Source organism: Pinus tabuliformis, chromosome 4_2, assembly GCF_031772625.1.
Source record: "Pinus tabuliformis cultivar Carrire ecotype Pingquan chromosome 4_2, CPIR1, whole genome shotgun sequence".
Lineage (NCBI taxonomy): Eukaryota > Viridiplantae > Streptophyta > Pinopsida > Pinales > Pinaceae > Pinus > Pinus tabuliformis.
The window spans coordinates 1,033,865,195-1,034,009,373 of NC_142304.1; the positions used below are offsets into that span (position 1 = coordinate 1,033,865,195).

At 39.2% G+C, this 144,179-nt stretch overlaps 1 protein-coding gene across 1 annotated transcript; it reads right to left on the reverse strand.

Annotated features, from left to right (window-relative positions):
* Positions 1–943: 943 nt before the first annotated feature.
* On the reverse strand, positions 944–68,794 carry NPQ6 (YCF20-like protein (DUF565)). The gene is made up of 2 exons (XM_089427882.1): positions 68,626–68,794; positions 944–1,752 (listed from the first exon to the last, which is right to left on the reverse strand). Exon 2 carries the CDS (start codon positions 1,684–1,686, stop codon positions 1,087–1,089), a length of 600 nt encoding a protein of 199 aa, XP_089284008.1. The 5' UTR covers positions 1,687–1,752; positions 68,626–68,794; the 3' UTR covers positions 944–1,086.
* Positions 68,795–144,179: the final 75,385 nt, after the last annotated feature.

Here is a 144,179-nt window from a genome sequence, read left to right on the forward strand (position 1 = left end):
CACATACAAGATTTGTTATGCAGATACGTCTCCAAAGCAATAAATTAATCTTCTAAAAGAGCGATGTTTTCTATAAGTTTCTTACTATTGCTTTGCATGTAAATCCAAATTTAACATCGATAAGAAGGTGATTCCGAACTTCTTAATGTGAGATATTTTTCAAGATCATAATGCCTTGATAAATTTAAGAACCCAGCTATGTTTAAAAATTTTGTTTTAAGAGACCAACCATGTTTTCCCTTCATGACTGGATAAAAAGAATTTTACTTAAAGATACAGTTCAAGTTCTGGGGTCGGTGTCAATAATTTTACATCTTCAAGTGGCTCTTGCTGATAATAACAAAGATGGGGAAAGGTGAAATATTTGATTCCATGGTGTATCATATTATAAAACCCATCCGCATCTGTCACCGGCCATGGCTAAAGATAAAGAAAGAGTTATCAATTATTGAAGACTAACAACGCATGGCAGGATTAGCATATTAATTAGCACAGTATATATTTCAAGAAAACCTCACATGGATTCCCCCTCTTCCCCAGAATTTTTAGATGGAGGGCAGTTCAACCACCAGCCACAATAGCAGCTGGTAACCCAATGGACTTGACAGGATTTGAACCTATAACTTAAGGTTTCCCCATCAACAACATGCCTTGGATGGATGGCTCAACCGATTTAACTAACCCTTAGAGCTCGTAAATTATGATAAATAGAATAATATATTTACAGTTTTCACAGTAATCGATGGATGGCTCAACCAATTTAGCTAACCCTCAGGGCTCATAATAAATAGAATAATATATTTACAGTTTTCACAGTAATCAATGGATAGCTCAACCAATTTAGCTAACCCTCAGGGCTCATACTAAATAGAATAATATATCTACAGTTTTCAAAGTAATCAATAAAAATTCACAGAAGCGAGACAAGTACAAGAGAAAACGGTTAACATAAAGAACACTTGATCCTCTTCTATGCTCTTATAAAAAGCGCAGGCAGTAAATTAGCAGTCAATCAAATCAAAACAGATGGAGGATAAGATACACCCGTTCACTGATAAAACATGGACATTACAACTGCATTGTCTTTCAGCTGGCAAGCTTGAAAGCATCAATGAAGAGACCATAAGTGAAACCCATCTTGAAATTGTTAAGTAATGCCACTGGAAAAGTAACCTTGGTTCGAGTATAATAGAATTTAGTAACATATTCTGTGACGATCACACATAAAACTGCAGCAATCACGTCATTCACTCCCAGTGCACCAAATGAAAGAGAAATTGTTTGTGCTACATAAAATCCTCCCAATAAAGAGATGCCACCAAAAAGTGCCCTACGAAATGGACTTTTAAAATAGTTCCTTGAAAATTCAGGGATTATTCTGATGGCATCAACCAACCGACGGGGCCGCTGACTTCCTTGTACGGCTTTAATATTCAAACTTTGAAAAGTCAATTTAGGAGGAACGCATCTTTTTCCCTGTTTTTGTCTGAGGCTTTGTTTCCAAGGTAGTAAAACTCCCTTCCTTGGACTAGGAAATGAACACAGTGTGTGCTGGCAGTGGGTCAAGGAGCATGATATTGGCATTGGCAAACAATAGACTTGAACTGGATGTCCAAATTGTCTTGAAACAGCAACCGGATGAAGTGAAGAAGACTGGGTACAACAGCTCTTCATGAAACAAGACATGCTTAGAACCAAAGGAGCTTCAAGAACAGTTCTATGGATCCTTCAAATCCTCCAGAGTTCATGTATCTGCAATTTAAAATTGCAAGGAAAGGCAATGTAAAAATCCTTGGAAGGAAACTATCAGAAAGCATAATTAGGAGATATTTATGTAACATTATCTACACAGCAGAGAAGCGCAGTAACTCCATTCCTCCAGATTTAAGATTCTGGGTATGTGTACAAATTATAGCTCTGAGTAGTGCTAAGAAAAGCAACAAAAAAAAGGTGTAGCTTTCAAGCAATCGTATTGTGCCCTTTTTCTGCCAGAAAAATTATCTTTTAGCATATTTTTTCATCACCTAACCTTTTAAAGGAATAAAAAGAGAAGAAGATTTACAACGTTGGAATTTTTTCTTTGATAGTCCATAAAGTGATTGAAGCATTGAACTGTCTGCAGAGACGGTTGCCCATAGAAGTAATAAATTATTTCCCTGTTCCGAAATGTTGTACAGTAAGTGTCAAAAAAAGGGATAAAGATTAAAGATAACATATAACGTTGAGAGTATGTGTCTTCAAATATCATTAAATTTTATGATCAACACAAGGAGGAAATTTACTAGGAGATTGAAAGGTCTTTGACCGCAAAGATCTTTTACCATGAACCACACAAAATACGGTTTCAATACCAACCAATTTGCTTTGACTTATCAATATAACTTGACACGACAATGTTATGATCCCTAAGGGCAAGTTTCTATTCTAGGCTTTAACTGAAGTTTTCTCTTCCACTTATTTGTGGTGTGATTTGAAGTAACTAATGTGTGTATTAGTGTGTGTCTGTGTAAGAAGATGTAAATCAGTCAGTAATATGAATTCATAGATCACACATTAGTCATCTGTTGCACCCAGAAGAACCACAAGAGATAGCATTCAGTTCTAAGTAATTTCTAATCTAACAGAGATAATATTGCTTGGAGAAAAAACAAGGTCTTCTAGAGCAAAAGGTTAACACAGTAGATTGGGTCCAACCCAGCAGGAAATCCCGGCAAGTTTGGCTCAGACTCAAGAGTCAAATTCAGCCCAGCTGCTGAAACAAGCCATTATGAAACAGCTACAGGCTAGACTAGCTAACAGTGAGTCTAACTTACCAGCAAGAAAATACACATGCGAGCACTTGCAGGTTATCTAACTGGTGAGTATCGCAAAGTTTTTCACAGCTCAGCAATTCAGACTCACAAGCCCAATCAAAAACTCCAGATGTTTTTCTATATAAAACCAACAACAAAAAATATCTTCATTGCGCTCATTATTTTGTGCAGATTTCTGCCCAGTTCAGCTCCCACAGGTGAACACAGCTTTACCAGCGTACAGTCCTAGGGTTTCTAGTGTTCATTAACTTCATTGACATAAAACAAAGAACTTTTTGTCGTCCAAAATTCAAATCACCAAATTCTCAGCATACACAGCTTGTAGCAGCAGTGCAGTAGTCAGTTCCAGTGTTCCAGGAAGCAGTTTCAATCATTTACAAGCTGATGGCATCTCTCTTCTCCAAGTTCTCATCTCGACCTAACGTCAAGCATAGATGTTGTCAGGGAGAAGCAAATTTGGAGGTAGAATCTACCCTATTGCAGCAAACATTTTAGAGTTTTTGGTCCTTTTTTTTGCATAAACCTAGGTCATAAACCAAAAAATTAGCATAACCCAGAATGCCAAGGGAGAAGACCTTAGCTTGAAACTATTGTGACAAGTTAGCAGATGGGATAGGAAGATTAAAATGCAATTTTTATTTTTTTTTGCAAACCTTCATCGGGCTACATAGACTGTTTTAAGTACCACCTTGTCAAAATAGCTTGTGATGATGCAGCAGCTTACCCAAGAGTTACTTTAATGTCAGACATCAAACAAATTTGGCAATATATGCCTATAATGAGGTCAAAAATAAGAAGAGAAGAATAGCAGCAGAAACTGCAGCCATGGAGCAGTCATTTTCAAACCAGAGCCCCTTCTGAAGATTTTCATGTTCCTTCCACAAAGAATTATCTGGGTTGCATAAACTGTTTTAAAGTACAACCTTGCCGGAATAGCTGGCCATGATGCAGCAACCACACACCAAGAAAACTTGGCCATAGATGCCTATAATGAGACCAAAATAGCAAATGAAATTGTAACCATGTGGTAATCAATTTCTAAGACACCCTTCCCAAGAATTTCATATTCCTTCCACGACCACAAACGAAAGTTTTGTGCATAAGCCTAACACTAAGCCCATTCATCATCTTCTTATTCTCATCCATCTTAACAGCGGGGAAAGTAATGTATACCCCTTTTCTGCTCCTCATATGCTATACGGTTCTCAACCTAGCTTGGACAACACAGCTTGGAAGAAGAATGTACGTTAGCAAGCAACAAAATATATTGCCAATTTTTTATACTGTTCTGACATCCTTTCAACTGTTCTAGAAGCCCTTATTGGCAATCTATGAATGTTGCTATTGCAGGAGAGGAGTTCAAAGCCCTTACGTATAAGAATCTTAGGGGTGATTTGTTGGCTGAGGCAATTCCAGATGTATTGCAAATTCATGCAGAATATAGTCAGTCATGGGTAAACAATAGAGTATGTTTGAACCTAAATTACCTGACACATTCTTACCCTGCCCTGTGTCACATATTTCATGTATCATACACGACCCTTGCATGACACATGTCTGACACGAGTTTGACTCATGTCCTATTCACAGGACAGGAGTTTGACTCGTGTCGAAGACGAACCCTACTCGTGTCCTGAAATTCAGACAAATGTCCAGTGAAAAACCAGCCCACAGCTTCTTAAAATCGATTTCTTGTGTCACTCTCACACAATTCAGTCTCCAGTCTGGAGCTCTCAGAGGTTTTGGAGTGTAGATAAGGGTGATTAAGCAGTGTTAGAAGGGATTCCAAGTGCTGGGAAGTGGATTTGACCAGGCCCAACTAATGCTATGTAATTAATGGTAGTGTTAAATTCTTAAGTAAGAGTGAGATTCTCCTTTATCTTTCATTTTCAAGTGACATTCTCCTTTATCTTTCATTGAAGTCCTAAAATGAAAGATAAAGGAGAATCTCACTTTTAATTAAATTTTTTAAATTACCATTAATTGTTTTAGGAAGTTTGAGAGTGGTTCCAACCTTATTGGAACCACAAACGAAAGTTTTGTGCATAAGCCTAACACTAAGCCCATTCATCATCATCTTCTTATTCTCATCCATCTTAACAGCAGGGAAAGTAATGTACAACCCTTTTCTGCTCCTCATATGCTATACGGTTCTCAACCTAGCTTGGACAACACAGCCTGGAAGAAGAATGTACGTTAGCAAGCAACAAAATATATTGCCAATTTTTTATACTGTTCTGACATCCTTTCAACTGTTCTAGAAGCCCTTATTGGCAATCTATGAATGTTTCTATTGCAGGACAGGAGTTCAAAGCCCTTACGTATAAGAATCTTAGGGGTGATTTGTTGGCTGAGGCAATTGCAGATGTATTGCAAATTCATGCAGAATATAGTCAGTCATGGGTAAACAATAGAGTATGTTTGAACCTAAGTTACCTGACACATCCTTACCCTGCCCTGTGTCACATATTTCATGTATCATACACGATCCTTGCATGACACATGTCTGACACGAGTTTGACTCATGTCCTATTCACAGGACAGGAGTTTGACTCGTGTCGAAGACGAACCCTACTCGTGTCCTGAAATTCAGACAGATGTCCAGTGAAAAAAGCAGCCCACAGCTTCTTAAAATCGATTTCTTGTGTCACTCTCACACAATTCAGTCTCTGGTCCCAGCATCCATCCTCCATACATATAAAGCAAGTGTGATGGCAGGTCTGTCTTGAAATGCTGTCTGTAAGGCGGTGGAAGGCTACAGGTCTAGGTCTCTAGGTGGGGCAGGCCGGTAGGTTAGGAAAACAGAAAAGGTATAGAAGGTAAAGAAGGGTTTGTATCATGCCTGCCATGCTATTCTGCCCGGTTCTCTAGCTGCTCTGCTGTACCTTCCTAATGAAGGAAGAGGTTTAGATCTTCCAGTGAATAGGTTGTATGGTAAGGCTTAATCAAAGGAAGGGTAAAAGGGTTCATGACTAGCATGCCTCCCTCCATACGGAGCATTCATGAGCTCGGGTTGGCACTATGACCAGTCGTTTCTCAGTGTCTGGAGCTCTCAGAGGTTTTGGAGTGTAGATAAGGGTGATTAAGCAGTGTTAGAAGGGATTCCAAGTGCTGGGAAGTGGATTTGACCAGGCCCAACTAATACTATGTAATTAATGGTAGTGTTAAATTCTTAAGTAAAAGTGAGATTCTCCTTTATCTTTCATTTTCAAGTGACATTCTCTTATTGGCAATCTATGAATGTTGCTATTGCAGGAGAGGAGTTCAAAGCCCTTATGTATAAGAATCTTAGGGGTGATTTGTTGGCTGAGGCAATTGCAGATGTATTGCAAATTCATGCAGAATATAGTCAGTCATGGGTAAACAATAGAGTATGCTTGAACCTAAGTTACCTGACACATCCTTACCCTGCCCTGTGTCACATATTTCATGCATCATACACGACCCTTGCATGACACGTCTGACACGAGTTTGACTCATGTCCTATTCATAGGACAGGAGTTTGACTCGTGTCGAAGACGAACCCTACTCGTGTCCTGAAATTCAGACACATGTCCAGTGAAAAAGCAGCCCACAGCTTCTTAAAATCGATTTCTTGTGTCACTCTCACACAATTCAGTCTCCGGTCTGGAGCTCTCAGAGGTTTTGGAGTGTAGATAAGGGTGATTAAGTAGTTTTAGAAGGGATTCCAAGTGCTGGGAAGTGGATTTGACCAGGCCCAACTAATGGTATGTAATTAATGGTAGTGTTAAATTCTTAAAGTAAAAGTGAGATTCTCCTTTATCTTTCATTTTCAAGTGACATTCTTCTTTATCTTTCATGAAATCACTTTATCTTTCATTGAAGTCAAGTGACTTCAATGAAAGATAAAGAAGAATGTCACTTGAAAATGAAAGATAAAGGAGAATCTCACTTTTAATTAAATTTTTTAAATTACCATTAATTGTTTTAGGAAGTTTGAAAGTGGTTCCAACCTTATTGGGTTTCATATGGAGAAAGTAGAATTTTAGATCCCACTCAATATCCAGCAAAATTAACAGTTTTCAGGATTTTATATGAGGTGACTTCAATGAAAGATAAGAAGAATGTCACTTTAAAATGAAACATAAAGGAGAATCTCGCTTTTACTTAAATTTATTAAATTACCATTAATTGTTTCAGGATGTTTGAGAGTGGTTCCAGCCTTACTGGATTTCATATGGAGAAAGTAGAATTTTAGATCCCACTCAATATCCAGCAAACTTAACAGTTTTCAAGATTTTATATAAGGGTATGGAACTAACATTTAATCAAGAGCACCAAGCCCTCTGTAGCCTCAATGTTGGTGGCAGTGATTGTTGAACTCCTCTATCACAATCCTACTAAAAATATACTATTACAAAAACAAAATATTTATTTGACGTGTTAAGATTTTTCTATCTTATGTTAATGCTTAGAGGGTGATATTGATGATGAGGATCCCAATATAAGGAATGATTTTGATGATATGTAGTACTAGTTATTTGTTGTAGCATGATTGTTTTGGTACCCTGGACTCTGGAGGCCATTTAGGGCCTCTTTGTTAATTTATTTTTGATTCAGAGATGGATTGCACTCGGTGTTATTTTGGTTATATGCACTAGTTGTATGATTGAATTTGTATTATGTAAAATTGTAAATGATTTAGTTTCAAAATTCTAAAGAGATTTGAATGGTTGTCTATATTTCATTTGTGTATGTGTAATAATTCACTAATTTGTTATATATATATAGTGTCCTCCGTGTCTTGTTTCTGGTGTCACCATGTCTCATGTCAAACACTCACCTTTCTGTGTCCAATGTCATTGTGTCAGGTGACTTATGTTTGAACAAATATACTCCATGAAGTGCAACTGGTTCCTCAAAAGTGCTTGAATGATCTCATGTATGTCCATTACAATATCAGACTTTGCATCAAGTAGATAGGTGAGAAGCTTGAGTCTTGAATCTCAATTATTATTTAGTCATTTATTATTTATTATTTGTGTAAACATCCATTCTATTAATCCAGGTTCTAGAGAGTAAATTTTCAGCATTAACACTGCACGAGGCATTGACAATGGAACAACTGAGCTAGAAAATACAGATCCAACATCCAATTGGCTGGTTGAGAATCAGGAAGCTAGTCTTTTTACAGATCATGGCGTAGACTGTCTCAAGGCTAAAGCAATGGCATCAAAAGCATATGTTAAAAGTTTAATGAGCATATGTTAAAAATTGTAATATCTGAGATTCTGAAGCAACCCCCTATAGACCTTACAAAAAAAGAAAGATAACAGAAGAGGAATCAAAAGGGAAAACAAAGAAATAATCCTGTTAAAGTAAATAAATAAATAAAAATGAAAGCTTATATCATATTAAGGAAATGGAACCCCTTTCTGTTGTGACCTAAAAATTAACAACTTAAATTTAAAATATAATGCACTACTTTAGCTAGTGCAAAATGTGTTAGTTTTCAGGAAAACATGTCTTAAATAACTGGCTGTACAACAAAAGACTATGGATCTGAGGAATTGAACTGGCCTGGAACCCCTTTCTGTTGTGACCTAAAAATGAACAACTTAAATTTAAAATATAATCCACTACTTTAGCTAGTGCAAAATGTGTTAGTTTTCAGGAAAACATGTCTTAAATAACTGGCTGTACAACAAAAGACTATGGATCTGAGGAATTGAACTGGCCTGCTTATCAATGTTGTCTAAGTCACCTTGTTCATATTCATTTTGAATTCAATGACAATGAAATTCTGAAAAGAATTGCTACACTGCAAAAATATATGATACAATTTGTTAAAATCTCCAAACCTGGATGATTGACATTCTTATGATCCCAAAGCAAACAAATTGAACTGAATGTATTTATCTAATTTCTGAATATAGCATCAATCACACAATAGCTGAAAAAGTAAATAGCAGTAGCATAAACAAAATACACACGTACACAAATGATTTCTCCTTCAACTCAGCTTATCATTTCTTAGATCAATGATTATAAGGTAACCTCCACAGACTGCTAAACCAGCAGCTGTGTACGGTTGGAGAAATCACCCAAAAAGCATATCTGTATGGCCTGCATAGAAAACGAGGAAAGCAGCAGCCATACGGCCTGTACAGATCTGTTGTATTGCACTGTTGCACAGACCTGTACAGCTGCTACTATGTGGCCTCCTTCCTGAGCTCTGGCTGCTCTCCTACTCACTATATCTGCTCAACTGTAATTTACCTCTTCTATCTTGTATTATTTATGCTAAACTGAAAAAACCTAATCTGCCAAAACACTAATCTCATCCTGAGATGTACGACCTGGAATAAATCTAAGTCATTAATATAATAAATACACTTTATTAACTATAGGAAAAAACACACCTTATTAGAATCCTTAGACTAAGTCAACTGCAAAAGATAAAACATATCACTTTTTCCTAAGTGAATTACAAAATAGAATTAATTACCCACTTTTCCTAAGTGGTCACTACTGAATATCTCAAACCACTCCCTACACATTCACACTAAAACATGTGCAAGAAGTTCTTGTCCAAGCTATATTTCTCAACATTTCCTCTTAGAAGGAATTCTCAACCAATCCAAGTTTGTCTCTAAATGCTTCAAAATTCCCTTTTGTTCATGGCTTGGTCAAAATATCCACTGCTTATTGATCTATGGGAACACACTAAAACTTTGTTGCTCCCTCTTGAATTGTTAAAATTGGCAACTAGGGCCAAACTCCATGTGGGTCATCTTATTAATGGCAGCTGATATTTTTCTTGGATCACTCTCATAGAGGTGCCTTGAAAGTCATTTGTACACACATCCTCTTGGTGATCTCTTCCTCTCCACTTGTCTTTGGGTTTTGGTGGGAGGAGAGATCTAAAGAGGATATGCTGCCCTAGAGGATGCCCTACATCCTAACGCTATCATGGAGGAGATTTTAACGCAGAGAAGGAAGCCTACATAACACAGCAAGGAGAGATCTAATTGCTGGTCTAAAAGAGAAGCCCTACGCTGCCCTACACAGCTCTATTGGAGAGCCCTACACTGCCCTATACGCAGCTCTATGGAGAGCCCTACGCTGCCCTAACCATAGTCCTCCAGGTGATATAAAGGAAGACTATTCAAGCATGCCCCAGTCACAGCCATGACATGGAGAAGAGAGTTGAAGGGTATACGTTGAAGTCTGTCCAGCAAGGCAGCATATGTTAGGACTGTGTTGATAATAGTACAGTCACTTGGATGGAGAAAACAGTGATGATACATTGAAGCAGCATGATGTTGCAAGCAGCAGATATATTGCAGCAGCATGTTGATGAATGTTGCAGCATGATGGGTACAGCAATGAAGTGTATCATAGCATAATGAGGGGCAGCACAATGGTGAGGTACAGCAGTATGATATAGCAAGTTCATAGTGCTGCTAGTATAACACATTGGGACAGCAGCATGATACTTAGTGCAGCAAGTACAGCTAGCATGCAAGGGACAACAAGCAAGCAAGGGACAGCAAGCTAGCTAGGTGCAACAAACACATAGGTCAGTATGGCAACATGGTGCAGCAATGGCACATGATGCAGTACAGTGATGGGTACCATCATGATTGATGAAGCATGATGAGATGCAGCATTGTGATGATGGGTGCAGCATGGTGCAGCACGGTGAGGCATAGCATGATGACGAGATGCAGCACGATGATAAGTGAAGGAGTCACCTTGGAGAATCAGTTGAAGCAGCATGTCTTCAACTGATCTCATGTATCATCTTCTTAGAGATGATCTACGCTCTCATCTAGATAAGTCAAAGTGTTGACTTCAATTGTAAATGTACTATCTCTCTCTCTCTCTCTATCTCTGCTGAACTATTGAAGAACATATAAGAAGAATTGATCAAGGGTTTCCCCACATTGGGGTTTGTCCCTGGCTAACGCCACATCTTGTGTCCTCTTGTCTTGGCTTGTCTTCTGCGATTTATGTTTATGTTCTATCTGCAGTTTACTTTAATGCTGATGTGATTGCTAATCTGAAAAAGATATTGAGATAAGAAATAAATTGCTCTAAGCATAGAACATACCTAAACTTAACATGAATCCTATCACATATGAAGTGGTATCTGATTTTTATCTGTTTGGACCTGTCACTTAACACTAGATTCTTAGAGAGTTCAATACAACTATGATTATCACTGTGGGATCCAACTCCTAATCAAATAACTCCATAAGCAATTTGTGAAGTCAAATGACCTCACAACTAGCAATACTAGCTACCATGTATTTGTTGATTTTTTATGTAGCAACGGAGGTATTCCCGCCTTGCTAAAGGAAATCTCTAAGTCGGCCTAAGAGAAATTAAATAAAAAATAATTTTTTTTAATTTTCAAGCATCATGGGCTCAAAAGGATAAGTCAGCCCCACCATGAAAGGGTGTATCCTGTTACCACACAATCTAGCAGAGGCCCTAGGGGCGATACCTAAAGGACAACTACTAGACCTAATGGCAACAACGGGACAAGGACCCACTGTCACCTCAGTGGATGTCCCTTGCTCTTTAAGGACTTTCACCGATTTGCGAAGTCTTGATATGACGGAAATCACTAGAATGGTAGGAGGATGAGGTCAATGACAAGGCATATTGTGATTTCCAAAGCCCATTAAAGGAGAGACTCAAATAATGGCTTACTTGCTTCAAATGCAACGTCAAGGGCTCTCCAAGAAAGGCTTCTTGGTAGGAGGCTAAGACCTAGGTGGGAGGATTATCAATATGATAGATACTGCCTAAATCAAAGGCCCCCTAAAGAAGGAAATGGAGCTCTCTTAGAGTTTTGTAAGATGGCTATCATATAATGGTTGGTGCTAGTTTTTGTAGCATCAGTTGTGTTCTAGCCACGAAATTTGGTGGAGAGGCTAGAATAAATGTATTCTCCAAAACCCAGAAATTGTTTTTGGAAATTCCACCTAGAGACGACTTAATTAAAACAATTAACCTTTTTTTAATGGTTCCTAAGTCTAAACTTAGGAAAATTGATTAATTAAAGGGTATTAATTAATTCATGGTGAGAATCTTCTAGAAGAAGACATGGATTGAGTTCTAGTTAATCTTAGCCATCGATTATGTTTTAATCTTGGCCGTTGATGTCTCAACGAGAGATTATAAGAAGAAATTCGATGGGGGTTGGAGAACACACTTGAGAGACAAGGAATTTGATTTTGCTGGGAAATCGAACTCCAAACTAGCAGCAGTCAGTTACCAGAGGTGATTCAGTGAAGTCAAAGTAGTGAGAGAGAGGCAGGGATAGTAAGGCCAGAAGAAAGTTTCTCCATTCCAGTGAGTGCATAGCAGAGAGGTAGTGAGTGCCACAGAGAGGCAACGCAGAGCTTCAAAGGGAGATCTGTATTTTGCTGAGGAGAAGTCGAAAATCAGTGCCAGAAGCCGAAGTGGGAGCCCTGAGGCCAAGAGGATCGATTTTCTAGATAGCAGTTGATCAGTCAACAAGAGAGACGTTGGTCCAAGTTGTGGGAAGCAGATTTGCGTAGGCTAACACAGAGGTGTTAGTTTTTGGTAGCATCGGAAGTGCTTTAGCCTTGAAAATTGGTGGAGAGGCTAAGGCACATGAGTTCTAAAGAACCCAGAAACCGTTTGGGAAAATTCCACCCGATTGTATTTTATTAAAATAATTAATATTTTTAATGGGGTTCCTAAGTCTATACTTAGGAAAATTAAAATATTAATGGGTATTAATCAAAATATGGGTGAGAATGATCTAGAAGGTGGATCAACTCAAGTTTTAATCTTAGTCGTTGATTAGAGACTTAATCTCGGCGTCAACGAAAAAAGTACTTGCAGTTCAGTTAGACACACACAAAGAGATTGAGGAAATCGATTTTCTGAGGTGAGAAGTTCTCAAAGGAAAATCGATTGGGGAGACCTTGCAGCAGAGGGGCAGTGAGAATCCGGGAGAAGGATTTTCCGGAGAGTACAAGGCAGAGAAAGGACAGAAAGACGTCCAGAGGAGGGCTGACGCTGGCCTACGCAGTGCTAACGCAAAGGCAGCGCAGTTAGTGAGGGGAAGTCAAGTTTCTGTTGAAGGAATTCGAAGTTCAATTGCCAGAAGCTAGGGTGTGAGACTGGAGGCAAGAAATTTAATTTCTCAGCCAGCAGAGGATCCAAAGCAGAGAGGCAGCGTAATACCTAGGAGGGGTAACGCAGTTTGACGCAGAGGCCATCAGAAGATGACGCAGAACCTCAAGAGCTGAGGATCAGTCACTAATTCTCCAGTGACAGGGTGAGATTATTTCACTAGTCTTTTATCCAGTATTTTCTCTGTAAAGGATTGCTAGTTGAGCATCCTAGATTTGTATTCAGAATTTTCTCCTGCGTAATAATAAACCCTCAGAGTTGTTGCACCGGTTTTCCCGTATTGGGTTTTTCTGGCAACTATTTTGTCCAAAAATAAGTGTCCTATGTATCTTATTCTTTGCTTAGTTTTTTGTTTCATGTATTCAAATATTAAAGAAGTGTAGGCTGCAGAAGTAATTTGCTTCAATATTTAGAGAATAACTTGATAATGTATATTAAAATCAAGTAGGTGAAGTAGATTCAGGTTTGCTGCAGTAGGGGTTCCTTGAGGATTAGGAATTTTCACATGGTATTAGAGGATTGATTTTGAAACAGGAAGAGAAGATCCAGCGCTGAGCAGAGAGGCTAATAGCTGCATTTGGCAGCAATTCGAATCCCCTTGAAGGGATTGTGCAGTCCTTGCCAGGAAGTAGAGATTCTGAGGAAATCTCTCTCTGAGAGAGTTGACGGAGAGGTATGATTTCTGAATCGTGAGTTTGCAAAGGCAGAGGGAGTGATGCAGAGCCTCAGCGCAGTGCTTAAAAGACGCAGTTTCTGTCGGGGCAGAAATCCGTCGGAAAAGAGCGAAGACACGGAGAAGGGGAATTTTCTCCTCAGAGAACTTTTTGCCAAAAGGTTCGAATTTCTCACTTGCTACGCAGCTGAGCAGTGACTAGAGGATTCAGTTCGACAGATTGGGTGAGATGGCATCGCATGGGCTCAGAGATCAGGACAGGTTGGAAGGAGCTTCCAACTATGTCATATGGAAGACCATAATCTTAGTTGTTCTGGAGGAGTACGATCTCGAAGCCTACGTCAAAAATGTCGTAATGGTTCTTACTAACAATGATCAAAGGAAGAAGTACAAGGTCGAGCAGAGGAAGGCGAAGAGGCTCATTCTCGATGGAGTTCGAGATCATGTGGTCTCACACTTGCAGGGCAAGGATACAGCCCGAGAGATGTGGAAAGCTTTGTCTTCTCTATATGAAGGCTCTTTCGAACAGCGGAAGATGTACCTAGAACAGAAGTTGCAACGAACATTGATGCAGAAGGGAGAAGGAGTTAACTCCTATCTTCAACATCTTCAGGACACCAGAGACCAGCTTGCTGCAGTGGGGTCTACTCTTCAGTCTACCACGATGGTAAGAATAGTCCTTAATGGAGTCTCAGATGAATGGCAAGTTTCCGTCCAAAGCATATTGGGCAGGGAAAGAGTTCCTTCATGGGAGGAGATGTGGGCAGCCCTTCAATAGGAGGAATTAAGGAGGGACCTAGTAAAGGTCAACCTCAATGGCAGCAGTGCGAGTGGCACAAAGACCAAGGAGGACAAGGAGAACGCGGCTCTAGCATCAAAGGGACAATAGAAGCAGAAGCGAAAGAAGGACATTTCGATGGTGAAATGTTTCAGTTGTGGCGAGATGGGCCACTTTGCATCCCTGTGTCTTTTGAAGCAAAAGGATAAGGAGTTTGCCATGAGTGCCCACGCATCTCCAGGAGGGAAATGGGGCGATATTGAGCTGTAGTCGGGAGGACTACATGTGGGCAGGATCCTTGAGGAGTCCACCTCTTGGATCAATTCCTTGCTACGGGAGCCCAAGATTCAACAGTAGCAAGATGGACTTAGTGTCAGATGATGCAGTGGATTGTTTGGAGAGACAGATGCAGTAGCCCGAGACCAGGAGCTGATCAGCGCAGAGCAAGGTTGGCAGCAGTGCAGATGGCACAGTGCAGGAGCTAGCAACAGGGCAGAAGATTCAGAGGGTCAGAGACTAGAGCAATCAGATTCCAACATTCATGGTATTATGCTAAACACAGTTAAGTTCAGTTAATTTTGGATGTTTTTAGTTGCTTCTCTCAGCAACTGAGTTGCAGTACGAACACAGTGTTAGCAATGGCAGTGCTAGCAGCATAGCAGATGCAACATTTGAGAGGGAGTTGTAGTACAGATGCAGCAGTTGAAGTGTCATGGGCAGCAGTACAGTAGCAGCGACAACACAGTGTTGGTGGCAGCAACAATGCAGAAAGGAGGTGCTTCAAAAACAGAGTAGCATACAGTTGGACATTGTTGCTAGAGCACTTTCCTTACTAAGAGGGAGTGTTAGTTTTTGGTAGCATCGGAAGTGCTCTAGCCTTGAAAATTGGTGGAGAGGCTAAGGCACATGAGTTCTAAAGAACCTAGAAACCGTTTGAGGAAATTCCACCCGGATCGTATTTTATTAAAATAATTAATATTTTTAATGGGGTTCCTAAGTCTAAACTTAGGAAAATTAAAATATTAATAGGTATTAATCAAAATATGGGTGAGAATGATCTAGAAGGCGGATCTTAGCCGTTGATTAAAGACTTAATCTCGGTCGTTGAAGTCTCAACAAGAAAAGTATAAGAAGGAGGCTTGGGGTTCAGTTAGACACACACAAAGAGATTGAGAAAATCGATTTTCTGAGGTGAGGAGTTCTCAGGAGGAAAATTGATTGGGGAGATCTTACAGCAGAGGGGCAATGAGAATCCGGGAGAAGGATTTTCCAAAGAGTACAAGGCAGAGAAAGAAAAGAAAGACGTCCAAAGGAGGGTTGACGCTGGCCTATGCAGTGCTGACGCAGAGGCAACGCAGTCAATGAGGGGAAGTCGAGTTTCTGCTGAAGGAATTCGAAGTTCAGTTGCCAGAAGCCAGGATATGAGACTGGAGGTAAGAAAGTCGATTTCTCACCCAGCAGAGGATCCAGAGCAGAGAGGTAGCGTAATACCCAGGAGGTGTGACGCAGAAGCTGCCCAGGGTGACGCAGTTTGACACACTGCCATCAGAAGGTGACATAGAACCTTTGAGCTGAGGATCAGTCACTGATTCCCCAATGACAGGGTGAGATTATTTCACCAGTCTTTTGTCCAGTATTTTCTCTGTAAAGGATTGCTAGTTGAGCATCCTAGATTTGTATTCAGAATTTTCTCCTGCATAATAATAAACCCTCAGAGCTGCTGCACCAATTTTCCCGTATTGGGTTTTTCTGGCGACTATTTTGTCCAAAAATAAATGTGTCCTATGTATCTTGTTCTTTGCTCAGTTTTCTATTTCATGTATTCAAATATTAAATAAGTGTAGGTTGCAGAAGTAATTTGCTTCAGTGTTCAAAGAATAACTTGACCATGTATATTAAAATCAAGTAGATGAAGTAGATTCAGATTTGCTGCAATAGGGGTTCCTTGAGGATTATGAATTTTCACAAGAGGCAGCGCAGGGCCAACAAGGGGCAGTGCATCTTGAGCCAAGATCAATGTCGAATCACCAGTGGGAGTGAGATTTTTCTCACTAGATCTCCTATCAGTTATTTCTCTATATGGAAAGCTTCCATAGATTTGTACTCAGATTTACTACTCGTAAAACCCTCAGCTGCTGCACCGGTTTTCCCAAGTTGGGTTTTTCCGGGGACATTGGTCCAAAAATAGCAGTGTTATTTATGTGTGTGTGATCCTATTCTTCCAACAATATTTTTCTTCCCAAGTATTGTATTTGTGAAGGCTGTAATGTATTAGTTTCGATATTTACCATAGGATGCAATAAATCATTTGTTCAAGTTATTTAACAAATAGAAGAAACTTAATCAGTTGTTGCATTAGGATTTGGGGTTTCCGAATTTGCACATGGTATCAGAGCACAAATCATAAGTCGGAGAGCTCAGTAGCAGAAGAAAGGAGGAATTTTGAATCTCTGCAGAGGCAGCAGTTCGAAAACCTCAAGATGCGCGCAATCCTTGGGCCAGGAGGGTCAGTTTCTGAGGAAAATTTATTTCTCTGAGAGAGTCGATGGAGAAATTAAATTTTCCAAATCAAAGCTTACCAGAGGCAGAGGGAGACACAGTGTTTTCCCTGTAGAGCAGATCTTCAGCTGGGACGTAGTTATTTTGCAGCAGTTTGCTAGTGCAAAATAGCATCAAGAGGAAGAAAGAGTACACACTGAGGGAATTCCTTTCTCAGGGAACTTCTAGTCCAGAAGTTCGATTTTTCCCAACAGAGCAGCAGTAGTTGTGAGCAGATCTGCCCACTCCAGCAGAGAGTGTGTAGAGCCAGTCAACAGCTGCGAAGAGGAGAAGAGAAGGAATTCGAATTTTTGCAGAGATGGCTACAAATGGGCAAGATCCATGGAAGAGCAGTAGATTAGATCCAGTTGTTGCAAATTTCTCACATGGATCAGTATCCTTGCTACAGGAACCCAACAAAATTAGTAGCAGGAGGATCAAAGTGTCAACAGATGCAGCTAGTCATTCAAATGACAGTTGCATAGCTAGTTGCAATCAATTCCCATAACACAGTTGCAGAACTAGTTGCAGAGACAGGCAATGTGAATTTCCCAGTTGCAATGACACAGGCAATGTGAATTGCCCAGTTGCAGTGACACAGGCAATGTGAATTGCCTAGTTGCAGTATGCAGGTGCAGTTTCAGCCAGGAGATTCCCAGCGTAGAGCTTCGCAATCCAATTTCCAGTGCAGGAGGACTATGTGAGTTGCCAAGAGGGAGTAGAGAGATTTCCCATAGGGAGATCGAGACTCAGAGGGAGTCTAGTTTCAAAGGGAGCAACCCTATGGAAGCTAGTACTTCAGGATCTAGGGAGATTAGACTCATTATTGCAGTACAGCAGTAACAACGGCAGTATGAGTAGATCAGATTTCGCGATGATGACAGCCATACCTCCAGGAGTGAGGTGGGGTGATTTGGTTTTGTAGCCCCAGAGAGCTACAGGATGGGCAGGATTCTTGAGGAGGTCCACTTCATGAATCAATACCTTGCTACGGGAGCCCAAAAGATGCAGTAGCAGGATGGATCAGTGGCAGTTGGTGTAGTCAGATGCCAGAGTGACAAAGATGCAGAGGCTAGTAGCGGTTAGATACTGGGCAGCGCAGTGCAGAGTTGGCACAGAGCAGAGTCAGCAGCAGCGAGTGACAGCGCAGAATCTAGCAGCAGTCAGGACTCGGGTAACAGATGCATCATACTGACCACAGTTGGTTCAATGTGTTGGATATTTCTCAGCAGCAGATGTTGCAGTTTCAGAAGCAGCAGATGAGAGGGAGTTGCAGTATAGATGCAGTAGTTGTCAGCAATACAACAGAACCAGCAGTGTCACAGATGCAGCTCACATCAGAGTTGCGCAGTAGTGATGGGCAGAGCAGCCAGACATCAGCAGCGTGACAGGAGGTGGTGCAGAGACAGGGTGTTGCTTCAATGGGTTGCAGCACTAGAACACTTTCCTCGCTAAAAGGGAGTATTAGTTTCTGTAGCATCAGTTTTGTTCTAGCCACGAAATTTGGTGGAGAGGATAGAATACATGTATTCTCCAAAACCCATAAATCGTTTCTGGAAATTCCACTTAGAGACAACTTAATTAAAATAATTAATATTTTTTTAATGGTTCCTAAGTCTAAACTTAGAAAAACTGAATAATTAAAGGGTATTAATTAATTCATGGTGAGAATCTTCTAAAAGAAGACATGAATCAAGTTCTAGTTAATCTTAGCCATCGATTATGTTTTAATCTTAGCCATTGATGTCTCAACGAGAGATTATAAGAAGAAATTCGATGGGGGTTGGAGAACACACTTGAGAGACAAGGAATTCGATTTTGCTGGGAAATCGAACACCAGAGTAGCAGCAGTCAGGTGTTGGAGGTGATTCAGTGAAGTCAAAGCAGTGAGAGAGGCGCAAGGATAGTAAGGCCGAAAGGAAGTTTCTCCAGTCCGGTGAGTGCACAGCAGAGAGGCAGTGAGTGCCACAGGGAGGCAATACAAAGCTTCAGAGGGAGATCCATATTTTGCTTAGGAGAAGTTGAAATTCAGTGCCAAAAGACAAAGTGGGAGCCCAAAGGCCAAGAGGATCAACTTTCCAGATAGCAGATGATCAGTCAGCAAGAGAGCCGTTGGTCCGAGTTGTGGGACGCAGATCTGCGTAGGCTGATGCCTAACGCAAAGGCAGCACAGAGGCAACAAGGGGCAACTCATCTTGAACCAAGATCAGTGTTGGATCACCGGTGGGAGTGAGATTTTTCTCACTAGATTTCCTTTCAGTTATTTCTCTGTATGGAAAGCTAGATTTGAGCTTCCATAGATTTGTACTCAGATTTACTACTGCATAATAAATAAAACCCTCAGTTGTTGCACCGGTTTTCCCAAGTTGGGTTTTTCTAGGGACATTGGTCCAAAAATAACAATGTTATTTATGTGTGTGTGATTCTATTCTTCCAGCATTATTTTTCTTCCGTAGTATTGTATTTGTGAAGGTTGCAGTGTATTAGTTTCGATATTTACCGTAGGATGCAGTAAATAATTTGTTCAAGTTATTTAACAAATAGAAGAAACTTAATAAGTTGCTACAATAGGATTCGGGGTTTCCGAATTTGCACAGTTGGGAGTGTTGACCACACTTTGACAACAATCCAAGAAGCAAAGTACAAAGCACCAAAGAAAATTTTTCAAGGATCAATGTCATCATTCAACTTCCAATTGTGTCATTGTAAACCCATTTTTTGCAAAATTATTGTAAATGGTGTTAGTATGACCATTAAGCCATGTAATAACATCTAGGTAAGCCTATGATTTTTGTCAAAGGATTTCATCCTAGGAAGTTTTTTTACCTCCCAGAATTGTGTGTTTGTGAACACGGATAATTGATAGAGCTTTTCTTCCAGTTATAACACCAATGCTAAGGTGGAATTCATTGACAAGATCTTAAGTGAATCCTAGTATATATTGAGTTTCTGTAAAAGTGTGTTTAGGAATATTTTAGTGCATGGTTACTCATTGTTAGACATCATGGCTAAATTATTTTATTATAAACATACTTGAAGTCTTGATTTCATAGTAGAACTTATTATGTCGCAAAATTGGGTAGTGTCTTGAGGGTCTATGTCTAAACGTGTCTTTCCCCTTTTAAGGGTTGAATTAAATTGTAATATGTTGATGTAAAAATTATTTTAGTGCATAGTTACTCATAGTTAGACACCATGGTTAAAATATTTTAGGGTGGAAAAATAATTAATCCCCTCTAGTCATTTAATTAATTTTTCTGGAAAAATTAAATAAAAATTCTAAGACAAAAAATTAATTAATTTTGAATCAAAAAATAATTTGAAAAAATAAATTCTCTCCAAGTGGAAAATAATTAAAAATTCATGGGCCAAAGAAAAAATAATTTTTGGAGGACCCCCACCAAGGGAAAAATGATTTTTTGAAGAAAATTTGACCCCTTGGACCTTAGTGGTCAAGTCAAAGTGAATTTTTTGAGGATATTAGTCTAAAACATTATTTTTTGGATTAAAAAAACAGAAGTTTTAAGAGAATTTCGAATTTTTCCACAAAAATAAAAATTCAATGGCAGAGATCAAGTGATTTTCAAATAAAGATCAATGGACGTGATTGTTTTGATGAGGATCAAGCCAACTAGCCGTTATTTCCACTTGGAGGGGTTCTATTCTCTCATTTTCTATATAAGGAAGCTATTGAGCTCCTCATCTCTATTGAAATTTCTAAGTATTACCCGTTAGAAATTTTATTTGTATTCTCTGGTTTATTTCTCCTACTTGTTAATTACGAACAAGTTATTTAAACATATAAATATCGAAATAAACACAATACAGTCTCAACCATCTACAGATCAACAGCTGAAAGAAATAACAAACACACAAGTGACACCGTTATTTTTGGACAACTCATCCCAAGAAAAACCTAACTTGGGAAAACCAATGCAGCAATTCTGAGGGTTATTTTATTATGCAGTCTATTTGAGTACAACTGGGTGCCAAACCGGCTCACCCAACAGAGAAAATAATCCGGCAGTAATACCTCTCTATTCGAAAATAGATATTCAGAAAAACTGCCCCACGAAACCCACTCCAACACACTCTGAAGCTCAGCATCAACCCGAAACCCCCAGCGTCAGCCCTCTGAGGCACTATGTAACCTCTACGGCCCTCTGCGTCACTCCTACAGCCTCTACGTGGATGACGTAGGCTCTTCTGGGCTCTACGCAATCCCTGTTAGCTCTGCGTGGATCTCTTTGGCTCAACGTTTGCTTCTCTCTGCTTCTGCGCTAGTCTCTCGGCACTATCTCTGCCTCTCTGTCTCGTACTCACTGCCCCTCGCTGGAAACTGATCACTGATTCGACTTTTCGTAGCAAACCCCGCTCTAGAAAATCGAAAGACTGATCACTCTGGTGTGTTCTCCAACTGACCCTCAAGCCTAATCTTATACTTTTCCTGTTGGTCCTTCAACGGCCAAGATTACATCTCTAATCAACGGCTAAGATCGGATTTGGCTTAATCCACGTCTTTTAGAACCTTCTAACCCAGTTTTATATTAATACCCATTAATATTTTATTTTTCATAAGTTTAGACCTAGGAACTCCATTAAAAATATTAATTATTTTAATATCTACTTAAACGGGTAGAATCTGCCCAAACCATTTATGGGCCTTGGAGATCTCATGTGTTTTAGTCTCTCCACCAATTTTCATGGCTAGAGCACATCCGATGCTACCCCAAATCAACACTCCCTCTTAGCAAGGACTGTGCTCTAGTAATACTCCACACTGGGCATCACTCTGATTATACGGCACCGTGCTGATGCTAGGCCTCCTCGCCCAACATCCTCTGCACTGTTGCATCGTGTATTGCTGCCCATGGCCCTACCACTTCCATTGCTACATTTGTACGACAGCTCCCTCTGCATCCATGCTGTTGCTAGTCCTTCCTCCCAATACTGCATCTGCACTGCAGTTCTCTCTCATCATGTTGCATCGTGCTACTGCACTGCAACTCAATCACTGAGAAGTAAGTAATTGATCCACCCAACTACTGACATCCCTGTCAGGCTAGAAACACTCCCAATGTTGAAGCTCTCTCTGCTGCTATCACGTGCTCCCTCTACTACCTCTGTGTTGCTGCAACAACTCCCTGCCTCTCACACTGTTGCAAACCTCTCTATGCCATCCTGCACTGTTGCAACCTCCTCTGTGCCATCCTGCACTATTACAACCTCCTCTGTGCCTCTTGCAATGCTGCAACCTGCTAGCTTTGCGCTGCCTGGGACTACTGCACTGTAGCACTCTCTGTCGCTTCATCCGCATCCGTTTCTACCGACATCCGCCAGTCCTGCTACTTCTCACTTCGAGGCTCCCATAGCAAGGATCTGATCCAAGAGTTTGGGTACCTCAAGGATCCTGCCCCTCATCGCCTGTAGTCTTCCTAACTACAGCTCGATGTCTCCCCACCTCTTCTCTAGAGGTACATGAGCACTCATGGCACAATCGTCATCCTCCTCTACCTCCTTTTCCGCCTTCGTTAGCGCTGCCTTGGAGTCAAACGCCTCTCCCTTGTTCTTCTTCCTCGGACACTGGTTCGCATAATGACCCAGTTCCCCACAGATGAAACACTTAACCATGGAGAGGTCCCTTTTCTTCCTCTTCTCCTGCTTCCCCGTGGATGCCAGAGCTGCATCCTCTTCCTCTTCCTTCTTGATCCAGACTCCTTTGCTACTACTTCCCGTCTTGCTCAGTCGTTTGATCTCTTCTTGGCGAAGAGCTGCCCACAATTCTTCCCAATCTGGAAGATTCGCCCTGTCCAAAATGCTCTTGACAAATGTCTCCCACTCCTCGAAGACTGTGTTTAGGGCGGTCCTCACCATCAACTTCTGATTTGGCATGGCCCCTATGGAAGTCAGTTGGTCCTGGATCTCCTTCAGTCTAGCGAGGAAGTGATCTATCTGCTCCCCCTTCTGCATCTAGTATGACCACAGTTGATTCTCAAGTAACATCTTCCTCTGCACAGAAGTATGCTGGTACAACGTCTTCAAGGTGTCCCACATTTCCTTTGTCATCTCCTTCTCGGCAATATGTTGGACCACATGATCCTTGACCCCATCAAGGATGATGCATTTCGCCTTGGCCATTGCCTCCTCGTACTTTTCATTATCAGTCGGGTCAACTGGGATAGCCACAGTTCTCAAGGCGAAGGCCTTGATGCGATGTCTATCTAGAATGGACAAGATCCTGGCCTTCCAGACCACAAAGTTGGACACCTCGTCTAGCCTGTCCTGATCCCTCAGTCCATTCATGGCCATCTCTCTGCTCTTCCTTTCGACTCCTCCGAGTCTCTACTTCCCTCTGGAAGTTCTCTCTTCGACTCCCTCTGAGTCTCTACTTCCCGTCTGGAAGTTCTCTGTTAGACTCCCTCTGAGTCTCGATTTCCCTCCTGGAAATCCACTTGCCAACCGTCGAGTCACACCTCTTCAATCTCATATGCACCTGCAACACTGATCCGGATTCCTTGGCTAGAAATCTGCCTCAGTAGCGACTCCCTCTACCTTGGTTTTGCCCCGTTAGGCACTGTTTTGTCTCGGCAGCAATAGCACTCCACCAACTTCGCTCCTCGCAATCTGCCCACAGCTTCCTAAGCCCCAGCAACCGAAAGACTGAACCTCTAGGCTCTGCGCAATCCCGTCACTGGCTGAAATGCTCCACTAGCCAACTGCGTCAACCCTCCTGGTCTCTCTGTGGCTCTTCGTGAGCCTTTTCAGCCCTCCTCAGCCTTTGCGCTAGCCTCTCTCTAGCCCGAACTGATGACGCAGTCCCTCTACGTCAACCCTTCTCCGCCGCTTTCTGCTAGGAACAACTTTTGTCACTCAAGACAGCTGTTTCTGCTGCAAATGCTCTGCTTCAGCTGGTGCCTTCAACTCTCCTGTGATCTGCAACCACGCTCTGATACCATGTTGAAATTTCTAAGTATTACCCGTTAGAAATTTTATCTGTATTCTTTGGTTTATTTCTCCTACTTGTTAATTACGAACAAGTTATTTAAACATATAAATATCAAAATAAACACAATACAGTCTCAACCATCTACAGATCAACAGCTGAAAGAAATAGCAAACACACAAGTGACACCATTATTTTTGGACAACTCGTCCCCAGAAAAACCCAACTTGGGAAAACCGATGCAACAATTCTGAGGGTTATTTTATTATGCAGTCTATCTGAGTACAATTGGGTGCCAAACCAGCTCACCCGACAGAGAAAATAATCCGGCAGTAATACCTCTCTATTCGGAAGCAGATATTCAGAAAATCTACCCCACGAAACCCTCTCCAGCACACTCTGAAGCTCAGCATCAGCCCGGAACCCCCTACGTCAGCCCTCTGAGGCACTACGCAACCTCTACGGCCCTCTGCGTCACTCCTACAGCCTCTACATGGATGACGCAGGCTCTTCTGGGCTCTGCACAATCCCTGCTAGCTTTGCGTGGCTCTCTCTGGCTCAGCATCTGCCTCTCTTTGCTTCTGCGCTGGTCTCTCGACACTATCGCTCTCTCCGTCTCGTACTCACTGCCCCTCATTGGAAACTAATCACTGATTCAACTTTTCTTAGCAAACCCCGCTCTAGAAAATCGAATGACTGATCACTCTGGTGTGTTCTCCAACTGACCTTCAAGCCTCCTCTTATACTTTTCCTGTTGATCCTTCAACGGCCGAGATTACGTCTCTAATCAACGGCTAAAATTGGATTTGGCTTGATCCATGTCTTTTAGAACCTTCTAACCCAGTGTTATATTAATACCCATTAATATATTTTTTTCCTTAGCTTAGACTTAGAAACTCCATTAAAAATATTAATTATTTTAATATCTCCTTAACCGGGTAGAATGTGCACAAACCATTTCTGGTTCTTGGAGATCTCATGTGCTTTAGCCTCTCCACCAATTTTCATGGCTAGAGCACATCCGATGCTATCCCAAATCAACAATCTCATCGTTGGATGTAATCTGTAACACATGTACTAAGCCTTGCTCTGCTAGAACTGTATTTCTCATAATAGAAAGACTTTGGGGTTTCAATTTCATGGTGTTCTTCTATCTGTTGATCTGTGATATGTACTAGTGATTTTTATGTTCTATATTATACATGCTTCATAGAAATGTTATTTCATTTGCTACATGATGGAACATCTATTGGTACAGGTATCTTGCCTTAGGTGTTGGGTTTAGATCTACAGTGCTAAATCTCTTATGATCTAACAATTTATCTTAGTTTTGAATAGAGATCTACAGGTACGCTAGTCCTTGGTCTCCAAGTTTAGAGACTATGGGGAAGAATCGACCGTGTTTGGATTCTGAACTTTTATTTTGCAGGGTACTTTGCATAAGAGTTTTGGTTGGTTATTTACTTACATACATCATTCATTTAAAAATCTCTAAAAAAAAATTAATCTCTTTCTCTTGTGCTATAACAAAATTGATTTTATAAATATTGTAAATATTTGTAAATAATTTTTCTAACCCTTATATTTAAATTCTACCACATTTTAATTTTTGTATAGCAATTGGGGTTTGGGGTTTTGAATTTTGAATTTTTGTATATATTGGGTATTTGGGCTTTCCATTTTTTCATTTGTGTAGGTGATAGCTCAAGGGTTTCAAGCAGCAATTGATTCCTGGGTTATGCATTCAAGAGCAGAAGATTGATCTAGGCCCTTTAGGGTAGGATCTAACCTTCTAGCTCCCAGCAACTCCACGTCCACCTAGAAGGAGGCCACTAACCTTTTGAGGCCTTTTAGAGTGATTTTGCAGTGAAAAATTTGTGTTTCCATGGGGTCAAGTCCTTTTGCAGGGGTGTCATGAAGTTTTCAAGGCCTCTTAGGCCTTGCCGCAGCGCCTAAGGGCTCTTTTCAGCTATCCACAGCCCCTTGGGAGGGCTTATAACCCTAGAAGTAGCCCTTTGGGGCCTAGACACACGCCTTAGGGCCTCTTCTGGCCAGGCCGCAGGCCTAGACGACCTTGCCTAAGGCAGTCGCAGCACTTGTGGGATTTTTCTGGGGTGGCCACAGGCCTTAGAGGCCTTGTAGCCCTAGGTCGCAAGCCTAGGAAGCCATCTTCCTTTACCCGCTAGCCCTATTAGGCATTTTTCTTCCATCGTTCAACATTTTTGGGCAAGTTGTGGGGTTTGGCATCAAAATTTGGACTAATTTTTGTGATTGCAAGCCTAGGGCATCATTGAAAATTATTTGGGACTGATATCTATTGTTTTGGATCATAAATTTTGAGTTTATTGGGCTAACAATTTGTTTTGCAAATCAAATAGCCTCTTGGGCAAGGGTTTCAAGGGCCAAAGTTGTCAAACAAGCCACCAACCAGCCATAAAAGCCCTAGCCTTAATCATATGAGGGTTGGTTCACTTAATTTCAAGCTAATAAATTGTGTTGCAGGTATTTGAAGGAGTTCTAGTCCATTGGAAGGTCAACTAGCCATCAAACTAGGCCTCTAGGGCAAAGAGTTTGCATCTCACTTAGTTCTAGGTGTCGCATCTCATATAGGATAGTTTTCATCCTAGCAACGACTATTCATCTAGTAACTCGGTATCTTAATTCATATTGTGCAAGTAATTTGACTCCTAAGGCACTAGTCTCATACTTAAAAAATTCTTAAATCTAATCGAATTGTGCTAAATAATCTTAACTAGCCAATCATTTTCAACCAATTTGCTAGGCCATTCAGTTGTGTCTCCCGAACTCATTGTTTCATCCATAGGGACTACCCCCCCTTAGCCTGTTATAGGGAGACAACTTAAACAGAGAGGGTCGAGATCAGGGACAGCCCCTGCCCTAAGCATTGTCGCATTCACCTATACAATTTGGGTGACAACATTTTTTGGCTCCGTTATCGGGGACTAATCTTTTGGTCCTTGGTTTTCATGACATTTCATCATTATGACCCTTTTCACCCATTAAATAGCACATTTTCTGGCACTTTGACATCTTATCAATCTTCTCATTTGTTCATCACCTTGTCCACCATCATTAACATTTTCTAGTTTCTATCTGCACCTTTAGCACCTGGACATTTGGGTTAGTTTCTTGTTTAGGTGGCAACTCCACTTATTCATCCTTTCACAAGAGCTTATACTAGAAGAAATCTTGGTATCTTAGTTAACCCCGCTCTTGATCCTGAAAAGGCTCTTAGAGCTCGGTTAAACAAATTACATTCTAGTAAGCATTTAATCTTTCTCGGATAGGAAGCCTCCCTGATATCCACTTGCTTTTCCTTGACCCTGTCAAGCAAGACATCATGGAGCTATTTGCTCCTTGCAACTTTGCCAACATTCAGGGTCAGCCTCATGAACTACCAAATTCTGGTTTGGACAGGATACCTACTTTTCAAGGAAATAATGTTATCACTGCTGAAGCCCATCTTATAGCATTCACATCCTTCATGGCCAAGCATTGTAGCAAAGTTGTGCACAATCATGAAGATGTTAAGATGAGACTTTTTGTTCTTTCTCTAGAGCAAGATGCAATGCAGTTGTACTTGGACAAGCCTAATAATGCTTTCGACTCTTTGCAAGCTCTCATCAATGCATTTAAAGATAAGTATGGGGATAGAAGGGAAGGAAGATATTTGCTTAAAGCTATCAACACCATTAAGAAGAATAAAAATGAGATGGTTGAGGAATTCAAAAAAAGGTTCAATGGCATTGTCAGGGAAATGCATCAAGACTAAAAGCTAACTAATAAATCCTTGTTAGAACAATGTCTCGATGCATTTGTTGTTGATAATTCTTATCAGTTGAGACGATCTAAGCCAAATAATTTAGTTGTTGCTCAAGCCATGGTTGAGGAATTAGAAAAAGATAAAAAGGCATCAGGAAAATCTGAGATTCCTGGTTTTGAAAGAGGTCCGGTTAAAGCTAAGGTAAAAGAGGTAAAAGAAGTAGAGCATGATCCAATTAAAGAATTAACTCAAATGATCAAAGAAATGAGAGTTGAGCATGCTAGAGAGATGAATGCCATGCAAGCTAAGCTTGTTCAAATGGAGAGAAATCAAGCTCAGAATATGTAGCCTGGGAATAATAACAATAATAGAGGTAATAATAATGCATGGCCAAGGAAGAATCCTCCAAATGAGTAAAGACCACCAAATCCGCTCGAATCTACCAATGTTGTTGACCAGCCTGTACCTTTCTACAAACCTTGTAAAGCGTTCCATGATGAAAGTTCATGTTCCATCGCTAGAAGGATCTTAGATGAAGGAACAAGTGAACAAATAAATAATTTTAATCAGAATTCTCCAAAAGATAATTGTTGTAAGGAAATGATCTCTTCATCTTTCACCATCAATAATTTCAGTGATGAAATGGATCCTATTACACAGATATATGGTGATAAGCCATCTCAAGAGCAAATTTTAGAGATTAAAAGTAAAGGTTACACTTATCAAAAGAAAGGTAAAGATCAGAATCAGAACAAGCAACAGACTGCATCTAAGACTTATCAATCAGGGCTCAAGATTGATTGGGTCTCATGGGTAAACAGTGCTAAAGTCTATGTTCCGATCTTAGAGCTCCTAAAGATTCCATCTCAAAGAGCTGCATTTTTGAAGGCCTTAGGCATATCTCAGTAGGATAACACTAATGTGCACCATAAAGATGAAGAAATTAAGTTAAAGGATCTGAATTGCTACATGACAAATGAAGATCATTAGCCTTTCTTCTTGACCTTAGAAATTAATGATCGCTTGCTTCATAATTGTATGTTGGATTCAGGGGTCTCAACAAATATCATGACTAAGTCACGGACCAATTAAATCTAAGAATCTCAAGGCTTTATCATAATATTTGTTCCATGGATTCGAAAAAGATTGAAGTCCTAGATGTAATCAAGGATTTGCAAGTAGCTTTGGCTAATTACCCATATAGAATAATCACCACGGACATTGTTGTCATAGATGTGTCGGATGTATGGGGAATGTTTTTATCAAGAAAGTTTGCAGCTGTTCTTGGAGGATGTATTCAGTTAGATTTGTCATATGCTACTATCCTTGTGGCAGCAGGTGGTATGGTTAGATTATACAGGGAAGTAGAAAGAAGGTATCATGTTGAGAATCCGAAGAGGCCAAACGATGAAGAAGTTGATGTACAAGGGCATCCTTGTAAATACAATGCAGTAGTGACATAATTCTTCCAGCCTACCCAAGATTCTTTTTCATCTCATCTCACGAACAAGAAAAGGAAAAGGATCAGATTTGATGATGACATGAGGTGCAATATTGAGGTCCTTCATCAACCAAAAAGAATCAGAATTCAACAGCGAATGTCTAATAAGTAGCCTATGGATTCACTTATGAGTAGACACATTCTTCGGATTAAGCCACAAGGATGACATCTGATGTCATAGGGCATCCTTTGTATTGTATCTCTAACCCTACTCTCTTAAATAGGATTTCATTTCTATCATTAGTTAGTTTTCTTTCCATGCATTTATATTTTATGTCTCATTGTTAGAATAGGTTTTCTAATCCAGCAAATGACCTTTATGCTTGATGATGTATACATGATGAATTTGATCTGCAACGGATATCTATTTGATGTTACTTTGTTTTCTAGGATACAAGATTCTAGATTCTCACATTCCTTCAAGCGAAGCAACATGTCCCCAAGTAGAGTCAGATGTTAACCACACTTTGTCAACAATCCAAAAAGCAGAGTACAAAGCACCAAACAAAAAATTTCAAGGATCAATGTTATCATTCAGCTTCCAATTGTGTCATTGTAAACTCAATTTCTGCAAAATTATTGTCAATGATGTTAGTTTGACCATTAAGCCATGCAATAGCTAGGTAAGCCTATGATTTTTGTCAAAGGATTTCATCCTAGGAAGTTTTTTAACCTCTCCGAATTATGTGTGTTTGTGAACACGGATAATCGGTAGAGTTTTTCTTCCAGTTATAACCCCAAAGCTAAGGTGGAACTCATTGACAAGGTCTTAGGTGAGTCCTAGTGTTTATCGAGTCTAAGTAAAAGAGTGTTTAGAGATATTTTAGTGCATGGTTACTCATAGTTAGACACCATGACTAAATTATTTTAATAAAAACACACTTGGTTTCATACTAGATCATATTATGTCACAAAATTGGGTAGTGCCTTGAGAGTCTATGTCTAAACGTGTATTTCCCCTTCTAAGGGTTGAAATAAATTTTAATATCTTGATGTAAAAAATATTTTAGTGCATGGCTACTCATAGTTAGACACCACAGCTAAAATATTTGAGGGTGGAAAAAATAATTAATCCCCTCTAGTCATTTAATTAATTTTTCTGACAAAATTAAATAAAAATCCTAAACCATAAAATTAATTAATTTTGAGTCAAAAAATAATTTCAGAGAAAATAAATTCTCTCCAAGTGGAAAATAATCAAAAATTCGTGGGTCAAAGAAAAATTAATTTTTGGAGAACCCCCACCAAGGGAAAAATGGATTTTTTAAGAAAATTTGACCCCTTGGACCTTGGTGGTTAAGTCAAAGTGAATTTTTTGAGGATATTAGTCCAAAATATTATTTTTTGGATTAATAAAAAAGGGGTTTTAAGAGAAATTCGAATTTTTCCTCAAAAATAAAAAACCAATGACAAAGATCAAGTTATTTTCAAAGGAAGATCAATGGATGAGATTGTTTTGACAAGGATTAAGCCAACTAGGCATTATTTCCACTTGGAGGGATTCTATTCTCTCATTTTCTATATAAGGAAGCTATTGAGCTACTCATCTCATCTTTGGATAATGTAATCTGTAACGCATGTACTGAGCCTTGCTCTGCTAGAATTGTATTTCTCATAATAGAAAGACTTTGGGGTTTTAATTTCATGGTGTTCTTCTATCTGTTGATCTATCGTATGTGCTATGCTTTATATTATACATGCTTCATAAAATTGTTATTTGATTTGCTGCATGACGAAACATCTATTAGTACAGGTATCTTGCCTTAGGTGTTGGATTTAGATCTCTAGGTCTAAATCTCTTATGATCTAACAAATTATCTTTAAGTTTTGAATAGAGATCTACAGGTACGCTAGCCCTTGGTCTCCAAGTTCACAGACTGTGGGGAAGAATCAACCATGTTTGGATTCTGAGCTTTCATTTTGCAGGGTACTTTGCAGAAGGGTTTTGGCTGGTGATTTATTTACATACATCATTCATTTAAAAATATTTTTAAAAAAATGTAATCTCTTTCTCTTGTGCTATAACGAAATTTACATGCTATTAAGGGCAAAATTTATTTTGTAAATAAATTTTCTAACCCTTGTATTTTAATTCTAAACCATTTTAAATTTTGTATAGCATTTGGGGTTTGGGGTTTTCTATTACAATTTTTTGTATATATTGGGTACTTGGACTTTCCATTTTTTCAGGGGTTTGAAGCAGCAATTGATTTCTGGGCTATTCATTCAAGAGCAGAAGGTTGATCTAGGCCCTTAAGGGTAAGATCTAGCCTTCCAGCTCCCAAAAACTCAACGTCCACAAAGAAGGAGGAGGTCGCTAGCCTTTAGAGGCCTTTTGGAGTGATTTTGCAGTGAAAAAATTGTATTTCCAGGGGGGCAAGTCCTTTTGCAGGGGTGTTGTGGGGTTTTCAGGGTCTCTTAGGCCTAGTCGCAGCCCCTTGGGAAGGCTTAGAACCCTAGCGGCAACCCTTTAGGGCCTAGCCACAAGCCTTGGGGCCTCTAGATGGCCTTGTCTAAGGCAGTCGCAGCATTTATTGGCTTTTTCTAGGGAGGTCGCAAGCCTTAGAGGCCTGGAAAGCCATTTTCCCTTAGTCGCTAGACCTATTAGGCATTTTTCTTCCATCGTTCAACCTTTTTGGGCAAGTTGTGGGGTTTGGCATCAAAATTTGGACTAATTTTTGTGATTGCAAACCTAGGGCATCATTGAAAATTATTTGGGACTGATATATATTGTTTTGTATCATAAATTTTGAGTTTATTGGGCTAACAATTTGTTTTGTAGATTAAATAGCCTCTTGGGTAAGGGTTTCAAGGGCCAAAGTTGCCAAACAAGCCACCAACCAGCCATAAAAGCCCTAGCTTCAGTCATAAGAGGGTTGATCCACTTAATTTCAAGCTAACAAATTGTGTTGCAGGTGTTTGAAGGAGTTCTAGTCCATTGGAAAACCAACTAGCCATCAAACTAGGCCTCCAGGCCTAAGAGATTGCATCTCACTTAGTTCTATGTGTCACATCTCATATAGGATAGTTCTCATCCTAACAGTGATTGTTCATCTAGTAACTTGGTATCTTAATTCATATTGTGCAAGTAATTTGACTCCTAAGGCACTAGTCTCATACTTAAAATATTCTTAAATCTAATCATATTGTGTTAAATAATCTTAACTTGCCAATCAATTTCAACCAAGTTGCTAGGCCATTCAGTTGTGTGTCCCAAACTCATTGTTTCATCCACAGGGACTACCCCCCTTAGCTTGTTATAGGGAGACAACTTGAATGGAGAGGGTTGGGATTAGAGTGACAGCCCCTACCCTAAGCGTTGTCGCATTCACCTATACAATTTGGGCGACAACAGGGACCACAAGAGAGAGCTAGGGGTGTCCAAACTAGGCTTAGGGTTTCAAAGATGAACAATGATAGGGTGCCCTAAGACAAGGGTGAGATAAGCCAATGAATAGTTAACTTCCAATGAGTTTTCAAGTGTAGTTGACCAATGGAAAGCCACTAACCAAGATAAGTTAGGATTAGGAATGATGTTGGATCTAGGGCTTGGGGTATCTCCAAATTTGGCCATGGGAATTTGCTCAAAATTTTAGGAGACCCCAAAGCAATAGTGGACCAACTCGCTCTTCTAATGGGCCACCCTAATGCAATTCGCACTAGGCCCTAGGAGACCGTTAGGGTTAGGGTAGAAAAAGGAGAAAAGTTCATAAAAGTTCAAGGGTGATCAACAAGGATTCTAAGACCCAGTGCCTTACAATTGGGAGAATGGAGTCCATAGTTACTTTGATTTCAAAATTTCGCTCAATTAAGGAGACCTAAGTAGCTTCGCTAGCCCTAATGATGCAACAACACAACTACTAGGTATTTATACTTCATTTAATGTTTTGATGGAGTTTCAAGGCAATGCAATGTGCAATTAGACCTCTAGGAACATTCATTCACTTATTTTTCAACATGTAATGCATGCAATACTTCAAATCCTAGTGTTTTCAAAATTTGCACTTCAATTAGGGCACAATAAGACTTGACAAACATTCCATACATTAATCGTGTAGCATTATAAGGAAAATAGCATGAAAAGTAGCACTTACAAGAGAAAGCGAATATATCCATCCATCAAGACATCAAAGAGAAGCTCCAAAATAAGATAGCGAAATTTCCAAACATCAAAATGCATCCAAAACATCCAATTTGTCCTTCAATTGCAGGTCCGAGTTCTTTTCACAAGAGAAATAGAGATCCAAGTGATGATGATTTACAAATGAAACCTCAATTGTATTTATATGAGCCTCTAACAATTCGAATTGGTCAAATTAGCCTAATGAGCCCCTAAAATGACTCTAATGTGCGAAATAATAAATCTATTGGTGACAAGCCCACCAAATAGCTCCAAAGACAAATGATAAGCCTCTCAAGAGGACCGAAATGATAGAACAATAGTGTAAATGGGCCGTTGGAAGGCCTAGACAAGTCCTCCATGTGCCAAATCGAAGAGGAGGGCTCTCATGAAGATGACCAAGGGGTTGGCCCCTTGGTTTCCAAGCAAAACATTTGTGGTGCCCCAAGTGGTTGTGGGGGCACAGTGAATGGTCTCATGGGTCTCCAACTGGATCAACATGTTGATACTCCATCTATAAGGGCTAGAACAATGATACAAGCCCTCCCATGTCTCCCTAGGTGAGACAAAACCTCATATGGGCCTTGGATCATATGCTAAGTGTCTAGTGCAATTATGTAGCCGGCTAGGCAATGTGGTCCAAGTGCATCATCATCTTTGTATGAGTGGAGTACAAGCAAGAAAAAAGTGGAGCTATGCTCTGCTGTGGAGGAAGCCCATGGCTCTCAACACTCACCCTACAATTGCCACCATGACCCTCTGGAGGTCTTGGATCCTGTATAGGGAGGCCAAACCCCAGGCGAAGACCCACCTGAAATTCCAATGCATCTCCTCACCTTCCAATGCAACAATTCATTAGTGCAATCGAGTAAATAAGCTTACAAATTAGAGGTACATGTGGACACTTCATAGTGGCATACCCTTCTGTAATGGGCTTTAGAATGTACAGGTGTCCCCAGGCTCAAGAAGGAGGTTAATAAGAACCCTATTGAGTGGTCTCAACCTCCAAGGGAGTGACAGGTTCATGGTACATTTGTCAAATGGCAGGTGTCAAGTGAAAAAATTGGTGGAACGGAGTGGAGTACCAAGGGAAGGCTCCAAGCCAAATGCCATGGTACAAGGGTAGCTATAATGAAGGAAGCCTACACATGGGTGTATAGATGTAGGAGGGAGAAATTGTGGCACATGAGTTATAGCGGCCTTTGTTTTTCCAACCTTCTTCATGTGCCTTTTGCCTTTTATTAATTTTTCTTCTCATAACTGCTCGGGGCTCCAGGGAATGACAACATGATGTGAATAATATAGCAGTGAATACCCCCTTAAGGTTGGGCATTTCATAGCCCACTAGGGGTTGGGACAATCATGGGTTCCATAATGACGCAAGGGACTCATACAAAGGCCCTAGGAACCAGGGTGATGGCCATGATAAGGGGTAGAGCTCATGTTTGGCTTTTGCTCACGTGCTAAATTTTTATGTCTCGGACAATGTTGCAAGATCAGTGCCCCCTTAAGGATCCAGAGGCAGAATCAAGTCCCATACAGATCTACCACCGATCCTTCGGCGAAACCGCAGATCCAAAAATCGGATCCGCAGTTCTGCCTTTTTTTGGCTATTCCTGGAAAATTAGATCCATTGGGGCCCGATCTACAGTTCCAGCTGCCCAATCCGCGGATCCAGAAAGGATCGGGTGCAAATTCGTGGAGGTTCGGGCATGTATCCACCGTGGATCCGAGAGAAGGTGGACGGTTCACATGGTTCCACGAGGCTTTTTTTTTTTTTGAAATTTTGGATTGTTATGTGAGGAACTACACTTTCCGAATACTCCCAAGGTGCCCCTTGATGCCCCTAGACGCTTCCTAGATGCTCCCTAATGGTGATGTTAAATTCTTAAAGTAAAAGAGACATTCCCCTTTATATTTCATTCCATCCTTTTACTTAAATTTTTAACATTACCATGAAATGAATCAGGATGTTTGAGAGTAGTTCCAACCTCATCAGACTTCATATGGAGAAAATAGAATTTCATATCCCATTCAAAATTCAGCAGACTTAACAGTTTTCAGGAACAATGGGATTGTGGAGTTTCATTGGATTATATCATGTATGAGGGCATGTGATTGGCATTTAATCAAGAGCACCGAGCCCTATATGTGCCCTAGTGTTGGTGTTGTTGATTGTTGAACTCCTTTGTCATGGCCTTAGCAAAAATGTACCCTTCCCTCATGTCAAAATCATTGATCAGGCATGTTAAGCTTTCTCTACCATATTATAAGGCTTGGATTAGGCTGTTTGATCAAAATTGGGCAATGTTGACTAATATCCCTAGAGAATCGAAGTAGAGGCAAAGGCTAGACAAGAGAAGAGGAATCTAGATTCTAGATGGTTGATGCTGGAATAATTAATCATTGATGTACAATGGATGCCATATCTATCTTGATTTATGTAAAAATATGCATGTTTTCATGTCTTCTACAACTAATTTGGTATTTTAGATGTTTCTTTTAATATAAATGCAAAAAAATAATAAAATATATATATAGTAGACGCTTCGCTTCCTAGATTTTTGGGAAATGACACTTCCGCATCCTTGCTTCCAAAAAACGTCCCCGCTTCGTCCTCGCTTCATGCAACATTGGTCCCGGACATACTCATTGTACATAAGTGATCTCTTTTTCATGTTTATTCTTGTATTTATCTAGTCACATGAATGTTGCTGGGATTTTCTCTATCTAGGTCTGAAATTGCCTCTAATTTATGCAAAATTGTAGGATTTTTGATCTATTGTAGTGTTGCATATATTACATGTGTCATGTATAAATGGGTGAATGTTCCTAGAGGTTATTTTCATTGAATATACCTTGATAAGTCATCAATTCTTGAAAATCGAAGTGTAAATTCCTTTGGTAGTTGTTGCATGCCCTAGTTTGCCATGTGAAGTTGTCTAAAGGTCTCCTTGATTGGGTATAGTCTCTCCAAATCACAAACTCACCTTGACTCCATCTCTCCCAAAGGTAAGGCATTGATCCAACCACTGGTGGTCACTTAAAAGATTATTTTTCTCGCCTTTTTCCTCTCCTTCTAGGCCTAGCCCTAATAAGTCATCTAGGGCATCAATCGAATTCCTTTATAGCCATCCAAACACCTCGATTTTTGGTCCACTACTGCGCAGGGGTTTTCTCTAGAGGTCCTCCAAGTTTGAGGCAAATCGGACGATGGAATCCCGGAATATAGCAAGCCCTAGTCACAAGGCCAATTATTATCCTAGATTGATTTGGACTAGCGTCCTCACCAAAATCATTGCATTAAAATCTAAAAGAAAAATAGTTTGTTGATCATATTCCCTACCCTAATTAGGTCAAGCCCATCATTGGTTGAAAAACTCCATACCCTTTACCTAGTTTTGGGTCCACTTGACTTTGTGTGGGCTCGCAACCTTTACAATTCAAATTCCGCAAGGATTGCATAGAAGCCATTTCTCCACAAGGAGTTTTAGATCTAGGAAACCTCTTGTCAAGAGATATCCCCCAAACCTAGGCTTAAGTATCCTCTTAGCCCTTCCTAGAGAGCTCACCACCTTACTTCTTAAGAAAGTAAATTGTATAATTGAGTCTCTCTTTTGAATAGGCTCTAGGAATCACCCTCCATCCATTCATTGATCTACTCATTTTTGTGATTCCTCTTATACCGGGTCTCCTCCCATCGGTGAAAGTCCATAAAGAGCAGGGAGCCTTAGCTAAGGTGATAGTGGGCTATCGCTCCATTGTTGCCCCTTGACCTAGTAGTTGCTCCATAGGATCCCCTCCTAGGACCCCTGCTAGTTTGAGCGATAACAAGACCAGTTTGCAATCTTAGGTACTTACAATCCCCAATGCTTTCCCTATGATCGACAATCTTTCAAATTGCAAAACAAAATAATTTTTACCTTTTTCAGACTCTCTGTCAGCCTAGCCTTGCTGTAGCTCTAGCCTTCAAGCATCCTTCATTCTTTATTCTTTTCTTCCAAAGCATCTTGCATCCTCCACTAAGAGTTGTCAACTAAAGAGATTTTCTAGCTCTGATACCACTTGATGACAGACGAGGATGGGTTATCCCAACTGCCAATAACCTAGGACACTCAACACACACAACAGTGTGTATTTAATCCAACTCTACAATATTTCATGCAACATAGAATATGCAATCAAAATCAGAATATAAATTTCCTTTGCCAAATGCCATTAGAGATGTCTCTCAAACCTTCCAATCCTTTTTCCTCCTCTCATTCAATTACATAGGGTTCAATGGTCAACCTATCAAGTGATGCAACAAGCGGGCCAAAATTGGCTTCCAAAAGCTCATACGCAACCCTGAAAAATGCTCATTGTAGGCGTTGCGAAATAATTTCATAGCGTTAAAAAAATCCTATGGGCACTGTTACCGCTCAAACTAGCACGGGGTCCTAGAGGGGCATTTGCTAGGTCAAAGCAACAATGAAGCTAAAGCCCACTATTACCACAGCTAAAGCTTCCTGCTCTTTATGGACTTTCACCGATGGGAGGAGACCCAATATATGGAGAATCACTTATGAAGGATAGATCAACTAAGATGGATGTGAAGTGATCTCGAGGACACTTTCCTAGGGGAGACTCAAAAATGGGAATTGCTTGCTTCTTAAGCAAGGTACAAAGTTTTCTAGGAAGAGGGGATGAGGATTTAAGGGCTAGGTTTAAGGAGTGTGAATTGTGAAGGAGCTTCTCAATCCCTAAAATCCTTATGGAACTTGGTTTCCCAAGTGGTTTTTGAAGAATTAATTTTGATGAGGTATGGGACCAAGTGGACCCAGGTTAGGTCAAGAGGAGGGATTTTAGCAACCAATGATGACTTTGACCTAAACAAGGAGGAGAAGGGGATCGAAGAAATGATTTTCACTTAAATGTGCAAAATGATCCCTATGAGCAACTAGCCTAGGGAAACTTAGGGCAAAAACCAATCTCGAGGCTAGGGCTTGGGATATCTCACAACCCCACCATCGAAATTCCCTCAAATTTGGAGGAGGCCTAGGAGACACACCAGCGCAGTAGAGGCCAAGAGATCGAAGTTTTTCTATGGGTGGTTTGTCGGGAAAATGATGCCCTAGGAGCCCTAATGTGGCTAGACCTAGAATAAAGAAGGAGAGGTGAAGAAAAATGGTTCTTTAAGTGATCACCTTATGGTAGACCAATGCCTAATCCTTTGGGGAGATTGGAGTCAAGAAGAATATGAGAATGGACTTCATTTCTAGGTCAAGGAGGCTTCAAGGTCAACTTCGCTTGTCATTAGGGCAAAGGAGAGTGACCTTAAAAGCTTTTATACTTCGTTTTGCAAGATGAGATGGCTTATCAAGATAAATTCAACCATAGAATTATCCCTAGGAAAATTCGTTCAACATACATGGCCCATACATAGAGAGATGCTATATAGAAACATAATTCCACAATTTCACAGTAAATGCATGCAACAATTAGCCCTAGTATAGCGAAAATCCCATCATCAATGCATGTGACAAAGTAAAAGAAAGAATAGCATTAAATTTTGTACTTACATGTAAGAGAATATATCCAACCATCAACAAATTGCCAATCAAGAAGCTCCAAGACAAGAAGAGATAATCCAAACATAAAAATTCATTCATGCTCCAAAATTTCATCCACCAAGAAGGAATAGTGAAAATCTCTAGAGAGATATAAGTCAAAACCAAGTGATGATGAGAAATGAACTCTAATCATTTGTATTTATACACTCCTAATGAGTTCGATTTAGCTACATGGGCCTACATTAGCCCCTAAAAAAAATAATGTGCAAACAACTAACCTTTGGTGACAAGTCCACCAAACTAGCTCATATACAAAATAACAAGCCTCTCAAGAAGTCGAATGATCAATAATACATGTCGTTGGGTCTTCTAAGAAGCGTGATGAAGTCCACAAGTGCCATAATGATGAATAGGACTCCCAAAAGTAATGGACAATGGGTTGGCCCCTTGTTCTCCACATAAAAAACCTATGGTGCTCCCCAATAGGTGTGAGGGAACACAAGTGACCTCATGGGTCTCCAAGTAAGTCGAAGATGCATGTAGACCATCTATAAGGGCTCAGATGATGGTGTAAGCAATGCCACATCAGCATACAAGTCTTGGGTCATCTGCTAAGTGCATGGTACAACTGTGGGGCCGGTTGGGCGAAGGTGAACCAGGTGCATCTTCCTCGTCCAATAGGTGAATCTCGAGCAATCTCTAAACATCTCTGGGGATCCATGGAGTGTTGTCTACCGCTATGGAGGCCCATGGATCTCAACACACACCCTACGTGTGCCAATGTAGCCCTCTAGAGGGTTAGGACCCCGTATAGGGAGACCAAACCCAAAATGGAGGCCACTTGCAATCCTGCATAACATCCAATGCGTCCCCTAGCCTTCCAAGTGGACAACAGGTGGGCACTTCATAACGGCATGCCCTTCCATAGTGGGCTTTGGCATGTGTTAAAGTCTACAAGCTCTAAATGGGGTTAACCAAGTATCCCATTAGGTGGTTTCTACTTCTAAAGGGGATAGTATGTCTAAGGTACATTAAAGGGTGGTGGCATGTGATAAAGAGATGAATGTTGTAGGGGATGAAAAGGGGCAACCCTGGGCCACATGCTAGGGTGCAAGGGTAGCTAATAAAAGGGAAGCCCACACTTGGGTATATAACGTATAGGAGGGAGCAATCGTGGTACATGAGGTGCCCCGGCCTTGGTTTTTCCACCCTTCTTTATATGCTTTTTTCCTTTTATGATTTTTCTTTAATTGATTGCTTGGGGCTCAAGGGATAAAAGCATGATGTGTAAAATATAGCAGTGGATACCCCCTTTAAGGTAGGGTGGTTCATTTCCTACCAGGGGTCGAGACAATCATGGATTCCTGAATGATAAAAGAGGCTCATTTAGGGCCTGTAGGAACCAGGGTGATGGCCACGATGATGGGGTAGAGCTCATGTATTGGCTTTTGCCCACGTGTTAAATGTGTTTGTCCCGACCATCTTTTGCATTTTGTGGTACATTTTTCCTGTTGAATGTGGTCACTTATGCTTTTCTTTTCTTTTCAGCTACATCAACCTCCGGGGCATCATTCCATGCCCGACCCAAGTTGTGGGCAAGAGGAAGGGGAAGGCTAACCCTATGTGGACCCAGTGGAGGAATGTGGACCCAAGTGAGAGAAATGATGAATGGGGTTATAATGAATGGAAGGGGAGTAATATATATGGATGAGGGAGCCGGACCACACAACCAAAATCAGGGTTTCCCATGTAGTACAATCCTTAAAGCCCAAGGGTCAGTAAAAGAGATCCCATGGGACTAGGGTCCAATGTTAACATCTAAAAGCGGTCTAGGGGACAAGAGCACAAACCTAGCCCACTCTTTTCGTTGAATCCCCCCATTAATCCATGCCCAGAAGTGTCCATGATAAGCAAACTACAATACTCAATTACCAAATGACAAGGCATACTTTAGGTTCAAGAGGCCCACCTTCAAACATACGATCATAATAGATGGGTGAGGGACCACATGGCTAGCTCGAGTGGCGGAGAAATGGCACAACGAGCTAGTTGGTGGCTATAAGGGGTTGTTGGCCTGAGGACTGTTGTCGCGCGGATTGACACGACAACGCTCAGACCGGGGGCTGTCACTCTGATCCCCGATCCCTCCGTTTAAGCCTGTCTCCCGCGGCGAAGGGGGGTAGTCCCTGTGAGATGATGAGACCAACTGTCGACCAGTTGGTTGGGAGACACGAGATACGATATAAAAAGGATTCGATGGATTTGATTAATTTAGCAGACCAGTGCCTTAAGAGATTTGTGGTTAAAACGATTACTTGTTAGATGATGTAGAAACATAAACCGTGAACAGCAATCATTTGTCATCAGCTAAATCACAATGCTCTTAGAATGACCAAAACGATATCCAGCAATTGAGAATTTTCAAAAAATGAATACTTTAAATCACCATGAATCATAAACCATTAACCAGATATCAATTTCGCATCTCGGCTTGAAAATTTAGATCTCAGCATGAAAGATGATAAATCCCGAAAATAACGGGATCTAAAAAATTTCCACAATATTTTTATATTTTTTGAATTTTTTTTTTTTTAATATAAAATCTAAAAAAATGAAAATTAGAAATCTAACTAATATCTAAAATCTAAATAAAACTAAGGCTTAAAATTTTTTTATAAATAAATCTTTTTCATTTTATTTTATATTTTATATATTTTTTTTATTTTTCAAAAGTTAAAAAATAATGAAATCTAATGAAAATCTAAAAGACTAAATATTAAAATCTAATACTAAAATCTAAAATAATTAAAATCTAAAAAAAAACTAAATATTAAAATCTAAAACTAAAAGAACCTAACTCTAAACTCTAGACAGATCTAACATAGATCTAAAAGCCAAAGTCTAAAAAAATAAAAAATAAAACTAATCTAAAACTTTAACTAAGCCAAAAAATAAAACTTTTTATTATTGATTTTTTATGTTAGAAAAATCCTAAAAGAGGGAAAATGATTTACTATTAAAACCTAAAAATTAAAATCTAACAAAAACTTAAATCTAACACTAATTAAGATTCTAACCAAGCCTAAGAATTTTTAAATAAAATCTTTTTTTTTACTATTTTTTATATTTTATATAATTTTTTTTATTTTTATATAAAAAATAAAACTAAAATTTTAAAATTATAAAATCTGAAGCTAAAACAAAACTCTTAAATCCCTAAACAAAACCATGCTAAACTTGATCTAATTAGAAAAAATCATAAAACTAAAATTTAAATACAAAATGAAACTATATTAAAATACAATTAAAATCTAAAGAAATAAAAAATCAAAACTATTAGCTAAACCCTAGACTAAAACGTAACCACACAAACGTAACTACTCAAACAGTGAAAAGATTTCCGGCGTAAATTCTAAAGAAGAAAATGCAGCCGAGAAAATTCGAAGAAAGAAAGCAAGTCGATTTACCACAAATGAGAATTTACCCACGCTGAAGACGCTGCTCATTTGAAAGAATTTCTGCTGAAAGACTTCAACTGGGCTCGGATTTTCCAGAGAACCCTAGCCGTCAACTGAGAATCGCATTCTAATGCTGTCTGAAAGGAATAAAACGCATTACCAATCATACGATTTCGTCCAAGAATAAATACGCATTACCTGGTACGCGTAGGAAGCAATCTCTCTTTGCAAAAGCCGATGAATCCTTTGATACTAGTGTTTATTTTTTATGGTGGACTTGGAATGCCGTCTCATTGGCCTGTATGTTTCAACGTTTTTTCTTTTGGGTTTGATGGCAGCAGAGAGGGTCACGGTTTTCTATTTGCCAGCAAAGAAATTTGACGACGGTATGGAGATTTACATTGAAACTGTTTGTCGGCTGCCTGAGATACGTTGCTTTCTCCACTTGACTCCTGTCGACAGCTTAAATGAATCATGATATTGCAATTTTCACTGACTGATAGCGTAGGCTTGATAATCTGAGACTGAAATCTGAAGTTAACCAGCCCACGTGAACTTAGTAACTTGAACGGTGTCAACTGAAATCGAATCTGAGCCAGTTCTGGGCACGGCAGCATCGATAGAGTGGTAGCTACTGACAAGGCATGGGAGCCACGGGCGAAATCTGATTTACCTGCCAAAAATAATTTTGAAATTTTTCATGTGATAAAGTGAAACCAAAAAAAAAAAAAAAAACTAAAACCCAAATAAAAAATCTGCATAAAGCAAAAATTAAAACCCTAGAACAGCTAATTTAATTTACAGATTTGGCCCCTTAACAGCCAGATTCATCAATAAACACGGAAATATTATCGAAAGAAAACAACTTCAGATTTCACTGTAAAGAACTTCAGAAAATCTCTCATGCAAATTAGAAAAATAAACCGAATGATAGACCCAGGATCAAATCCAGCTGGGCTCAGCAAAAAATGCTTGCGGGAGTTGGCTGATTCAGCCGAGAACTTCCCCAACGCCCACAAAATTCCTTTAGAAAATGTTTTCTGCACAGCTCAAAACAACCGTCAATAAAGAGGGCAAAAATGCTGCTAGATCTCAAACAGTGATGGAGATACCTGCCATTACTTCAGAAACCCTAACAGCACTCAAACCCTAGCAGGTGAACAAGATACCTGTGCCCACAATACTCTACAAAAAGCTATTATTAATGGCTGAAAATAACATATGCAGAAAATTAAACAATCTCACAGCATTTCAAGAGAGTAACACCAGCAAGATATGGACCCCAAAGTCTTCTTTTATTAACCAGAAACAGATTTACAAGAGAGCTTCTTCAGTATCTGACTCACAGATCCAATGATCTGAAATGACCCCTAGCACCCTATTTAAAGGTAATGATCCCAACGGCTAGTTCGAGTGATCCATGTAGAAATGATCTCAACCGTTGATGAGGATCAAGACATCTCTTGATTTCATCCGTCGATTTTTATTCACTTAAAATATTATTATTTTATTAGTTAGGGTTTTTGCTTTATTTTTTATTTTTTATTTTTTATTTTTTATTTTTTAAATTTTTTATTTTATTATTTTATTATTTTTATTCATTTTTTAATTTCTTAATTCATTTTAAAATGGATCATCGAACTAAGCCTTCGGAAACATCACCTAGGACCTAGGACTTAGGACTCATGAGGGGATTTAAAACATTTCTCGACCCTCAGAACACATTTCATGATGACTTTTTACAATTTACATCTCAAGGGGACAAACCCACTTAATACAGACCCTCACAAATCACCCAGCTCTGCGACACAACGATAATCTAGCAGATCAACACACTAGGATTCTCCTAAAGTTCTAATGACAAAATCCATCCCGGCTTTGGGGTCAGGTTTGAAGGAAAACTCTGTCGATCCATGGATCGGTGAGACGAAAAACCTTCCGGGACGTAGATTACCATCAGAAAGTTAGGTCCACCTAGGCAATTTACATACATGACTCATGTCTGCTAAGATCATTTACAATACATATATGCAGACTGGGTTTACAATCAAAAGGATCAAGCTGCTGATGACTGCTGGATGGCCAGACACGCTGATTAGGTGCTGCCCCTTTCTTGCAAAGAAAAAGGGGGTGTACTGCACGGGTAGTTGACCGGTAGAGGTCAACATCTGGCTCTACTTGGGGACACTTTGCTGCTTGCAGGAATGTGAGAATCCAGAATTTGCATCCATACAACACAAAAATAAGTAGCGTCCATCTAAAAATCAGCATATACGTTAAGCACAATAAAGATAAAAGCTCTTCATTTATTAACTATCTAAAGCAGAAACGAAAATGCGGAAAAAACAAGGAGTAGGGTTAGAAATACGATACAAAGGATGCCCTACGGCATCAGATGTGTTCAATATAGTGCATATTGAGCATTTGCCTGCTTTCGGGCAAATCTGTGGGCTGCTTGTCGGATGTGCCATGTCCAATTTTGCATATGGTAGGACTTTTTCCTATCCGAAAATCAAGCTGCTCACGGCCGTCTGATGTATCAAATCTTCGTCTTATCTTCTTTCTCTTGCGCTTTTTCTTTCTAGCTAGTTGAATTACTGATGACCTGGTACTTTCTGTTTCAAAGCTATCAGATGAAGTATGTAAGATATGCGTGCTATGTCTTTCTTCATCTTGCATCTGATCTTTATCATTCTTAAGTCTGTCTGGATCACCCTCAATCAACCATCTTTCAATCGAATCAACAACCTCCCAATAATAAGATGAATCTTGTTGCAGCAAATGAGAAGACTCCTGATCTGTTGATGTTTGTTGGTTTCTCTTATCCTCTACCAGTTGCTGAAACCTTTGAACTTGTATTTTAATGGCATCCATCTGACTAGAGTGTTCAACCTTTGTAGCACTGATTTGTCTGGCATGGTGTTCTTGCATGTCTTTTATTACCTTAACATTCTTTTCCTTTATGTCCATCAAGCAATGCTGCATAAAATTTATTTCTTCTTTATGATTCGCTTGCATGTCAGCCACTTGATTATTATGATTGAACGTCATGATAGTCATTTCCTCATCCATAGTTAATAACTTGTTTTGCATAGAGTCAATTTTCTTATCATGATCAGCTTTCATGGTCACCATATTTTCCTCTAAGACTGACAACCTGCTTTGCATGATTCTAATTTCTGTTTCATAATTAGTTTTTATGGCCTCAATTTCTTTAGCATGGTGACTTTGCGTGACCTCAATCTCCCTGTTACGTTTTTCCAGATGGGTGCATAAAGTTTTCACATCATTGACATAATTAGTTTGATTGATTTCCATATTTCTCACCAGCATCATTAGGTCTTGTATAATTTGCTTTTGCTCTTCTTTTTCATTGTCATTTGTCCCTGATTTTTCACTATCATGAACTTGATCTGCAATATTTCCAGTGGATGACACATTCTGACATGATGAATCGTCTTGGGATCTTTTAGCTGGACCTCTTATCAAATTACTTTCATTCTGCTGCACAATTTTAGAGGCAGAAGGCAAGCTGTTTGGATAACCATATCTATTTTTAAAAGCATCGACAATGTCTTCTAAAGAAGTGAAAGATTCCTTTGGAAAATTGTTAAACCAATTCAAAGCATCATCTTTTAAAGAAAGGACAAATAGACGCATTTTGATATCTTCATGATTAAACTGAGGGGATCTACAGTATATGGTCATGATGCGAGTAAACAAGACTATATGCCTTCTAACAGCGATTGGATCACCATCCGAAAAAATAGGTAACTTAGGAATGGCATCTTCTGGAAAATCATGGAGACGTTCAGTAAAACGACATGGCTTAAATGAATAATCCATGATGAATGATAAGGGATTAAAAGGATGATAGAACTAGATACCTGCTCAAGAAAATCAAGAGATGAAAACAGTACTTGAACAATGAATCTGATTCTAGGATCCAAAAGGTAACCACAAGCAAATATGAGGAAAGCTTCTTGTCTGGGAAAAATGAGAAAGTGGAGTCGCCACCCAAACAAGAAACAAATCCAAGAGATGTTGCTGATATGGGACGAAAAGATGTCAATAATATTGAATCTGCCAGCTCAACTGAGAGATGAGAGATGAGAAGATAAATGTCGATGAAACTCCGAGAAAACAATTTCCCCGGCAACGGCGCCAAAAAATGTTGTCGCGCAGATTGACACGACAACGCTCAGACCGGGGGCTGTCACTCTGATCCCCGATCCCTCCATTTAAGCCTGTCTCCCGCGACGAAGGGGGGTAGTCCCTGTGAGATGATGAGACCAACTGTCGACCAGTTGGTTGGGAGACACGAGATACAATATAAAAAGGATTCGATGGATTTGATTAATTTAGCAGACCAGTGCCTTAAGAGATTTGTGGTTAAAACGATTACTTGTTAGATGATGTAGAAACATAAACCGTGAACAGCAATCATTTGTCATCAGCTAAATCACAATGCTCTTAGAATGACCAAAATGATATCCAGCAATTGAGAATTTTCAAAAAATGAATACTTTAAATCACCATGAATCATAAACCATTAACCAGATATCAATTTCGCATCTCGGCTTGAAAATTTAGATCTCAGCATGAAAGATGATAAATCCCGAAAATAACGGGATCTAAAAAATTTCCACAATATTTTTATATTTTTTGAATTTTTTTTTTTTTTTTTTTTTTTTTTTAATATAAAATCTAAAAAAATGAAAATTAGAAATCTAACTAATATCTAAAATCTAAATAAAAAAAATAAAACTAAGGCTTAAAAAATTTTTATAAATAAATCTTTTTCATTTTATTTTATATTTTATATATTTTTTTTATTTTTCAAAAGTTAAAAAATAATGAAATCTAATGAAAATCTAAAAGACTAAATATTAAAATCTAATACTAAAATCGAAAATAATTAAAATCTAAAAAAAAACTAAATATTAAAATCTAAAACTAAAAGAACCTAACTCTAAACTCTAGACAGATCTAACATAGATCTAAAAGCCAAAGTCTAAAAAAATGAAAAATAAAACTAATCTAAAACTTTAACTAAGCCAAAAAATAAAACTTTTTATTATTGATTTTTTTATTTTAGAAAAATCCTAAAAGAGGGAAAATGATTTACTATTAAAACCTAAAAATTAAAATCTAACAAAAACTTAAATCTAACACTAATTAAGATTCTAACCAAGCCTAAGAATTTTTAAATAAAATCTTTTTTTTTACTATTTTTTATATTTTATATATTTTTTTTTTTTTTATATAAAAAATAAAACTAAAATTTTAAAATTATAAAATCTGAAGCTAAAACGAAACTCATAAATCCCTAAACAAAACCATGCTAAACTTGATCTAATTAGAAAAAATCATAAAACTAAAATTTAAATACAAAATGAAACTATATTAAAATACAATTAAAATCTAAAGAAATAAAAAATCAAAACTATTAGCTAAACCCTAGACTAAAACGTAACCACACAAACGTAACTACTCAAACAGTGAAAAGATTTCCTGCATAAATTCTAAAGAAGAAAACACAGCCGAGAAAATTCGAAGAAAGAAAGCAAGTCAATTTACCACAAATGAGAATTTACCCACGCTGAAGACGCTGCTCATTTGAAAGAATTTCTGCTAAAAGACTTCAACTGGGCTCGGATTTTCCAGAGAACCCTAGCCGTCAACTGAGAATCGCATTCTAATGCTGTCTGAAAGGAACAAAACGCATTACCAATCATACGATTTCGTCCAAGAATAAATACGCATTACCTGGTACGCGTGGGAAGCAATCTCTCGTTGCAAAAGCCGGTGAATCCTTTGATACCAGTGTTTGTTTTGATGGTGGACTTGGAATGCCGTCTCATTGGCCTGTATGTTTCAACGCTTTTCTTTTGGGTTTGATGGCAGCAGAGAGGGTCACGGTTTTCTATTTGCCAGCAAAGAAATTTGACGGCGGTATGGAGATTTACACTGAAACTGTTTGTCGGCTGCCTGAGATACGTTGCTTTCTCCACTTGACCCCTGTCGACAGCTTAAATGAATCGTGATATTGCAATTTTCACTGACTGATAGCGTAGGCTTGATAATCTGAGACTGAAATCTGAAGTTAACCAGCCCACGTGAACTTAGTAACTGGAACGGTGTCAACTGAGATCGAATCTGAGCCAGTTCTGGGCACGGCAGCATCGATAGAGTGGTAGCTACTGATAGGGCATGGGAGCCACGGGCGAAATCTGATTTACCTGCCAAAAATAATTTTGAAATTTTTCATGTGATAAAGTGAAACCAAAAAAAAAAAAAAAAAACTAAAACCCAAATAAAAAAACTGCATAAAGCAAAAATTAAAACCCTAGAACAGCTAATTTAATTTACAGATTTGGCCCCTTAACAGCCAGATTCATCAATAAACACGGAAATATTATCGAAAGAAAACAACTTCAGATTTCACTGTGAAGAACTTCAGAAAATCTCTCATGCAAATTAGAAAAATAAACCGAATGATAGACCCAGAATCAAATCTAGCTGGGCTCAGCAAAAAATGCTTGCGGGAGTTGGCTGGTTCAGCCGAGAACTTCCCCAACGCCCACAAAATTCCTTTAGAAAATGTTTTCTGCACAGCTCAAAACAACCGTCAATAAAGAGGGCAAAAATGCTGCTAGATCTCAAACAGTAATGGAGATACCTGCCATTACTTCAGAAACCCTAACAGCACTCAAACCCTAGCAGGTGAACAAGATACCTGTGCCCACAATACTCTACAAAAAGCTATTATTAATGGCTGAAAAATAACATATGCAGAAAATTAAACAATCTCACAGCATTTCAAGAGAGTAACACCAGCAAGATATGGACCCCAAAGTCTTCTTTTATTAACCAGAAACAGATTTACAAGAGAGCTTCTTCAGTATCTGACTCACAGATCCAATGATCTGAAATGACCCCTAGCACCCTATTTAAAGGTAATGATCCCAACGGCTAGTTCGAGTGATCCATGTAGAAATGATCTCGACCGTTGATGAGGATCAAGACATCTCTTGATCTCATCCGTCGATTTTTATTCACTTAAAATATTATTATTTTATTAGTTAGGGTTTTTGCTTTATTTTTTATTTTTTATTTTTTATTTTTTATTTTTTTCATTTTTTATTTTATTATTTTATTATTTTTATTCATTTTTTAATTTCTTAATTCATTTTAAAATGGATCATCGAACTAAGCCTTCGGAAACATCACCTAGGACCTAGGACTTAGGACTCATGAGGGGATTTAAAACATTTCTCGACCCTCAGGACACATTTCATGATGACTTTTTACAATTTACATCTCAAGGGGACAAACCCACTTAATACAGACCCTCACAAATCACCCAGCTCTGCGACACAACGATAATCTAGCAGATCAACACACTAGGATTCTCCTAAAGTTCTAATGACAAAATCCATCCCGGCTTTGGGGTCAGGTTTGAAGGAAAACTCTGCCGATCCATGGATCGGTGAGACGAAAAACCTTCCGGGACGTAGATTACCATCAGAAAGTTAGGTCCACCTAGGCAATTTACATACATGACTCATGTCTGCTAAGATCATTTACAATACATATATGCAGACTGGGTTTACAATCAAAACGATCAAGCTGCTGATGACTGCTGGATGGCACGGACACGCTGATTAGGTGCTGCCCCTTTCTTGCAAAGAAAAAGGGGGTGTACTGCACGGGTAGTTGACCGGTAGAGGTCAACAAGGACCATCTTGGAGAAAAAATTTCTCCTAGGGATATCACCCACAAAATGGTGGGTAACATCTGGCTCCAACTAGGATGTGATCTCTCAAAGAAGTGGACGAAGCTACTTGAACAGGAGGTCACGAGAACTGCAGCAATATCTTGGTTACCGTAGACCTATTGCCTGCACATATAATAGATGAAAAAACACGAGGCAATGTGCTTTTGCGACATCTAATGATCGTACATGCTTGGGTTAGACCCATAAAATCGACTCACAGAAATAAACTTTCAAATGCAGTTTTTAAATCTAAATGCAACTAATCTATCATGAGAAATATCATATGATATTAGTTCTAATAAAAATTCAACATGCAATGCATCCTATCCTAACATGTATATAGTAAGGGCAACACTAAGTGTAATCATAAAGCCAGTGCAACCAACATATCATGATATCACTATACATATGCCTGCCAGTATGATTACTCATGAAACAAAACCCAAAGTGAATGCGAACATAATCACATGGAGGGTGAAGTAGGTGGGAGGTGGGAAAACATGATCTCCATTTGATGTAAAAGGAAGCCCTAAGAGCAGGGGGATAGGTCAATCTAGAAGTGCGGGGCTTTCCCTCTAAGTACACAATGATGGAATGAAAGATCACTCTCAAGAACTCCTTATCACAATCATTGCTTGTAATATCATGCTTTGAAGATGTCACAAGGTTGTGATGAGAGGGGAATGAAGGGTGAGGGAAAGGAGTGCAACAAATAGGTTGCTCAATGTGATGGTCACATCAGAGAGGGGAGGTCATGGAGTGATCAAAACCCTGAGGGTGTGTCCAAGAAGGTAAAGTATAATCAATGAGGGGCTCTTCCTCGACACTATACTTGGAAGGGGGAAAGGGCTCACGGTCACTTGAGATCATATGACAAGGGGTGAGGGAATCACTTGATGAAGACTCAAGATGATGAACAATAGAAAAGGAAAAAGGGAAAGGTGAAATTACAACAAGATCCTGAAAATCCAACTCTAGAGGCTCAAGTGATTTGGATATACTCCCGAAATCATAAGGAAGGTAGGTAAGAGCCTTATTGCTTTCCTCATTATAAGCATCAAAGGTCGAGTTTCCCTTAAAAGGAGAATTGATTATTTCCAACTGTCTTTCTTCATGTAAGGGAAAATAATAATTCTCCTTCCCAGGGGTATATAATAATTCTCCTTCCCAAGGGTATCAATGGATATGTCATCGCAAGTAATCCCTGTAAGAAAGGGAAAACTACTCTCAGCCTCATCCTCTTTGTCGGTATCATAAATGGGAGCACAATCAAATTAAGGCCCAACAATTTCCCATTTCTCCTTTTCAATGCAGAAATAATCTCCAATGTCATCTTTCAAGGAGCACATTGGATCACCTTCCTCAAGGTTCTCAAAAGGAGAGTCATCAGGAGTGAAATCCTTAAGAAAGGTAAGGTCAACCTCAACTTTACTTTTTATAGCCCCATCATCCCCAATACACACGTCCTCGAAATCATCCCATTCATCATGTGGACCCAACAAGGACTCATCTTCTTGCTTATCTGACAGATCCTCAAGGGTATCTTCTTCTTGGTTGGTTGACAAGCAAGACGTCTCTTCTTCCCTCTTCTCTTGAATCTTATTTGAATCTCTTAAGGATCATTTGATTCCAATTGTTTTAGAATTAGCTACATCAAAGGAAGTGTATGATACTCTTGTTAACTTGCTTTCAATTAACAACATTGGTCAAATGATGTCTTTGAGAAATCAACTTCGTGATGCAAAAATGTCAATAGATGAACCTGTGGCCTCTTACTTCTGTTGATCTAGGTTGTCATTGATGTCAATATGGCAATATTCCAGGATACTAAATGATGATATGAAGCCAAGGAGAAGCAGAACAGATCCGTGAAGAAACAGGAGCAAAGCCATCAGGGAAGCCATTGGAAAGACATTGGAAGCCATCGGAAGTCATAGGAGCTATTAGAGTAGAGCAGAGCTATCAGAGCAGAGAAATATCAGAGGAGTTAACATATCGGAGGAGTATTGCAGAATATCAGAGTAGAGATTATCGGAAGCCATCATGAATCCAAAGCGTAAGAGGAAGAGGTCATTGGAAGCCACGAGAAGCAAAGAGGAACACATCAGCGGAGGTGCATAAACAGTGTTAACGGAGGAGTTAACAGTAATATCGAAGAAACAGCGAAGGAGCATAAACAGAGTTATCGGAGGTCATAAGAAGATAAGCCACAAAGAGCACAGCTATCGGTAGAGCGGGGGTTAAGCCTGTTGTTAACCTGTGTGCTAGTTGAAGACCCACAAGCCGTAGATTTGATGACCTCGTATATCCAATGGATATCGGGTCACAAAATGATCGAACATTAATCTCAAGAACGGACCCGAACTTTTATAGATTAAGGATTTATAATCCTTATCGGCTCCGTAAAGGCGGTTAAGTGTCGTGCAAGTTTCCCAACCGATATCATTGTGAACCATTGGATCCAACGTGCCTTGATCAAACGATGGAGGATCGACGATTGGGTTTGTTGATCGGGTGGATCAACAACCGTCGGATTAAAGATGCGATCAACGATGCAATATGTACTGTGGACCCGAAACATGTTATGGCAACAGCCCTATACAATATTGCATCCGTTGCGTCGCAAGTATTGAAGCTGTTGTTACACTGAAATCCCCGATTGCGATATAATACACAGACCCGAACAATTTATGGTAACAGCCCTAATGCAATATCGCATCCGCCCATTGGAACTTTCATATCGCAATTCATAAATGGATGTCACATTAATAACTGCGATTGCGATATTATTGTGGACCCGCTACACCATTATAACATGATTTAATAGTATATCGCATCCACATTGGAAGTTATGTATCACAAAGGAATGCCACTTGAAAAACTGCGATTGTGATAGCATTGCGGACCCGCTACACCATTATAGCATGGCTTAACTAAATATCACATCCATTGAATCGCAAAGTTCAAAAGGGTTGACACTGTCGGACTGCCGATTGCGATAAGTCTTGTGAACCCAACCACCGATTGCGATATAAGTTGTGGACCCAATTGAGTTATCAAAAGAAGCTTATTGGAATATCGCATCTGTCGGAAATAGGGGCATCGACAATGTTATATCGTGAAGCCAAAGGGTTGCGATTGCGGGAGTTTCCGAAAGTTGCGATTGCGAATTGAGGTAGTGACGTGGCATGTGGGACCTCCCTGTGGGTATAGCCTCTCCTATGAAATCCTCCGTAAATAATGAGTCTATTGTATGAATATTAAAAAGGGCCTCTCTGATATAATTTTAATATGCAACACTATTGTAATTTGGCCTCTCTTCCAAATGAACGTGTCTTTTGAGTATTGGTGAACTCGAAGAGACAGAGGAAGCCGAAGATCAAGCGAGCGAAGAAGGTCGAGTGAGCGCAGAGGAAGCCGAAGATCAAGCGAGCGAAAAAGGAAGCCAAAGGTCAGGCATATCAGGCATCTATAACAGAGAACAAAAAAAAGTTCAAAAGGAGCGAACTAGAAGAAAGAGAGAAAGCGGTAGGTCCAACAGGACAGGAGGAAGTCGAAGGACGAGCAACTCTGTTGATCGAGTTAACCTTTGAAAGGCTCAGACCAGTGATAAATTAATCAGGTACATAACGCAACCTGAAGAACAATTCTGTGAAGGGAAAAATAAAGTTTCATCTGACATCGCTTGAAGGGAGCAGTAGCCAGCACCAGCATTGAAGTGTATGTGAATTTGTTTCTGGGAAGTAAGAGATCGCGACAACAAGAACAGTGAGAAGCAGTCACATCGGAAGCATTTACCATGACAGTGAGAACAGAGGCTTGAAACAAAGAGTTGGTTTTTGTGCAGAGCTTAGTGCAGTTCATTGTAGACACACTGAAGTTGTGTGGAGACATTATTGGAGATCATGATGGCTATTTGATATCATCATGAGGTAACTTTGCAGACTCTGTGTGGGCAATATGAAGAGTTGTGAAGACTCCTTCATATGAAAATAGGTTGTCATTGATGATGTAGCATGGAGACTACAGTGAAGCTGTAGATTGACAGAATTCAGTGAAGAAAATGTTGGGAGCAGAGAATAACTACCAAACATATCTAAACAAAATATAGCAGTGGATTGGAGCCCAAAGGGTTGGAGCCTCAAACAAACAAGGTTGGTGCCTTGACAAGATAGGGTTGGAGCCCTTGGAGTTGGTGCCTCAGAATTGGAAGGATTGGTGTCCTTGGAGTTGGTGCTCCTAAACACAAGGTTGGTGCCTTGAGAAGATAGGATTGAAGCCCTAGAAGTTGGAGCCTCACAAAAGACCAAGTTCGTGCTTGGCAACAGATTGAAGCCTTATATATATTGTACTTGTTTTATTGTAAAGATTATATTAATAAAAGCATTTATTCCTATTGTTCATTTTTGTGTTCTAAATATAAATGATTTAACTGGTAAAAATAACAATTGAACAGAAATATTGATTCACCTCCCCCCCCCCCTCTCAGTATTTCCAACAACTTCATGAGAATAGCTCACATAAGAGATCAGTTACGAAGTATGGGTGAAGTCATTTCTGAATCTGAATTAATCACTACTGCTCTCAATGGCCTACCAGATTTATGGGATTCATTTGCAGCTGGCATTTGTGCTAGAAAGGATACTCCAAGCTTTGAAGAATTATGGACTAATTGCACTCAAGAGGAATCTAGACTAATTGCTAAAGGGAAGATCCAAAGACATGATGAAGGATAATCTCAAGCCTTTGCTGCAAAATCTAAGAGGAATAATGGTAAGAAGAAATTTGGTTTTCAAAATAAAAATGCAGATAGAAGATCCAATTTGCAAGGAAAGAGAGATTTGTCAAAAGTCCAATGTTTTGGATGTCGCAAAATTTGGACATTATAGAAATAATTGTCCTGAAGCATCGAAATATAAGAAGAGAAAGAGTAATGATGATAATAATAATGAGCATCCTCATCAGAAGAAATCCAAGAATGGTTCTTCAAAATCTTTGGCATCTGATGTTAAAGACTTGTATTACTAGGAATACTGCAAGTAGTCTAGACGCAAGAGGGCGCTGAAAGGGTCCCTCACACTAATTAGAAGTTATTTAGAACCCTTCTTAAAGCTATTTAGTAGTCCCTAGAAATTTGGAACTCTTGATAAGAAAGATCTAGGGTTTGTGGATAAATCCCTAGATTTTAGACCTAGTTCAATATTTTCGTTGAAGGATGTAACCCTAGCTTGTGAAAGGAAGGAATGAAGTCATTTGCAAGAAAAAATAGATGAAGAGGAAGTTGATATTTTGTTTTAAAAGATAAGTATCTTATATCCCTCTTGTTTGATTATTATATTATTGTCATGTTCACTATTATTTAGTCTCTTGTTCTTTGCTTGATTGTAATTGTTCTTCCAAGGCCTCCTGTGAGGATTGCAGGTACATATTCGAATCTAACAAGGGTTTGACAATGGTTGGAAGGAGTGGAAGAACGAAGCAAAGCAAGAATAGTTTCCAAATTCATGACTTGTGTTGAAAGATATAGTACCAGATGATCTAAACTTAAAGGTGTTGATTTCTGGTAGCATCGGATGTGCTCTATTGACCACTGGGATGACACCTGATGATTATATGAAGACTCCATGCCCAAGGATGATCCAGAGGACACTTGTACCATCCGATATCATCGGTCAACAGAGTTTTTTAACTCTACTTCTATCTTTTCATCATCTTTCTTGTACCCAGATTCCACACCCTGCGGGGAATTGTAATAAGTGATATTAGTAATTATGAGTTTTGAGTCTATAACAGGCCTAAGGTGTTGGGACTCGATTAGCAAACGAGTACACCTTGGAGTGTTTTTTTTATTTGGTTAATTATCCCTTATTTTTCAGAGACGGATAATTTTCTGGGTTTTTTCACTCACTTTTTACCCCAAAGTCGGGGTGACGGTTTGAAGGTTGAGCCCCTAACACATCTTAGTGTCTAAAGTCGATGTATATTACTATACTAGATCACACACAAAATTTCGTGGAATTTGGTTAGGTCTAGGTAGTCATTTTTTAATTTTTTAGATTTCCCGCATGTCAAAACTTGCAAATAAAATTGTATTTTAAGTGTAATCAAGAGAAGTTGTATGGAGTATGAGTAATCAAAATTACACCTCACCCTCAACTTTCTACAATGACACACTTTGAGTGGTTAATAATGTGTTTTGGACCCTCAAAACCCACATTTCCTAAGTTTAGTGGAAATTGTGGCATTTAATTAGGCTAGAATTAAATAAAATATAGATAAATAAATTATTCCATGTGACAGAATGAGGTGGAAATGACTTGAAAATTATCCTAAGTCAAAGAGTTGAGTCAACAGACTTGCGGAAAATGACTGAGCACACTGCATCATTAACACACCACTATTTCATAAAATCAATTTCCCAGAGATAAAGCAGCAGTTGCACATGTGGAAAATCGAATTTATTAGAGGAGTTCATGCACTGAAGGAATATTCTATGGTATATTTGGACTGAAGATTATGTGGGGCCTCATCTCACAATTATCTCAGGTTCTTCTACTCTTAGCACTCCACTCTTGAGGATTACGAGTTTCACTTGGCCAGACTACGAGTTGCACATGGAGGAATCATGCAGTTCCTAGGGACCTACGCAGAGCTATCTGGGGATCATCTACATATGTGGCATCACTTAGTTCGAGTTTGCATTTGTTGACTGGAGTTATCACGGTACTTGGATTCACTCATGGATGAGTTTACTATGCCATATATGGAATTCGATTTCCCTTGATGTGCACATATGGAATTCGATTTTGCTTTGATGTCTCTATCTTCTCCACATCGAACTTGACTTATCTTTCCTTGGGATTTGCTCCAAGTTCAGTTCTCACATGCATTCTTCCTTGGGATTTGCTCCCAACTCTCTATATAATGAGGCTATATGCTCTCATATTGTATCATGTAATGAGCTATTGGGCTTGAGGAAACTCTGTCATTTTGTACTTGCATACTTTCTTAATACAATCAAGACTTTGGGGCTATCTGGCTGGTGTTCTCTTGGCGTTATGAGGTGATGTCCTTTCATGCTACTACTATTGTGTTTAATTTTTTTCACATATTGAATTCATATTAATTTATGCTTGCCATCTTTGTTTGGATTGCTATGTGCAAGCTATCTTGCACTTTCTTAATACAATCAAGACTTTGGGGCTATCTAGCTGGTGTTCTCTTGTCGTTATGAGGTGATGTCCTTTCATGCTACTACTATTGTGTTTAATTTTTTTCACATATTGAATTCATATTAATTTATACTTGCCATCTTTGCTTGGATTGCTATGTGCAAGCTATCTTGCACATATCATTGATTTATAGTAGTATTATAGGGATAAGCTTGCCAATTCATTTTAAGAAGAATGTTTTCTTTATCTTATTCAATTATATTGCTCTCATCTTGTGCAAACTAATACGTGTTCAAGTGTGTAGGAAAGATTCTTTATATTGTGTGCCGAAATCTATCTGGAAGTGGGAGAAATCTCAATTAGATCAACTCACTCCTAGAGTCACAGTGATCCAAGACTCAACCATTTTTTCGCTCCAAGTTTTCCATCCAACGAAGAGCAAAAGGGAGTTTTCTTACTCTATAGCTACTTGATCATCTATTTAAATTCAAAAAACTTATTTGATTCTAGTTCTTTCAAAGTTGTATCTCCTATTCAAGAGTCATTTCCGAAGCTAGGCAAGTGTGGGGGTTTACTCCCATTACTTGAGCTAGCACTTTGTATATTAAATTCTAAGTTTAGTTCTGGTTTCTTTTTCCTAATTTCACACTGACAATTGGTTTTGTTTTTGCAACCCATAGGCTTGAGCATTGGGCAGCAAGGAGCTTGAAGAAAAGCTTTGGAAAACTACTCACTTGTGTGTATGCAGGACCCCCTCACGCTATCCAAAGACTGATTTCTAGGGAGGCCATAAGCACTTGGGAGAGAGTTGCAAACTCATCTAGGTCGTGGGCCTTTTGAGCCTTGTGAATCTCTTTTGGAGCATTTTTTTTATCTTCAAGTTTGTTGTTGTTATATTTTTTGGGGAGAGAGTCTAGCTTTGTTAGAGTCTCATCTTTGTAAAGATCTCTCTCGTATTGTGGGTTGCCCTCTTAGAGGCATTTTTACCCCCTTTTAGCGCTAATAAAAGATAATAAAAAAAATTGTTTGAGGGAGCTTGGGATTTTTTCCATGTCATCCCCCTTCCTCTCTCAGAGGAGGGATTCTTGTGGGTGGCCTAATCTTGCTTCTAATTTTTCTTAGCTTTCTAGTTTTTAATTTCATATCGTGCATGCTTAAAATCAACACATTTCACTCCACATGCAATTTTTTACTAATCTTGTATTTAAATTCTCACATGCATACGCTTTCAAATTGTAAACTTGAGAAAATCTCAGCGTATGTGTAAACACTTCATACTTTGGCAAGTTTTAATAGTTTCATAATTTCTTCAAGTATATACTTCACTACTTGGTCAATTTACGCTATATATCATAAAACTATTGGAGCACTATCATTTATTTGAAACAATTGTAGCTTAAAGAAATCTATTCCATTTTACTTGCTTATTTTCCATTCAATGGTGCAAACACATATGAGCTTATTTACATTCTAGCCTCTCAAGTTTTGCAAACTATTTCTATTTGAAGCATTAGTTTAATTTGGGGAATTAAGACAATTTGCACTTCATCTAGGCATTTTAGTATAGGAAGGCCCCAAGCCTCACTAAAACTTACCTCCAACTTAAGTTGGTTGAATAGACTTTTAGGGACCCTCTACCTCTATTGACTCCTCACTGTGAGATCCAAATATTTGGGCGAGGATGAAGTCTGAGGACTAGAGTTCAATTGTAACTTTGTCTTAGCACTAATTAATAAAATAACCAAGAACTCATTCCATCACATTTGCTTTGTTTGCAAAGTTCTTAAACTTCTTACTATTTTGATGGTTTAAAGTCTCAAATTCAAATCTTATTTCAAGAGGCACTTTAGATGCAAGCATTGTAATCCCTTTTAATTTTGCAATAAGTTTTAATTTTCTTGTACTTGGAAATTAGCTTATCTTTTGGTTTAATTACATATTGTCATGAATGGTTGATTTCACTTTCAAGTACTATTATTTTGGGCTTGCAAATTTAATTGCATGTTGTCATCTTGGTCTAACATTTGAGTTCTTTTTATCATCTCATTCTCACAAGTAGATTTCTAATTGTATTTTTTTGAGCAAGATAGTTTCCATGCTTTGATTTATAGACTTATTCATCTTAAAAGCATTTATAATATCTTGTGCTAACAATTTTTTGTTTCACTTTTCAGGATTATTTTGGCTTTCCATTTGAAAGCATTTCACTTCATTTTAAGCAAATATGATTGCATTTCTTAATGGGCAATACTTTGAAGGCACTGGTTGTTTATGTATTTCATGCTTATCTTATGTTTTGATGGTTATTGCTTATATCAGTTTTGCTTATAAATCTTAAAGAAATAATCTATTTAACTCTAACAATTCTCCTAGAAACTCACATCTTTTTAACTTAACTTTTCATTAGGGACCACCCCCCTTAGCTAACCTAGGAGATAGCTCAAAGGAAGAGAGTCGGGATTAGTTTGACAGCCCCTTTTCTGAGTTCCCTGCCACCAACCACACCTTGTGGTGTTGAAGGCTTTTCTCACTTACCTATAGGTAGGTGTAGGCGACAGGGTCAACATGCTCTAAGTCTCAAAATTTACAAGGAGGCTTAGACGCATGCATTCTCCAATACCCAGAAATCGTTTTGGGAAATTCCGCCAAGAGACGGTTTTATTAAAATAATTAATAATTTTTAATGGGACCCTAAGTCTAAACTTAGGAAATTAAAATAATTAATGGGTATTAATCTAAACTGTGGATGTAACTTCTAGAAGAAGACGAGGATCAAGTCGAAATGATCTAAGCCATTGATTAGAAGTTAATATGGATCGTTGGTTGTCCAACAGAAAGATATAAGAAGAGGCTTGAGGGGTACTTGGAGGACACACAGAGAGAAGATCAGAAGTTCGATTTTCTGAAGCAGAGCAGCAGCCGGAGAGATTTTCAATAGTGATCTTTTGCAGAGATGGGCAGGGATAGTATCTGGTGAGGAGTCTTTTTCCTTGGCCAGAGAGTACAAGGCAAAGAGGACAGAACGACGTCCAAAGAAAGGTTGATGCTGGCCCACACAGTGGAGCACAAAGCCTAGAGGGAGATCGAATTTCCTGCTGAGGAAATCGAGTTTCAGAAGTCGGGAGTCGAGGTGTGAGACTGGGAGGCTGAGAGATGAGGATTTCCAGCTAGCAGAGGGTCAAAAGGAGGAACAGCACAGTCCTAGCAAAAGTGATGTAGAGACTGCATGGAATTGATGCAGTTCTGCGCAGAGGCTGACGCAGAAGGGACGCAGAGGCTCTTCTACAGCAAGATCAGTACCGGATTCTTCCAGTGACAGGGTGAGAGTATCTCACTATTCGTTTTGTCCAGTTTCTCTCTATATCGGATAGCCAGTTGGGCATCCAATGAATTGTACTCAAAAATTACTACTACTTAATAATAAACCCTCAGTTGTTGCACCGGTTTTCCCGCACTGGGTTTTTCCGGGGACATTTGTCCAAAAATAACTATGTAGATGTGTTGTATTTATTTCCTATTCAGTTTCTGGTTTTCGTTTATAATTTAAATGGTGTAGGCTACAGTGTATTATTTTCGCTATTTATTGTAGGAAACAGTAAGTAACTTGATTCAGAAATTAACAAGTAAGAGAAACTTAATCAGTTGCTGCAGTAGAAATTTGGGCATCCAAATTTTCACATGGTATCAGAGTTGCAGGTGAAGCAAGAAGAGCAGAGCCAGAAGACCTAGCGCTGAAGGAAGAAGGGAATTCGAAATTCCTGCAGAGACAGCAATTCGAATCCCTAGAGGGTTTGCACAGTCAGGCCAGGAGGGCAAGATTTTCACTAAAAAAACTCTCTCTGAGTGAGTCGACAAAGAGGTGGGATTTCCAAATCGAAATATGTCAGCGGCAAAGGGAGCAGCGCAGCAAAAGCTTCAGCGAAGAGGGGTTTTCTGGTGGGACACAGTTTTTTGCAGGCAGTTGTTGGGCAAAAAGACGTCAGAGGGAAGAGAGAGACACGGTTGAGGGAATTCTTCCTCAGAGGACTTCCAGCCAAGGAGTCTGAATTCTCACTAGTTGAGCAGCCGGAGAGGGGAAAATCTACAAGCTCCAAAAGGGAGTGCGTAGACCAGTCTAGTGCTACGCAAAGGAGAAAGGAGGCTATTCGACTTTTTCGATTGGCAGAGATGGCAACCAGTGGACTGAGAGATCAGGACAAGTTGGATGGGGCATCCAACTATGTGAACTGGAAGGCAAGGATGTCATGCCTTCTGGATGAACATTTTCTCAAAGTCTACGTCGACAGCATGGTAGTTGAGCCGCGGATCCAGATCTGCTTAAGAAGTACAAGGGAGAAATGGCGAAGACAAAAAGAATGATCCTCAACAGAGTGAAGGATCATATAGTTTGTCACATCACTAGTAGAAACACTGCCAAGGAGATGTGGGATGCATTGTCGACGTTGTATCAAGGATCTTTCGAGCAGCGAAAGATGTACTTGGAGCAGAAGATGAGATCTATGCAGATGCAGAAGGGGGAATGCATTGGTCTGTTCCTTGCAAAGCATCAGGAGACCCGAGATGAATTGGCAATTGGAACGCATTGGTCCGTTCCTTGCAAAGCTTCAGGAGACCCGAGATGAATTGGCAGTTGTGGGGTCAACACCTCAAGGTTCTGAGATGGTAAGATTGGCCCTAAATTCAGTATCTGAGGAGAGGCAAGTCTTTGTTCAGGGCATCCTAGGCAAGGCGACTTTGCCAAACTGGGATGAGATGTGGGCAGCTCTTAAGCAAGAGGAGTTGAGGAGGGACTTGGTCAAGTGTAAACTTGACGGAAGCAGCAACAGTGGGTCGAAGCCCAAGGAGGAGGAAGAGAATGTAGCGCTCGCATCCAAGGGGCAACAAGAGCAACAGAAGAAGAAGAAAGATGTTTCGAAGATCAAATGCTTCAGGTGTGGTGAACTCAGTCACTACGCAAACCAGATTTTCCTCTTAATGACATTAACTTGTGATGTTTTCATTATTAGTATTAGTTTTCTTAATTATATTTTCTGATCATCAAGATTAATGCCAAGCAACAAAAGAAGAGAACACAAGATATAGGCACGCTACTAGGGCAAAACCCCATTGAGGGGAAAACCTAGTCATAAGTTCTTCCTTCAATAGATTCAAAAATGAGACGACCATGACCCTAACAATCTAGACTCAAGACTACCTCCATCCATCATAGCATCGAGACATGAATGAACTGTGGAAGCATCATTGTAATAGCATCAACGAAGTCACTATACAGAGATGAGGTTACTGTGGTGAGGCCTAACACCGATCATGGAGATCATCTTGATGCCCTATCCGAACTCCTGAAATAACACAGAAATGTTTGCCCTCATCCGAACTTGAATCACAGAAACAGTCTGCCCTCATCCGAACTTGAATCACAAAAAAAGTCTGCCCTCATCCGAACCCTGAGATCACCGAAAAATGCGAGCTCTGAAATTCTGATCTGAAACTTTTGTGTCATCTCCGAACTTTTGTGCCATCTCCGAAGCCCTACACGAACTTTTGTGTCATCTCCGAAACTTCCTCTGAAATAATGCGAGTTTTGTGATCTGTATTATGCGAGGAACCCAAGCGAGTATATATAGTGGTTGCCCCATGTAAATAGGCCGACATAACATTGTGAAGAGTTGCGTCTTAATTATTGATTCGACGTGTATATACATTTATTTGTGTAGGCCGACATGTGATCTTCTTATGGAATACGACTTGATGGAGATCCTTTCAACAGCAAGGAGACTTCGATGGATGGAGGAGTCTTCACAAATTTATTTTGACAATAACCTAAAGCCTACAATGGAGGCTTGACCTATACATTTGACCCAAGCATGAAACCCATGCTTTAATAAGCCAAATCAAATTAATAATAAAAATTATTTTCACTTTCTTTTGACAAATATATTACAATTGACTCGAGTACAATAATGAAGACCGAACCTAGTTACATTTTCCAACAAGTCGAGACTAGAACACCTGCCCGATGCTATAAAAATTAATGGGACATTGTGCTAAGATCGAAGGGAAATCCAGTACCAGGTGTCTCTTCAATAAATTCCTTCCTTTATAGAGTTTAGGCTTCTGTGATCCATATCAAGTTTGTGAGAGATTTTTCGGCAAAAATCACATGAAATACCATTTGTCGACGTGTTTCGAAGCAACCAGTGTGGTTCATCGTCAAGACAAGTTGAAGAAACAGATCCAGCTTAGCATGTTAAATAGTCTGAGCAGAGCCTCCAACGGCTAACTTGACCAACGGCTAGCGTTCTTCAATCATCTCACATAATTGATAGACTTTGAAGCGAGAATTGAAGTAAGCTAGAAGACAAAAAACTAAGCAGACCTATTGTTGACATATCAGCTTTAGAGGCAGCTCTTCATTTGCTGAGATACAATCTTTTAAAGCTGCCATTACAAAAAAGTCAAAAACCAGGCTATCTAGGCCGTAAGTGTTTCTGAACTGAAAACTATAGCGATTCATGCTGATACCAAAAACAATGCCAGAGGCATGAACAGATAGAACAAAAACCAGTGTTGTTAAAATCGCGATAAAATCGCGATTTTATCGTAAAAGCGCGATTTTTTCATTTAGCCGATTCAAATCGCGATTTTTATACATAAAAATCGCCACTTTTTTTTATAACGATTTTTATCGAAAAAATCGGAAAAAAAGCGGGAAAAAATCGTTAAAATCGGGAAAAAATCGTTAAAATCGGGAAAAAATCGGAAAAAAGCGGGAAAAAATCGTTAGCAACAAAAATATTCATTTTTTTTCAATTTTTTTCAATTTTTTAAAAAAATGAATATTTTTGTGCCAAACGATTTTTTCCCGCTTTTTTCCGATTTTTTTCCCGATTTTAACGATTTTTTCCGCTTTTTTCCCGGCGCCGATTAAATCCCGATCGCGATGTGTGCAACACTGACAAAAACCATAGAAGCATAACCTGAGGACCACATATCATAAAGGAGAATGCTGACAGAGCATTTGAACCAGAATTCTTTAATCATGAGTAAGAGAGTCGATCGCGTCCTTGTTTGCCTGGCTAGGAGAGCCAATCCAGGTAACCATTTCGTTATCTTCAGCGCCCATAACACTGCCATCTGGAGGGATTACTAGATTCAGAATGCTTCCTGAAAAACGCGCTGGTTCACAAGCAAGAACTTGATCCTGTGAAGATGCTGGCTGGGGTTGAGGGGCTTCCGGGAATCCATCCTCGTTCTGCATATTGTCAGCGTTGAGCACTACCCCAGCAATCTCACCCTGAAATTCGCTCGCATTCTGAGACTGAGACTGAGACATGGAAATGTTGTCCGAGCTACTGAGCTCATCTTCCTCCTCCGTAAAAATTACAGTGATATTGGCAGAAATCAAAGGCTTATTGAGCCTGCTCCTGAACTTAAACCGGGTGGTTTGAAAGGAACTATTCAGAGAGGGCCGAGAATGATCAGAAGGCGGGGAGGATGGAGAGGCAGAGGCTAAAGGAGTGATGTTCTGAGGAGCAGAACCACCACGACGACGTGAGACTCCGCGATTGCCCGAATTACCACCACGACGTGGGACGCCGCGACGTCGAGCCATGGCTGGATGCACAGGGAGCTTAGGCAGAGAAGATGACCAGAACTGGAGGGGAGGGGACCAGGCACAAGCTGAACAAACCGAATTGAAGAACCAGAGGAGCTTCCAGACACCCTGAACAGAGCAGGGGTGCGGAAAAAATAGCGAGCAAAGGAAGAAGGGGCTTCGAATGTCATCTGCAGAAACCAGAGAGCGCGCCATGGTTAAATCGCCTTGCCGAATTTCTCGAGCCGGATGCGCATTGAATGCCATTAACAGAGCCTTAATTCTGCGCTTTTCACCTTTCATATCATCTGCTGCAGGAGTGTGTAAGCTGCTGGAACCGTCCAAGTGCCAAGACAGCTGCCGTTGCTGCATGCGGTTCATTAACCCATATTAATAACACCCGCATCCGGGGATTAAAAATTATAAGTTAATTAATATTTAAATGGAAAATATATGAATAAATTATATGCCTAAATATAAAATATATAAAGTTATATAAAAATATATAAAATAATTTTATTTAAAAGTATTATTAAAAATTATAAGTTAATTAGTATTTAAATGGAAAATTAGTTACATAAAGGACCTTATAATATCTGAATAAATTATATGCATAAATATAAATATATAAAGTAATATAAATAGGCTGTTAGGTTAGTTAGAAAATTAGTTAATTAGTTAAAAATTATAAGTTAATTAGAATTTAAATGGAAAAATTAGTTACATAAAGGACCTTATAATATAAGAATAAATTATCTGCATAAATATAAATATATAAAGTAATATAAAAATATATAAAATAATTTTAATGGGTGTTTATTTAGAAGTATTATTAAAAATTATAAGCTAATTAGTATTTAAATGGAAAATTAGTTACATAAAGGACCTTATAATATCTGAAGTAAGAGGGAGTGTTGATGTTTGTAGCATCAGACAAGAACTTTGGCATAAGTCTAGTGTCGATCATGTGGAAGTCGTCCAAGACAAAGGTCCTTTCTATTTTGTAATTAACTTTGATTAAAGTTAAGAGTCTTTTATTAGTGAGTTGATTAATGCCTAATAAAATGTAAAGTATTTACATTAGTGTTAGATGCAATCTCCAATGGCGATTGGGATTTAACCTCAACCACCAATCTCATTAAGAAATTAGGGCTATCGGGAATTGGTCATCAACTCAATGTTATAAAAGAAAGACAACATAAAAGGAAAAGACACAAAGAGTGTGATACACAGAGAATGTTAGAAAAACACATGTGAGAGAGTGGTAAAGGATTTTCACTTAGTGTGCAAGTCCAAAGGAGAAAAGAGGAAACAGTGTGAGCAGCAAAAGGAGATTAACCTAGCTCTCGAAAATTGAATTGGATGTACACAGCTGGTGTAGAAACAATTTTAGGAGGGCATACAACCCAGCAAAAAATAAGGCCAACCGTACAAATTTCTAGGACAGATTTCAACAGCAGCAGGTTTTGGCAAGGCCGTACAGGCTATACGGCGCACCAGAACAGCCAAGTTTTACTGTAATTTTTTCTTGTATTCTTAGTCGGCTATTTTTCCAGCTTGAGAGCCCTTGTAAGCTGGAAATAATTTTAATGAAAAGTTGATATTTGAAGAGCAAAAAATTCTGTGTATTTGGAGATTGGTTTCCTGTAGCTTCTGCTGATCTTTTATTCCCTGTTAAATTTCCAACAAGTATATTTTATTCTATGAGCTAAAGAATTCAATCTAAATTAATTTTTCAGTAAGAAAATCATCAGGAATTAATTTACCTAGGTTGTTGGAATAGAGATTTTAACAAGAATCTGTCCAAGCTACATTTCTCAACATAATTCACCTTACATTCACCCTACTTGAATCCTTTCAAAATGTCATTTGTCACTTCTATGCAGGAGATTAAATGAATTTTATGACATGCTGACATAATTTGGATCTTGCCGTATACAATTTGTGGCCAAATATGGCATATAATGAGGTCCTGAAATGGCAAGTTTGTGATTCACTTCACTGAATCTTGAAAATTTAATCACCAGTCCTCAAAGTCTGCTGAAATTCGAATTTTTCACTAAAAAGCAGTAAACTCAGATTGAAACACTTATCCCTTCACATGATTTAGCTCTTACCTGCATTTAAAGCTTGTCCTCTCATCTCAACCTTTCACACCATCTAGGCAGTGGCCTTAACATGGCCCAAACCCGAGACAGGATGCATTCAGTATCTGTTGCTGAGAATAGGATAAATGGTATTCCCAGATAAGAGAAGCAAATTTGTCCCCAAAGTTTACTACAAGTTAACTTGGTTGGACTTAAGTCTGATCCTCCTGATGTTGGTAATGAATATAGTGTTGTTTGTTCCAATTATTGGAATCGTGGGGAGTAAGAATCATGCCTAATAACTCCAGTTAGAAACAGCATACGTTCCCTCCTTCATAGCAGCATAATTCGATTGCAAATACTAGCATTGATTTAGTTGAGATGCCATTTATCTTACCCATCCTCACAAACAGTATAGTTCTATGATCTATCCTGAAAGGGTCAATAACTTGATCTATAAAAACTTTGCTGCTTCTGTAAGTCAGTTTAAACCTTAACTATACAGCTCCACTGAGATTTTGTACTTCCTTCCACATGTAGATATCAATAGATTCACGGTGACAGAAATTTACTTTAGCATAGCCAGATATATTATAAATTTCAAGACTGCCAGGTAAAGTGCATGTACTCCCAACCGCAACAAATTTCATACTATCCAAGTCAGTGTAAATGTCTGCAGTTGGTTATGTTAGACAAATGTCGAAAATTGGTTCCTCCTACAACTGCAAAACTGTAAGGATTAACAAATTTGATTGTACAAAATTTAATTTTTGCCATTTGGGCTATCCCATAAAGAACCAGGAGCTAATTTTGAAAGGATATTATTGGCCAGCATCTTAATTCACTGTGGTAGAAGTTCCCGATCATACCACCTGATTCTTGGTTCACTGGTGAGGTTGATAGATTATTAAGTCATCCAGAGGCTTCCATCCTCAAATGGCATGTCAAAAAACTGATGAGGTTGGGTGCAAGTCCCAGGAAAATTTGACAGGATAGAGATCCCGCATACCTAGCACCTGAGCCGAAGGAAATCCCTGTTATGCATCGCAGCACCCAGCCTCAGGGCATGTTTCTAAGTGACATCCAAGGGATAAACAAAACAAAAATATCCCAGCTTTTGATGATAGTTACCAGTCAGGACAGAGTAGCGCTACTGTGCTTTCAAAATTCCATTACAGCTGCCAACATACAGAGCTCTGGGAATCCATCCCTGGAACATGTTCCTTTTAGCTGAGAAATCGTAAATGCAATCATTATTTTCTCGGTTCTGTTAAAAATTTTGTAGAGGGAAATTTTGTGTAAGGGCCACCTTCGACAGCCGTATTAAAATGACTTCACATTCCATTCTGTTAAGATTCTATTAACCATAACTTTTAGATAATTTAACTAAATTCTTGAACCCTAATTTCAAGAAACCTATAAGACAATCTTCCAAAATATACCGTGCTTTAATTACGCTGCAGTAACACGCAGTGTGAAGAACCCCAATCCATTCTAAAACCAGAATAATTCTGCAATTCATAGTGATGGATGGTTGAATTGGGATGCTGTAAGCTATTTTAAACAAAAATGTCACTGCGACTCTGCAGATACCCAGGTAAAGTACGCTAATTGTACATTTTTTTGAAGTGTGACTGACAAATCAAATTCAACCGGTAAAAACTCTGAATCCATTCGGAGGCAAAGGAATACCTGCATTAAGAAGCAGACTGGCTCGGAGCAAAACCCCCTCATGCACATCGCGATCACTTGGGTGGGTGCTTCCTGAATTTGCTTAATGATATATCTGGAGTGGTTGTCGCAGGCGTGCGGCATGTTTGGTTCAAAGATGTCACCTTTCATTAAAAACTGATCTGATTGTAAGTTGGTTTTGAGGTGTACGCCTAATACGTTGATGACAATGTTTTCTAAGTGTAATGTTAATTATTAACAATGTAAGTGTTACATACTAGGTTTTTAATAAAAATGGTTAAACTTTTATAAAAAGGAGTTGTGTTCAAACTTATCAACAAGTGGGTTAAATGGTGATCCACAAGTCTTTGTTTTTTTTGATAACTAAAGAGTATTATATTTTTTTATTTTTTTATATGGTGAGAAAATTTATCATAGTTTAGTTGTCAAATTAGCGATAAGGTAGTCATCGTTGGTTCTTATCTGCGAATGCGGGTTGACTTATCACTATTATTCAAGGAAAACCATGCCACCTAGAACAACTTGTTGGTGGTCCGTAAGGGGGCAGGCTTTCACTCCTGCCAGATGCCTCTGGGTCTTGGGTCGTTAACCTGTTTCCTTACGTCTAAGGAAGATGAGCTCTTAGCCAAACAAAAGCAGTTTTTGTTGGCATTATGATACATATGTTGTACTTGATGGCAACCCACTCATCTCAGATAATAAATTATAGTGTAGAGAAAAGTTCACGCACTTATATGCAGAGAAAAGTTTATTTCATGTAGAGAAAAGTTCATGCACTTTTATGCAGAGAAAAGTTTATTTCATGTAGAGAAAAAGTTCACGCATTTTCATGCAAGGAAAAGCGCGTATATGTTGGAGAACTTACCTTTGATCCATGTTAGTTAGTCCTTGGTATTTGAACCTATGAGGAAAAGCGCGTATATGTTGGAGAACTTACCTTTGGTCCATGGTAGTTAGTCCTTGGTATTTGAACCTATGAGGAAAAGCGCGTATATGTTGGAGAACTTACCATTAGTCCATGGTAGTTAGTCCTTGGTATTTGAACCTATGGTTTTGGACCTTGGTACGCACTTTCATGCAAGGAAAAGTGCGTATATGTTGGAGAACTTACCTTTGGTCCATGGTAGTTAGTCCTTGGTATTTGAACCTATGGTTTTGGACCATGGTACCTCGTCAAAAGTGTTGATCTCACGCAATTTCATGGTTGGTTCATGGTATTAGTCTGACAGTTTTTGATCCTATGGTTTTGGCCCGTGGTATTGCATCCAAAAGTGTTGATCTCACGTACTTTCATGATTGGTTCATGGTATTAGTCCAACAGTTTTTTGATCCTATGGTTTTGGCCCGTGGTATTGTGAAAGGCCTAAGACTATAAAAGAGGAAGGAGATCATTTGGCAAAGCATCTTCTGAATTATCGAATATCTGATAAAGTGCTAGATCTGGAATATTGTGATTGGGTTTTGGTGCAGATCTGGATCTGAATGAAGAAGGAACCTGAGCGTAAGGAGAAGGATAAGTTCTATTGATGGGTCAAAATCTTAAGGCTGGAATAGTGGTATCTCTATATGATTTTGATCTATGATATGTGGCATACGCTTGATCTATAAATCTAATAATATGGGTCTGAATTATTGATGCATGTTTTATTTTACACATGTTATGATCTAGGTATGTCTGATGTAACAACTGCAAAGTTATAAGGAAATATTTGCAGATCTGTATGCGGGTTGGCTTTGGTGAAATCAGAGATTGATGATGCAAGTGTAGTTGATGGGTTTTTGATGTTCTTGGATCCAGTTTGAAAATTTATGAAAAGTGGTCCTTGAAAGAAAAGAAGTAGGGGGTTGTAGCTCCCTTCCAGGAGAGACTGGAAAACGAGAGAGAGTTGTAGCTCTCTGCAGGTTGCAGCCTGCGTACTGGTAAAGGACTGCACCAATACAAAACCATTGTAAAAAGAGTTTCTAATTTGAAAGAAGATAGAGACATATTGCAGCAGGTGGTTTTCACCCACATTGGGTTTCCACCTTACATCTTGTGTTCTTTGGTGTGACTATCTGTTTTCTTTGTTCATGCTCATTATTTTATGGTACTGACATGCAAAAATAATTCAAAGAATAAATAAGGAAGATTTATTAAAAGAACTTGATAATACTGATTCACCCCCCCTCTCAGTGTTATTTCCAACAGTTTTAGGGCATACTCCAGGCCTAACTTACGAATATTATATAATATGACCTATTGTAACAAAAATTATCAGGACAAAATTTTGTTAAGTCAAGAGATTCATAATTCATTGTGTTATACATACTAAGATGAAATGTGTGTTGATGGAAGAGGAAAAGACGAGAAAATATTGGCTTGTTTCGCATTTGATTTAATGATGTTTATGTTTCATAATTTTCCCACTTTTGAGGTTTCCGTTATCTTTTACTCTTTGAGAGCTTTCAAGTGGTATAAAATCTCCCTCATGTCGAGTTTTGGATCAAAAGTTATGGCCCTCTGAAGTTTTACATTTTTCCTTATTTTGATTCGTTGGCGTGTTAATATGGCCGCCTACATGGCATGCTAACATGGCATCATTGACTTGGTATAGCCTACATGTTAGCCAACTTGGCGATGACTTAGATCAACCATATGACATCCAATACATGGGAGTAGCAACACTTAGTTTCCTACACTAGGAAATCAAACAGAAACTTGTTTTTGGTTGATGAGGATTGTTACAGGCCATTTTGTCACATTCAACTAAATGACCTTGAAACCAGATCAATCATCATCCATTCACAACTTGCAATCATCCCCTGCAAAGGAAAATGTGTCCCCTTTCCAGAAGTTCCAAGAATTCTGCATGATATTGGCGAAAAACCCTAATTTAGGTCCCCATTGCACTTTCAATTCAGACAATGCGATGACGCAGGTTGCATCAATAGGAAAAGTGTTGGTCAGTGCAGGTTTCTCACACTACAAGTGCAATGGCCCTTGAAACAAGGAAAAATTAAAAATAATTTTGAAGCTTCTGCTTCTAGAGGCTTTTGTCATGGAAGTTTCCATTCTCTGTTAAGGATGTCCTTGAATTCCTACAAATGGGGTCTTGTCTCTTATCCCATGGAGCTTATCCCCTTCTAAATTGGATCTTACCCTAGTTTAATGGATCTACAACCTCCTCACTTATCATATAAATTAATTTCTTGCTATTAGGACTCTATTGGCTTTTGAAAACTCTTAGTTATGCCCTCATGCTTCCCATTTGTGTCTAGAGAGGTCCATAATCCATCCATGTATGTTAGGTCCCTATAATACTAGTGTAGCCCCTTATTGTTATTAGTAGTGTAGCCCCCTTATTGTTATTGTTGTGCCCATGTAGCCCCCATATTGTTATTATTGTGCCCCATAGAAGCCCACTATTGTTATTGTTGTGCCCTTACATTATTATTGTTATGTAAGCTCTAATTATATTATGACCCCTTGGACTCCTATATATAGAAAGGAGGTCTTGTCTTTTGTATCATCCAAGAATTGTTCATTTACGTGATGTAAATGAGGTTTCCCCCTTAAATAGGTTAATTTTCAAGTCATTGATCTATCTTTTCTTCTATTTTATGAGTTGGTTGCATAACATTTGATATCAGAGGTTTCGTTGCTTCAAATGGGTCATCTTGGTATTTTCGCTATAAAAAACTTTATATAAAGCTTCAAAAGCTAAAATTTTGACCACGTGGAGCTGAAATCATGGTTAACTTTGTGAAGAAAAAAAATAGATCTTGGTTCGGTATATTTTCAGGCATATGATCTAAGAAAGTTAGGGTTTTTGCATGCTCCAAAATTCAATCTCAAACAGGAGACCTAGGGGAAATCATCATAACTTTCCCTCTGAGCATCAAATTTGAATTTCATAAAAAGTCACTGAAAGTGCACTAATGCTAGTTTATTTTGTATCATTTTCAAGACAAAAGGTCAAAACAATGACACGTGGAACTTTGTATAAGTTCTCTCTATTGAACCAGTCTATAATCAGGTCATCATGGGAGATCAGGAATAACTCTTTCCTGAAGAATCCAATCTTGGTCTAAATTTTACGGTTGGAAAGAAGACTCATATGGATACCATGGGATGAAATTTCAGACATTGGAGATCCAAAATTATAGAGGTACAACAACTTCAATATCAAGCTCCTAAAAAGCAAGAAAAAGGTGTGTATTTTTTTAAATTTTACATAACTTTTGTTTGAAAAATCAGTTTGAATTGATTCCAAGGGCATATTGAAGCATAGATATCAGTATTGGGTTCTAAAATTCCTCCCAAACAAAAGAACTCTACACCCATTAAGCATTCAGAAAGATCTACTATGACACGTGAATAAGAAGAATTACAACATGATATATCAAAGTTACAGGACCAAGTGCAACAAATTTCACTCTCACAAAGAGCAACCAAAGATTAACTAAAAGGGGACATGTAGGGTTTCAAATCAGACATGGAAGGTTTAAGGATGGATTAAAAGCAGACATGGATGCTAAGATGGAAGGTTTGAAGGAAGGTTTGAAGGAAGGTTTGACAAAGATGCTACAAGAAATGCTTCCTAATGGCGAAAATGTATTTGATGAAACTCATGATGAGAATAAAATGAATGTTAATCATGATTTCAGAGACTCTAACTTTGGATTGAAGACCCACCATATTCCAAAGATCGATATGAGGAAGTTTTATGGTAATGATCTAGAAACATGGATACTACAAATGGAGCAATATTTTGATCTCCATAATGTGCAACACACACAAAATGTATGCATTGCATCTTTATATTTAGAACCCAATTAATTTCTATGTTATCAATGGCTTTATTCTCGTAAACCATTTGTCACTTGGTCAATTTTTACGAAGGAAATGATAGCACGTTATGAGGATACAAAGAGCAACACCTTCTTTAGCCAATTGATAAATCTCAAACAAAAGGATTCAATGGCAGAGCACATTGAGGACTTCCAAAAATTGAATATAAGGGTAAATAATATTCCAGAGGAGCATAGGATCGATGTTTTCATAGGGACTTTAAAGGATAACATCCAACATGAAGTTTTACTTTGGGAACCTGATTCATTGGAGAAGGCATTCAGAGTGGCAAGAAAAGTTGAAATCAAAATAATGGCAACAAGGAAGTCTACCACTCACAACTATAAAGATGGAAGTGTTGCTTCTCCTAACCTTCCACAACCTACAAGGTTGACACCACAAAAGTTGGAAGAAAAAAGGGAAAAAGAGCTTTGTTACAATTGTGATAGCAAATACACTAAAGTTCATAAGTGTGCTGAGAATAAATTATTTTACATAGATTGTGAAGAGGAGGAAGAAAAGGAACATGAAACGTCAAAAGAAGAGGATATATACCAGGAACCAAACTTAGAGAAAGAATAAATGAATATGACCATACCTTGTAATGAATTGGCAAGAATTACCACTCCTCAAACTCCCAAGATAGAAGGACATATCAAGAAGAAAAAGGTAATAGTGCTAATTTATTCAGGTAGTACCCATAATTTTATTCATTGTAAGATAGCCAAGGAATTGAATTGCTTCCTATATCGAGCACTGGAGTGTCAAGTGATGGTTTCAAATGGAGGAACTATAAATTGCCCAAGAAAGTGCCATAATATCAAACTAACCATGGGGGAATATGTATTGAATAGTCCAATGCTTTCCATTTCAATGGGTGGTGTTGATGTTGTATTAGGAGTCCAATGGTTACAATCTTTGGGTACGATAGCTTTTAATTTTCAAGAATTTTTCTTGAAATTTTTTTGGGAAGGAAAGGAAGTTGAATTAAAGGGTATCGCAGGGAAACCAGGAAATATAATCAACTCTAATGGCATGAAAAAGCTTCTAAAGAAATAACAACAAGGCGTAATTGCACAATTATGCTCACTAGAGGTTCAAACATCGAAATCATCTATTTCTCTAGATCTCCAAAAACTTTTGGACAATCATTTGAAGGTATTTGAGACTCCCAAAGGCCTCCAGCCTATTTGTGATCATGATCATGCTATTCATTTGATTCCAGGAAGTGTTACTCCAAACATTAGGCCTTGTAGATATCCTTATTCCCAAAAGAGTGAAATTGAACGTATGGTTGTAGATATGCTAGAGGTCGATATAATTCAACCTAGTCAAAGTTCTTTCTCTGCTCCAGTAGTATTGGTGAACAAGAAGGATGGATCATGGCACATGTGTATGGATTATAGGGGGCTCAACAATCTCACTATTACAGATAAATTTCCCATTCTTGTCATTGATGAATTGTTGGATGAATTACATGGAGCAATTTACTTCACCAAGTTGGATCTTCTTTTGACTGAAGACATTCCGAAACAACATTTAGAACTCATGAGGGTTATTATGAATTTTTGGTCATGCCTTTTGACCTTACCAATGCACCTTCCACATTTCAAGGTTTTATGTATTCCATTTTCAAAACCTTCCTTAGAAAATTTGTGTTAGTAATTTTTGATGACATTCTAATCTACAACAAGTCTTGGAAGGATCATGTTCAACATGTTGACAAGGTGCTCAAACTATTGGAGGAGAAATAATTATATGCAAAAACCTCCAAATGTTTCTTTGGAGTACAGGAGGTTGAATATCCAAGTCATAATGTATCTCATGAGGGTGTTAAGGTAGACCCAAACAAAATTAAATCCATTAAGGAATGGAAAATCCCCACAACCATAAAGCATCTTCAAGAATTTCTCAGGTTGACAGGGTATTAAATCAAGTTTGTTAAGAATTATGGAAGAATATCATCACCTCTAACAACATTACTAAATAAATATGCATTTCCTTGGACTCCAAAAGAAACTAAGGCCTTTGAACATCTTAAAGAGGCAATGTGTCAAGCACCGGTCTTAGCTATGCTAAACTTCAAAAAAACCTTTATTGTGGAATGTGATGCCTTAGGAAATGGAATTGGTGTTGTTTTAATGCAAGAAGGAAGACCCATTGCTTTTGAAATTCGTCCAATCAAAGGAAAGTTTTTACACGAACCTATTTATGAGAAGGAAATGTTGGCAATACTACATGCACTAAAGCAATTGAGACCCTACCTAAATGGAAGACACGTCAAGGTAATAACAAATCGTGATAGTCCTAAATACTTTTTGGAACAAAGATTATATTTATAAGAGCAGCAAAAATGGGTCATAAAGATGTTGGGTTATGACTTTGAAATCATCTACAAAAAAGGGAAGCAAAATGTTGTTGCATATGCACTCTCAAGAAAGGATGAGGATACGGAAGCATTGCTTTGTGCCATTTCTATTATCCATCCAGATTGGATAACCAAAGAAAGGGATGAATGGGAGAATGATGAAGAAGTGTGGACACTCATTCAAAAGTTGCAACAAGATCTCAGTACATCTAATACGTTTAGCTGGAAAAATCATTCATTATGGTACAAAGTGTTGGACAATTGGCATTGTCTGGATGGTCAGTGGCCTAGTGAAGGCATTTGCAAGTGTGTTGGCATTGATGTCAATAATCATGATGGGGAGATGTGTTGGGAAATTTCCATTGCCTCACTATTGGCAATAGCAGTGCCTAATTGTTGGCAGGAGCATTGCCTAACTATTGGCAGGAGTGTTGGCAATGATGTCAACTAGAAAAGCTTGGATGCTTGTCACAACAAATGTTGGCAGTGATGGCCTAGGAGGAATCTCATGATAGTTGCAGGATTCATGAAGAAAATCATCACAATAGCAGGATTATTAGAGAAGGCATCAAATGATGATTACAGTGATGGACCATATGGAAGTCCATGGTAGCTGCAGGCTTCATGTAGAGGATCACCTTGGTGGTTGTGAGTTTAGTTGTCTGGAGAATCAAGAAGTAGAAGAATAACAGAGAGTTTGGATCCATCTTAGAGGTATCGGATTGGCTAAAAACCTACATCGGACCCTCTCCATTGGAAAATGCTCTAGAAGAGCTTTCCAACGATATGAGGAAGTCCAAAAATGGACTCCTTGATCAAAAGTTATGGCTTGTCGATGATCAATGACCTGAAATACTAAGAAGGTTGGAATATCAGAGGTCTAGGATATCGAAGATTGACACATCCATCAAATTAGAATATCAGAGATCAGAATGTCAGAGGTTCAACATATCGACACATCGGAAGATCGGAGGTCAACATATTGGTGCATTGGAGGTTAGCAAATCGATGAGATCGGCATATCGACGATATCAGAATATCAGAGGTGCGATACATCAGAGCAGGCTATATCGGAGCTTGGAGGATATCGAAATCCTGAAGATTGGTGTCTCAGAACATCGGCATATCAAGGATTGCAATATCAGAACTTTTGAGTGAGGAACCTTTAAAAAGTTGCGATATTGATAAGGGTCGATAACCCTTTAAAATCACTTAGGAATGCCAAAAGAAGATTAACAAAGGATTTTGGTGCAAAACTAAGGGTGACGGGTCCTCTTCTCTCTCCTCTAGCAGGACACATGGCAGCATGTGATTGGCTCCTATAAGGACACATGGCAGCATATGATTGGCTCTGTAAGCTACAGTGGTAGCTGATGTCAGCATGATGTGGCAGTACGACAAGACACGTAGCAGGCATATTCAACCTTATTGGGTAGGATAATGGGCCAGAACCGTGTGACACATGTCACCACTAAGGAGTTTCCACATGGAGTGATGACATCATATCAAAAGTCGACAATCAGAAGTTGAAGACATCGGAACTCTAGAACAGTTGGAGTTTGGAAAAGCTCTGATAAAGGGGGGCTTCCAATAAAGGGCTAGCACATGGTCACGAGAGGTCAAAGAACTAAGGGAACAGAGCAGTTAACAAAGGAAGAATGGCCCATGGCAGGAGTATGAAGGCTTAACACTTTAATGCTAAGTGGCAAGTCACAGGCAGTGGTCCCATGATGAGAAGTGCACTGTGAGGGATAAGTAAAAGGAGCTCGGAAATCAGAGGATTAGGATATCGGAACTTCATAACAGTTGGTTATTGAAAAAGTTCTGATAGAGGGAGCTTCCGATATTGGGTAGGCTCTTGGTCATGTAAATCCATAGAGCCAAGCGTGCAGAGCAGTAGCAAAGGAAGATTGGCCCCAACAGGAACATTTCACCACTGTGAAGTTGCGATGTGGAATTTCTCTGATAGCGCAATACAGAGAGTTAAAGGGATATGGATCGGCACTTGCGAGTTTAATGCAGAAATAGAGGAGTTCATCTCAGGAGTAATGGCGACTGTCAATGATCGTTGGGTCAAGGCAGCAAGGACCACGATCTTTGGGAAAGAGTCTTAGATCTGCCTTGAGGTGAGACAAGCCATCTCTGTGCTCCAATGCACGTCTTCAGTAAGTTAAATGAAAGTATGGGACTCATGAAGTAGTGTGCAAGTCATCTGAGAATTAATTTCTCAGCATGGAGCTCCACGCAGTTAGGCGATAAAGGACTGCAAGGTTGATTACTGTTTCGGCACTATGACAAGAAACAAACAGGAGACGCAACAACGGCAAGGAAGGTCATGCTTGAGTATAGTTGAGAAGCCATGTCAAAGGACAACTAGGCCATAAGAAACCATGAATAAGCATGGAGAGCCTCAATGATAAGAGATCTATTGATAGAGAGGGTTGTGCCTGGTTAGAGTGTGCAGGTGGACTGAGAATTCATTCTCAGTATGGAGAAACTATCAAGTGCCCATTCTCATGGTTAATGTAGTGGTAGAGACCAAGTCAAACACAACAACAAAATGGAAGAGATATGTCGAGGTACACTCGCATAGTGTGAATACAGGATAGAGTGGAAACATCGATGGGGGGGTAGTAGAGGAACAAAACCCAAGAGCTCAGATGAGCAATGTGGGGGAAAGCAGCATAGTTGCAAGTGAGCTAAGTGGAAAAGCTCTGAGTGAGTGCATTGTTGTGTAAGGCTGAGAGAGAGCCAGTTCTGCAAAGAAAGGCCGAGAATTCCTATGCAGAGGTAAGAGACCCTGAGAGTTGCATTGCTGTGAGTAAAGGTGGAAGTTGCTTGTGCTGCGTGAAAGGCCGAAGGTGCTTGTGTAGAGAAAGAAGTTTGACAACTGTGTGTGTGTTGTGGAAGAAAAAGGCTGAGAGTTGAGTGACTGTTGATGAAGAGCAGAGAACAGAGTTGCATGGACTGCGATGAGTAACTATTGTTGAGCAGATCAGTGGGATGCTGCAGAGTAAGTAGTATGAGCAGCGAGAACAAAGTTGTTATCATGTAGAGTGGTTACCAAACTACAAAGAAAATTCAATTCCTATTTGAGTGTGGGTTGGTTCCTGCATACAGGAAGTTGGTGCTTCTATCTCTAGTGGGTGCTTGAGAAAGCTTGGGGGTTGGTGCCTCCTGCAAGTTAGATTACAAAAATCCAAGAAGCTACAAGTTGGTGCTTGCAAAAAATTTGTGAGGTCGGTGCCTCGCATGGTGCTTCTAGTAAGCTAGACAGGTGTCTACAAAAAGAGGGAGTTGATGCTTCGTGTTAGTCGGTGCTAGCAAACAATCAAAGGGAATTGGTGTTTCCTGTGAGTGGGTGCTCACAAAACAGATTGATGTAATAGAGTAGGTGATCTTATTTACATCAATAACAACAACAAGCTTTGGTGGTGTTTTTCCCAAAAGGGTTTCCACGTAAAACCTTGTGTCTCATGTGTATGATGGTCATGGTGTGTGTTTGTATGTTGATTTTATATTACTGCTCATAATATGGATGGTTGCAAAGTATGAATCAGAAAAGTAAATTGGCATAAAAATTTAAAATTAGCCTTAATACCGATTCAGCCCCCCTCTCGGTATTATCATTGTTTCCAACAATTGGTATCATAGCTAAGTTCCTTCAGGAATAGCTTAATTGCTACAAGGTAGATCAATGGGAAACAATGGCTAATAAAGTTTAGCTAACAACAAACGAAGTTCCATTCTTAATTGAATCAAACCATGAGCTCGAATATGAAATCTGGAAGGTTAGAATATTGGCCTATTTGATGCTCTAGGATGTAGATATGAGTTTCTCCATCCATTGTAGAGAAAAGAATGAACATAATGTAAGAGCCAAGGAGGTCATCATGAGAGGGTTATCTAAGCCGGATGTTGATAAGGCGAGGCATTGTGTGTCAGCAATGGAAGTGTTGGACAAAGTGCAATATCTGTATGGTGGAGATAGCAATATGGCTCAAGAAGAGGCTAAGGAGCCCTGTTGCTCTAGCAACAAATGAGAACATGGAGAAGTTGTTGCTCATCACACTCTTGTTAATGAGGAAGAAGTCTCAGAAGAGAGACCATGCTGCTCAGAAACTAGCACCTCTAGTAGTGAAGAAAAGGATCTAGATGAAAGGATCTTTTCTAGAAATAGGTTGACCTCAGCTCTAAAGGAGGTCAAGGACTTATCAGAGGAAAATCTCAAGCAAGAGGAGAAACTGAAAAACTATGAGCTTGAGAATGAGAATTTGAGAAAAACAATAGTTGAAGTAAATTCTAAACAAGAAGAGGCTAGTAGACTGACTGGGATGTTAACCAATCAGCTGAGTAAAAAGGAATCTTAATGTGGGAGACTACAAAATTAGGTTGTCTCATTGATACATGACTTAGAAAAGTCAAAAATAGAGTTTTCTCAATATCAGAAGCTTGAAGGGAGCAAGAAATTCTTGGATGAGATGCTTGGCAAGAAAATATACCCTCTCATCAAGATTGGTGTGGGCTTCAAGGAAAAACCAAGCTCCAATATTGTGAATATTGAAGGGTCAACTTCCCATGTAATGGGAGTTCAAGATTCCAACAACAACAAAGAAAGAAAGGTTGTTGGACAACAACAGCAACATGGAAAGAAGAAGCAACGAGAGAAGAAAAGGTAGCAGTAGAAGGCTCAGAAGCAGTAGAAGGCTAAGAAGCAGCAACCGGTAGTGTAGCAGAAGAGGTTGAGGCAACTGTAAGAAAGAGAGCATGATAGCAATGCAAGTTGTCATAGAAGGCACATGAAGAGCCAAGTAGAGGTCCTTTCCTTAAACTTTGTCATTAAAATCCTTTTCATGGATATTGTTTTTTCTTGCAATAAGTTTGGACATAAAGCCATAGACTATAGATGGCATGCAAGGAAAAAAAATGTGCTCGGTAGCAACAACCTAAGAATGCACAAAAAGGCTAGAAGAACGCATGCTGGCCACAATAAGAGTTTTGACAAAAACATTGTCAAAAAGAGTAACTCCTTTGCCCCATTCTTAGGCCAAATCAAATGCTACAATTGTGGAAAATTTGGGCACAAGAGAGCTAGTTGCATAAATGAGAAGAAATGGAATGCTTCTCAACATATGCATGTGAATGCAACAACTTGGGATTTGAAGACAAGGAGAAAGAATGGAGTTGAGAAATATAGACTTGTCTTCAGTGCTCTATGTCAAAAGAGCAAGATGAAAAGAGGAGGAATAAATAAGGAGAATTATCCTCTTACCTGTGTGATGGAATTCTCTATAAGGAAAAAAGGCATCAAAAGGATTTGGGTGAAGAAAGAGGAGGCAAAAGATAAGGTTCCTCTATCCATGTGCAGCCGAGAAAAAGCCCAAACAGGGGTAAAGAAGAATCTGGAGAGCAATGCTTCTGTCAGGACTCGACCATTGAAGGTCTGAAGGAAGAAGGGAGATGATCTGCTCAGGAGGAGTAGATGTTATGTTTCTCTTCATGGAAGGAAGAGAATGGCCTCAAGGGAGGCTGAATAAGTTAGATGTCGGAAGCTAAAAAGAATAAATAGAAAGGTGCATCTAATTGATGAATTTATGGTTGTGTTTTCTTGCTGATTACAAGAATGAACTGGTTTATTTTGAATGTATCAGGATTTAAAAGGAGGAGTGCAGCCAGCATGAGGAGTACACAACAATATCTTATCTTGTGGGAAGAAGATGGGTTGTAGTAGAAGTGTGGAATGACAGGAAGCTCATAGTCAAGTTAGGTCCATAGGATCAGTCCCCATGCAGAGGCAAGAAATTTGTTGTAGGAGATCAAGGAGTATTAACTCTGGAGGAGCTGCTTTGATAAGCAGTAGTAGGATACAATGGGCAGCCTCAGAAAGAGAGATTGTTGAGCAAATGAAAGGTTTCCATCTTTGGTCAAATACCCTTATTTCATTTAAGTTGCGAGTTTGATTATGCATGGTAGTCTTGTGTTCATGAAACACAATTGGTGTAAGCTTTTCATGTCCCTTAACCCTTAATTGGTATCGTTATGTCAATTGGTTGTGTTGGGCTCATGTTGAGTAACCTTGCGTGCAAATGGACATTTCTTTTTTAGAAAGAAATATTAGAGTTTATCTGGTACATTACTCCATTTGTATTATTTCCTTTGGAGCAATTGGTATTAGTTGAAAAGCAATGCCTGTTGTATGAGCATGATCTCAAGGGAAGAAGTGGAGATGCTCAAATAATGTGAGCATAGTCTCAGAAGCAGCAACAATAGTGAAGAAGTGTGAGCTGAAATGCATCATCATTAATTGGTATTTGCAGCAGTAGAAATACCATGAGTAGTTTAATGGGTATCAATATTTTTGATACAAAAGATGCATTAGTGGAGAGAGTGCTCAACCAACAGCCATAAGGTGTCCAAAATTGGAGGCATTCAAATCAGAGGTAGTATATGTTCAGGGGGAGCATATCAAATATTCCCAGTTTATGGAGCAACAACAATGATAGTCCTGGTAGAGATGTCTGTGAAGCAGAATGCACATCTCAACAACTAGACTCTGGTCTTCACAACCAAGTGATTGCATGGGGAGAGAAAGGCAGCTTGTAGCCCCTTGCCATTGATGTCAAAGGGGGAGAGAAGTTGTGGAGAAGCTGTGATGGCTTGTGTAGAAGAAAGTAGGCCATTGGTGTCTCATGCAATGAGATGTGTGGAAGCAACATGAGGTTTGGCCATCACATGAAGAGAAGGATGGAGTGTTTCCATCAATGCCAAAGGGGGAGATTGTTGGACAGTTGGCATTCTTTGGATGGACAGTGGCCTAGTGAAGGCATTTGCAAGTGTGTCAGCATTAATTTCAACAATCATGGTAGGGAGATGTGTTGGGAAGTTGGCATTGCCTAATTGTTGGCAGGAGCAGTGCCTAACTATTGGTAGGGAGATTGCCTAACTGTTGGCAGGAGTGTTGGCACTGATGTCAACCAGATTAGCTTGGATGCTTGTCGCAACAGATCTTGGTAGTGATAGCCTAGGAGGAATATCATGATAGCTGCAGGGTTCATGAAGAAAATAATCACAATAGCAGGCTTATTGGAGAAGCCATCAAATGATGATTACAATGATGGACCTGATGGAAGTCCATGGTAGTTGCAAGCTTCATGTAGAGGATCACCTTGGCGGTTGTGAGTTCAACTACCTGGAGAGTCAAGGCACAGAAGAATGGTTGAGAGTTTGGATCCATATTAGAGGTAGAATATGGGCTCAAAACCTACACCGGATCCTCTCCATTGGAAAGTGCTCTGGAAGAGATGTCCAACGATATGTGGAAGTAAAAAAATGGACTCCTAGATCAAAAGTTATGGGTTGCCGATGATCAGGGACTTGAAGTCCTAAGAAGGCTAGAATATCATAGGTCTAGGATATCGAAGATTGGAACATCCAACAAATCGGCATATCAGAGATCAGAATTTCAGAGGCCCAACATATCGGCGCATCGGAAGATCATAGGTCAGGATATCGGTGCATCAGTGATCAGAGGTCAGTGTATCGGCGTATCAGGAGATCGGAACCCTGAAGATCGGCGTATCAGCGATATCAGAATATCAGAGGTGTGATACATTGGACCAGGTTATATCGGAGGTTTGAGGATATCAAAATATTAGAGATCGGCGTATTGAAACATCGGCATATCGGGGATCGCAATATCAGAACTTTTGAGTGAGGAACCTTTAAAAAGTTGCGATATCAATAAGTTTCGATAAGCCTTTAAAAGTGTTGAGGAATGCCAAAAGAATATTAACAAATGATTTTGGTGAAAAACTACAGATGACGGGTCCTCTTCTCTCTCCTCTAGCAAGACACATGGCAGCATGTGATTGGCTCCAATAAGGACACATGACAACATATGATTGGCTCCAATAACCTACAGTGGCAACTGACGTCAGCATGACGTGGCAGTAGGACAGGACACATGGCAGACATATTCAACCTTATTGGGTATGCTAATGGTCCAGAACCAGGTGACACGTGTTACCACTAAGGAGTCAGCACGTGGAGTGATGACGTCATATCAGAAGTCGATAATCAGAGGTTGAAGACATCGGAACTCTAGAACAATTGGAGTTTGGAAAAGTTCTGATAAAGGGCTGGCACATGGTCGTGAGAGGTCAAAGAAATAAGGGCGCAGATCAGTTAACAAAGGGAGAATGGCCCCCAGTAGGAGTTTGAAGGCTTAGCACCTTAATGCTAAGTGGCAGGTCACAGGCAACAGTCCTATGGTGAGAAGTGCACTGTGAGGGCTAAGCAGAAGGAGCTCAGAAATCAGAGGATTAGGATATCAAAACTTCAGAATAGTTGGTTATTGAAAAAGTTCTGATAGAGGGAGCTTCCGATATTGGGTAGGCTCTTGGTCATGTAAATCCATAAAGCCAAGTGTGCAGAGCGGTAACAAAGGAAGATTGGCCCCAGCAGGAACATTGCACTACTATGAAGTTGTGATGTGTAATTTCTCTGATACCACAGTATAAAGAGTTAAAGGCATATGGGTTGGCAGCTATGAGTTGAATGCAGAAACAGAGGAGTTGGTCTCAGGAGTAATGGCGATTGTTAGAGATCGTTGGGTCAAGGCAATAAGGACCACGATCTTCGAGAAAGAGTGTTGGGTCTTCCTTGAGGTGAGACAAGCCATCTCTATGCTCCAATGCACATATTCAATGAGTTAAATGAAAGTATGGGACTCATGAAGCAGTGTGCAAGTCATCTGAGAATTAATTTCTCAGCATGGAGCTCCACGCAGTCAGGCGATTAAGGATAGTAAGGTCAATTATTGTTTCTGCACTATGACAAGAAACAGACAGGAGATGCAACAACGGCAAGGAAGGCCATGCCTAAGTACAATTGAGAAGCCATGTCGAAGGAAAACCAATCCATGTGAAACCATGAATAAGCATGGAGAGCCTCAATGATAAGAGATTTGTTCACAGAGAGGACTGTGCCTGGTTGGAGTGTGCAGGTGGACTGAGAATTCATTCTCAGTATGGAGAAACTGTCAAGTGCCCATTCTCATGGTTAATGTAGTGGCAGAGACCAAGTCAGATGCAACAACATAATGGAAGAGCCATGTCGAGGTACACTCACACAGTGTGAATACAGGACAAAGTGGCAACATTGATCGGGGGTAGCAGAGGAACAAAACCCAGGAGCTCAGATGAGAAATGTGGGGGAAAGCAACATAGTTGCAAGTGAGCTAAGTGGAAAATCTCTGAGTGCACTACTGTGTAAGGCTGAGAGAGAGCCAGTTCTGCAGAGAAAGGCTTAGAATTCCTATGTAAAGGTAAGAGACCCCGAGAGTTGCGCTGCTATGAGTAAAGGTAGAAGTTCTCTGTGATGCGAGAAAGGCCGAAGGTGTCTATGCAAAGAAAGAAGGTCAAGAGTTGTGTGTGTGTGTGTTGTGGAGATAAAAAGGCAAAGAGTTGAGTGACTACTGATGAAGAGAACATAATAGAGCTGCTTGGACTGCGATGAGTGACTGTCGTTAAGCAGATCAGTGGGATGTTTCAGAGTGAGAAATGTGAGCAGAGAGAACAAAGTTGTTATCAGGCAGAGTGGCTGCCAAACTACAAAGAAAATTCAATTCCTATTTGAGTGTGGATTGGTGCCTGCATACAGGAAGTTGGTGCTTCCATCTCTAGTGGGTGCTTGAGAAAGCTTAGGGGTTGGTGCCTCCTGCAAGTTGGCTTGCAAAAATCCAAGGAGCTGCAATTTGGTGCTTGCAAAAAATCCATGAGGTTGGTCCCTCACATGGTGCTTCTGGTAAGCTGGACAGGTGTCTACAAAAAGAGTGATTTGGTGCTTCCTGCTAGTCGATGCTAGCAAACAATTAAAGGGAGTTTGTGCTTCCTCTGAGTGGGTGTTCACAAAACAGATTGATGTAATAGAGTAGGTGCCCTTAATTAAATCAATAACAACAATAAGATTTTGTGGTTTTTTCCCGGGTTTCCATGTAAAACCTTGTGTCTCATGTGTATGATGCTCATGGTGTGTGCTTGTATGTTGATTTTATATTTCTGCTCATTATATGTATGGTTGCCAAGTATGAATCAAAACAGTAAATTGGAATGAAAAGTTAAAATTAGCCTTAATACTTATTCACCCCTCCTCTGAGTATTATGATTGTTTCCAACACAAATATCTCTTATATCTTTGTAATAATTCCCAACTCAAAAAAAATATTCTTTTGGAATTGCACACCTCTCCCTTAGCAGGGCACTTGGGATTTTTAAAAACTTACCACAGGGCCAAGAAGGAATTTTTTTGGGATGGCCTTAAATATGATATTCAAAAGTTTGTGGCAGAATGTTTGGTTTTCCAACAAAATAAAGCTGAGACAATTAAGACCCCGGTTTTATTACAACATTTATCCATTCCAAGTCAACATTGGGAGGAGGTCTTAATGGATTTTATCACAGGTTTACCCAACTTTGAAGGAAAGAGTGTAATAGTGGTGGTAGTTGATAGACTTACCAAGTATGCACACTTTTGTGCATTATCTCATCCATTTAAAGCTAGTACAATTGTTATTGCATTTATGGAAGCAATTCAAAAGATACATGGAAACCCAAAGATTATTGTAAGCGACAAAGACCCTATTTTCACTGGAAATTTTTGGACGAAATTATTTTCTTGTTTGGGTACTATCTTAGCTCATAGGTCATCTTATCATCCTCAATTTGATGGGAAAACTGAGATAGTGAACAAATGTTTTGAAGGATATCTTCGTTGCTGTTTATCGGATAAACAAACACAATGGGTCAAGTGGTTACCTCTGGACGAATGGTGGTATAACACTTCCTTCCATACTGCAGTAAAAACGATCTCATTTATGGCACTTTATGGATATCATCCATTGTCCATCACATCATATTTAAGAGAAAATTCTGAGGTTCAAGCAATTGAAGATCACATTGAGCATCAACAAAAAGTTCTCAAACTCTTAAAGGATAGCCTCATTTTGACGCAGAATCGAATGAAACAACAGGCATTTCAACATCGCAGTGAAAGAAGTTTTGATGTAGGCGACTGGGTATTTTTTCAGCTACATAAATGTCCCTCAAGCAAGCTAACAAGGATAATACATTATCACCAAAGTACGATGGTCCTTACAAGGATCTTCCCGAGTGCACCCAATTTTCCATGTTTCATGATTAAAGAAGGTTATAGGTGACAAGCTCCTAGTTCAAACAATATTTCTAGAACTTGATGAAGAAGGAAAAAATTATATTGGAACTTGAAGCAATCATGGAAACAAGAACCAGATAGCTACAAAATCGATCAATTTCAGAGTATCTCATCAAGTGGAAGAACTTATCCATTGAATATTCCACGTGGGAGGATGAGAATTTCATACAGAAGCATCGATAACTACTCAAGCAACGAGTACAACATTTTTTTGAAGGATAGGGGCATGTTATGTCCCTATAATACTAGTGTGGCCCCTTATTGTTATTGTTAATGTAGCCCCCCTTATTGTTATTGTTGGGCCCATGTAGTCCCCATATTGTTATTATTGTGCCCCATAGAAGCCCATTATTGTTATTGTTGTCCCCTTACATTAATGTTGTTATGTAGACTATGATTATATTGTGACCCCTTATACTCCTATATATATAAAGGAGGTCTTGTCATTTGTATCATCCAAAAATTGTTCATTTATGTTATGTAAAGGAGGTTTCCCCCTCGAAGAGGCTAATTCTCAAGTCGTTGATCTATCTTTTTTTCTATTTTATGAGGTTGTTGCATAACAATGTACTTGAGGAATGATTGAAGGCTTGCTTTGTGACAAAGGAAGGACAAGATAAGCTCGGAGAGATCTACAAGGTCAAGGATTTTAAAGGGTTGTAATCTTCTCCTACTTTCATCAATACAAAAATGCCTTGTTTTCCTATGTACTATGACTTTTTTATGCATATGTAGAAGAATGTCTCATTGGCTTATTATTTAGAGATATTTGTATATGTTATTGGTATGTTTTGTTATCTTGCTTGTTTTAGATATTTTACAAGTTCCACTTATAACATTTGGAATTGGAGCTAAAGCTTGCAAGCGGGGAGAAGAAGAGAGTCTACATTGGTTTCCAAGTAAGTATTTCTTCCATATTACAATTTTTTTAAGGAAAGAAAAACAATTTGTCTTGGTTGTTTCTAGATCAGGCCACTAATTCTAGGGAGTTTGCTTCTTTCCGCGAAAGGAAATCATCCATAAAACGACTTTGTGACTCCACTAGGGAATGATATGTTATTTAGTGGTTTCCTTTGTATAGTCTTTTAAGACCTCTGAAAACGACTCATTTTGACTTGTTCAGACAGCTATTGGACCTAGGAAAGCATAATTTCGAGCTTGGTTAGGTTTATTTTTGCGCGTTTTAAGCGAATTTGGCCCAATGCACTTTTTGTTTTGAGACAGAGCAACCCAACACACTTGTCTCTCTCTCTGTAAGTGCGGCGACCCACGCTGGTTGTTATATATCACCTGCAATGACCCTTGTAAGTGCAAAAAAATTGCATTTCCTTGCCTTGCCTTGAATTTTGTTTTGATTGTAGTGTCTTCTTGGGTCTCTGGTTTGTTCAAGGTCTCTTTAAAGCCAAAATTTTGTTTGGAATTGAGTTTCATTTCCTTTTGATAAGAGTTTGTTTCATTTTTGTTTCTTCTTGTCAATTAGGGTTTCCAATCATTTGGCTTGATTATTGATTTGTTAAAAGACTTTCATGTTACAATTTTGATATGTGTGAATGTTTTTTATTCAATAATATAGTCATATTTCATTTTTTATTGCATTGAAAATTGAAAAATAAAAATAAATTTTCATTTCTTCATGCATTAGGACTTTGAATTTTTGCATTGGAATAGTGAAAGTTGAAGATCTTGTTTGGAAGTTCATGTTTGCTGCATCATTGTTTGAAACTTCTTCTCTTCATTATATAGATCTTCATCTAATTAAAAAGAGTTCATTTTCTCATGCTAGTTGCATTCTAGGAGTTCAGGTGAATTTGTTTTAAGCCTTGAAATTGAAACCTCAATCAAGATCAACATTAAAATTTATCAATTAACCTAAGCATCATAAGGAACATGAACGACACATTTAGTGGTCTATGCTGGATGACGTGTTTCAGCGTCATTAAACGTAGGATTTTTTGTTACTTCTCAGCATTCCGTCTCGAGGATGGTTGGTTTTCCACATACATCGGAGTATATAATAACATTCTTCCACATGCCTTCAATTATGTAGGACCACGTTCCACGTACATTCGGGTATATTGGAATGCCTCCATTGTACAGTTACACATTAGACAACAATACTATAAACTGTGCTTCTAGGTACATCCGAGTATATTTTGGAAGTCCCCACTAGGTTTCAATCCTTCCATAGGTAATCGAGTTGGTCGCCTTGTTAACTGTGATACACCAAACACAACATTTTGGGAAATTTCCTGCACGTACTTAACCGTATATTGTAGTTCACAGTCACTTGGTAAAACTTTTATTCCTAGTTACCCCTTTTTATTTTTATTTTTATTTTGTATTTTTTAATTCCTAAAATTAATTAATTAACCGTGGAAGAACACCCTTGTTATTCACGTAGAATACAAAGAATGCCTCCTTTACCTCCATAGGCAACACCTGGATGACGTAAAAATAAGAAAACACAAACTATTGAATCTAGTACTTCAGAAGTTAGCCCATTTGGAACTACATCCAAAATTAATAAACTAGAATCATCACTTCCCATTAGTACCAAACTTGAAGTTACATCCTTGGAAACTGGTGAGTTAGAGACAGTTGAAACTTCTCAACCAAAAGTTGTTAAGACATTAGAACCTGAAGTTACAGAACCTAAATTTGAAGATTTAGAAAGCTTACAACCTAAGTTAATGCAACCTAAGGGACCACAAATCACTTCAGGAACTTAATAGAACCTGAATTTGAAGATTTAGAAAGCTTACAACCTAAGGTAATACAACCCGAGGGACCACAAGTCACTTCAGGAACTTATGCTTACACTCCTTTTCCTTTGTCTCATCCACAACTTTTTTCTTCGGGTGGTGAAGAAAAACAACTTCCACCTGGTTTATTGAGTATAGAGGAAATTACTAAGGAAGAGCCTACTCCCCCTCAAACTCTTTTTCACCTTATTGGAACTCCTCTTTATGAATTTTTTCCTTTTGTTATCCCTGATACTACCCTACAAGATCCTTTACATCAAAATCCTCGATTTAATTCACTCTTGAACTCTCCTTCGCAAATCCTCCCACACACTGTTATGAGAAGTCTAGCCATGACGAAAGCAACGATATTCACCCAACCTATATCTATGATTATGAGTGAATCGACTGAAGTTGTAGCAACCTCCATGTTCGTCACTTCACCTGAAACTCACCTGCATGGTGGTCCATCAATGGAACCTAGATATCAGTGATTTTCAGGAACATTTTCCGGTGCATCAACGAGTCCTTAGATTTCTCATTTACCTTCATTATCTGGAATACTATCTAGTCTATCTTTATCAAACGCCCCATAACTTGTTCCACCTGTTGCACCCAAAACTACTTTGGATCAATATTATGGTGCGGTTCTTAGTGGATTAGGATACACACAACAACCCAATCCATCTTATCCTAGGTAGCCTCCCACTAGGTGGTAGTAGCCTCCTTCCACTACTTATCCCCCAGCTTGGGGGAAACCTGTTGTTGGAATGTTCCCACCCGCTGACCAAATGTTACAAGTTGGTGTTCCGCCTGTCACAAGTCCTCTTCCTACTAGTGCTCCATTTCCAGGAATGGTTCTCACTCCTTGGAATGTTACCCCTCCTATGCCTGGTTAACCTAGTCAGGTCTTAACTTAAAAGTTGACTTGTCAACCTATCCAGAATATGCCTCAGGTTCCTACTTGTCAACCCGTCTAATCTATACATCAACTTCCTATTCGTCAACCTATCCAAGTTACACTTCAAACAACTCAACCTATTCAGGTTGTATCCCAAATACAAAATACTCAACTAGTATAATGAATTCCTCAAATCCCGTTTAACCAGCCTGTCTAGGGTATATTGAAAACTCCACTTAATCCACTTGGTTGAAATATACCTCAAGTACAAGTGAATCAACATGTTCAAGGCATGAGACAAGTACAAACCAGTCAGCCTAGTCTAGGAATGATGCAAATTCCATCTAGACAACCTTTACAAGGTATACCACAAATCCTTGTTGGCCAAACAACAACCATACCACAAGCACCTTATAAAGGTCAGTACATCCAAGGTCAACCTTTCCAACCTTATCAAGGTTTTCATGGAATTGGACAACCTAGTATGGGCTATCCTGCTTTTCAAACTCCTCCTTACCCTGGTGGAATGTAAGTGCCAGTGGCACAACCCATTCCATCTTATCTAGGATATCCCCCACCACCAATTAACCTTTAATCACAAGGTTACCAACCTCCACCGACACACTTCAATAGGCAGTTGATTTTCATCACAACACCAGAATTACCATATCTCTCCCGGCTTACAAACGATCCAATATACCATTCTCCTTGGTGTCCGACTATTCCAGCTAAATTGTTGAGTGACATTCCCCAGTTCAATGGGAATCCTGGAGAAGATCCGCCAAACCATTTCATGACGTATCATTTATAGTGCTCTTTCAACTCCTTAAATGATGACTTCATTAATTTGCATCTTTTCCAACGAATTCTTACTGGTTAGACAACCAAATTATATGTCAAATTTCCCAAAGCTTCATTAACAACTTCAATGCATTTGAAACCATGTTTCTAGCTAATTTTTAATTACCCATCCGTTATGAAATCGATACTGAGATTTTGACCTTTCTGACACAATCAGAATCCACTCATATATCTGATCATATATATGAGTGGAGGCGTCTTTGTCATCTGGTTAAAACTTATATTCTTGATCAGTTGTTAGCATAACGGTTCATCAAATCCTTATTGCCTTCCATAACCGAGGATGTTTCCAAGGGAGGAGTTGTTACTGAAGAGAAAGTCATTGCTCATGCTTAATATTTAGATTTCATTTATACGAAGTCCAACACACTCTATTACAAGATACCCAATGCTCTGTGACCCTCTCATACTGTTCCACCTCCTCCCTCTAAGGAATCACATGTTGTTGATGGCATGATTGGTTAGGTAAGTCAACAAACAATGAGTAAGTCTTCTAGTCAATCCAATCTGAAGTTTGCTCCTAGTGTGACCTAATCAAATCCCCTTTCCCAATGCTCCTGTGACTACTTCCAAGATTAATTATGTTCAATCTAATGAAGGAAAATCTCAACAAATAGGAAGTAAAAATAAGGGTAAAAGAAAGAATAAACAAGAAAACCTTCCACAGGACAAACAAAACAACTAGTCTCTTAACGAGAAAGCAAGTCGTGTTATCCTTGTCTCATTTGTAATGAAGAGAATTTCACCAAGGACTATCCACATTGAGCATAAATCAATCGATTTTTGAAAGTTGCATCTACTAGAGTTCCCATGTTGGCAAACCCTTTCCTGAACTAGGAGACGAATATGGTTGCGCAAAAACCATCCTCCTCTTCCCAAGTATTGAAGCTAGCAGCTACCCTAAATAAGGAAGATATCTTAGTGGCTACGCGAAATAAATACCATGGTAACCTGAATGCTTTGGATGGAAAGACTATTGATATACCTTCCAGTTTGACTCCACCTGACTCTAGTCCTCTGCAAATTGAGAAACCAGCTAAAATGACTATTAAACCTCCTCCCAAGGGATTTATTCATAAATCATCATCTAACCCTCATGCCAAAGCTACACAAAATTATTACATTGTTGAGGATTTGGCTTAGGCTCCTTCGACTATGTCATCTCTCAACGTTTGCAGAACTTTCCTGCTCAGAGGAAGTCCTTGTTAGCAACAATTGGAGGAGTAGATCCTTCATATTTGGGCCTCGTTGTGTTTGATCACAATAAATATACACCTCAAATTCCACCTCAACTTGCATTTATGATTGAAGTTGTTGTTAGAGGTAAAATTGTGTTTCATACGATCGTAGATGAAGGTGCCTCTACTTGTATCATGTCACTTTCATGTTGGAAAGATTTAGGTTCTCCACCACTTAGCCAATCATCAACAACCCTTAAAGCCTTTGACAAAAGAGGGTTGAAACCTTATGGGATCTTAAACTCATTGCAAGTGGAATTAGCAGGCAATACAATCTTAGTAGACGTTGAAGTCATTGATGGACCATTAGATTATAACCTCTTACTAGGTCGTACTTGGGTTTATGCTCTGGCAGTTCTGGTCTCATCCTATTTCAGCTGATTTCTTTCCCTTATTGTTATATGGAAAATTACCTTTTGTGGACGGAAGTGAATCCCCTAGATCTAATGGTATGATCTAGAAACAATGGAAAATAAAGCATTTGTGTTTTCCTTAGAGAAATTAGAAAATGGAGGAGAAAGCCTACTTGGAGTCCAATGCAAGTCCTCCTCTTCTCTTGGCTTGTAAACTTTAGCTCCAGCTCCAATTACTATAAAATATACTTGCAAAACAATTACAACAAGCAAGATAGCTATAAGATATACATAACATAGAAAAATATCTCTAATCAATGAGTCAAGAGGGCATTGAAATACATAAGCATCAAATAGACACAAGTATAGGAAAACAAAGCTTTTTGTATTAATGAAATGTAGGAGAAGATTACAACCTTTTTGCAGTTCTTGACAATGTAGATGTCTCCCACCAAAACTTATCCTTCCTTATCCATAAAGCAAGCCTTCAATCACAACTCAACGATGGTAATGGATCCTTAGGTAAAAAGCAACAACATCAGGGCATAACTAAGAGCCTCCAAAAGCCAACCCAGACTCTATGGGAGGCAGTGAATTTATAGGGTAAATATGTTAGTTTGGGTTTTACTAATCTAGGACTTGGATCCACATATGAGGGAGGATTAGCTTTAGAGATAAGATACAAGACCTCTAGAGTACGAATTTGAGATCCCTGTTGTCACTCACTACATTATGAGTTTTTCAGTTGATCAAAGTTTCTAAAGAGCAGTGAATTTTGAAGCCATATTCCAGGTCACAAAAGCACTCAAAGGCAAATTGGACCCTCTCCATTGCATAGTGCTCAGAACAAGCTTTCCAACGGTGGGTAGAAATCCAAAAATGGACTCCTGGATAAGAAGTTAGAGTAAATTAAACATACCCTTTCAAGGCCATCGAACAAAGGAAAAATGGCTAAGGGTTAGGCTCATCGCAAATCGAGGCTTACCGAAGTAGCTACAAAGAGGAATGCACCTGAAGTTGTGATCGGTTGATCACCGATACTGCAAATCGCATATCTCCAAGTCCGGTCTAATGACATATTTGGCATATCGGGGGGTTTCAGGGTCCAGGGCATCACAATGGGCGTGACAACGGGGATACAACTCTACGAACCTTGCGACATCGGTATGTTTTGATAATAGTATTAAATCGCCAGGGAAGGCTGAAAACATTTAACAAAGGAAATCGACACAAAAACAGGGACGGGCGAGCCTTTTTCTCTCTCCTCCGGGGGGGCCACGTGGCAGAATCCTACTAGTCTTAAGAATCCATGGGGTAGCTGATGTCAGCATGATGTGGTAGTACGTAGATGACATGGAACTACAGAGGACACATGGCACTGATGACGTCATCAACCCCGTAATCGGCGATCGCACAAAGTGAAGGTTTCTCCTCCGTCGAAGCCTTTCCTGGCTTGCGATTGAGATATGCGGGAACTCCTCAGATCCTATATTTTATACAATGGAGTTAAAGGGCTGTTGGGTCTATCCCTTTCAAAGGCCACATGTTCATTTAACACCCCCCATCTCTGGACGGCCCAGATTGACTTCACCCAGATCAATGGCTCCCGGGCCTTTTTGGTCCCCCTGTCATGTTTCCCTTTATCAGTAAGGGGGGGTCCAAAAAGTGGTTTCCCCTCCAAGCCCCTCCACTACATGTCCCTCTCATATCATTTCTCACCCACCTCTCTTACCACTTACCTCTCATGGCCCCCTCCGAAAACCACTCGTCGTCAACACTCTCCCCTGTATGGCGGCTGTGATACCTTTGGTGAGCCCAAACCCCGCAGATTGGTGATCGCAAGGGTCCAAAAGAAATATCAATGGCAAACATCAGAAATTGTTGCAGTGCAGGATTTCATGTATTAAAGGAAAAAGGCCCCCGGACAGGCTTTTAAAGGCTCTAGCACCTTCAGGCTAAGCACCTGGTTCAAGACCCCTGTCATATGAAAAATATCACATAAAGGGGCCAAAGCAAAGGGGCCTAAAGGGGATCGAGACTAGCATGTTTTGCAATGTTTTAGTGATAGGGGCCAGCACCGGAAAGTCCTACATATTACACCATAAGCGCATCACCAGGCATATCAGGGTGTCGATAGTGCAGTGTAGGACTTTAAAGACATGATGGGCCTTTCTGGATCAGCCCGTGCTGGGTTGAATGCACCACCTGTTTTATTAAAAGTCACAGCTGTCGAAACTACGAGAGTCGTCTGAGCAACACAAGAGGCCATACAAAGAGAAAACTACAACCTGAAGTAGAGGCGATCACAGGGATGGACACGAAGATATTTAATTTATGTTTTTATTTGACTGTTTACTTATTTGTTGTCCTATAATTTGCCTCCCTTCATTGAGGCAATTAATTATGTAATGTTTTTGGGCCACCGAGCCATTCCTGGCCGAGACAGCTAGTCGACCTGACAGTTGAGACTCGACCGAAGATAATTTGTTGTAATGAATGTCCATGTTGCTCTCTCCAGATAAATAGGGGAAGCAACACTTCACACAGGTTCTCAAATTCTAAAGAAAATGCCGCATGTTACTTTCAAACTATATGACTTTATAATACAGATCTTTTAGAATATCAAGTAAATGGTGGTGATTCCCCCTTCAAGTATCACAGTATGTTATCTCTCTGTTAAAACCCATTTTGTTCATACTCCTTCTCTGGATTCATGCAATCATCGCTGCTATAAATATTTCATACTTCCTCACAGGTTCATTGTATTGACTTATTAATGCATGTGCCTGTATGGATTATTGAAATTATATCTTTAAACTTGCGCTACATGAATCATAGAATTCAGTCCCTCTCTTATCCACTATATCTACCTGTAACTCAGACAAGTTTAGAAATTCTTGATGCCTCAAGCTCTATGTGATAAGTGTAGAATCCTTGACGTGTTAATCTCTATCTGATGAGTTACTACTTCTCCTTATCCTCTCTTATAACTCTGCAAAAGCTTATTAAACTGTAAGTCCTTGAACTACTCGGCCTCCACTGTTATGTGCTTATATTTTTACGATTTGTACATGTGAAGAAATACCAGAAATCCATGGCTTAATCCTTAGATGAATGAACTAACCCATTTCACTTATATATATATATATATATATATATACACACACATTTATAAAGTATATGTGATGTCTCCAATCTTGAGAATTTTACGAGACTCGCAAAATCTAGATGTGCCCAGGCACTGGTCTTGTTAGCAATCTGAGGCTATCTCTGGGAGTGACAACATCTTCTGGCACCGTTTCCGGGAACATATTGAAGGATTTTTCCCCTGTGATACGACAAGTTGAGCACTCTTTGTGTAGGTGATAAAAGGCATTCTGACTGCACCCACATCACCTTGGCGACTCCACAACCCCCATTATCATTTATCATCCTGGATTTTAAAATGCCTCACACTCGCTCAGATCCTTCTCAGCAGAAAGCCCCATTTGTATTTGACCCAGAGAAAATAATTTTCAAGAAAGTTTGAAAGGATAAAACTCTTACTGCCTCTCATCAGTCTTTGAAGCCTCCTCATCCAGTGCTCAACCTGTTGTTACTCACTACTCAGGAATTACTCCTAAAACCCTTACATACCCTGCTTTCAGTATAACCACTCCTTCCACTGTATTTTTGGCCCAAGTTCCTCAGGTGAGTCTCAATCACCCTCCATTAATTCATATGGCTCTCCTAGGTTTTTTTCTAAATAAATATACCCCTCTTAATTTACCTCAGCCCCTAAGTGCTATGCCCTAGGACTACCTAAAGCTTCTTCCTAGGTTCAATGGGGAAGATGATAACAGGACATAGAGACACATTGAAATCTTCTGTGCCTTTGTTGAGAATTTAAACGTGGAACAATTGGATGTGGTCACGAGACTTTTTGTACAGACCCTTGACGGAGAAGCCAGAAAATGGTTTAAAGCCCAACTCTTCACACATAAATGGGGTGAAAAGAGAAATCATGAGCACCTCATCACATAATTTAATGCTATAAGGAAGAATCCCAAAGAGGATATCTCATAATTCATCAAAAGATTCAATAAACAGTGCAATAACCTGTCGGGTGAGATAAAGCCTCCTCTAGCTGCTGCTCGAGTAGCTTTTTTCGAAGCCTTTGAACCCAACTTTGGTTTTACTCTAAGGGAAAGGAACTCCCTCACTTTATATGAACTCCAAATCGATGCTCTTGAGGTGGAAAAAAATCTCACCTCATGCGGGATTTCAAGAGGAAAGCAGTAACCTACTGAGAATAAAAGAGGGAAAGAAGAGGCATCCTCCTCTGGTTAAGCTAGAGAATCACCTGACCTGAAGTGGGATGAATTGGATAAACTCATCAGGAGTTTATCACATAAGGTTGGAAAGCTTGAACTTGAGAATAAGAGTCTCTCCAAACAGAATGTTCAAAACAGTAACTGAGGTTATAACCCGTAGTATAAAAGGCATCCATTACAAATACTTACAAGGGAAAGAAAGGAACAACTCGATTAGATCCCTCATCCTCTATATTTAGAAGATGATCCAGATGAACAATCGTCGGATACACATGATATGTAGGGAAATTTGTATTCCGCTTTCTCTGAAGGAGAACATGAAAATATGGCTCGCGAGGAGACTGACCATCATAGAGGAAAAGAAGCAAATGAGGGAGATATATATTATTATTGTAAACAATTTGCGGACTTCATGCAAACACAGCCACACCGAAAATATGATCTAAGATCTTCAAAGAAGAGGTCAAGAGAACCATAACAATAACAGGGAACTTCTCCCCAAGTTGTTCCCCCGGTACTAAATAAAGGGAAAGGTAATCTAAATCCTGACCCTTCCAAGATAAAGGCCTCCTCTAATAAGGAAAGCAATGGTTCAGAGGGACACGCAGAAAAGGAGGCACATGTTCTGCTGAAAACTGCCAGTGGTAAGGAAGAAGGAACAGAGCCAGGAGGTATAGAAAAAGTCCAACCCGCATTCAATCTTCAGAAGGAGCTTAAAAAGGTGAAATTTCCTGTTCCTTTGACTGAGCTTCTAAACCATCATACTTATAAAGCTCAAGTCTCTCAATTCATGCATCCAACCACCTCAGCACCAACCCATGACAATTTAAACCTCCAAGAGGAGAAGTCAATGGTTGTTTTTGGGCCACATGTGGAAGAGCTTGATCCCTCTATTTTACCCTTCAACGTGATCCTAGTAATCCACAACCTCTTACTGCATAATTGCATGTTGGATTACAGAGCCTCACACAACCTCATGCCATTAACAGTGATGGAACAACTGGGCTTGAATATCACTAGGCCCTACAAGGACATGTACTCCTTTGACTCTAAGAGGGTTAAATGCTTGGGAATGATAAAAGATCTGGTGGTAAACCTAGCTCAGATCCTTGTGAAGAGCGTGGTAATGGACATAGTAGTAGCAGACATTCCCCCTCGGTTCGGCATGCTCCAATCTAGATCTCGGGGTTCCAAGGTGGGGGGCTCTATCAAGTTAGATCTGACCTATGCCACTATTCCCACATTTGGAGGCAAGCAAAGGAGGTTTTACAGAGAATCCAGGTTCGTAAAAATTGTGACCCCAGCCACATAGTCTCCAAACCAATGGCCCCGGAGATAGACGATCAAGTAGAAGACTACAACATTGGCTCAGAGGAGGAACCCCAGATGATCACGCTATCAAAAGGAATCCCATTGTAATAAAAACAAAGGTATTTAAATCTATTCAAAATCTACAAGGATGTTTTTGCTTGGTCTTATGAAGATTTGAAAGCATTTGATACTAACATCATTCAGCATCAGATTCCTTTGAAGAGTGGAATAAAGCCATGAAAGCAAAAACTCAAGCAGATAAATCCACTCTTACTCCCCTGCATTGAAAAGGAAGTAAGAAAGTTGCTACAGGCAAAGATCATAGTGCCTTTAAGGTACTCTTAGCCGGTGGCCAACCTAGTCCCTGTCCGGAAAAAGAGCGGAGAAATAAGGCTATGTGTAGATTTTCAAAATCTAAACAGTGTGTCACTAAAAGACAAATACCCGCTACCTAAGATGGATTATATATTGCAGAAGGTGGTTGGTGTAGCCAGAATGTCCATGATGGATGGGTTCTCTAGTTACAACAAGGTGGCAGTCCACCCTGATGATCAAAAGAAAACTGCTTTCACCACCCCGTGGGGAACATTCATGTACGCTTGCATGCCCTTCGGTCTTATTAATGCAGGGGCCACATTTCAGAGAGCCATGGACATAGCTTTCGTAGGGGAGCAAGACAAATTCGTGGTGGTTTATTTAGACGATATCACAACCTTTTCTAAGACTGATGAAGAGCACATCCTCCACTTGAAGCTCACCTTTGAAAAATGCAGGAGGTATGGTCTTTCTTTGAATTCTAAGAAATCTCAGTTCACCCTGAGTGAGGGGAAGCTACTAGGACATATAGTAGCGCAGGAAGGTGTGAAGATCGATCCTAAACAAGTTGAAGCCATCAGCCATATTCCTCTACCCAGGAATAAGAAAGAGGTCCAAGCCTTTCTGGGGAGAATAAATTTCTTGAGGAGGTTCATACCCAACTACGCAGAAATTGTCAAGGGTATTACAGACATGCTTAAGAAGGAAAATGAAGTCAAGTGGAGCCCTGCCCCCAGAGATTCTTTCATTAGAATTAAAGAAGCTTTGGTTGAAGCCCCGGTACTAGTCAACCCCGACTATTCAATGCCTTTCTACATCTTTTCTTTCGCCTCTCCACATACTATTTCCGCAGTGCTGCTATAGAAAAATAAAGATGGTTATGAACAACCCATCACCTTCTTCAGCCAAGTCCTGAGGGATGCTGAGCTGAAATATAAAATCTTGGAGAAACAAGCCTATGCACTAGTCTAGGCTTTGAAGGCATTTTGTATGTATATGCTACAGTCGGAAATCACAACGTTTGTCCCAACGATAGCAGTCAAGGACATCCTGGTGCAAGGAGACAATGAAGGAAAAATGGGTAGGTGGATAGCTAAGATATACGAATATGAGCTAGACATAAAGTCTACCAAGCTCATAAAAGGCCAGGGGTTGGCGAAGGTTTTATCCGAATCTAATTTCCAAGCTTTAGGAATAAACCTGATCACAGAGGAAGGAAGACAAGAGGATCGTCAGAGCGGGATTAGAACATCTGAGCAGAAAATCTATGTCAAATATGAGGGGTCACACTGGTATAAGAACATCATTCATTATCTCTTATTCCTAAGGTGCCCGTTGGGGCTGGACAAATCCAAATACACTCTAAGATTGCAAGCACAAAAATATATCATATCCAATGGCATACTCTACTGGAAGGACCTGATGGGGGTATTGTTGTATGTTTGGTGGAGGGCAAAACCCATAAAGTTATTAAGGATTTTCATGGAGGAGTTTGTGGAGGTCACTACAATTGGAAGACCACAACACATAAAATCCTCAAGGCAAGATTCTACTGGCCTACAATGTTTGGGAATGTTAGTTCCTAGGTCAGGTCATGCCAGAAGTGCCAAGTGTTTGTTGAGAGAAAAAATATTTCTCCTCTCCCTTTGATTCCAGTACATGTGGAAGAACCTTTCAGAAAGTCGGGACTAGATTTCATACGAGAAATAAACCCACCGTCGAGTGTCCAACACAAGTGGATATTGACGGCCACAAATTATTTCACTAAGTGGGTAGAGGCCATCCCAACCAGAAATGCTACAAACTCAGTGGTAATTAAATTTATGGAGGAGAACATATTATCTCGCTTTGGTTGTCCCTTCAAAATTATCATTGATAATGCTCAGGTCTTCGAATCTCCTAAGTTCACCAGCTTCTGCCATAAATTCAATATCATCATCGAGCACTCCACTATGTACTATCCTCAAGGTAATGGCTTGGCTGAGTCCTCAAACAAAACTATGGTGAGGGTGCTGAAGAAGACCATCGCTGAGAATTAGAGGAACTGAGACTCCCAACTAAATTTTTCCCTATGGGCCAACTGGGTAACTCCTAAACGATCCATGGGGAAATCGCCTTTTGATCTAGTGTATGGTAAGGCTGTAGTCTTCCCGATCCAATTAGTGATGTCGGTGGCGAAGTTACTACAAGAAGATGAGGAAGAGCCAAGTGCCTTGACACAAAGGATAAGTCAGCTGGTCAAGCTTCACGTGAACAAAGAACAGGTGGGGGCAAAATTTCCAAATTACCAACAAAAGATGAAATCCCTGTTTGATAAGAAGGCCAAGGATTGGCCTCTTCAACCAGGAGATTTAGTTATCCGACGGGAAGACAAAGGCAAACACAAAAAATTCGATCCTCTATGGTTCGACCCTTTTAAGATTGCAAAAGAAAGAGGAAATAACACGTACATGCTTGAAAATCTGGACGATGAATCTTTGGAACTGCCGGTAAATGGTCAGTTCCTTAAACTATATTTCCGAAACTAGAGGTACCTGTCTTGCACTCATTGTACATACCAGTGTGTGTATTGTAGGTGTTGTATGCAATTTTCAGTTTATGTTGAAAATTCCATTTTCACAGAATCATCGTTTGTTTAGAAATGACTCCATGGCCAATGGAAGGAAGGCTACTGGTCTGCAAGTTCTAAGCACCTTGCCAACAAGGCACTGTCCCTGGTTGGAGCCAATGTTGTCACTCACTTGATTATGAGTTTTTTAGTTGATCAAAGGTTCTAAAGAGTAGTGAAGTTTGGATCCATCTTCTAGGTCACAGAAGCACTCAAAGCCAAATCGAACCCTCTCCATTGCACAATGCTTGGAACAAGATTTCCAATGGTGGGTGGAAATCCAAAGACTCATGGATCAGAAGTTAGAGAAGATTAAAGATACCCTTTCAAGGTCACCGAACAAAGGAAAAAAGGCTAAAAGTCGGGCTCATCGCAAATCGCAGATCGGGGCTTACCGAAGCAACTACAAAGAGGAAGACACCTAAAGTAGCGATCGGTCGATCACCGATATCGCAAATCGCATATCGATGGGTCTGGTCTATCGGCGTATCGAGCATATTAGGGGGTTTCAGGGTCTAGGGCATCGCAATCGGCAAATCAGCATGATAGCGGGGATACAACTCTAAGAAGCTTGTGACATCGCTATGATGCCATAATAGCGTTAAGTCATCGGGGAAGGCCGAAAACATTTAACAAAGGAAATCGATGCAAAAACAGGGACGAGCGAGCCTTTTTCTCTCTCCTCCAGGGGGGCCACATGGTAGAATCCTACTGGTCCTAAGAATCCATGGGGAAAATGACGTTAGAATGACATGGCAGTACGAAGATGACGTGGTAGTACGGTGATGACATGGCAGTACGACAATGACATGGCAATACACAGGACATGTGGCACGCAGATTCGACATTTTCAGGGGTCCTATGGGGGCATATCCGGGCGACACGTGTCACCACTTAGGAAGTACTACGTGGCATTGATGATGTCATCAACCCCATAATCAGCGATCACATAAAGCGAAGGTTCCTCCTCCGCCAAAGCCTTTCCCAACTTGCGATTGCGATATGCAGGAACTCCCCGGACGTGATATTTTATACAATGGAGTTAAAGGGCTGCCACGTATGTCCATTTCAAAGGTTGCATGCTCATTTAACATCCCCCATCTATGGATGACCCAGATTGACTCTGTCCAGATCAACAACTCCCAGGCCTTTTCGCCCCCCTCCACGCCATGTTTCCCTTTATCAGCAAGGGGGGGGGGGGGGTCTGAAAAGTGGTTTCCCCACCAAGCCCCTTATGCTACGTGTCCCTCTCATATCATTTTTCACCCACCCCCCGCCTTACCACTTACCGCTCATGCTCCCCTCCAAAAACCACTCATCCTCAACACTCTCCCATGTATGGCGATTGCGATACCTTTGGTGGGCCCAACCTCGCATATCGGCGATCACAAGGGTCTAGAGGAAATATCAATGACAAACATCAAAAATTGCCGAAGTGCGGGATTTCATGTATTAAAGGAAGAAGGCCCCTGGACAAGATTTTAAAGGCTCTAGCGCCTTCAAGCTAAGCACCTGGTTCAAGACCCCGGTCATATGAAGAATATCATAGAAAGGGGTCGAAGCAAAGGGGCCTAAAGGGGATCGGGACTCACATGTTTCACAATCTTTTAGTGATAGGGGCCAGCACCAGAAAGTCCTCCATATTACACCATAATCGCATCACCAGGCATATTAGGACGCCGATAGTGCAGTGCAAGACTTTAAAGACATGATGGGTCGGCAGCTGCGACTTTTAAGAAAATAGGTGGTGCATTCAAACCCAACATGGGCTGATCCAGAAAGGCCCATTGTGACACAGAACCAAGGTCGGCGCTGACAGGAGTGAAAAAGGACTTAGTAGCTCGGGAGGATTTAATTATCCGACATGGTGTCCCATACAGAGGGAAGATGACGTACTGCCCAGGGGTCCTCTGCTCTAGTACTGTGGCATGAAATTGATGGTGCCCACTCCCAGCTTTAAAGGATAAATGGTTCAAGTAGTAAAGGATGAAACGACAGGAGTCGGCTGAGCAACACATGAGGCCATACAAAGAGCGAACTGCAACCTGGAGTAGAGGCAATCACAGGGATGGGCACAAAGATATTTCATTTACGTTTCTGTCTGATTGTTTACTTGTTTGTTTTCCTATAATGTGCCTCCCTTCAGTGAGGCAATTAATTATGTAATGTTTTTGGGCCACTGAGCCATTCCTGGCTAAGATAGCTAGTCGACTCAACAGCTGAGACTCGACCGAAGATATTTTGTTGTAATGAATGTCCATGCTCCCCTCTCCAGATAAATAGGGGAAAGCAGCACTTCACACAGGTTCACAAATTCTAAAGAAAATGTTGCATGTTATTTTCAGACTCTATGACTTTATAATATAGATCTTTCTTCTTGCTTCTTCTCTGAATTCATGCAATCATAACTGCTAGAAATATTTCATACCTCCTCACATATTCATTTGTATTGACTTATTAATGCATGTGACTGTATGGCTTATTGAAACTATATCTTTAAACATGTGCTACATGAATCATAGCATTCAGTCCCTCTTTTATCCACTATATCTACCTATAACTCAGACAAGTGTAGAAATTCTTGATGCCTCAAGCTCTATGTGATAAGTGTAGAATTCTTGATGTGTTAAGATCTATCTGATGAGTTACTCCTCTTTGTCCTCTCTCATAACTCTGAAAAATCTTGTTAAATTGTAAGTCCTTGAACTACTCGGCCTCCACTGTTTTGCGCTGATATTTCTGCAATTTGTACATGTGAAGAAATACTAGAAATCCATGGCTTATTCCTTAGATGAATGAACCAACCCATTTCACTTATATATATACATTTATAAAGTACATGTGATGTCTCCAATCTCTTGAGAATATTACGAGACTCGCAGAATCTAGATGTGCCCAGGCACTGGTCTTGTTAGCAATCTGAGGTTGTCTCTCGGAGCGACAACAATACCAATCAATAATAAATGGTTAAAACCAATTTAGAAGCTTATGGAAAGAGAAGTTTCATAATTATTTTTGTTTTTCCCAAAATTCATAACCATCACACCTGCAACAAAGGGAACTTGCATTGGCCAACGCAATTGCTCAGTTATGCAACATGCAACAGTGCAGGTTGCATAGAAGACAGGGTGCGATGGGTCCAAAAATGAGTTTTTGAGTTTATAAACCCATAATTCTTGGACTTTTTGGAGAGATAATGCTTGAATCTTTTCAAAGGGATGATATCAAGGTGTCAAGGATGTTGATTAATCTAGTTTCCAGGCCATTTGAGCAAATGTGACAAAATGACCTGTAACACTCATCAAGGGGGCGTTGTGGCTATTGATCAGCTTGCCGTTTTTGCCGTTGATTCCCAGACTACTATTAACATACCACTCGTGGATAAAACCCCGCTTCCCTGTGATAATGTTGGAGTAGGATATTAAAAGATTCTTCCTTAATGGGAATTTTCGCACTCCCAACATTCCTACTACGGTTGCTTCAATTAATATGATTTCGTCTAGTCTTGTTCCCACAATCCATGGACAATACCTAAAAATTTCAACATTGACTCTTTTGGTGACTGTATGCTACGCAGTCCTATTGATTTAGCTTGTGAGGCTATTCACCTAACCTATCCAACTGTTTATGAAAACAAAGACTCAATAAACTTGGTTGATTGTCCCTCTCAAGATTCATATTTAGTTTCCCGCTCTGACCCTTTTGATGACATATTTCCCATCGATGAAAGAATCATGAGATCATGATGTCAGATGAGAAACCTTGGGACGATAGTCATCATCATTCCTTGCCTCAACCAAAATAAATTAGAACTATTTTCAAGGTATTTTCTCACCTAATATTTCTGAGGAACCTCAAATTCCCATCTCCATTCATGAGGTTTATTATGAGAAGAATCTAGTGAATATCGAGGAAACCATTCCCCTCAATATCTTGGTCAAACCTGGAATTGTTGAAAATGTCCACATAGGCACCTTTTGTTCTCCAGATGAGGTTAAAATTCACAAGGCCCTATGGTAAGAAATTTATGATGTGTTTTTCTGGACCTATGAAGATATGCTAGACATTTATCCAAATATTGTGGTGCATGAAATCAAAACATACCTGGATGCCAAACTTGTTCGTCAATGTTTATGTCTGGTCCACCCTAAGAAATCTACTGCGATTAAAGTAGAAGTTGAGAAAATTTTGCGTGTTGGTTCATTTAACCTGTTCCTTTAACTGATTGGGTCTCAAATATAGTTCCCATAATGAAAAAACATGGTATGATCTGAGTGTGTGTCGATTACTGGGATATTAACCAAGCTTGTCCCAAAGACAATTACCCAACCCCTTTTATTGACCAAATTGTTGATGATTGTGCCAGAAGTGAGATTTTATCGTTTATGGACAGATTCTTTGGCTACAATCAGATAAACATACTCCCTTCAGACCAGCATAAGACTGTGTTCATCTATCCATGGGGTACGTTTTCTTATCGCAAACTTCCTTTCGATCTTAAGAATGCAGGAGAAACTTTCCAATGGGAAATGAACTATGCTTTTCACGACATTAAGCATATCGTGCAACCATACCTTGATTATTTTCCTGCCCATTCTAAACGTCATCAAGACCATCTGATGCATCTCAAAGCAATATTCTTACAATGTCAACATTATAACATACGATTAAACTCGCACAAATGTGTCTTCTTTGTTCAATCTAGTCGACTTCTAGGATTCATTGTGTCCAAGCAAGGGATTTGTATTGATCCCCTGAAAGTCCAGGAAATCCTTGATTTTCCTGCTCCTTCCACCCTCGTTCAGTTACAATTCCTACAAGGGAAGGCTAACTTTCTACGACGTTTCATTCCTAATTATGTAGAACTTACCAAAGGATTTACTCATTTATTGAAAAAATGGGTTCCCTTTCATTGGGATGATACCACTCAAAAGGATTTTGATGCCTTAAAAGATGTATTAGCCTGAGCATCATTATTATTTCCCCCTTATTATCACCGAGACTGTTTATTGTATCTTGTTGTCATCGTTACCACTATTTCTATGGTATTGGTATAAGTAGATGACTTAGGTGATGAACACCCAATATACTACTTGAGCCGTAATTTGACCGACATTGAAGCCAAGTACTCTAATGTTCAAAATTTATCTTTGGCAGTTGTGCAAGTTGTTCAAATATTTCACCACTATATTCTACTTCGAAAGACTATTTTGGTTTCCGATTGCAACCCTATGACCTATATCCTGTCACGTCAATTGATAGGGGGGAAATACTCGAAGTGTATCATTATCCTTCAAGATTTTTATTTGGATTTCATTAAATCCAAGTCTAGGAAATGTTTTTTTCTTTGCCAAGATGATATGTGACCTTCTGTCTCCTAAGTCAAAATCAACAACTGACGATATTCTCCCTGATGAAATGTTGTTTCTATTCGACTCTTCTAATCCATGGTATGGAGATATCATTATTTATCTCCAGACCCAAACTTTCCATTCTGAAACCACTCATTCTGATCAGCGTCGCATTTGATACTAGGCTCACCATTACATCAAATGTAATCGGCAACACTCTTTATCGTTTTGGTGTCGATATGATCTTTCAATGGTGCCTCACTCATGAGGAGGCCGAGAAAGCTTTGAATGATTGACATGATGGAGTGTGTGGCAAACATATGTTTGGATATGCTACCTCCCAAAAAATCTTATGTGTAGGTTAATTTTGGCCTACCATGTTCAGAGATTGTATCCTAGTAGTCCAAAAGTGTCATGCGTGCCAGACCCATAACCATAAAGCCCATGCTCCACCTGCTCCATTGCATCATGTTGTTGTTGTTGAACCCTTTGCCAAATGGGTTATTGTCTCCATGACCTTTAACCCTCGCTCGGTCACGGGGCACGGTTACATAATCGTTATAGTATATTATTTTACTAAATGGGCCAAAGTGATGCCTACATACGACAACAACGGAAAAATTGTTGCATTATTCCTATTTAAGCACGTTATTGCGAGATTCTATGTGCCAAAAGCTATAACCAAGCATCATGGTAAACATTTTCACAATTACATGATTCTGAACTGGCTACCAAGTTGGGATTACGACATGATAGCTCGAGTCCCTACTACCCACAAGCTAATGGACAGGTAGAAGCCATTGATAAAGTCTCGAAAACAATGCTTTCATAAAATGAATTGGCCTACTATTCTTTTTTCATCCTGGTGGGCATACCACACCTCTATCTGAACCGTGACTAGATTCACACCTTTTCAGCTGGTGTATGGTCTAGAAGTTGTTCTTCCAATTGAATGTGAAATTCCATTGTTGAAACTTTTCGTCAAACTTTTCCCTACTACCCCTACCGAAGAAGAACATTTTTTGCACCTAGCTCACCTAGATGAGACTCGATGCAATGTCGCGATGGCCAACGAGGCTCACAAAAAACATATCAAAGCACAATTTGATCAAAATGTTAAACCTCATGCCTTCTCAGAAGGTGATTTGATTCTCTTGTATGATCAAGAAGTTGATAAATTAGGAGTTGGGAAACTTGAACCAATGTGGTTAGGTCCATATATAGTTAAACATGTACTTGTGAAAGGGGCCTACAAGCTTATAGAATTTGACAAAATTCCCTTGGCGCAACCTCACAATCGGTTGTACCTCAAAATATAATAGTCTTAAAAAATTTCTACGTAGTGACTATGTACATATTGTATAGGTTTGTTGGTGTGTTTGCAGTGTGTTTTCTTGAGAGTTTTCTACCACCTCTTCTTATCTTGGATTACATTTGATTTGCAGATGTCGGTGTTCCCTCAACCATATGTTGGTTATGCTGATGGTGCTAGTCGTAGTACCCAAAACCTTTCTTCCACAACATGGGAAATCTATGCTCCTAATGACGAGTTAGTGAGTTTGCAAGGAATTTGCATCGATTGCTCAACTAATAATATCGTTGAGTATAACACAGTGATTGAACTATTGTCTAATGTTGTTTCACATGGTATTTGTCATTTGGTTGTTAGACTTGATTCACAACTCATGGTGCTACATTTAAATAATGTTTATTCAGTAAGAAGTCCAACTATGTTGCGCATGTTTTTGAGAGTTCGCCTTTTAGAGAGACATTTTGACTACATTGAATATCAACATGTCCCAAGAAGTCTAAATACATTAACAGATGCATTAGCTAATTATGTTTTAGACAAACATTTGCAACATTTGTAAATATACAATCATCATCACATATTGTACAAGATAGCAGAATAAAGTAGAAAACATCCATAGATTAGATCTGTAAATAGTGTTTGAGTTTTACAAAAATTGTGTCTGAGACACATATGGCTCATGGCCTACAATATCTGAATACATGCAAAAGACAAATGTGGCTCTAAAATCCCTAGGTTATTAATCCCGGTGGTGTTCATGGTAACACATGACCGCATGGGTAACTTTTCACAACAGTTAGTTGATCCAAGCTGGCACCCCTATAGTGTTTCTCTGTAAACGGATTGAGATATGATCAACCCCAATATCTGGAACAGGGCGAGTCAAGCCCTCTACATGGTGCTCAAACTCAAATAATGTCTCTATTGAGTCTAGATATCTTATCTCCTCCATCTTAGCCCCATCGACTCTAGCATGTCCAAGCTATGGTTTTGCTCATCAACGGAGTGGGGACATGCCCACTGATCATACCGACCCAATGTTTTCATGCAAAACCAATAATTAGTCTCAGAAACTCATAAAAACAAAAAAAATTGTAAAATTTAAAAACCAAAAGTATCCAAAATGACATGTTTTTTACCTGTGTCACCCCACTACTCACCCTTAGGCAAAATTATCTCTAGATCTCTATGGAAATCTGCTCCAGCATAAGGGTAGTCCTAAATCATGATTAGTTGCTCTCGCAACCATCTAAAGAAAGTAGGAGTGAACCTCATCATTGGCCCTCCTCCATTTCGAGCCACCAAATCTACCCATTGCTTCATGTGCGACTCTCTAGGTCTAGGTAGCTCACGAGATATTCGATAAGGTTGCAATATGGTACCCTCTACAAAGAAAAATATACTATGATGGAGTCGTACCCAAAGTTGTTTAACCGTACAGTCTTTTCCCTATTGATTTGTTTGCTCACATTGACCAAAAGACCTTCACACCAATTGAATTAATGTAGGTGCTAGGCACTCCAAATCATACTACATATGACTCTTGGTGGCCATGTGAGGAGCAACGCTATCGATTAATATTGTAATGGTGAATAGGATTGCCTTAAGGGGAAGTTCATGAAAATATTTAATTTCAATTTTCCCATCCTTGCTAGGCTGAGTGCGAGAAAAAGGCTCCCCTCTACGTGAAAGCCCTGTCAAGAAGTAGATGTCCTCAACATCTATTATGGCAATACGCTCACCAATACTAAAATATTTCCCATCTATGTCCCGGGCTCTTACCAAACATTGTAGCAACTCTATCTGGGCCCTCATGCCCGGAATATGAAATAACTTCAGTAACACACAGTTTCTTAATGCATGAATTGTGGCTTGGTGATTTTTTGTCATCATGTCTTGCATCTCCTATTCCCTTTCTCTCCATGATAACACCATTTATGTTGTGATAAATATCTGCAAAAAGCAAAGAAAAACATATAAAAATAGTTATGTAAAAGTTTAGGGAGAAAAATAGCTCAAAATTAATTTTTTGGAACCCTCACTTCGCTCGTTGCACTGCCTTTTTCTAAATAGTACGTCTCATCTCACTTACCTCCTCGGTGAGTGCGTTGGGACGCACCTTTCAATGTGAATTTAACTGACCCATCACACCTCCCAATATAGGAAGAGTGCGATGGGCCAAGGGTGATTTCTAAGTTCTAAAAACTCCAAAAATCTCCCAAAAAATGCATAAAATTGAAAATGATGAGAAAGGATAGATCTCTCAACCGATGACGATGAAAATAGTCCACTGGATTAGTTGCAATCCTCTGTTGAGGAATCAGGGTAAAAACCACTCATAGCACTCTCAAAATCATAAATGTCAAATGGTAAGAAATAATTTATTTTTACCTCTTTAATGGTCAAAACAAATCATTATTTTAATTTTTTTTAACCTAATTTTACCATATATCCTGTATTTTTGATGATTTTATGGTGTTCAGAGTAGGTAAAATGACGACTGAAGAACGTAATGCAGGTTATATTTATTGAAATTGTAAATGTGGGTCATTTTCATGAATGAGTACATTTTTATTGCTTTTTTAGGCTCATAAAACTTATGAAAAAGGAACCCCTAGAGTCCTCTTTAAGCTCTTTTCAGACTCCCAAAACATGAAAAGATTGTCGAGCACTTGTCTTTTCGAACTCGTTAAAGTAAATGAAAAGACGTATGCCCAGTATAAGTTTAACCCTTTTCCAGACTAGATAGACTATTTACAAAAAAGGAATACTTTAGTTGAGCATGGCTAAAAGGTTCTCCTGGGTATTATTTTATGCCTTTTCGGGCCCAAGAGACAAATTTACGAAAAGGAACCTCTTGGAGTTTTCTTTTTCACCTCTTTTTCAAACTCTCTAAACATGAAAAAGAAGTCAAGTTATACCTTCGTTGAACTCGTAAAACTATTAAAAAGCGTAGGACTTGTCAAGCATGACAAGATCGAACCACTCCTTCTCGGGGTTCGTTAAAAATACTCATAATGATTCATCTGAAGGATGGAATTACAGACCAAACATATGTTATCCTCCTCAAGCTTGTAAAAAATAAAGAGGTATTGGCCGGAAATGGTTGGGAAATTGGGAAAATAGGGAATCATACCTATTTATGGCAGTGAGTCTCTCTTGAACATGACACTCGCTCACCTCTGTGATTGTTTTGGATTGGGGAATTCACTTTCGTCTTTGCTAATCACACCTTAATGAAAGCCTTCATAATGGGTCCTTGAGTCAATGCTGCCAAATCCATAAAGTTTCGCCAATATATTTATGATAAAGTCGACCCTCACTTGATGTATGCTACAATACCTCGAGTCTTCTTTCATGTCTGTTGCCCCTGAACTAGCTTTTAATCATCAACCTTCTGTCTCAAATCTCTATACCTATTTTGTTTCATTGATGGGGGATACATCAAGGTCCTCCTGAGACTAGTTGCTTCCTGTCGACATCAACACATTATCCAGGAAGTTAACTTAGAAACTCCCTTTAGTGCCTTGGAGCTTGCATACCTCAATGGCAAGTTTCCTCACTTTCGACGACAAGTTCTCATCATTGGCCTTTGACCGGAAGATTTAGTGTGGTGTTTGACTTCAGCTCATTCATTCACACATCATAGATTGCACTTAGTACCTTGAGGGCCATTATCATTATCAATGTTTCCTCTCGTGTCTGTTAATGGCTTTCATCATTGGATGGTAATCAAATGGTGTCTACCATGTTCAACTCCAGCACATCTATTCACATGGTTAGAGTCATACTATCGAGTGACGAGGTAGAAGACCTTGGATCTAGTTTCATCCATCTAGGCTATTATTTCAGGATTCATACGATATTACAAAGTATGATGGCTATAATTATGCAAAGGTTAACCAAGCATGGGTCCACAATATGTCTTAAGTGGACATGAGTTTGATTATTGTACATGTAAAATGGCTCATATGTTGAGTATGGGTATGCCTACCTCAACAACAATATCATAATGATAATATATTGTAACAAACAATTGATGATCTCAACCAATTTATTCTTGATCTAAACTTTTCACGTAGTAAATCACTTCAGTTCCCAACCATTGCTTCTGAATTTGTACTTTAGGGGGGGAATTTTTATAGGCCATTTTGTCAAATTCAACTAAATGATCTCGAAATTAGATCAATCATCATCCATTTACAACTTTCAATCATTCCCTACAAAGGAAAAAGTATCCTCTTTCTAGAAGTTCCAAGAATTTTGCTTGATATTGGCTAAAAACCTTAATTTAGGTCCCCACTGCACTTTCTTAGTTCAAACAATGCGATGATGTAGGTTGCATCAAAGGGAAAAGCATTGGTCAACATAGGTTTCTCTCACTACAAGTACGATGGCCCTCGAAATGAGGAAAAAATCTAAAATAATTTCAAAGCTTCTGCTTCTAGAGGTTTCTATCATGGAAGGTTCCATTCTATGTTAAGGATGTCCTTGAATTCCTACAAATGGGGTCTTATCTCTTACCCAATGGAGCTTATCCCCTTATAAATTGGATCTTACTCTAGTTTAATGGATCTACAACCTCCTCACTTCTCCTATAAATGCACTGCCTGCTATTAGGACCAGGTTGGCTTTTGGAGACTCTTAGTTATGCCCTCATGTTGCCCATTTTTGTCTAGAGAGGTCCATAATCCATGCATGTACTCGAGGAATGATTGAAGGCTTGCTTTGTGACAAAGGAAATACAAGATAAGTTGGGAGAGATTTAAAAGGTCAAGGATTTCAAAGGGTTGTAATCTTCGCCTACTTTCATTAATACAAAAATGGCTTGTTTTCCTATACACTATGTCTCTTTCATGCATATGTGGAACAATGACTCCTTTACTTATTTTTTATAGTTGTATATGATATTGGTATTTTTTTTTCTCTTTCTTATTTTAGAGGTTTTTCAGGCTCTACTTATAACATTTGGAGTTGTAGCTAAAGCTTGCAAGCAGGGAGAAGAAGAGAGTATACATTGCTTTCCAAGTAAGTATTTCTTCCATATTACAAATTTATCTAAGGAAAGCAAAGAAATTTTGTCTTGGTTATTTCTAGATAAGACCATTAGGTCTAGGGAGTTTGCTTTTGTCCACAGAAGGAAATAATCTGCAAAAAAAAGGATTTCCCAAGGCCAAGGATCCTCCTGCATCATCTCCTTCCCACAAGACTTGAGAACATTGGTCAATGCCACAACCAAGGGCCGACTAAGGTGATATACAACATGATTGGGGCTACACTTATTGTATTTAATGTTCATGTGGAATTGTTACAAATATGTGGACCATTTTAGATGGTTTCCATTCTATAACTTCTCGTGTGTCCGAATAAATTGAAGAGGACAGTGATCTATGTGGATGATCATCTTCTTCCCCAAAATATAATGTTATCACTGTTGGGAGCCCTGCACAATGGAATACATCTCCTTATTATAGGTTGGGTATCTCTGGACAATATAAGAGAGTGTCTCACTATGAGGCCATTATATGTCGTTGCTCAATTAGGATTGCACCAATAGCATAGTTGGAGGCACATGTCACAATCTCAAATGGTTGTTGCAGGCCTGGCAGGGTGAGGATTGGTGTAGAGCAAAGACAATTTTTTAGTTCATCAAATTCCTTCTATTGTGATTTGGACCAAAAAAACTTCGCTTTTTCTCCAAACTTGGTAACTTGACTTAAGGTCCAAGCATTATAAGAGAACCCCGACATGAATCTTCGGTAGAAATTAGAAAGGCCCAAGAAGCTAGGAAGCTTTATTAGATTCATCATGGTCGGCCAATCCCGAATGACTTAGATCTTAGAAGGATCCACATGCACACTTTTCTCATCAATAATGTAACCTAGATATTGGACCTCATTCATGTTGAAGGAGCACTTTTCCAAGTTAGCACATAGCTTGTGTTCCCACAGAATGTGAAGGCCTTTCCGAATGTGCTGCAAGTGCTCTCCCAACTCTTGTTAAAGATGAAGATTTCACCCAAATATACAACCATGAAAGAGTTGGTGAAAGGCCACAAGATGTCATCCATCAACCTCATGAAATTTACTGGGGCATTCATCAAACCAAAGGGCATGACCAACCATTCAATAATACCTTCCTTGGACTTGAAGGTGGTCTTCCACACATCAACTATTTCTATCGGAACTTGGTAATAATCAGATTGAAAATTGAGCTTACCGAAGTAATTGGCCCTCTTGAATTGGTTAGGATCATCAATTCAAGGAATCAGGTACCTATTCTCGACTGTGATTTTGTTCAGAGCCCAATCATCAATGCAGAGTCTCCAAGTCACATCTTTCTTCTCCATGAGTACAATTGGGCTCCCATAAGGTGTTGAACTTGGTCAGATGTGCCATTTTTGTAGCAACTCTGAGATATGTTGTTTGATTTCCTCATTTTCTAGAAGAGAGTGATGGTAGATTGGCCCATAAGGTAGAGGTGTGTTGGGGATCAAATTGATTGAATGCTTGACCTAACAGTGCAAACGTAACCCTGTGGGTGAGAAGAAGATATCTCTATACTCTTCGATGACCTTATCCACTTGCCTCTACTTCGTGGAGGAGCCTTTGTGGAGGCCATGTATATGACCACAATCTTCTCTTTACATTGATAGTGAATCAAGAAGAAGACAAATTTCCCAAGCTAGGAGATGATCTTACTACATTTCTTAGCAAATATCAAAGGAATGGTAGTAGGTGGAGCCACCTCTCGTATCATGTACAATTTTCTACCCAAAGTGATAATAACACTAGGATATATAAACTCATACACAACATGATGCTTCCAAAAGTATGGTTGACCTAAGAGAACATCACAAACTTTAAGGGGAGAAACATCACATAATACCGCGTCTATGAAAGGCTTAATGCTATAGGGTTGGCGACATTGTTGGCTCGCATGGAGATCTCGCCCTTGGTGGAGCCACTTGATGGTGTATGGCTACATATGTGGTGTTGTTAGTAGGTGAAACTACTTAAAAACCTCTACTAAGATGAGGTTATTTTGACTCCTTCTATCGAAAATGAAATGTAGTGGAGCAACCTTCACCCACATTTTCGAGTGAAAGAGATGCTCACCTTCTTCTAGATCTTTGGGTTGACTTTGTTGGACCTTGGTGGTGGAAACTGTGGAACTTGGTTCCACATCAATGATCTGTTTCCCTTGTCTAGGTTTGGTTCAAATTCAGAGCTTTCCTTTGACTCTAAATCCTTTAGCTTGGCCACAAGTGACTGCTTTGTGTGACATTCATTTGTGTTATGAGTGGGGCTCTTTTGGAACTCACAACACTTTCCCATGTCTCACTTTGTCTTCCCATCACCATTATTTATTTGCAGCTTCGATGGGTTTTCTTGGGGTAGTCCACACTATCTTTTTTCCTTTGTTCTACCATTTGGAGATGTCCTTGTCTTGCTTCCATTTTGAAGGATTTGCAGATCCAAAGTCTCACTTCTTCTTTTTAAATTTTTGATAGATTTTGACAACATATTGGTATGTATATGTTCCGCCAAACAATGAGATGCCCAGGAACTCCATTTTTGTCTAGATATATCTATCCAAACATCCACAGTACTTGAGCACTAGATGTATCTCAGAGTCCTTGATACGCACCTTGGTGCACAAGGTATGAAAGATATTTGTGAACTCTCGCATTGCTTGGTCCCTTTCCTGTAGTAGTGTGGTCCATCTCATATATTGGGCTTTGTAACTTCCAATATGGTAATATTGTTCCTTAACAACATCCCTAAAATAGTTCCAAGTGGTTGTGACTAAAAATAGTGCAGATTCCTCTGTGTCCCTTTTCTCACAGTAATTTTCTCACTAGTCCTTCATGGCGGTCAACCTTAAGGTGTGCAAAAGTAAATTTTTCTTTATTGAAAAAATTATGGACAGAAATATATCCTTCTAGCAGATTTAACCATTTGCCTAGAGCATTTGCATCTATCCGACCTTCAAATATAAGAATATCAAAATCAACTTGTACCTTAAAGGGGGTGGTGCCTCTAAAGCAACCACTCAATGAAGATTTGTTGCTTATTGGTATCCTTTGTAGTATCTGGTAAAAATTATCCAACATCTCGTTCCTTTTCCATTCGATGGCTTCTTTAAGCAACAATCTAATAGGATCTATTGCTCTCTCGTCTTTATTTTCTTCTACCATAGGAGGTCATTGGGGTCGATGAGGATGGTCTTGCAAAGGCTCAAGAAGTTCGAGTCCCAAATCCTTATACCCCAACCTTGTTGGGGACATAGACAAAAAAATAGAGATAGAGAAGACTGCTTTGATACCACTGATTTGAATTTATGAATGGAATGAAATGAAATACAAATTTACTACCAAAACATAGAGATATGATAAAACTTAACTTCAAATTAATAAAAGGAAATTGTTGAAATTGTATAAATGAAAAATGAAAGCAAACTAGCTCGAACGATGGTAGTTTTTCTTTGAGAGATGTGACAACTACACACCTTCCTGAGTTAAGTTACAATAAGGCTCATAGGCCTTTTTATTATGAAGAAGTGATGAAAGGCTTATGGGCTTCAATGGGGTAGGTTGGAATGTTAACTTCCAAAGGAGTACAATTTATATATTTTGTCATCCCATTTCCCCAAAAAAAACCATTTAGGGCCTAAAAATGGCTTTGTAAAATTTGCAACCTAAAAACTGTCAAGATTGGAAAATTATTCTGTCAACTAGTGGAATAGGTGGGTGGAAATCGATATCCACATGGATCAGTCCCACCCCTCCATTAGGAATAAATGGTATCCATTGCAGTGAAAGCCTCCATGAGATGGGGAAACTTCTGTTGAACTTGGCCCCTGGTGATCCATTTTCCTTTGTGCAGTAGATGGTCTACTTTGACGACCCGATACAGTTGGACCCTCTGTTGGCTAGTGCTCTTAATATGTGTGCCTAAAATTTGATTAGTTGTGATCTATTCAATGCAATCTGGGTTGAGCTTTATTGGTTTCAGTTGCTTTGCAATTTCTGATGTGTTGTTATGAAACCAGCTCACAAAAAGATAGAAAAGATAGATTAATGACTTAAAAATCAGCCTCTTCGAGGGGGCAACCACATTTACATTACACAAGTGAACAATTCTTGGATGATACAAATGAATAAACATCATTTTTATATATAGGAGTCTAAGGGGTCACAATATAATCAAAGACGACATAACACTAATAATATAAGGGCACAACAATAACAATAGTAGGCTTCTATGGGGCACACTAATAACAATATGGGGACAATAGGGGCACAAAAATAACAATAAGGACTACAATGACAATAGTAATGGGGGAATCATTGGTATTATAGGGACCTAACATGCCCCTCTCCTTCAAAAAAGTGTTGTCATCAACACTTGAGTAGTTTTTGATGTTTTTGTATAAAATTCTCATCCTCTCATGTGGAATCTTCAATGGGTAAGTTCTTCCATTTGATGAGATACTCTGAAATTGATTGATTTCGTAGTTGTCGAGTTTTTATTTCTGTGACTGCTTCAGGTTCCAATATGATTTTTCCATCCTCGTCAAGTTTTGGCAATATTGTTTGAACTAGGTGCTTTTCACCTATAACCTTCTTTAAACATGAAACATGGAAAACTAGGTGCACTCGAGAAGCTACAAGAAGCTCCAATTTGTATGCCATAGTACTAATATTTTGCAACACCTTATATGGACCATAATACTTTGGTGATAATTTATTATCCTTCTTAGCTTTCTTGAGGGACATTTGTTTATATGGTTGTAGCCATAGGAATACCCAATCACCTACATCAAAACTTATTTCACTACGATGTTGATCTGCCTGTTGTTCCATTCTATTCTGCGCCAAAGTGAGGTTATCCTTTAAGAGTTGGAGAACTTTTTGTTGATGCTCGATGTGATCTTCCACTGCTTGAACCATAGAATTTTCTCTTAAATATGATGTGATGGATGGTGGATGATATCCATAAAGTGCCATAAATGGGGTCATTTTTGCTGCAGTATGGAAGGAAGTGTTATACCACCATTCATCCAAAGGCAACCTTTTGACCCATTGTGTTTGTTTATCAAAGACAAAGCAATGAAGATATCCTTCCAAACATTTGTTTACTATCTCAGTTTTCCCATCAGATTGAGGATGATAAGATCAGCTATGAGCTAACTGGGTACCGAGACAAGAAAATAATTCTGTCCAAAAATTTCCAGTGAAAATGGGATCTCTGTCACTTAAAATAATCTTTGGGTTTCCATGTAGCTTTTGAAATATTTCCATAAATGCAGTAGACTTTGTACTAGCTTTAAATGGATGAGATAATGCACAAAAGTGTGCATACTTGGTAAGTCTATCAACTACCACCATGATGACACTCTTTCCTTCAGAATTGGGTAAACTTGTGATAAAATCCATTGAAACCTTTCCCAATGTTGGCTTGGAATGGATAAAGGTTGTAATAGACATGGAGTCTTAATTGTTTCAACTTTATTTTGTTGGAAACCAATTATTCTGCCACAAACTTTTGAATATCTGATTTAAGGCCATCCCAAAAAAAATCCTTCTTAACTCTGTGGTAAGTTTTTAAAAATCTTGAGTGCCCTCCTAAGGGAGAAGTGTGCAATTCCATAAGAATATTTTATTTGAGTTGGGAATTCTTACATAGGTATAAGCGATCTTTGTACCATAACGAATCATTTTTCCAGCTAAATGTATCATATGTACTGAGATCTTGCTGTATCTTTTGAATGAGTTCCCACACTTCTTCGTCATTCTTCCATTCGTCCCTTGCTTCGTTTATCCAATCTGGTTGGATAATAGAAATGGGGCAAAGTATTGCTTCCACATCCTCATCCTTTCTTGAGAGTGCATCTGCCACAACATTTTGCTTCCCTTTTTTGTAGATGATTTAAAAGTCATAATCCAACATCTTTGTGACCCATTTTTGTTGCTCTCTGAATATAATATTTGTTCTAAAAAGTATTTAAGACTATCATGATCCGTTTTTACCTTGATGTGTCTTTCCATTAGGTAGTGTTGAAAATAGCAACAAGAAATGCTAAAAATAGCATTGCTATAGATAGCATTTCAGGATACATTCCAATTTTAATTTGTCCTTGAATTAAAATTGAGAATTAAAATTCGAATTTAGTCTCACCAGCTGTTTGAAAAATAATTAATTAATTCATCTTGAGTTAATTAGTTGTTGAAATTCAAACATGAAGTCTTTGTGAAGACATGCAACAGTTATCCCTTTGATTGAGGAAGTTATCCCTTAATTGAGGAGATAAGGTTGAGTTGTATTTGAGTTTTAATTAGTTAGCTCAATTAACTAAGTTAAGTCCAATTAAATTAGTTCCAAACAGTTGGAGGAACTAATTGTGAGTTCAGTCAGTTAATGCATGCATGCATGCAACTAGTGTTCTCCAGATAACTGAATATTCTCTCATAAATAACTCATGCATGTCAGTTCAGACAAAGACCCAGTTGAGATTAAAGGCAGGGACAATGTACTATCAGTTGCTAGAATATTCCTATGAGAATATCTCTTGCATGCAGAAGGAATTCATTCCTTGAGGATTGCGCAGTTTCTACAGAGGTCAGAGCAGTGTGTGAGGTGAGAATCACACAGGTTACAGCTGGAGGACCCAGGGAAAACTGCGCAAGGAAATAGGAGGCTTGGAGGACAGAGGAGAAGGCATATGTGTTGTCTATTCTGTCTATGAGCAGCAGTGAGGGATTGTACTGAGAGTTGGATAGCTTGAGAGCTAAATCTTTGTGTAATCTTGAGATATTTCCACTTGTATGATAATACAGATAGCGGGGTTTTTAGCTGAGGCTTTCCCCAGAGTATTCTTCTGTGTTTCATGTGTGATTGAATATTCTTCTCTGTTATATGTGTTCTGTTTGATCTTGCTCAAAATTGATTAAGCTTCCGCAAGTTTGATTGTAGAAGTAGATTAAGTATTTTGCTTTAGTACATTTCATAATCAGTTTAATCTACAGTGAGAATTTCTACATGGTATTAGAGCAAAGGTGATCAAAGCAGAGAACAATATACAAAGAAGGGAGAAGTTCGAAGTTTGAAGTTCTTGATTGCAGGTACAAAATCGATTTCTTATCACATCTCAAAGTTCACCAATGGCGTTCAATGGCTTGAGACTCGAGTATGCCCTAGATGGCAGCTCGAATTACATAGCATGGAAGGATCGCGTGGAAGTGGTATTAGAAGAAAATGGTTTGAAGGACTTCATTGATCAATAAGTCCCCAAGCCAGCAGCAACTAATGCCCAAGAATTGGTGGAATGGAAGAAATGTGTGGCGAGAGCGAGGAGGATTCTTCTGGAGGGAGTTCGAGACCATATTGTCTCGAGTCTCCATGGGAAGGAGACTCCATTTTCAATGTGGAAGACATTGAAGGACCTATATCAGAACAACAACGACCAGAGGAAACTGGCGCTGAAGGACAAGCTTCAGAAAATCAAGTGTGAAAAGGGCGACACGATTTCTACATATCTGAACAAGCTCACCACCTGTAGAGATGAGCTTGGAAGTGTAGGAATCACGACAGCCGATGATGATATGGTGAGTCTTGCTCTCCTCGGTCTTCCTAAGAGCTGGCATAGCTACCAGGACTCAGTGAATGGAAGAGAGAAACTGCCGGATTGGGAACGACTATGGTCGGATTTGATGCAGGAGGAGATCAGGAGGAGCACCAGAGATGGTTCTTCATCTAAGCATGATGATGAAGAAAATCTAGCCTTAGTAAGTAAGGCGAGGAAAGGGAAAGGGAAGGCTTCCCATTCCAAATCGAGTTCTTCCCATGGAGGGAAGAAGATTGACAAATCTAAAGTGAGATGCTTTAATTTTCATGAGGTGGGCCATTATGCAACTAATTGTCCATTAAAGAAATCCAAGAAGGGATCCTCGAAAGGATCAGAAGGTGAGGCACTGGCCTCACAGTTTGAATTGGATTTTACCCTCATCGCATGCATGGTTTCATTGATGGTGGGTTGTGTTTGGTACCTGGACAATGGAGTCTCATTCCACATGACCGACGATAAGAGTTTATTCAGTACATTGGAGGAGAAAGACCTCAAGATGCACATAGAGATGGGCGATGATGGAAAGTACCGTGTTTTAGGTGAAGGTACAGTTGTGTTTTAGAGGAAGCATGGAGCTCCTCTCACCCTGACTGATGTAAAGTACATGCCTAGACTAAAGAAAAACTTGGTATCAATCGCCATGTTGGAAGACAAAGGCTATGATGTATTCTTTAGTAAAGGAAAGGCATTCCTGAGACACATAGCCACGGGTCAGACCAAGAGGATTGGGATTCGAGTGAAGAATCTCTACAAGCTGGAGGTAGATGATTGTGCTGCATTGAGTTCCAAAGTAGAATTGGTGCAAAGCCAAGATATTGACAAGTTATGGCATAGAAGGTTCGGCCACTTGCATCATGGGGCCTTGAAGAAATTGCAGCAGATCTCTACCGGACTTCCCAAATGTAAACTTGAACAAGTGGACACATGCAAAGGTTGTACCTTGGGTAAGTATGCAAAATATTCCTTTCATGATCGAGACAATCGAGTTGAAGCAATCTTGGAGTGAGTTCATACATATGTGTGTGGACCATTGTCGACAGCCTCCACCACTAAACAAAGGTATTATGTGATTTTCATTGATGATTTTTCTCGTAAATGCTGGATCTATTTCATGGAGAAGAAGGATCAAACCTTCTCAAATTTTTGTGAGTTCAAAGCTTTGGTTGAGAAAGAATCAGGGAAGAAGATCAGGGCCTTGAGAAGCGACAATGGTGGAGAGTATGTCTCTCAAGAGTTTAAGGACTTCTGTGTAGCGGAAGGAATTAAACGAGAATTGACGACACCTCATAAACCACAACAGAATGGGGTGGCCGAGAGGAAGAACATAACGATTGTGGGGGCAGCTCGGGCGATGCTGCATTACCAAGGCCTACCACTTCATTTGTGGGCTGAGGCATGCAACACAACAGTCTATTTGCAGAATATAAGCCCGCATCGCATTCTTGGGATGAAGACACCAGAGGAAGCTTTCTCCGGGAAGAGACTAGATGTGGGTCACTTCAAGATCTTTGGCTCATCGATTTATTACCATGTGACCAAGGATGCCTAGAAGAAACTTGAGCCAACAACAAAGTTGGGGATACTTGTGGGGTACACTGGTACACCCCACAACTATCGGGTGTATTTGCCTACCAGTCAGAGGACAATGGTACGCAGAGATCTAAAGTTTGATGAGCAGAAGGCCATGCGAGTTTCCCTTGAGAGGAAGCTCCAACTATAGGTTATGGATGAACTTTTGGTTCCTAAGGAGGAGCCTCAGACTGATGCGGAGCAGCCACATGCAGAGGTTTGAGGAGTGGAAACATCCACTCAAGTAGAGTCTTCTAGGGATGGGCGGAAGCGCACGAGAGAAGCTGACAGATTGTTGTTGGATGCGAGATGTGAGAGAGAATGTGGGAGAACCATCTTCTCAGTGCAGACAGAGGAGGTCACCAGATAGGTACATTGGATACATGGCCCTTGTTGGGGAATGTATTGAGACTGAGCCATCTTCCTTTGAGGAAGTAGTGCAGCAACCGATTTGGGTTGATGCTATGGTGGAGGAGTATGACTCCATAGTTCGGAACAGTGTTTGGGATGTGGTTACAAGACCGGAGAACAAGTCAGTTGTGAGTTCTCGTTGGCTTTATAAGGTAAAGCAAGCTACTGATCGTAGTGTGGAGAAACATAAGGCAAGGTTTGTTGCCCGTGGTTTCTCACAGGTCGAGGGGATCGACTATGATGATACTTTTGCTCCTGTCGCAAGGTACTCATCTATCAGATCAATGTTGGCACTATCAACACAGATGGGTTGGAAGATCCATCAAATGGATGTGAAGACTGCATTCCTCAATGGCAAGATTGAGGAAGAGGTGTACATAGAGCAGTCAGAAGGTTTTGAGACCTTCGATCATGAGTCGCATGTGTGCCGACTCAAGAGAGCTTTGTACGGGCTGAAGCAAGAACCTCGTGCTTAGTACACCAGGATCGACAACTACTTCACTGGGTTGGGCTTCACAAAGAGTGAAGCGGATGCGAACTTGTACCACATCATGGTGGAAGGTAAGCATTTGATCATTGTTCTTTATGTTGATTGTCTAATATTGACAGGTGAAGATCAGTTGATCATGTCTTGCAAGGAGGACCTTGCAAGAGAGTTCGAGATGAAAGACATGGGTCTCATGCACTACTTTCTAGGCATGGAAGTGTGGCAGAGGGATGGGGAATTGTTTGTGTCTCAAAGCAAGTATGCCAATGAGATACTTAGGAGATTCCACATGGAGAAGTGCAAGCCCATGTAGACTCCTCTAGCAGGTAACTGGAGGAAGGAGGATGCTACTTCAGGAGAAGTAGTAGAAGCTACTATGTATAGGTAGCTTGTGGGTTCACTGATGTACTTAGTGAACACACGACCAAATTTGTGCTATGCGGTGAACTAGCTGAGTCAAGCTATGGTTCAGCCTACCAAGCTGTTTTGGAAGGTAGCGAAGCATGTTTTGAGATACCTCAGAGGCACATCTCAGTATGGATTATGGTACAGACGGTCAGAGGGAGTGAAGCTACAGGGCTTCACAGATGCAGATTGGGCAGGGAGTCCATCATATCGAAAGAGCACATCAGGAGGAATTTTCAACCTTGGTTCAGCTGCAGTTTCTTGGTACAGCAGGAAACAAAGGTCAGTTGCACTCAACTCAGCAGAGGTTGAATACATGGCTGCAAGTCAGGCAGCATGTGAGGCCATTTGGATGTGGAAAATTCTAGTTGGTTTGTTTGATCAGAGGATGGATCCAACTGTGATCTATTGTGATAATCAGAGTTGTATCAAACTCTCTAAGAATCTAGTATTTCATGACAAGTCCAAGCATATCGACATTCGGTATCATCATCTTAGAGACTGTGGCGAGGAGGATCATGTTGTTTCAGTATATTTCGACCAAGGAGCAAGATGCTAACATTTTGACTAAGGCATTGTCAAAGTGTAAATTTGAGTTCCATAGAGACAGGATCGGGGTGGCAGATAATCCCTTTCTTGTTGAGAGGGAGTGTTGAAAATAGCAACAAGAAATGCTAAAAATAGAATTGCTATAGATAGCATTTCAGGATACATTCCAATTTTAATTTGTCCTTGAATTAAAATTGAGAATTAAAATTCGAATTTAGTCTCACCAATTGTTTGAAAAACAATTAATTAATTCATCTTGAGCTAATTAGTTGGTGAAATTCAAACATGAAGTCTTTGTGAAGACATGCAACAATTATCCCTTTGATTGAGGAAGTTATCCCTTAATTAAGGAGATAAGGATGAGTTGTATTTGAGTTGTAATTAGTTAGCTCAGTTAACTAAGTTAAGTCCAGTTAAATTAGTTCCAAACAGTTGGAGGAACTAATTGTGAGTTCAGTCAGTTAATGCATGCATGCATGCAACTAGTGTTCTCTAGATAACTGAATATTCTCTCATAAATAACTCATGCATGTCAGTTCAGATAAAGACCCAGTTGAGAAGGCAGGGATGATGTACTATCAGTTGCTAGAATATTCATATGAGAATATCTCTTGCATGCAGAAGGAATTCATTCCTTGAGGATTGCGCAGTTTCTACAGAGGTCAGAGCAGTGTGTGAGGTGAGAATCACATAGGTTACAGCTGGAGGACCTAGGGAAAACTGCACAAGAAAATAGGAGGCTTGGAGGACAGAGGAGAAGGCATATGTGTTGTCTATTCTGTCTATAAGCAGCAGTGAGGGATTGTACTGAGAGTTGGATAGCTTGAGAGCTAAAGCTTTGTGTAATCCTAAGATATTTCCACTTGTATGATAATACAGATAGCGAGGTTTTTAGCTGAGGCTTTCCCCAGAGTATTCTTTTGTGTTTCATGTGTGATCAAATATTCTTCTCTATTATATGTGTTTTGTTTGATCTTGCTCAAAATAGATTAAGCTTCCACAAGTTTGATTGTAGAAGTAGATTAAGTATTTTGCTTTAGTACATTGCATAATCAGTTTAATCTACAGTGATAATTTCCACAGGTAGAGTCGCCATTTCTTAAGTGTATGTAGTATTGCCAACATTTCCTTCTCATATATAGCTTTGTGTAAATACTTTCCTTTGATTGGACGACTTTCGAAAGTAATGAGTCTTTCTTCTTGCATTAAAACAACACCAATTCCATTTCCTGAGGCATCACATTCCACAATAAAGGTTTTTGTGGAGCCCGGCGTAGTTAAGACTATTGCTTGGCACATTGCCTCTTTAAGATGTTCAAAGGCCTTTGTTGCTTATGGAATCCATGAAAATGCATCTTTCTTCAATAATGTTGTTAGAGGTGCTGCTATTCTCTCATAATTCTTAACAAACTTGCGATAATACCCTATCAAACCGATAAATCCTTGCAGATGCTTTATGGATGTGGGGATTTTCCATTCCTTAATGGATTTAATTTTCCTAGGGTCTACCTTAACACCTTCATGAGATACATTATGTCCCAAATATTCCACCTCTTGTACTCCAAAGAAACATTTGGGGCTTTTTGCATATAATTGTTTCTCCTCCAATAGTTTGAGCACCCTGTCAACATGTTGAACATGATCCTTCCAAGACTTGTTGTAGATTAGTATATCATCAAAAAATACTAACACAAATTTTCTAAGGAAGGGTTTGAAAATGGAATTCTTCAAACCTTTAAATGTAGAAGGTGCATTGGTAAGGCTAAAAGGCATGACCAAAAATTCATAATGACCCTTGTGAGTTCTAAATGTTGTTTTCGGAATGTCTTCAGTCTTCATTCTGATTTGATGATATCCTAAACGAAGACCTAACTTGGTGAAGTAAATTGATCCATGAAATTCATCCAATAATTCATCAATGAAGGGAATGGGAAATTTATTTTTAATAGTGAGCTTGTTGATCTCCCTATAATCCGGACACATGCCCCATGATCCATCCTTCTTGTGCACCAATACTACTGGAGTAGAGAAAGAACTTTGACTAGGTTGAATTATACTAGCCTCTAGCATTTCTGCAACCATACATTCAATTTCACTCTTTTGGGCATAGGGATATCTGTAAGGCCTGATGTTTGGAGGAACACTTCTTGGAATCAAATGAATAGCATGATCATGATCATGAATAGGTGGGAGGTGTTTAGGAGTCTCAAATACCTTGGAATGAATGTCCAAGGCTCTTTGGAGACATGGAGAAATAGATTATTTCGATGTGGGAACCTCTAACGAACATAATTGTGCAATTACGCCTCATTTTTCTTTCTTTAGAAGCTTTGTCATTCTGTTAGAGCTGATTATCTTTCCCAGTTTCCCTGCGATACCCCTTAATTCAACTTCCTTTCCTTCCGAACAAAATTTCATGAAAAGTTCTTGAAAATTAAAAGCTATTGTACCCAAGGATTATAGCCATTGGACTCCTAGTACAACATCAACACCACCCATTGGAATGGAAAGCATTGGGCTATTCAATACATATTCTCCCATGGATAGCTTGATATTATGGCACTTTCTAGAGCAATTTATGGTTCCTCCACTTGCAACCATCACTTGAAACTTTGGTGCTGGATATACAAAGCAATTCAATTCCTTGGCTATATTACAATGACTAAAATTATGGGTACTGCCCGAATCAATCAACAATATTACCTTTTTCTTCTTGATATGTCCTTCTATCTTGATAGTTTGAGTAGTGGTAATTCCAGCCAATGCATTACAAGATATAGTCGGATTCATTACTTCTTTCTCTAGGGTTTGTTCCTGGTGTATATCCTCTTCTTTTGATGTTTCTTTTTCCTTTTCTTCCTCCCCTTCACAATCTATGTAAAATAATTTCTTCTCAGCACACTTATGACCTTTAGTGTATTTGCTATCACAACTGTAACAAAACCCTTTTGCTCTTTCTTCTTCCAATTTTTGTGGTGTCAACCTTGTAGGTTGTGGAAGGCTAGAGGAAAAAACACTTCCATCTTTAGAGTTGTGAGTGGTAGGCTTCCTTGTTGCCATAATTTTGCTTTCCATTTTTCTTGCCAACCTGAATGCATTCTCTAATGAATCAGGTTCCCAAAGGAGAACCTCATGTTGGATGTTATCCTTTAAAGTCCCTATGAACACATCAATCCTATGCTCCTCTGGAATATCTTTTACCCTTATATTCAATTTTTGGAAGTCCTCAATGTGCTCCATCATTGAACCCTTTTGTTTGAGATTTATCAATTGGCTAAAAAAGGTGTTGCTTTTTGTATCCTCATAATGTGTTATCATTTCTTCCGTAAAAGTTTCCCAAGTGACAATTTGTTTACGAGAGAAAATACATCGATACCATACAAACTGATTTGGTTCCAAATATCAAGTTGCAGTGTGTACCTTTTGTGTGTTTTGCACTTTATGGAGATCAAACTATTGCTCCATCTGTAGTATCCATGTTACGAGATCCTTGCCATCAAACTTCCTCATATCGATCTGTTGGGTCCCTATAATACTAGTGATTACCCCATTACTATTGTAGTTATACCCCTTATTTATATTGTTGTGCCCCTATTACCTCCATATTGTTATTTCTATGCCCCATAGAATCCCTCTATTGTTATTTTTGTGGCTTTATATTATTATTGTTAGGTCGGCTGGATTATATTGTGACTCCTTAGACTCCTATATATAGAAAGGAGGTTTTGTCATTTGTATCATCCAAGAATTGTTCATTTATGTAATGTAAAGGAGGTTGCCCCCTCGAAGAGGCTGAATTCTAAGGCATTGATCTATCTTTTCTTGAGCTGGTTTCATAACATTTGGTATCAGAGCTTTGGATTCTAGGGTTTCGCTGCTCCAAACAGGTCATCGTGGCATTTTCTCTATAACTTTTTTCTGTGACGTTTTAGAAGTCGCAAAAAAAAACCCATTTGAGAAGAAATCGCGCTGAACCTTGGATCCGAATTTCAGAACTTTTCGCGCGATATTTGCGGAGATATGATCTGAGGAAGTTGGTCTTTTTGCAGACTCCTGAATTACATTCAAAACAGGTGACCTGGGGAAAATCGTCATAACTTTCTCTCTGGGGATTGGATTGAAATTTCATAAGAAGGTACAGAAAGAGGACGGACTATAGTTTCTTGTATGTGTGTTTTAGATCCAAAGGTTGAAACAGTGACTCGTGGCACATCGTACAAGTTCGCTCTACTTAACTAGTCTAAAAGCAAGTCACTGTGGGAGATTTCACATAACTCTTTCGTAGAGAATCCAATTTGGGTCAGACTTGTGGCATTAGAAAGAGGATACAGAAGGCTACTACAGGTCGTAATTTCAGAATTGGATGATCCGAAATTAAAGAGATACATCAGATTCAATATCAGGCTTCTATAAAGTGAAAAAAGGTGTGTAGTTTTTTTTTAAATTTTTGTGTAAGCTTGGTTTAACGGAATTCAAAGGGCATAGTAAAGCATTATTATCGGTAACTGATGCCCCGAGGAAAGAAAATGCAAACACCTAGTAAGGAACCTGAAAGCTCTAGCATGACTCATGAAGAAGAGGAAGAAATGCTACATGATATATCAAAATTACAAGAACAAGTGCAACAAATGTCACGCTCACAAAAGCTAAGATAAATGGCGTGGAATCTAAGATAAATGGCGTGGAATCTAAGATAAAGGGCATGGAAGCTAAGATGGATGATTCGAAGACAGATTTGAAGATAGACATGGCAGATTTGAAGATAGATTTGAAGACAGACATGGAAGAATTGAAGAAGTTGCTACAAGAAAGGGTCACTAATGGTGAAAAGGTAGTAAAGGAAACTCATGATGAGAACAAAAGAAATGTTAATCATGATTCCATAGACGCTAATGTTGGATCGAAGAATCACCATATTCCAAAAATCGATATGAGGAAGTTTGATGGCAAGGATCCCGCCACATGGATATTACAGATGGAGCAATTCTTCGATCTCAATAATGTGCAAAACGCACAAAAGGTACGTATGGCAACTGTATATTTGGAACCAAATCAGTTTGTATGGTATCAATGGCTTTGCTCTCGTAAACAATTTATCACTTGGGCAATTTTTACGGAAGAATTGATAGCACATTATGAAGATACAAAAAGCAACACTTTTTTTAGCCAATTGATAAGTCTCAAACAAAAGGGTTCAGTAATGGAGCACATTGAGGAGTTCCAAAAATTGAACATAAGGGTAAAAGATATTCCAGAGGAGCATAGGATTGATGTGTTCATAGGGTCTTTAAAGGATAATATCCAACATGATGTTCGCCTTTGGGAACCTGATTCATTAGAGAAGGCATTCAGGTTAGCAAGAAAAATGGAAAGCAAAATTATGGCAACCAGGAAGCATACCACTCACAACTATAAAGACGGAAGTGTTGTTGCCCCTAGTCTTCCACAACCTATAAGGTTGACACCACAACAATTGGAAGAAAAAAGAGCAAAAGGGCTTTGTTACAGTTGTGATAGCAAATACACTAAAGGTCATAAGTGTGCTGAGAAGAAATTATTCTACATAGATTGTGAAGAGGAAGAAGAAAAGGAGCAAGAAAGGTCAAAAGAAGAAGATATACTCCAGGAACAAAGCCTAGATGAAGAACAAATAAATCCGACCATATCTTGTAATGCATTGGCGGGAATTACCACTCCTCAAACCATCAAGATAGAAGGACAAATCAAGAAGAAAAAGGTAATAGTGTTGATTGATTCAGGAAGCACCCACAATTTTATTCATTGTAGGGTAGCAAAAGAATTGAATTGCTTCCTATATCCAGCACCAGAGTGTCAAGTGATGATTGCAAATGGAGGAACAATAAATTGCTCTGGAAAGTGCCATAATATCAAGCTATCCATGGGAGAATATGTATTGACTAGCCCAATGCTTTCCATTCCAATGGGAGGTGCTGATGTTGTACTAGGAGTCCAATGGCTACAATCCTTGGGTACAATAGCTTTTAATTTTCAAGAACTTTTCATGAAATTTTCTTTGGAAGGAAAGGAAGTTGAATTAAGGGGTATTGCAGGGAAACCAGGAAAGATAATCAGCTCTAATGGCATGACAAAGCTTCTAAAAAAGGAGCAAAGAGGTGTAATTGCACAATTATGTTCGCTAGATGTTTCCACATTGGAATCATCTATTTCTCCAGATCTCCAAAAAGTCCTGGACAATCATTCCAAGGTATTTGAGACTCCCAAAGGTCTCCCACCTATGCGTGATCATGATCATGCTATTCATCTGATTCCAGGAAGTGTTCCTCCAAACATCAGGCCGTACAGATATCCCTATGTCCAAAAAAGTGAAATTGAACGTATGGTTGCAGAAATGCTAGAGGCTGGTATAATTCAACCGAGTCAAAGTTCTTTCTCAGCTCCAGTAGTATTGGTGCACAAGAAGGATGGATCATGGCGCATGTGTCCGGATTATAGGGAGCTCAACAAGCTCACTATTAAAGATAAGTTCCCCATTCCTGTTATTGATGAATTACTGGATGAATTGCATGGATCAATTTACTTCACCAAGTTGGATCTTCGTTCGGGATATCATCAAATCAGAATGAAGATTGAAGACATTCCAAAAACGGCATTTAGAACTCATGAGGGTCATTATGAATTTTTGGTCATGCCTTTTGGCCTTACCAATGCACCTTCAACATTTCAAGGTTTGATGAATTCAATTTTCAAACCATTCCTTAGAAAATTTGTGTTAGTATTTTTTGATGATATACTAATCTACAACAAGTCTTGGAAGGATCATGTTGAACATGTTGACAGGGTGCTACAACTATTGGAGGAGAAACAATTATATGCAAAAAGATCCAAATGTTTCTTTGGAGTCCAGGAGGTGGAATATTTGGGTCATATTGTATCTCATGAAGGAGTTAAGGTAGACCCTAGCAAAATTAAAGCCATTAAGGAATGGAAAATCCCCACATCCATAAAGCATCTGCGAGGATTTCTTGGGTTGACAGGGTATTATCGCAAGTTTGTTAAGAATTATGGGAGAATAGCAGCACCTCTAACAACATTATTGAAGAAAGATTCATTTTCATGGACTCCGGAAGCAACAAAGGCCTTTGAACATCTTAAAGAGGCAATGTGCCAAGCACCGGTCTTAGCTACACCGGACTTCACAAAAACCTTTATTGTGGAATGTGATGCTTCAGGAAATGGAATTGGTGCTGTTCTAATGCAAGATGAAAGACCCATTGCTTTTGAAAGTCGTCCAATCAAGGGAAAGTTTTTAAGCAAAGCTATTTATGAGAAGGAAATGTTGGCAATACTCCATGCACTTAAGAAATGGCGACCCTACCTAATGGGAAGACACTTCAAGGTAAAAACGGATCATGATAGCCTTAAATACTTTTTAGAACAAAGATTATCCTCTGAAGAGCAACAAAAGTGGGTCACAAAGATGTTGGGTTATGACTTTGAAATCATCTACAAAAAAGGGAAGCAAAATGTGGTGGCAGATGCACTCTCAAGAAAGGATGAGGATGTGGAAGCATTGTTGTGTGCCATTTCTATTATCCAACCAGATTGGATAAACGAAGCAAGGGAGGAATGGAAGAATGACGAAGAAGTGTGGGCACTTATTCGAAAGCTACAACAAGATTCCAGTACTTCTGATACATTTAGCTGGAAAAATGATTCGTTATGGTACAAAGATCGCTTATACCTCTGTAAGAATTCCCAGCTAAAACAAAAGATTCTTATGGAATTGCACACTTCTCCCTTAGGAGGGCACTCAGGATTTTTAAAAACTTACCACAGGGTTAAGAAGGAATTTTTTTGGGATGGCCTTAAATCAGATATTCAAAAGTTTGTGGCGGAATGTTTGGTTTGCCAACAAAATAAAGTTGAAACAATTAAGACACCGGGTCTATTACAACCTTTATCCATTCCAAGCCAACGTTGGGAGGAGGTTTCAATGGATTTTATCACAGGTTTACCCAAGTCTGAGGGAAAGAGTGTCATCATGGTGGTAGTTGACAGACTTACCAAGTATGCACACTTTTGTGCATTATCACATCCATTTAAAGCCAGTACAGTTTCTACTGCATTTATGGAAACAGTTCAAAAGCTACATGGAAACCCAAAGATTATTGTAAGTGACAGAGATCCCATTTTCACTGGAAATTTTTGGACAAAATTATTTTCTTGTCTTGGTACTCAGTTAGCTCATAGCTCATCTTATCATCCTCAATCTGATGGGCAAACTGAGATAGTAAACAAATGTTTGGAAGGATATCTTCGTTGCTTTGTATCTGATAAACAGACACAATGGGTCAAATGGTTGCCTCTGGCTGAATGGTGGTATAACACTTCCTTCCATACAGCAACAAAAATGACCCCATTTATGGCACTTTATGGGTATCAACCACCATCCATCACATCATATTTAAGAGAAAATTCTAAGGTTCAGGCAGTGGAACATCACATCGAACATCAACAACAAGTCCTCCAACTCTTAAAGGATAACCTCGTGTTGGCACAAAATAGAATGAAACAACAGGCAGATCAACATCGCAGTGAAAGAAGTTTTGATGTAGGTGATTGGGTATTCCTACGGCTACAACCATATAAGCAAATGTCCCTAAAGCAAGCTAAGAAGGATAATAAATTATCACCAAAGTATTATGGTCCGTACAAGGTGTTGCAAAAGATTGGTACTATGGCATACAAATTGGAGCTTCCTGCAGCTTCTCGATTGCACCCAGTTTTCCATGTTTCATGTTTAAAGAAGGTTATAGGTGACAAGCTCCCAATTCAAACAATATTGCCAGAACTTGACGAGGAAGGAAAAATTATATTGGAACCGGAAGCAGTCACAGAAACAAGAACTCGACAGCTACGAAATCGATCAATTTCAGAGTATCTTATCAAGTGGAAGAACTTATTCGCTGAAGATTCCACATGGGAGGATGAGAATTTTATGCAGAAGTATCCAGAACTACTCAAGCGTTGAGGACAACACTTTTTTGAAGGAGAGGGGCATGTTGGGTCCCTATAATACTAGTGATTACCCCATTACTATTGTAGTTATACCCCTTATTTATATTGTTGTGCCCCTATTACCCCCATATTGTTATTTCTGTGCCCCATAAAATCCCTCTATTGTCATTTTTGTGGCATTATATTATTATTGTTAGGTCGGCTGGATTATATTGTGACTCCTTAGACTCCTATATATAGAAAGGAGGTTTTGTCATTTGTATCATCCAAGAATTGTTCATTTATGTAATGTAAAGGAGGTTGCCCCCTCGAAGAGGCTGAATTCTAAGGCATTGATCTATCTTTTCTATCTTTTCTTGAGCTGGTTTCATAACACGATCTTTGGAACATGGTGGGTCTTCAATCCAACGTTAAAGTCTATGAAATCATGATTAACATTTATTTTGTTCTCATCATGAGTTTCCTTTACTACCCTTTCCCTATTAGTAAACATTTCTTGTAGCAACTTTGCCAAATCTGTCTTCAAATCTTCCATTTTGCCTTCCATCTTAGCTTCCACGTCATTCATCTTAGTTTCCACGCCTTTCTTTAAACCATCCATCTTAGCTTCCATGCCTTTCTTTAAACCATCCATCTTATCTTTCACGCCTTTCTTTAAACCATCCATCTTAGCTTCTATTAGTTTTTGTGAGTGTGAATTTTGTTGCACTTGGTCTCGTAATTTTGATATATCATGGTGCATTTCTTCCTCTTCTTCAAGAGTCATGCTATATATTTCAGTTTGCTTACTAGGTGTTTCCATTTTATTTCTTTGGGGCATCAATTAATGATAATTATGCTTCACTATGCCCTTTGAATTCCTTCAAACTATTTTTTCAAACAAAACTTATGCAAAATTAAAAAAAAAACTACACACCTTTTTTCACTTTGTAGGAGCTCAATATTGAGTCTAATGTATCTTTGAAATTTCGGATCTCCAAGGTCTGAACTTGCGCACTGTCATAGCCCTCTGAGTCCTCTTTTCAATGCCACCAGTCGGATCAAAATTGGATTCTGCAAGAAAGAGTTATGCACAATCTCCCAAGATGGCTTTATTATACACTTTTTCTATAGAGTGAACTTGTACGAAGTGCCACGTGTCACTGTTTCAACCTTTGGACTTGAAAACAATGAACAAAAACCTATAGTCCATCCTCTTTCCAAAATTTTTTACGAAATTTCAATCTAATACTCAGAGTGAAAGTTATGACGATTTTCCCAAGGTCACCTGTTTGGGATGTAATTCGGGAGCCTACAAAAACCCTAACTTCCTTATATCATATCTTTGAAAATATAGCGAGACAAGGTCTGAAATTTGGACTCAAGGATCGTTGAGATTTCAACTCAAATGGGTTTTGTTTTATCTTCTGAAACGTCACAGAAAAAAAAATAAAAAAAATTATAGCGAAAATGCCACGATGACTTGTTTGGAGCAGTGAAACCGTAGAATCCAAAGCTCTAATAACAAATGTTATGAAATCAGCTCACAAAAAGATAGAAAAGATAGATCAACGACCTAAAAATCAGCCTCTTCAAGGGGGAAACCTCCTTTACATTACACAAATGAATAATTCTCGGATGATACAAATGACTAAACCTCCTTTCTATATACAGGAGTCTAAGGGGTCACAATATAATCAAAGACGACATAACAATAATAATATAAGGGCACAACAATAACAATAGTGGGCTTCTATGGGGCACACTAATAACAATATGGGGACAATAGGGGCACAATAATAACAATAAGGGCTACAATGACAATAGTAATTGGGGAATCACTAGTATTATAGGGACCTAACATATGTCCAACAATGGTGGAAAGTATGGTAGAGGGCGGTCCACATTGAACATTGGGTGCAGGCCAAGGAATGGGGGGATACTAAGTTCTGAAGTGTTATCACCCATGGCCTTGGTGATGGTGTAAGGTCCATAGTGAAGTGGCCAAATATTTCGATGGGCCCCTGCATGTCATTCCTTTTGCAGATGGAACCAAACCTTCTCTCCTACTTGAAACTTGTGTGGCACCCAGTGTTGATCATGGAATTGTTTATACTTTGTATTGTATTTCTGCAAGATATCATGGACCTGCTAATGGATGTGCTGAATTCATTCAATAAACAAGGGGTAGTGTGACATTAATGGGACCTAATGGTTGAAATCCCATGCTCACCTGAAAGGGGATGTGGCTAGTTGATATACAAAGAACTCTATTGTAGTTGTGTTGAACATAGGGGAGACTCTTATCCCATGTGCATGGATGCTCAAAGTTGTACATGCAAAAAATGTTCAGGATCATCCTGTTGATGACCTTTGTTTGGCCATCAGTATTGGGATGGAAGGCAATTTATTTGGTGAGATTAGTGTCAAAAAATGACCAAAGGCTCAACCAGAATGTGCTTGGAAACTTACTATCACAATCTGAGATGATGGTCTATGGGATCCCAAATTGTACCCACACCCATTCGAAGAAGATAATGGAAGTGGCTTCTATTGTGATACTCTTTTTGCAGGCAGTTAGGATGACCATTTTAGAAAATATATCAACAACTACAAACACACAATCATTACCATGCTTGGTAGAAAGAAGGACAAACATATAACCCATAGAGATGGATTCACAAGGATGGTTACGAGTAGGAAGAGGGGTGTACATGCCTTTCTTTTTAATGGTTGGTTTGGCAATGGCACAAGAGGTGCAGGACCTGATATACTTGCAAACATCCTATTGAATTTTTGGCCAATAAAAATACTTCTACAGTACTACCACTATCTTCTCCACACCAAAGTGCCATGTTCGACTATAATGTGCCTCCAAGATCCACTTGGCATGCTTGCTTGTAGGAACACAAAGGTGTCTCAGGTAGCACAATAATGCATCCTAGAGGTAGAAGTTTGGAACTTGCTTACCTTCCATCAACAATTAGTATGTGGTAATAAATTTTGGATCAATTTTGTATAGTGGTGGCCATCCATAGGTATCATTCCCACAAGGGTTAAGAACATTGGTCAGTGCCACAACCAGGGTATGACTGAGACAATATATGACATGATTCGTGCTACCCTTCTTATATTTAATGTTCAAATGGAGTTGTTGTAGATAAGTGGACCATTTTTTATGGCAATCATTCGGTGACTTCCCTTATATCTGCATAAATGGAAGACTTCGGTGATCTATGTGGATGATCTTATCCTTCCCTAGAATACAATTTTTCCATTTCCCCAAGGCCTGCGTGATGGAATACATCTTAACTGAATTTAGGCTTCTGTGATCCATATCTTATGTGTTGAAATATTTGCAGAGAAACCACATTAGGTATAATTCATCGACGCATTTCGAACTATCCAGTGTGGTTCATTGTCAGGACAAGATGGAGAATCAGATCATGACACCACATTAAATAGAGAAACCAATGTAAAGATTCTTAAAATTTTCAACGACTATATTTAATAGCTAGTTTGAAAAAGGGATTTTTTAGGATGTTAAAATTGACTCAAGTCAAGTTTTGAAAAATTAAATAATTAGATGAAGATTAAGTTAAAAAAAATTGGTTAAAATAGGAATAGAATCAAACTAATAAAATAATATTTTATTATATATAATCAAATATTTATATTGAATTGTATTATAATAAATTTATTAACAAGTCATGGTTAGATATTAGGTCAAATATTTAGATTCAAGAATTAAATTATTTGAAAAAAATGCTATATGAAATAATAAAAAATATAAATTATTTAGATATAAACATGAAAATAATTCAAGTCAAACTTAAAAAATTAAATAAAAATGAAAATAAACCAAGAAAATTCTTAGAATAATAATAAAAAAGAAAGGAAAAAAAATTAAAGAAAAAATCAAATAGATTTTTAGTCAAGGTATTAAAGAAATAAAAATAAAGTTTTTTTCCACTAAAAAAATCGAACTTTCTATTAAGGCAATAAAAAGTTACATAGTATATGCACTGAAGCATTCGATATACTGTATGTTCATCACAAAACATAGAGTGTAAAGTTGGGCTGGTAAGCAAAAAACAATACTTCTCCTACCCCAATGTATGCAAAAAAGCTCTGATTCAAGCTCCCAAGCCTCCTCATATGTGAGGAAAACAACCCAAACAGGAACCGAAATAAAACTAAAGTTATTGACCAATATATATATATATATATATATATATATATATATATATATATATATTATTTAATTTAATTAATTAACTTAATTAACTTAATTTAATTAATTATTAATTAATAATTATATTCATTCAAAAAATATTAGTAAATTTAATGACCAAATAATAATAATAATAATAAAATAAAAATAAATAAACTTTTTAGGAAGAAAGGGTAGGGACCCAATGATCACTAATCTTCCATCCATCATCCCTGTTTAGATTGCAAGGTTTCCTATCAATCTCAATGGCCTCCCTAAACTTTCGATGAAAGAAATGATCAACCCTTGCAATGACCCAGGCCTCTTCAATGCAAATGTGATGTTTCGTCTTTTTCGCATGCTCTGCCAAAGTTGAGGAGCGGGTCCTCCCATGTTTTATGTCAGCCACGTGCTCATGGATCCTTTGATTTATTGAATGACCAGTTTCACCAATGTAGGGGGTTCCACAAGAACATGGAATTTCGTAAACACCTTTCATGTTCTTAGGATCAATCGTCTTTTACAGACCTTAGGGAGCTACGAATGGTGTTAAGGGGCCTGAAGGTAGAGGGAACCTTATGCTTTCTAAGTATTCTAACAATCTTATCATTCGTCCCTTGGATAAAAGGAAGATGGACACCTGAAATTCGATCTTTGGGTTCTTTCTTAATTGAAGGACCTTTGCTAGCCCCGAGGAAAGCTTTGAGCCCTTGGTGCCCACTGTATCCATTATTACTGAACACATTAAGAATATGGGCCTTTTCATAAAAAATATGGTTTTCATCATAAACTCTTAATGCATGAGTAGCTAAGGTGTTGAGAATGCCTAACTTTTGAGCAGGAAATGACAGGACCTCGCATGAAGATACTGCTCAGTATGAGTTTTCTTCCAAAAGACATGGTGGGAAAAAGAAGCATCATCTCTCCTAGAAACAAGGACATCAAGGAAAGGAAGACAACCATCAACCTCGTATTCCATTGTAAACTTTATGGAGCTAGACTTATTGTTTAAGTGTTGGAAAAATAGATCCAACTTCTCCCAACCATGAGGCCAAATTACACAGGTGTCATCCACAAATATTTTCCAGCGCTTTGGTTTGAAAGGAGTAGAGGCCAAAGCTCTAGATTCAAAATCTTCCATGAACAGATTAGCCACCACAAGAGAGAGGGGTAACCCATGGCGACACCACAGGTTTGTTCATAAAACTCTCCTTCAAAGTTGAAGAAAGTTGAAGACAAATTTCAACCAATTTAGTAGTATCTGGATCTGTGATCCGATTAATAACTTCAATGTCATCATTTATAGGGATATTAGTGTAAAGGGAGACCACGTCGAAACTAACAAGAATATCATTAGGATCCAACTTTATATCCTTTAACTCATTGATAAAATATGAGGAATCTTTAACAAAGGACTCAGTATGGCCAACAAGGGGCTTAAGATTTTGCGCTAAATATCTCGCTAGAAGATAGGTAGGACCCCCAATAGTGTTGACAATGGGTCTTAGGGGGGAGGGGAAATCTTCTTTAAGGGATTCTTATTAAGTTTCATATAGCTCCCACTCTTACAAAGGTGATCCATCATTTTACACCGATAGTCTTCCTTATTCGGGATAACTACAACCCCAACTTGTCGACATTGAGAACAACAATGCCTTGGTTATTGTTCAAAGATTTGAGGGCATCAAACTCTTCTTTACTAATGTTGCTCTTAGGGGGCTTTGCCTTTTTTAGGACAACAACACAGTCTTGCCTGATGTTATCTTTAGTGTTGTCTGGCAGATCCCTAATCCCATACTCAATGCCGCAAATAATTCTTTCCACCAAAAATTTTCTTGGGAAAGGGCAAAATTTAATCCCTTCCCTAAAAGACTAAAAACTAGAGGGTCAAAGGAAAAGTAAGAAAGATTAACAACCTTATTATTATAAGAAGAGAGAGAAAATTATCATTATTATTATCATTGTATGGTATACATCTTCTTATCATAAGTAGGGTATCTCTGAATAGTATCATAGAGTGTCTCACTGTGATAGGCCATTAAATGTTCTTGCTCAATGAGGACTCCACCAGTAGCATAGTCAAAGGCATCTGTCTCAATCTCAAATGGTTGTTGTAGGTATGTTATGGTGAGGACTGGTGCAAAGCAAAGGCAATGTTTTTGTTCATCGAATGCCTTTTTTTGTGACTTGGACAAATATTTTTTTACATTTGCTCCATCATGAGTAACCTGAATTAAGGGTCAAGCGATATGAGAGAACCACAACACAAATATTTGGTAGAAATTAATAAGGCCTAAGAAGTTGTCAAACTCTGTTAGAGTCGTTGGGGCCAACCAATATCGAATGACTTAGATCTTAGATGGATCCACATGCACACCTGTCTCATCAATAATGTAACCTAGATATTGGACCTTGTTCATGCTGAAGGACCACTTTTCTTGAGTTAGCACATAGCTTGTGTTTCTGCATAGTGTGAAGGAATTGTTGAATGTGTTGTAAGTGCTATGCCTAAATCTTGCTAAATATGAGGATATCATCCAGATATATAACCATGAAAGCGTTGGTGAAAGGTTGCAAGATGTCATCCATCAACCTCATGAAATTTTTTGGGGCATTCGTCAAACCAAAGGGCATGACCAACCATTCAAAAGGACCCTCCTTGGACTCGAAAGTGGTCTTCCATGCATGAGTTCCTTCTATTGGAATTTGGTGATAATAAGACTTCAAATAAATCTTACTGAAGTACTTGGCCCTCTTGAGCTGGTCAAGAAGGCTATAAATTCAGGGAATCGAGTATCTATTCTTGACTGTGATTTTTTTCTGATCCTGATAATCAATGCAGAGTCTCTAGGTCCCATCCTTCTTTTGCACAAGTACAATTGGGATCCAACAGGGTGAGGAACTTGCTCAGATGTGCCCTTTTTGTAGTAGCTCTTATATTTGTCACTTTATTTCCTAATTTTCCAGAAGAGAGAGACGATAGATTAGCCCATTGATATGCATCGGGCGTCAAGTCGATTGAATGCTTGACCTGACAATACAAAGGTATCCCTATGGGTGACGAGAAGATGTCTCTACACTCTTCCATAACCTTATCCACTTTCCTCTACTGCATGGAGGAGTCTTATGTGGAGGCCATGGATGTGGCCATGGTCTTCTCCTTACTTTGAGAGAAAATCAAAGAGGAAGACAAATTTCCCAATTTGGGAGATGGTCTTACTGCATTGCTTAGAAGAGATCAAAGAAATGGAAGTAGGTAGAACCCCCTTTGGTATCCTATATAGTTTTCAGCCCAAAGTGATAATAATACTATGAGGTTTACACTCATACACAACATGACACTTCCACAAGTATGGTTGGCCTAACAAAACATCACAAACTTCAAGGGGAGAAACATCACACAATACCTCATCCGTCAAAGGCTTGATATTGTAGGGAAAGCAACACTATTGGCTCACGCAAAGATCTCGCCCTTGGTGGAGCCACCAAATGGTGTATGGATTTGGGTATGGTGTTGTCAATAGGTGAAATAGATTAGAAACCTATGCTGAGTTGAGTTTATTTTCACTCCCACTTTTGAAAATGAAACATAATGGAGTACCCTTCACCCACATTTGTGAGGCAAAGAAACTCTCACCCTCCTCTAGATATTTGGGCTTCACCATCATAAGGACAAAGTGCTCAGTTATAAGATTAGACTACCCTGCTATAGGAACAACCTGCAGAGCTACAGGAACATGCTTCCCTGCTCTAGGAACAACCTACAAGAATACAACTTGAAAGGGAAGGAAGGCAATCAATTCAAACGATAATTGCCTCCTTCTATTCTTGTATTGAGGTAGGAAAAACACTTCCTATACACGTAGCCCCACAACTATTCCTCGCGGTAGAGTAGGAGAAGGATGAGACCCATTGATGGAAGAAGATTTTATAATCCAAAGGAGTTTCTAATATCAATAAGATGGAAGATGAAATGAAGAAAATAAGAAAATAAATGGCACTCCTCATATTTGATGAAGTAAATAGAATGGATCACCTAGAAAGAGAAAACAAGCAGTGAAAGGATCAATTGTAGCAAACACAAAGATTTCTACAGGAGAAGGAAACTCAGGTTGCTACCCTTGAAACAAATTAGGCACTATTGAGCACCTTTCTTTAGAAATAGCAAGTGCAGGAAACCATCAAAACCTACTCCTTGTTACTGAAGGAGAAATCGTGCCAATTTTAGATAAAAATTCTTGCACAAAGAGGATCTCTCCCTCTACAAGATGTCAAGGACTTCATCGAATTTTGCCTTCAAAGTGTAGCATTGAAGATAAGGTCAAGGTTTCTAAATTTTACATTCTATTGATGGCACTGGATACCACCAACATACAAGTGATCTCCCCAATATAAGGTCCCAATTAGACCTCACACTGTTTGGTGTAGGAGTCCCATATGTAATACGGCCTGACTGTAGTATACTTAAAGATATGTCTTGGATTTAACTATCAACAAGAGAGAGAAGCGCAAATGTCCTTTCAAATGAGCAAGTGAGTGTCCAATTGTTGATGTATCTAGGTTCTTTCGCTGCATAGGGGAAATGAAGTGAGCCTCTAAGAGAGAAGTAATAGTACTACCGTAATGGAGACACACACAGTAAGAGAAAGACTCATCTAACATCAAGCGATCCAGATCTTTTCACTTCAAAGATGCATTCATAATTGCATTTGAAAGAGCATGTAACCATAAGATTCATACACATAAACGAAGTGGAAATAAACAACAACCATGAGAAGAAAAGACATAATAGGTTGATAATGGAGTTCACCCGGTGTGGGCGACATCTCCAGGCTCTCCTTAATGTGGGGAGGCCTCTTTCATTAATCTTCAGTGAAAATAAAATTACATGCATGTACAAAAGATACCTTATACCTCGACTTTCGCGGATGGCCTAAAAATGCACACATTTGCTGAATAAATGGATTGCACCATTGAATTCTTGGCGAAAAATCATGAAAACGACTGTAAACTCGACCTCTTTTTGCTTCGATCAAAATCTGGACCCCCAGGAATCTCAAAGATTCCCCAAAGATTCATTCTCATGGGTTGAATAGAATTCATCTACTCAAATGAATAATCTAATCACACCATTACGTTCCTTGTAAAAAACTGAGAAGAATGAATATAAAGTTGACATGGTTCTGGAACTGTCAATTTCGGGCCCTCAAGGAACCTCAAAGATTCCAAAAAGATTTTGTTTTGTAGGTTGACGAAAAATGTGCTACTCAGATGGTAAATATGTCAACACCATTAGAATCCTTACGAAATTCTGATTAATTTGAGCATAATCTTTGTATATTTATGACATAGTGAAAAAATTGGCTCCAAGGGAATATTTTAGATTCCTAGCATATTCCCTGCGTCAAGATTCTGCTCCTTGGTTCCGATGCTCGCTCAGTGTTCCACCTGCATTTGACTTCGGGCTCGGCGCTCTCCTCCATTCTTTGCCCCTAGTGAATGGGAAAATCTAAGTTTAAGTAACATTTGGTGGTCAAATTTATCAAAATACCCACCTCGCACTGTGGTTAGCGGATGGTTCATAAAGAAAATGGTTTGGGGGCGGGCTAGGTTCAAAAACCGTTGTCCCCATTTTGGTTTGTTGTTAGTTTTGATATGGTATTTGGAATGTGTGTGGGGTCGCCCTTGGGGCGGGCCGACCAGATCAACCGAGTGGGTTCGATCCCCGTCGGCCTCGTTATATTATATATGCGATATCGTTTAAATTTGGTCGGTCGTTTGGGCCATGACTCAAACGACGGGCCAAATCTAAATGATACCCCACACACACACACACACACACACATATATGAAAACCGGTTGGGGGTTGGGTAGGTCCTTTGGTCCCGCCCTCCCCATTTTTCAAATATATATATATATTTTTTGTTTTTGCACATGTATGAAGACGACAACTAGATTTTTAGGGGTCATTAGAAAAATTAAGTAGGCAAAAATTTCGCCAGTTCCAGATGGAAACTGTCGCCGTAAAGTGCCAATTTATTACATCATTAGTGACCGCCAAATTTAGCGACTCCGACAGATTTAGCAAACTTCCAAATTTAGTTGTCGCTCTGCGAAATTTAGATAGGGGACCTAGTTTGACCAAAACTTTGACTGGCCATAACTTTTACATACAATGTCAGATTAAGGTGTTGTTTACACCGTTCAAAATATTGCGACTATGACCCTAGTTTCATTGAAATCCAAGAACTTTTATTTGTTAGCCTTTTCAAAGCCCTCTTTGACTTATGAGTGTTTCTAGAGCCACTTGGATCATTCCTCCCCACTAAGGAGATTTTGTTCCTCCAAAATCATGAACATAATATGAAATATTTTGTTCTCCCTTGTTTGCGTAACAAATTCCCTAACAGGCCACACTGCCTTCTCCTTCACCTTTTTTCTTCAGAGCCATAAGTGATTAACTGACACCCGTGTCTTCTACAAACCTGTAGTACAATAGATTTCAAACAACATGTTCAATTACATGACCAGTCATGACCCAAGTATCCCCATACTTACCAAGAGTTTATAACACACACT

Coding starts and splice junctions, on each gene's coding strand:
- NPQ6 (XM_089427882.1), bottom strand. CDS start 1,686: ATGTCTTGTTTCATGAAGAGCTGTTGTACCCAGTCTTCTTCACTTCAT.